General features: G+C 42.0%; 3 protein-coding genes, 1 non-coding gene and 2 pseudogenes across 6 annotated transcripts; 3 read left to right on the top strand and 3 right to left on the bottom strand.

Annotated features, from left to right (window-relative positions):
• The first annotated feature begins 18830 nt into the window (after positions 1-18830).
• Positions 18831-45338, top strand: G3bp2 (G3BP stress granule assembly factor 2). Of its 2 annotated transcripts, XM_048425529.3 has the most exons (12): positions 18831-19029; positions 25753-25871; positions 27941-28022; positions 28638-28811; positions 29961-30051; positions 30688-30790; positions 31796-31976; positions 32887-32985; positions 38158-38260; positions 41230-41358; positions 42012-42130; positions 42449-45338. In XM_048425529.3, the coding sequence occupies exons 2-12, from the start codon at positions 25777-25779 to the stop codon at positions 42719-42721; spliced, it is 1449 nt and encodes a 482-aa protein (XP_048281486.3). In that variant the 5' UTR covers positions 18831-19029; positions 25753-25776; the 3' UTR covers positions 42722-45338. The 2 variants fall into 2 exon arrangements, with proteins under 2 accessions (XP_048281486.3, XP_048281511.3); XM_048425554.3 differs by lacking the exon at positions 32887-32985 and having other exon boundaries at positions 18832-19029.
• On the bottom strand, positions 41040-41196 carry LOC125394683 (H/ACA ribonucleoprotein complex subunit 3 pseudogene; annotated as a pseudogene).
• LOC125396442 (small Cajal body-specific RNA 23) lies at positions 41414-41541 on the top strand. The gene has a single exon (XR_007230806.1).
• An 8147-nt stretch (positions 45339-53485) lies between the features above and the next one.
• On the top strand, positions 53486-89103 carry Cdkl2 (cyclin dependent kinase like 2). Of its 2 annotated transcripts, none has more exons than XM_048425512.3 (14): positions 53486-53675; positions 57095-57293; positions 64841-65035; positions 70870-71048; positions 72377-72489; positions 74408-74553; positions 74937-75025; positions 77437-77566; positions 79684-79982; positions 80473-80566; positions 82288-82411; positions 82779-82885; positions 86112-86196; positions 87086-89103. In XM_048425512.3, the coding sequence occupies exons 2-13, from the start codon at positions 57126-57128 to the stop codon at positions 86175-86177; spliced, it is 1710 nt and encodes a 569-aa protein (XP_048281469.2). In that variant the 5' UTR covers positions 53486-53675; positions 57095-57125; the 3' UTR covers positions 86178-86196; positions 87086-89103. The 2 variants fall into 2 exon arrangements, with proteins under 2 accessions (XP_048281469.2, XP_048281462.2); XM_048425505.3 differs by lacking the exon at positions 53486-53675 and adding an exon at positions 53799-54282.
• Positions 65582-70208, bottom strand: LOC146893777 (elongation factor 1-alpha 1 pseudogene; annotated as a pseudogene).
• A 6392-nt stretch (positions 89104-95495) lies between the features above and the next one.
• Odaph (odontogenesis associated phosphoprotein) lies at positions 95496-100012 on the bottom strand. Its single transcript, XM_048427723.3, has 2 exons — positions 99952-100012; positions 95496-95833 (listed from the first exon to the last, which is right to left on the bottom strand). Exons 1-2 carry the CDS (start codon positions 100010-100012, stop codon positions 95496-95498), a joined length of 399 nt encoding a protein of 132 aa, XP_048283680.2.
• Between the last annotated feature and the right edge of the window lie 19249 nt (positions 100013-119261).

Here is a 119261-nt window from a genome sequence, read left to right on the forward strand (position 1 = left end):
GTCAGGAGAGATGATGGCTCAATGGGTAAAATGCTTGCTGCTTCAAGAATTTGAGACCCAAGTTTGGGTCATTAGCACTTGAGCAAAAGGATGCCTCCTTTAATCCCAGCACCAGGGGTAGGAGTCTGAGATCAGAGATAGGCAGATCCTGAGGGCTCATTGGCCAACCAGTGTAGCTTAAATGGCAAACTCTCCTATGTAACATGAAGGGGCCTGCTTGTTGGGGTATCTGTTCCACCCAGTACCCCAGAGCTGGCAAGCCCCAAAGAAAATCACACAGAAGACTCCATAAGATTATAAATTGATTGGCCCATTGGCTCAGGCTACTTATTAGCTCTTATAACTTATGTTAGCCCATTATTTTTATCTATGTTAGCCACATGGCTCAGTACCTTTCACAACTGGGCATGTTACATCTTGCTTCTCAGTGGTCTGAGCAGGAATGGCGGAGGGAGCTTCCTGCTTCCCAGAATATTCCTGTTCTCTTTGCTCCACCTCTACTTCCTGTCTGGTTTACCCACCTATACTTCCTGCCTGGTCAATCAGCATTTATTCAAAATAAACAGATTGACAGAATATAGACAATTCTCCAGCACCACTTTCCCCTCTTTTTTTTTTTTTTAAACAAAGGGAAATACCCATAGTTCATTTTTTGGGAATGTGGGCATAGTATTCCAGGCTACTTCCTGCTGGTTGGGGGTGCTGATAATCTTATGGGGACCTAAAGAAAATTTAGAGTTATAATCAAGTTCTGACTGGAGTATCCTGTGAGTCTTGATCATCTCAGGCAGCAGTCTTAAATCTGTTCTGGATGTAGAACTCAGACATCTGGGCCATCTGTTCCTACCGGAGATTTCTCAGGTGATCTTCCTTGATCAAACTGGATTTTTCTTATCTCAGAATGAATCAACAGCCTCTCATTTCCTGTGGAAACAAAAGCAAAATCTCTTCTCCAAAGTAACATACCGTTTGACTTCAATTTTGAAGTCAGGGTATTTTTAAAATACCTATCTTGGATTAATTCAGCAGCATTTATAAGCAATTATCTTTTAGCAGCTGTTGCTCCTTCCTTAGCATTCAAATAACTCAAAGAGAGCATAATAGCATACAGTGTCAAGATTCTCTGTGTATTTTTCATCTTTACGTGACTTTATTTTAGCCTCTATTTCTTTTATTTTTACTTTTACTTTTTGAGACAGGTTCTCTGTATATCTTTGTCCTGGAATAACTCTGTAGACCAGGCTGTCCTTGAACTAACAGAGATCCACTTGCCTCTGCCTCCCAAGTGCTGGGATTAAAGGTGTCTGCCACCACACCTTGAATTCACAGAGGTCTGTCTGCCTCTGCCTTCTAAGCTTTGGGATTAAAGGCATGTCCTACCACACCCAACTGCTCTCTTTCTTTTTTTTTTTTTCACTTTAAGAACTTTAACTTTTAGCCTGCATATATTTTTCACACATTGTAAATCATTTAGGGTTTTCTTCGTCTTTGAATCTCTCTTTACTGTATATCTCTCTTTTTCTGACCACATGAGTCTTTATGGAGAGGATTAAAGTTGTGGCTTTGATGACTAGATCCAGCCCATTCCTTAGCTTTCCAGCCTCATGACAGAGGTACTGCTGGAGCCATGTTTATTGCCACAGCTCTATGGCATTTCAAGGTCCCTGCCAGCAAGCAAGCTGCAGCATTCTGCTCACAGACCACACTCAGTTGGACTGCCTGCTTGAAAGAGTCAGAGTTTGCCCTGGCAGGATGGCTCAGAAAGCTGGCATTTTACATCAGCATAGCTTTTTTTCCTGCTATGGCTGAAAACCGAAAAGCATGTGTTCAGCTTTTCATCAACACCATTTAAGTGTCTTGTGGCAGGACCTCTTAAAAGAGCTGCAGGGTTTTGCAGCTAAAGCTGAATCAGGAAGTCTCTCTTAAATGAGAGCGCTTGCCTCTAGTAAGCAGAGCAGATCTGAGAAATTGCTGCCATCAAGAAAACATGCTTTATTCTTTCCCAAGCTTTCTCAGGCATTCTGTGGATGCAGTTATCCACGTCAGGCGCCATTTGTAACATGTAGGGGCCTGCTTGTTGGGGTATCTGTCCCACCCAGTACCTCACAACCGGCAAGCCCCAAAGAAAATCACACAAGAGGACTCCATAAGACCCCTACACATATGTACACACACACACACACACACACACACACACACACACACACACGTGTGAATGTGTGTGTGCATACAGAGGCATACACACATAGAGACACACACACAAAGTAGGTGATTTGAATTTCAGACATCAAAGGTGGCCACAGAACTGTTTAGTGTGCTTGTCATAGCCTAGCAACTTCACAGCCAAAACAAACACAGCTCAGACCTCACTCACTACCATAAATATCAGTGGATTTGTTCGGCACCTCTGACTTCCTCACCACACACTGTCTTAACTCCTGACTGTCTGTGCTCCAGCTCTTTTTGTAAAGTCTCTTGAAGGCTACCACCCAAATCTTAGACATTCTCTCAGTTTGGGCCCTATGTGTCCTGTCTTCAGTGTGTGGCTGCCAGCCATACCCTTCTTTGTGCTGCCTGGCTCCAGTAGCTTCTGTTGGTGTTGCCTGCTTCTGTCCCACATCTGTGTAGTCTGACCCATCTTTGTTATGGTGGCTGCCATACAGCCCTTAGTCGTGGCCCCTCTGATCAGGATCAGTCACCTCTACCCCTCTCCCAGCACTCTCTTCTCAGCCTCAGCTCCCTGGCTCTCAGATCTGTGTGGTAAGTCCTGCTCACTCCTGACCTCCAGATCCACAGGGCATGCTCTGTCTCCCTCAGACTTCTTAGATCAGCCCCTCCACTCCCGTCCCTATCCCCTTCCATCCCAAACCGTGTGTGTGTGTGTGTGTGTGTGTGTGTGTGTGTGTGTGTGTGTGTGTGCGTCCATGTCCCTAGCCCCTAACCCTTGCTCAGACTAGTGCTGTTCAGGGACAATCATGACGACAATCGCAAAGAAGTGGTATTTGGATTTCAGAGTTAAAATGATTACTGTGGATCATGAGTGGACCCTGTGGCTTCTGAGTGACTCTTTCATATAATTGTCCCTCCCGGGCATCCAGGTGCTGTTTTTCTTCTTCCACCCTCCTTGTCCCCTTTCTCTTTCTCTCCTCCTCTTCTTCTGTTAGGTTTTTGAAAAAAGATTTATTGGTTTCTTTATTTCTTGTGTATGAGTTTATGCCTGGAATGCACGCATAGCCTGAAGGGGACAACAGTCTTTCATAATCACAGTTACAGGTGGTTAGGAGCTGCCTGATGTGGATGCTGGGAACCGAACCTGGATTTTCTGCAAGAGCAGTTAGTGCTCTTGACCATTGAGCCACCTCTTCAGTCTCTTCTGGAGCCACTGAAGAAAGGATTTCCTGCGGTACTGGATGGGGCCTGAAGCCGGCCCATTTGCAACTCCTTCTCCATAGCCAGCCTTCTGAGACCATATGTGTTCCTTCACACCTAAATTTCATGCCCCCCCTCATATTTCATTATGTGCACTCCAGTGCCCACTTCCTTTCATTGGTCCAAACCCTGGCTCCTTCTCTAATTGAAAGCCTGCTTCAAGGTGTGCTTGACCTCTCAGTAGCAATAAAGGCAAGCAATGGAGAAGCAAACTCAAAACTGACAGGTGGTCTGGGTACCAGTCCTGGGCGGTCAGCCAAGGCAGGGGTCACATTTTCAGTGGACAAGTCCAGAGAACAGGGAGTCAACACAGGAGCTTCCGGAGTTCAGGTCAAGGAGCCTGAGCGAGTGTTAGGTACAAGCTGCAGAGACAGAATGAACCTCTGTCACAGAATCCCTGCATTGAAAGATAAAGTAATCCAGCTGAGTACAGCGCTGTTGCCAAGGTAACTGCTGCCTCAGCAGTAGGAGATTGGAGCCAGAGGGTCAGGAGTTCAAGGCCATCCCCACTGCCCAGTGAATTCAAGGCCAGTTGGGAGTCCATTAGACTCTCTCTCTCCTAGTCTCCTCTCCCCCCCCCCCCCAAATATTTGAGTTTTGAAGGGAAAGGAAAAAGGGAAAGTGGTAGGGTTTTGTTTTTGTTTTTATTTTTATTGTGTTTATTTATTTTTAAAGACAGGTCTCACACTGTAGCCCAGGCTGCCCTGGGACTTACTGGGTATCTCAGGCTGCCTCAAATTCTCAGCAATCCTCAGCCTCCTCGCCCCTTTCTTGTTTGTTGACTGACCCATCCCCCTGGAGATCCTGCAGCAGTATTTGTAGGTCAGATTTTGGTGCAGATCCACAGCTCTCATCTTAAGGGAATAAAAGAGAATTTATTCTGGTACCTTTATGATTGGCCATGGCCTGGGAACATGGATTTGGGTTGTCCCAAATTCTGTGTTACAACACAGAAGCAGTTTCATAATTTTACAAAGCAAAGAAACTCCTAAATCAAGGGAAGTTAAAATACACTGGTGGCTACATTAGAGGTAGTTCCAGCAAGAGGGAGAGAGGCTTTTCCGTAGGCCTAAGAGGCTATCTGATGATATTTTCAGCTCTTGGGTTGGCAGAAGTCACCTGAGTCTGCTACATCAACAGATTCCAAAGGTTTTTCTATTAGTCATAAGATGTTAGTTCTGACACAAAGGTGGGCAAGGAATGACTGTCGTAGGGATTAAAGGTCGCCCAAGATAAGGTGACCTCTGGACCTGTAGCATTCTGGTCTCCTCAAAGCTCTGAACTTCCAATCAGGCAGTGTCTGGAGACACAGCTTCTTTGTGAGGGTTTTCTTTCTCAAGCCATACAAACTGAATACGAAATTTGTAGGGTACAACCCAGACATCAGTAGGTTTGGGAGGGTGATTTTAGCGTGCTCCCCAGGTCTGGAACCACTGCATACTCCCACAATACTGACTCCCGCTGAGCAGTATTCACGGAGAGACCCGGGGAGTAGCAGGTGGAAGTCAGGGAGGCCGCTGGGACTAGGGTCATCTTCCCAGCTGACACTGAACATCTGCACCATTCCAGGTGCATGTCCAAGGACAGAGTGGGCCGGGTGACAGTGTTGCCGGACCCCCAATATTGGTTTTGGCTTTTGTTTAGCCTTCCTTAAAGTATAAAGTTCAGGGGTTTTTATCACATTTACAGGATGGTGCTGCTGTCACCACGGCTTATTTTAGAACTTTCTTCTTCTTCTTCTTTTTTTTTTTTTTTTTTTTTTTGGGTTGGGCGCAGGGGTCGATTCCTAAAGAAGCTCCAGACCGGGCCTGGTGGTGCAGACTTTTAGTCCCAGTACTCAGGAGGCAGAGATGCCAGTTCTTTAAGAGTTCAAGGACAGAACAGTCGAAGTAGCAAGTTCCAAGACAAGTAAGCCCCTGTTTCAAAAAAGAAAAGTAGAAGCAGCAGCAACTCCAGGGTGATGGGGGTGTAGCTCAGGTGGTGGCATGCTTGCCTAGCCTACATAGACACATAGGCACCCATAAATAAACTAAATCAGATAGTTTCAGTCCGTCTGTTTCAGGGAGCAGTCCTGTGATCCCTGCCCTGCCCAGCCTGAGCCTCCACTGATCCACTTTGGATCTCTGTAGGCCTCCTATTTTGCACTCTAATGGCTTAGTCTTGTGTTTGCAAACCTGAGATCCAGCCCAGGGCCTCCTGCTTGCTAGACTAGTACACTATCCCCAGCCAGCTGCAAACTCAGCCCCCTAAACACCTCACTGGTGCAGGACTCATGGTGACCTTTGTGACTTTTTTATAGTTTTTATGTTTGTCTGTTTGTTTTGGGGCAGGGATGGTTTCTTTGAGACAGGGTTTCACTGTGTAGTCCTGCTTGTCCTGGAACTCACTGGCTTGGAGCTCAAGGAGATCTGCCTATTTTAAAAGTGTGTGCCACCACGGATAGTTTTGTGTAGTTTTTGCTTCTATTGAAGTCTAACCTGTGTACAGAGAAGCGTGAGACATATTAATGAAACCTTGCAAACTGAGCCTGCCACGCAAACAACATCCAGATCTAAGGACACAAACCCCAGCAGTACCTGGGAAACCCTGCTGTACCCGTCTCCTTCCATAGTGAGAGGTTATAAAGTAAGTCTCTCTCTGTCTCTGACTGACTGTCTGTCTGTCTGTCTGTCTGTCTCTGTCTCTCCAGGGTCTCATTACATAGCCCCAGCTGGTCTAGAACTCTCTATGCAGCTCATGTTGGCCTCGAACACACAGAGCTCCTCTAGCTCCTGTCTCTGGATTACTGGGATTAAAGGTATACACACCACATCCTAGTGTGTCAGCTTTTGCTGTCTGCTTTTTGCTCAACATTGTGAGATGCATCTGTATTCTTATCTGTAGCTATCATGATTTTTTGATGTTATTAATTCTACTGGAAATACTAATCCAGGTGAAAATAAAAAGTGAAAATGTAGGACAAAGCATGTAAAATTAAACCCAGATTTTTAAAAAGAGACCGACAGTATAAAGTTCTTAATGATTTGCTAAGAGTCATGAGTTACAACTAGCTCCCAGCTAGGAGGGGTTGTGTTCCCCATCCGGGTCTTCTCTCTGGTGTCATTTTATTGTAACAATATCTTTGTGAACAGTTTATGAAATATTTACTATAGTAAATCAACATTTTTGGTTATTTATTTATTAAAAATTATTTAACTTTATTTTATGTGCATTGGTGTGAAGATATCAAATTCCTTGGAACGGGGTTGCAAACAGTTGTGAGCTGCCGTGTGGGTGCTGGGAATTGAACCTGGGTCCTCTGAAAGAACAGCCAGTGCTTTTAACCACTGAGCCCCGTTTTGGTTTTTTTTTTTTTTAAGCCTAAGAATATTTAACACTAAATGTATAGCTAGAGGTGAAGTGGCGTTTTGACATCTATAAGAAAATGGAAGAATATATTTTATGAATTATTTTTATCAAACCACCAAATTCTCAAAGATTCCATCTAATGTCCTCCCAGGTTTCTTCTCATTCTCAAACAGCAAGTAAAATGCTCCCTAACCATGGCAGGGTGCCTTTTCTCAGACATTCATGTTTGATTTTGTGGGCTAATGTAACTTTATCCTGTAGGGCAAAGTACAAGGGAGGTTTGTGAGTCAGACCTTGACTAATCGATTTGAATGTTCAGGGGACTTGGGGAGACTGTGGCGGTGTCGGGGGTTACAGGTGCTGTTCCCTAAAGCAAGCTGTAGCTGCTATATGTGAAAGGGGTGTGAGGTTAGTCTGACACCAGAGGAAGTGGGGTCCCTTTTTGGCGTTGGTTCATTAATAAAATAATTTAAAAATGGACTCAGAGAAGCTTGAGGATGGTTTTATTAGAGTTCAAATGAAAAGCCCTGAGGGCGGGCAAGCTGTAAATCTGGGCAGCTGCCTGGAGGAGGAAAATGGAAAAGAAGGGAAAAAGGCCATTCTATAAGCTGACATGTAGGTCAGACACATGGGCAGCAAGCAGTCTAATTGTGTGGTAGGGGAGAACTTTAGGGAAAAGAGGGAGAAAGCTGAAGTATCAGTAAAAGTATGCTTGAGTTTAGCCAGCATCTAGCAGAGAGAAACAGGACCAGCCTGTAGTAATGTTTGCTTTTAATCCCAGTACTCCACTGGGAAAAGCCAGTGGAGTTCTGTGAGTTCAAGGCCAGCCAGGACAACTAGAGCCACATAGTAAGACCTTGTCTCAAACAATACAAAATAAAATAAAACAATGAAAAAATCCTGACTTGGCTCGGAAAGGTGGATGAACCCATGGCAGCCCCTAGGGATGTGCTGGGCTGGGAATTTGGGGAAAGAAAAGTATAATATCGCATTAAAGAAATAAGTATCCCACCTATCTCTTTAACATGGCTTAAGGTGAGCATTATGCCCAGATTATGGTAACTCCCCAAAAGACCACTATTGAGACCAAGTCCTGTATGTAAAAGTAAAGAGCCTTTATTCTTACTCAAGTGTGAACTCAGACTCTCCCTGGTCCAACACACTGGCACCATCAGAGAGTCTCCAGCTCAGTTAGGGTGGGGTTTTTATCATAGCAGAAATTGGGGTAAGGGATTTCTAAGGTTCCCGACCCCTGATTGACTGGCAATTGTCTAGGGGTGTCCTGGTGAATGTGCTGCGCTAAGGGACATCAGGTGATCCTATCTATAATGGTTAGAGTGTTATATTTCCTTTGAAATGTTAGGTTCTTGCCCCTTGGATAGTCTGTTCCTGGGTGGTGCCTGGGTGATCTCTGTTGAGCCTGCTGTGGCTGGGCCCTATAGTGAGCCCACCTTCCTAGGAGTGGTCCCCCTTTTTGAGAAGTCATCCCTCAGCCAATCTACCTCAGCTTGCCTACCTGGAACGCTAGGTCTCAGTTGAGGCCAGAGGCGACATTCTTTCGACCAGAAGGAGCTTTTTCTTCATGGGCCTCTATTGCTACTGTGAAAGTATCTTGGCTTAGCAAGTAAAGCAATAGCACAGACAACAGAGGCTCTATGATGTGAAAACACACAGTACCTTGAACGTGCTCCTTTGCTGGGTGCTGCTTTTCTGTACCCATCAAATTAGCAATGATGGTGTATTTCTCATACCAGGCATGATTGGAAAAATTATCCCCAAGCAAATGGGCAGGAATCAACAATTGCTCTATAGATTTCAGTTTTTAAACTTTATTTTTATTGTGGTGTGGGGGGAGATGGCAGTGGGCACCAACACTTCACATTAACGCGTGGAGCTCAGGACAGCTCTCTGGAATCCGTTCGCTCCTTCTCCTTTCAGGGGTTCAGTCTCGGGGCCTCAGGCTTGCACACAAGCGCTTCTGCTAGCCCGGCCGTTTTGTTTGTTCTCCTCTCCAGCCTTCTGATTGATTGTTGTCCTAGCTTCTGCTTCGAGTCCCTCAAGATTCTACTTTTATAAGAAGTGTCACCAGACTTCTCCCCATGCTATGAGAAACAAAAGTACAGCTTCTAAATGCTTAAAGCTGTTACACATTTTCTCAGTTTGCAGACAAAAATAGGGAGGAAATGTAGTTTGTCCTTGAGTGGACACATTCTTGCTCATCGCTTCTGTGATGAAAGTGGATTTTGCATGAGATGTTTTTCTACAATATGTGTACAAGGGGAATACTCTTTGAGGGGGGATGGTTTTGATACAGGGTTTCTCTGTATAACAGCCTTGGCTGTCCTGGAATTTCCTATGTAGACCAGGCTAGCTTTGAACTCTCAGAGATCCACCTGCCTCTGTCTCCCAAGTGCTGGGATTAAAGGCGTGCACCACCAGTGTCCAGCTCAGGCAGAACACTTGTTTCTTTCTTTGCCTCCCTCCCCCTTTCTGAGGTGTGGTGCTATTGAAGACTGTGACCTGAATTGAACTTGCTCTGGCAGCAGTCGAGGCTGTGGTTGCCAGCTCATCCCTGCTGTAGCCTGGGCCTGGGCAGTGATCGGGAAGCTGTGCACTTTCTGTCCGGCTCCACCTGCAAGACAACTCACAGGCCTGGGGACAGAGCCCAGGGACAGAATCATTTTCTAGCTTGAGAGTGACTCATCAAAAAACACAGACAAAGCCACTGCTACCTCAGCTTAAGTGCCATCCCTTCTAGCAATTCTTACACTCGTTTCTTTTCTCTGTTCTCACTGTGTACAAATCTTAAACTTTATTGTGCTAAGTCCTTCTTTGCATGCATCCTTTCCACAGTATGTACATTCCTTGAAAACACATAATTAATAAAAAAATATGACTTTATGAATTAATAAATATGACTTTTGTTTTGTTTTTCGAGACAGGGTTTCTCTGTGTTACAGACTATCTTGGAATTTGCTCTGTAGACCAGGCTGGCCTTGAACTCACACAGATCCACCTGCTTCTGTTTCTCTCCTAACCCTAAAGGTGTGTGCTACCTGGCTATGACTTTTTTTTTTCTTTTAAGATGAGATTTTACTCTGTAGTTCTTGCTGATCTGAAATTTTGTAGTCCTGGTTGGCTTCATATTTTTGTTTTTAGATTTATTTTGTTGTATATGTATGATTGTTTGACCTGCATGTATGTATGTGCACCACGTGCATTCCTGGTGTCCTAGGCAAAGGATCCCTTGTAATTGAAGTTACAAATGATTGTGAATCACCATGTGGGTGCTGGGAATCAAACCCAAGTAAGAACAACAAGTAAGAACTTGTAAGAACAACAAGTTCGGGGCTGGAGAGATGGCTCAGAGGTTAAGAGCACTCACTGTTCTTCCAGAGGTCCTGAGTTCAATTCCCAGCAACCACATGGTGGCTCACAACCATCCATAATGAGATCTGGTGCCCTCTTCTGGCATGCGGGCATACATGAAGGCAGAATGTTGTATACATAATAAATAAATAAATCTTTAAAAAAAAAAAGAACAACAAGTTCTCTTAAACACTGAGCCTTCTCTTCAGACCTCTGGCTTCAAACTTTTGATAATCTCCTACCTCAGCCTCAGGAGTGCTGGAATTACAGGTTTGAGCCATCATGCTCAGCTTTATTTATTTTTTAAAAATCCTATTATTATGATGCAGGCATACTTCTTCAATTCTAGCATCCAGGAGGCAGAGGTGGCAGATCTCTGCATCTCTGTTAGTTTGAGGCCAGCCTGGTTTATATAACAGGTTCCAGACCATTGAAATTGAGGGCTACAGCTTTAATCCCAGCATTTGGGAGGCAGAGGCAGGTGAATCTCTGGGAGTTCAAGGCCAGCCTGGCCTACAAGAGCTAGTTCCAGGACAAGCCCCAAAGCCACAGAGAAACCCTGTCTCGAAAAAAAAAAAAAAATAGAAAGAAAAGAGAAGGAATTGAGGACTATATTGTGAGACACTGACTCAAAATAAAATAAACAAACAAAAAAAAATAACATCCTATGTTTGGGGAGGGAAGCTCAACATGCGTTATTATCCCCTTTCCAAACTTTAGATTTGGTTATAATCCTGATGGAAAACAGGCAGCTTTGTACAAAGTATCTCATCGTCTTTTTAGCCTATTAGAAAATAGAAGCAATATAGATAAAGATTTTATCAAACTTTCAGGGCACGTAAGCTGTACTAGCCATTTAAATTTTACCTTGTGTGTATGTTACATTAGATTTTAGATTTTCTCTTCTTTTTTTCTTTTTGGCGGTGGTGGGGATTGAACCCAGGGACTTGCTCATACTACGGAAGCCCTCTGGCACTGAACTTTCTCCTCAACCCTGGATTTTCTTTGAATAGCTAGGACTTTGTTTATGATATTTTTTTCTTTTTTTCTTTTCTTTTTCTTTTTTCTTTCTTTTTTTTTTTTTAAATTTGGTTTTCTAAGATTACCTCAAAGGAAGTGTATTTCCTCTTTGGGGACTGTGTCTGAAGACCATGCACTTGTCACTGTTGTCTAGTCCGTGACCACCTGGCCGGCCTTAGCCTCACTCTGCAGCTGTGGATGCCCCAGCTTCTGATGATTGAAAGTGTCTGCTACTTTACCTGCATGTGCGGTGCTCCCTACCTGGTGTGTGGTGCTAGGATCAAACTCCAGGCTTCCAGAGCTAAACAAACATTATTGACTCGAGCCACATACTCTGTCTAACCTTTTGGGTTCTAAATGTGTTTTAGGAGCCAATGAAATGTGCCCTTTCAGGGAAAAAAAACCCCCACAATTATACATATATATGCAAAATGTTTGTGATTTTACAAGATCCTCAAATATGTGTAGACCTAGGGTCTGGTTTAAACCACTGTTTAAAGAAATACATCTACACAAATAACCGAGAAACTCTATCTTATTTTAATATTGGTTTATTTATGGGAGGGAGACCCATGATGGAGCAAGTGTGTGGAGGTCAGAGGTAACTTTGTGGAACTGGTTTCCTGCTTTCACCTTTGGGAAGGTTCCAGGATCAATCTCAGGTCAGCAGGCTTGCACATTAGGCGCTTTGCCTTCTGAGCCGTCTCCGCAGCCCATCTTTATTAGTAAGTGCTTGTAAAACCTCTCTATATCTGTGAGTTCCAGTACACAAGTGAAACCCTGTCTTCAAAAACACAAACAACAACAAAATAATCTCTCTACTTCTTGTAGAAAAGCTCCACCCCCAATTTTCTTTTTACTCATTTACTTAAGGTACTGGAAGTCTTTTGATAAATATATAATTTATTTATTTGGTTTTTTGAGACAGGGTTTCTCTGTAGCTTTGGGGCCTGTCATGGAACTAGCTCTTGTAGACCAGGCTGGCCTCGAACTTACAGAGATCTGCTTGCTTCTGCCTCCCTAGTGCTGGGATTAAAGGCATGCACCATCATTGCCTGGTTTGAATTCTATATACTTTTCATTAATTAGAAGGAAAAACAAACCCGGGTGGTGGCAGCGCATGCCTTTAATCCCAACACTCAGGAGGCAGAGGCTGGTGAAAGAGTTCAAGGCCAGCCTGGTCTACAGAATGAGTCCCAAGACAGCCAGGGCTACACAAAGAAACCCTGTCTCCCCCCCCCCCCGCCCCGCACACACACACAAAAAAAGGGAAACCCACACCCTGCAAATCTTTGATTCTAACGCTACCAGCATGTCAACGTGTTTTACTTCGAGTAATAGCAATCTGTTACTTTCAGTTCTGTTTCCCTTTTCAGGTCACCACCACGAGCGTGGGTAACTTGGGGTCATGTTTCTGGAGTTAGGATGAGGCCGCACTGAGTCACTAAAGCCTGACTGCACAGAGGCGAGCAATGGGAGCTCCTGCCAGTTCTGAGCAGGTGCCAAGCCATATACATACAGTGAGATAAGGCAGAGTTCAGAGTGGCTGTCTGGAGGCCAGAGGATGTAGACTAAATGTTTAGAAAACCAGGCTTATGGTCTGATGAGAAAGATGGGGCACATCTTGATTCAGTGGGAGGTTCATGCCTTAACCCCAAAGCTTTGCCTTGCTTCTGCTGAGATAAGTGTTCTGCAGCCATGGAACACCAGCCCACCTCAGCTACCAGACAATAAGGAAGCAGTTACCCTGGAAACACATAGGTGGGAGATGGGGCTGATGCTGACCCTGGACAAAGGATGCTTGGCTGTGTTCCTCTCTAAGCTGGCCTGGAGGTAGAAAGGACGCGGTGCTGTCACGGTGTGCACCGGTGGATAGTCTCTGTGTAGAAGTGTTTTTCAGTCAGAAGGTTCACGGTGAGCTGTTATGCCTCCTGCCTGTATTTTTCTGCAGCTCTGTTCTTGCTGCCTTGAACAGTTTTACATACTGCTTATTGGAAGAGATGAGTAAATTTGACTCCATTTAAGACACTCACCATGGTTTCTCTGCTCTGCCCCCAAACGAAGTATTTAACTCAAAAGGGACTAGGGAACAGTCAGGTGGGGCTGGGACACCTAGTCCAGCCATCTTTATGCCTACTGTGTTTATATAGTTTGACTTTACGCAGTACTGTATTGAGTTCTCTTGATAGTGGTTTTTTTTCCCCTTGCTTTCTTTCTCCCAACCCTCCTTTCCTTTCTTCCCCCTACCAAGACTCTTGCCTTGTACCCAAGCTACCCCTGAACTGGGCTCAAGTGATCCTCTTGCTCAGCCTCTCTCTTGTATACTAGAAACAAAGGCTCACGTCTGGCTTACATTTTTTTTTTAACCATGGGACTCATACATGTAATACACACCCTACCAGCAATCATTCTAAACACTATAAGTAACCTCTACTCTAAAAATTCCATCCTTGAACTGATCTACTGAGTTTCAGAGAAGCACTCAATGAGGAAGATGGCGTCTGACCACGTGCTCCACACTTCCATATTTCAGTGGAAATTGGTTCTTATGAAAAGACCTGGATAAATCCAGATCCCCCTAGCAGGAAAAAATAGAGCCAAAAATCTAAGCAGGGAGGGAAGAATCAGAAATCTAGGATTAGCAGGTTCAGTGACTCTATTTCAGGAACTAGCTGAAGATAAAGTTAGATTGTAATCTTGAGAATAATCTTGAACCAGGGGTTGCCACCTTGTGATCATCATTGGTATTATCGGAATTTTCTATGATGCCCTCCCTACCCCATTCGAATTACTGGGCTGTGGTTTCTTCCCTTAAAAACTCCTTCTCCCAGTTACTCGGGGTCAAACTCCTCCCCTGCGTGGGTTATGAGTCTCGGCCTCAGTGCACTGGTTCCTGTCTTGTTGAATAAACCTCGTGTGATTGCAGCAAGGATGGTCTCTCGTGAGTTACTTGGGGGGGGGGGGGGGGTCGTGTTATCCGAGACTTGAGAGTCTCCTCACACCAGGGGTCTTTCACTTCAACTCTGACTTGTCTGAGGCAATCTCCTACTACCTGAGAACTCTGTCTCAGAGGTATTCTTTGACACTAACTTAATCCATAGGGCCTGATCAAGGAATGGCCAGAATTCCATTCACATAGAGCGAGGCCAGTTCCCAATAATCAAAATATCTCCTGATGAGGTCTCCACAGTGCGGGTGGGCATGAAGGCGGAGAGGAGAGCTGGAGAGCGTTAAGGCATTTTATATTCGGACTGTAAGGCCTAGTGAGTGAAGCCCACCTGCAGCCCAGCAACGGCCAGAGTGGCCCTGTCTGACTAATAACAGCCCATTCTGGATGAACACATAAGGCATTTCCCCTCTGGACTCCAGGTGACTCAGCACAGGGGTTGCTTTCCTTATTTCTATTTTCTTAAAGTTCCACTTTTCCAGGGTCACGTTGTCTCTTCCGTCACTCAGCCTGGGGTGATTCTGCCTATCATCATAGCTTCAGGAGTCCTGCATAGAATCGATTAGCATTCAACCAGTCCAGATGAATTATTTTGGCAGTTTTATAATCTAATCATTGGTAGGTTGAGTTTTGGTTCTGCGTGCCTCTAAAAGCTGAAGCAAGTATAAAATGGATATAGCTATTGTATTTTTCTGGATGTGTGATCTGTTTTATACAAAATAATGAAATGGAGAGGAAAAGACGTTTTGGCCTTAATCTATCCCACACTTTTAATCCCAGCACTTGGGAGGCAGTGGCAGGTAGATCTTATGAGTTCAAGGCCAGCCTGGTCTACAAGAACTAGTTCCAGGACAGGCTCCAAAGCTACAGAGAACAGAAAAACCCTGTCTTGGGGAAAAAAAAAAGCCAGGTGTATTAAAGAAAAGCCCTAGAATTCTCTATTATTATTTTTTCAGTAAAGAAGACTTGCTCAAAGGCTGTGGACGTTTGTTGCTGAGGTGAGACATGTCATGCTGACAGAAGACAGAGTCTCTCTCTGATTTTAAAATGTTATTGTTATTGTTACACTTACTTGTGCGTATGTGCACACATGAAAGAGCGTGCCACTATACTTATGCATGTGTGGAAGTCAGTTCTATACTTGAGCCACGTGGGTCCTAGGGATCAAACTCAGGCCCCAGTCTGTTCGCTATGGTGGCAAGTGCCTTTGTTCACTGAACTGCCGCTCTGACTCTTGGGTATCTTTTCTTCCACTGGCCATTTTTTATTTTTTACTTTTTTCCAAGACAGGGTTTCTTTGTATATCTCTGATTGTCCTGGAACTAAGTCTGTAGACCAGGCTGTCCTCGAACTCACAGAGATCTGCCTGCCTCTGCCTCCTTGAGAGCTGGGATTAAAGGTGTGTGCCATCACTTCCCGGCCACAGAATATTCTTAAATATTAATTTTAGAGCTTTAGATATGTGTGTGTCCTGCACACACACACACACACACACACACACACACACACACACACACACACCCCTCACAGGGCTTTTATTTTTGAAGGGATGAATTAATCTTAACTTCTAACTGAAGATTCTCCCTTTAGGTTTTACTAATACTATGTACTTTTTTCCCCCTGTCAGACATCCTTTTAAATAGATGATTATGTTGTTATGTTTCTTATCAATCAGATGTTGGTTTCTCATTAAGTTTTATTAATCCATTGATTTTCATTTGTGGCAAAAATGTGCAAATATATACTTTGCCCTTACTTTGGTTATATCCTAATTTTCTAATTTATTTGATTACCTAAACTAACCTGGCTAGCCATTGGGGAAAAAAATTAAGTTTATTTATATACTAATAGAAAACAATGGTCAAGTTATATGGTTAAGGGAAGTAAATGTGATCCTGCTACTCCTTGTCTTTCATATATATATATATATGAAATGAAGGGTGACAGGTTTTTGGCCTTCAGGTATCCTTCAGTCTGACCTCCCATCTTGGCCCATGGACACAGTGGTTGCTTCATGGTGATTTTGAAAGACAGAGAGATTAACGAGTCTGTTACTGTCTCGTGGAAAGATGAAACAGGGTCAACCCCGGCCAAAGACTATCAGAATGCAGAGGTATTCAGAGAGCAGACTAGAGAGACATTTAGGAATAAAAAATGCTAGCTACTTGTGGGATTTGGTTAGAGTAATTTACTAAAATTGGAGATTGCTGGGTCTTTTTTTTTTTTTAAACTGGTAACCATTTACTGCTGTGTGTCTTAATGGCAGGGGTTGCCTGAGGCTTGCTTTTGTATAGGCCTAGAGTTAAGTTGAGAATTTTATTTTCTGCTTTGAAAGATTATAAAAGGAGGGGAGAGGAACATAGTAGTTGATTCTTTCCTGAAGTTCGCCAGCCTCTGCTGTAGTAGTGGTAAACTGGTTTCCTAGAGTGGCAGTCACAGAATCCCCTGGGCGCTGTGAGAAATGCAAATTCTCAGGCCTCCCCACACACCTGCAGAGTCCCAAACTCTGGGAGGTATTATAACAAGCCGAGATCTCATTTGCATGAACATGAAGGCCTGAGACCCACTCTCAAGAAAGTTCCCTTTTGCCAGGTGGTGATGGTGCACACCTTTAATCCCAGCTCTTGGGAGGCAGAGGCAGGCTGATCTCTGTAGTTTAAGGCCAGCCTGGCCTACAAAAGCTAGTTCCAGGACAGGCTCCAAAGCTACAGAGAAACCCTGTCTTTAAAAAACAAAAAACAAACAAGAAACTTCCATCTTTATTCCAGGTTACAGGACAAAGAATACTTTTTTTTTTTTAAGATTTATTTATTTATTGTGTATACAGTATTCTCAGTACTCTGCCTGCAGGCCAAAAGAGGGCACCAGACATCATTACAGATGGTTGTGAGCCACCATGTGGTTGTGGGGAATTGAACTCAGGACCTTTGGAAGAACAGGTGGTGCTCTTAATCATGGAGCCATCTCTCCAGCCCCGACAAAGAATACTTATAAAAACACTGCATGGAGCCAAGCAAGGTATCACACACTTTTATCCCAGTACCTGGGAGGCAGAGGTAGGCCTATCTCTGAGTTTGTGGCCAGCCTGGTCTAGAGAGTGAGTTCCAGGACAGCCAGGGCTACACAGAGAAACCTTGCCTTTAGACGTCAAAAACAGAACAAACAAAAAGCAATGTTTGTGGCTGGAAACAGTTGAAATGTTAGCAGTTAATAATAGTAGCATTCTGTAGTTTACAATTAAGGGTGTAGGCAGTAGCCGCAGACTGCTCCTGTTGAAATGAGTAATTGTTCATTTATGATTGAGACAGTCTCCTTATGTAGCCCTGGCTGGCCTGGAATTTGCTTTGTTGACCAAATTTGTAGGTCTAGAACTTGGGGTTACCACCCTGTCTCTGCTTCCCAGGTGCTGGGATTACAAGTGTGTTCCTCTATGCCTGGCTGAGATGAGTAATAGGTGTGTGTTCTTGGGTAAATAGACCTCTTAAGCATTACTTTCTGCATCTGTAAAGTGTGCATTCAAATAGGTGACTACTTTGGGCTTTTGTGAGTCATAAGCGATTTCATAAAATAATCAGAGGACTGCCTGATCTATAAATAGTGTACTTATAGGGTAATCTGCATATGTAATGCATTAAGTTAAGGGACACCACCTCAGTTTCACTTAATAAGTGATGGTCTGCCCATATATTTTGCATATACAAATTATTAAGTCATTCAAAGTAATGCCAGTGTAGATTTTGGAGGCTCAAATATCGCTGTTGCCTTTTGTGAACCTTTTACTTTTAGGAAATACGATAAAATCACCATTATAGGAGTGTGAGGAAAAACTGATGATGTATTTATGCCTGCATCGTGCTTGGTTCAGATGTTTCTATTCTCCTCGGGTTGCTCTTCTGAGCATTCCCAATTTCTTCCGCTATTTTAATATTGAAAACGTTGCCAGATCTATATGTGGCAAAGGAACAACATCTTGTCAACAAATGATTCCCCCCCTCCATGAATCAAGGTCCATGAGGCAATGTAGTGTCCACAACTGAGTCCCAGATCTGTAAACGACATTTTTTTAAGCCTTTGATCCTTCGTTTGTAAATGCTTGGTTCCTTTTAAGGATGATCAAGGCCATACAAGAGACCCAAGTCTATACAGGCCAAGGTGTTTTTTTTTTTTTTCCCAATACTCCACGCACGACTCAGCAACCCTTTTAAACTAGCTGGATGATACTGACTTGAAAGGCTTAAAACCTCCATTTCCTAAAACAGGTCAATAAGCAGAATAGGTGTGCTCCCTGTGCAGAGTTGAACACTGCATTTTAATGCTCCGTTAAGGCAGCAACCTGCAGGCCCCTAGTTTAGGGACATCTTAGCACGAATAAAGGCTCCAGGACTATCCTTTAGTAAAAGACACTGCTCAGCGAGGAGCCAGCTTTTTTTGTTCGCGCCACCTGAGAGGACAGGAGACTCAGCATCACTGCAAGAGAAAGGCAGCTTCCTTGTGACGTCAAATCAGCGGGCTCTGGCCCGGGCTCTAGGCCGGTTCCGGTTCCCTGGCTTTCCGGACGCCCGAGTGCGCGAGCGCGGCGCCGTACTGCGCGTGCTCCGCAGAGGGACGCGAGAGGGTTGGGTCCTGCTCTCCATGGTGATGTCTGATTGGCTGGCGTTGTTCTGGGGGGTTCCCTAGCCCTTTCGGCAGGGGTAAAACAATAAGAGGGGGCGGCGGCAAAGGGGGCGGGACGTCCGTGTTCTTGTCGCTCGTTGCAGCTTTAGGCTCTGGGGAAGAAGCGGCTTCGAGGGGCCCGAGCTTGCAGGTCTCCGGATTCCCAAGCCTCGGGCTTAGACGAGGAAGGAGAATCTGCTGCGGCCGATTCCGCGACACTCCTGACCTCCGCGCGACGTGCCCGCCGCCGCTGTTGGTTGGAGGTGTGTACGGGGGCCGAGAGGGGCGGTCGGTGTGGTGGTCGGCAGGGGACATTTCACTCCGCTCCCGCGGCTCGCAGCAACCGTCCGGTGTGTGCGCTCGCTGTCTGGGGTACCGCGGCAGAAACATTGTTCTCGCCGGCTGCCTACGCCAGCCAGAGTGCGTGCGTGTGTGCCGAGCCGAGCCTTTTCTGCAAGGTGAGCGTGAGGCTGCGTGGGGAGGAAGATGACCCGCGCGCGTGGTGCAGAGGAGGGCACAGGTGGGGCTGGGGCTTGCCGGGATGAGGCTGCTCGGCGGGACCCTGTCCGCCGCAGCTCCAGGAGCGCGCCGACAGGCGCCAAGCCGCGAAGCCGGCCGGTGGGCTTCTGCAGACGCAATTTCAGGGTGGGAAGCCCACCAGCCTGGCCCCCCGCTGGTTTGCGGCCCTGGTTCCCGGTCGTCGCCCCGCCCGTGGGGGAGGGGAGGGAGGCCGTGTCGGCGGAGGCAGAAGCGACGCAGATGCGAAAGTAGCGGCCTCCGGGCACCATTTCTGTGCCCGGAAACTGAATCCGGGGTTGAAGGTGGCCGCCGCTCCGCTTGCCGGGTGCTCGAACTCCCCCCCCCCCCCCCAATCATCCCGAACATGTTCTGATACCAGGGCTGTAAGGAACGAAGACTCTCCGTCCTTTTTTCTGCAGGCGATCTCCAGTTGCCCAGGGGGGAAAAAAAAAGACGTTTGAGTGTTTTCGGAATGGGTTTCTTCCCCTCCACACACTTTTTTTTGGTAGAGGGTGAGGGGAGAAGAATGTAAGTTTCCCTAGATGGTGTGGGTTTTGTTAGTGGAATTTGATCGAGGTTTTCCTGCGTCTCTAAGAACCGTTTTCTTCAGGTGTCCCTATACTGCTTTGGGGTTATAGGGTCGTGTTCATAAATTTTGCTCCCAAGATATAACTGATTTTTAATCGAGTGTATGAGGAGGTGCCTTTTGCCTCCTTAAAAACAAAACACGTGCACCAAAGCTGAATCAAGAAAAATTGCCTTTCTCCCTCCGGGTATGATTGTTGTGCTATTTATTAACTTGAGTTAAGGTTTCTGGTTTTTAGATTCTATACACCATACCTCGTTCGTTGCAAGTACCCAGTTCAGGGAACCATTAACTGCAGTTAAATGGACGCACTAGAATAGATGATAATAATTTCTTGTCCATATTTGGCTGTTAATGTAGCCCTAGGCTTGTGAACCAAAGTTTCTAGGTAAACACTTGCCTTTGGCAAAACCAGTGGTCCCTTTCTGGTCTTCAGGTTCAGGCCCGGTGTTTTCAGCACTCGGGAGACAGGCGGGTAGATCTTGTGAGTTCGAGACCAACCTGGTCTGCATACTTAAAAACCATCCAGGCTACATAGTGAGATTCTGTCCTTGTCGTCCGCCCACCCACCCCTCCACCCCCCAAAAAAAGAAACAAGTTTGCTCAGTTTGGATATTAGGACTGAATATTGTCCCTTCTTAGGAAGTTTTAAGGCCATGTGTTTCTTTCCTTCTAATCTCAGTTGTGTACAAATTATTTCATTATGAAACATCAATTATGAGAAGGGCTTCAAAAATGTTTCTTGGTGGCTTAGGTTATTGAACATTTAGAACTGGAATAGTGCTGGGCTTGGGTGTACAATTTTAGTTGAGCTCCGGATGCAGAGGCAGGAAGATCTCGAGTTGAAGGCCAGCCTGGTCCACAGAGTGAGTTCCAGGACAGCCAGGGAGGGCTACACAGGGAAACCCTGTCTTGGAAAACAAAACACAAAAAAACGAATTGAAATACTAGTGGTGAAAGCAAATCCGCAGTGGAGTGAATTAGACACTAGTGGAATGGGTGACTGGCTAGCCCAGGAGCAGATGATGACGTCATTGGATAGTTCAGTAAGTGAAACTGGGTAAGATCCTGCACTTCAGGTTCAAGGCACCAGCATACCTGGGTCATCGGAAGTACCCAGGCCCTGCCACCACTCACTGCAGTCTGGGGGCTGCAGCTGAGGCAGTTTGTTGTTCAGCCGTTGGTCTGAACCTCCCACAAAATTAATAGCTAGACTGAGTGTTAACTTAGTGACCAAGGAAGCTGAACTGTTAGGCAAGTTCTAGCTTTGAAGAAATGGTTGGCATTGTTTTAGCAGGGAATGTTAGCTGTATTTGCCTTAGAGATTAAATAACAAAAATTCAATATCAACAACTGGAAATTTACAGATATTCATAATAGCTTTTAGATTCTTGGCAGCAATTTATGTTGCAGAATTATTACCCACTATTAGAAGTTATTTTCTTAGTTTCCTAAATTTTTTTCCTATGTTTTATGTTGAATGGATATGAAGAAGATGATGGAGTGACACTTCTTCAGCGTTTACACTGAAGCCCAAATTGGATGACTCTGAATGGAAAGTGGGCGGATTTTAGTTGACCTGTGCAGGATGGTGGTGGCACTCAACTTTAATCTCGGCTCTTGGGAGGGAGGCAGAGGCAGGCAGCTCTCTTAAGAGTTTGAGGCCAACCTGGTCTACAGGAGTAGTTTCAGGACAGTCAGGGACACAGAGAAACCCTGTTTTGAAAACAAAACAAAAAACAGCAAAAAAAAAGTAAGTCTTTAATGGTTGCACTTCATTGGTAGATATGTACATAATAATCAGTAAAGCAATGTTTCTTTCCAAACCCTCAGCAAAAGAATGTTTTGTGCATTGGTTTATTGTAATCATCTAACTTGTGGGTATTTTATCCTGGCTTGTTGTAGTACTAAGACTGGGAAGATCTCTTGTGTTGCTGTCACACACCCCCTCCCCCCCAGTTTAAAGTACACTGGAAGTTGGATTTGCATTTTATTACTGTATTTATTTGGTTTCTTGGGGCAGGATCCCTGTTTAACCCAAACTAGCCTGACATTTACTTTGTGTCCTAGGCTGATCTGGAGTTTATAGTAACGTCCTACCTTTGCTTCCTTGGTGCTGGGAAGTAGAGGTACAGGCTACCGTGCTTGGTATGAAAATTGAACTGTAAAGGTTTGTGGTTTTTCTAGACAGGGTTTCTCTGTAGCTTTGGAGCCTGGCCTGGAACTAGCTCTTGTGGACCAGGCTGGCCTCGAACTCAGAGATCTGCCCACCTCTGCCTCCGGAGTGCTGGGATTAAAGGCATGCACCTCCACTGCCTGGGTGAACTGTAAAGTTTTTAAGGACTTATTTTTTTGTTCCTTCTAATTATGTACTTGCATGTGTGTATATGTGTCTGTATAAAAGGTGATCGATCCTCCTGGAGCTGGAGTTAAGGCTGATTGTGAGCTCCTAAATGTAGGTGATGGGAAGAAAGAACACGGAGCCCTCCAACCCCTAAAAATTGAGTGGCGTTTTTGTTTGGCTGGTTTTGTTCGAGTCAGGGTCTCGCTGTGTGTAGGCCAGGCTGATCTTGAATTAAGAGAGATCATTTGTTGTGGCAGACCTTGGATCCAAGTTCCATAGTGACAGAAATAGAATGTTCTGGATAAAACAACTTTTGTTCTCAACCCTCAAGATAAGGGGACAAGTGCTGAAGTACAGAAAGACGCTAAGAATGGACAACCATTAAGAATGGCTATGCCGTCCCACGAAAATGGTGTATTCACATCATGTTCCCCTCTCCCGGTATTTTGAGGCAGTGTCTTTGTAGCCCTGGCTGGCTGACTTAGAACTATAGACCAGACTGGCCTTCAACTCAAGAGATCTGTCTTCTGTCTCCTGTGTTCTAAAGTCAGTCCGGCCCCTTCCTCCCCCTCCTCCCACCCCAGACAAGGTTTCTCCCCTTAGCTCTGACTGTGCTGGAATTTGCTTTGTAGGTCAGGCCGGCCTTGAACTAGCAGAGGCCCACCTGTCTATTACCTGCTTACCTCTAGGTCTCCTGAGTGCTGGGATTAAAGGCTTCTGCAACCATGCCTGCCTCTCATTATGCTTTAATGTTTCCTGAGTCCCCTGTTTCCTTTACATTTTGAATAGGGAGGGTTATATTAACTTCATTTACAGAAAAATGAAACTGACACCCAGAATGCAAAGAGATAAAGGGCCTCAGTCTTTGTTCCAAGAACAAGAATTTTGTGTCACTGTGACTCTCAGGAAATTTGCTTTGGGTCAGGTGTGGTCGCTCAGGAGGCAAGGCTAGGAAGACGGGAGTTGGAGGCCAATCTGTTCTATAAAGTGAATTCTGAACAGCCAAGGCTGCTTAGAGAGAAACCTTGTCTCAGAGGAGTAGCACAACCATTTCTGCATACATCACCACCACCCAGCATAGCCATTCTTAATGGTTGGCCGTTCCTGGTGTCTTTTTGTACTTCACTTGCCCCCTTTAGGGTTGAGAACAGAAGTTGCTTTATCCATAACCTCCTATTTCTATCACTGTGGTACTCTTACCCAAGGTCTGCCACAACAAATCTGAATTTCTTGTTCTAAAAGTGTGTGGCTAGTATTGTTGTAGTTATTAAAACCTTTTAGATGAAGACCTTCAGAAACTTTGGAAAGTTATAGTGTTGAATGGAGCTGCCATTTTAAAATGGATCTAGTCTTCGAGTCAGTGAGAATGGGCCTTGGCCTGAGTGAGCCCTGCAGAGGGAGTGGGAGTAAGCATCCTGTCACGGGGAGAAGCTAGGGCCAAGCACGGGCAGCCTTTGATAGCAGCTTCTGGTAAACAGGCTACAGCCAGTCGGAGACATTCTTCCCATAAATAAAGTGGTATGCATAACCTTCCAAGGTTAGCAGTTTATCTGCATTTCCTCCTCCTTATCTAGGTATTTTCTTTGATATTTTAAAATAAAAAGTATGATTTATTTAGAAAAATTTATTTGTTCTCTCCAAGCATTGAAATAACTACCAAAGAATGACATAAAATTTCATGCAACTAATTACAGTGAGTGGGGTGTGTGTGTGTGTGTGTGTGTGTGTGTGTGTTTTAATGCTTTTAAAGATTGGGGATACTGAAGATACAGACTCAGTTGATAGAGTGCTTACTTAACACATGCAAACCCCTAGGTTTAAATATCTCTGTTCTGAAAGCTGGAATATTCTGAAATTTGAAATGTTCAAATAGTTGCATTAGTAGTTGTGGCTAGGTGTTTGTGTTTAAATTTTGATTTTTTTTTTCTAAAGAGTTAGCCATTTTATCACTAATAAGGGAGCACTGTGTCCTTAGTAAGAATATGGAGAGAGACCATTTAAGATAGCTCTGAAATTAATGAGAATTAACTATTTTGGATAACATTATCTACTGTAATCTGCTCTAATAATTTTTACTATTTGTAGTGGATTCTTAAAATTAATTGCATTCTTTAGCTCATCATATACATTGCCTTTTTAATTCATGAAACCGTAAGTTAATTTAACATTTTATTCTAGTCTTTTCAATGTCTCATTTTATGGTGCTGTAGGTTCTAGCCCCAAAGCTTTTCTTTTACTGTGCATCGATGTTTTTGTATGTCTTGTGCCTGCAGAGGGCAGAAGAGGACATCAAACACACTGGAACTAGAGCTGTGCGTGGTTGTGAACTGCTGTGTGGTTGCTGGGATAGAACAGCCAGTGAGAGTTCTAACACCAACCCATTTCTCCAGACTTTCTGTTCTTTTTCCCCAGGACAGGGTTTCTTTGCATGACAGCCCTGGCTGTCCTGGGATTAGCTTTGTAGGTGAGGCTGCCCTTCATTTACAGAGATCTGCTTGCCTCTCCCTCCCGAGTTTAAAGTTTCTTTCCCTCCCAGGAATTAAAGCACCCTCTCTTGTTCTTAGTTTTTTTTTCTCTACAGAACTGACCATTGTTGTTCAGCATATTTGTTCCCATCCCAACTTCCTTCATTTACCTTTACTGAGTAATTTCTAGTGTAATTAGACTTTAGCCACTACAGATACATTCTTGCTACTGTTGGTACTGAAAATGGGTAGTGCTTAGTTTAGTGATGTTATGCCAGGCATGCTGCTTTACCTAAGCTCAGAATTTAGGCTACCTGGGCAGAAGGATTGTTGTGCGTTTTCAAGGCCGACCAGTCTTAACTAGACTCATTCATTGCCGTGCAAAAATCTGTATTGTTGAATATTTTCATCCCCATCAGCAGGGCTCACAGTAGGCAAGTTAGCTAAAGTTCCTGACTCACTTCCATGCTTTTAATCTTTGCTCTAAAACCATTTTCTCCTTGGCTCCCCTTCTCCTTTTAAGACCCGCCTAGCTCTGTAGACCCAGCTGGCCTTGAATTCCCGGAGATCCACCTGCCTCTGGCTCCTGAGTGCTGGGATTAAAGGTGTGCTCCACTTCCGCTTGGATATTTTTTTTAAACAAAAAACAAACAAACAAAATCCAAAAAAACAAGAGGCAGAGGCAGGTGGGTATCTGAGTTTGAGGCTAGCCTGGTCTGCAGAGTAAGTTTTCAGGAGAGCTAGGGCTGTTAAACAGAGAAAGCCTGTTTTGAAAAAGTCCCCTCCTCTCTTAAAAATAAATAAAATTTGTGTATTTGAATATTTTTGCTCGTATGTGTGCCACACGTGTGTGCCTAGTGCTCTTGGATCCCCTGAATTTTAAGAATTTCAAAGTTACTGTACATTTTGTGACATTTAGACAGCATAAGCTATAAGCTATAGATTTCTTCCCCATCTTTTGAAAGTATAGTACAGAAAAGAATTTGGTCCATCATGTGTGTCTATGAAGATTTATTTCATGACATTTTACAAAGATGATTTAATAGCTGTTTTCTTGTGTTTTCTCCCCCAGCATTTGACATTGTGCAGCAAAGAAATGGTTATGGAGAAGCCCAGTCCGCTGCTTGTGGGGCGGGAGTTTGTGCGGCAGTATTACACTTTGCTGAATAAAGCTCCCGAGTATTTACACAGGTAAAACTTAGACATCACCTTATATTCTCTTGGCATGGCCACCTTTTACTGATAATGTCTTTGCAAACAGGAAGCACATCGTATTGTAGTATCATAGCACATTACTTACACACACATACCCCCTCAGTATTTCATATTTCATCATACTAATGAGGGGCTTGGCTTACTAATGGGTTCCAGTGAGCAATTATAAATCAGTAAGTTAAATTTATCTTTTTAAGTTCATATAGTGTTGGGGAAAAACTACTGTATACCTGTGAAAGTTTGTCTTCCCATCTGAAAAATAGTATTGTTTTGTGAGGCACTGTTAGTGGTAGCCTTGTTCGCTATTTTTCCAGAGATTAAAATTAAATTCGTGTAGTGTGTAGCTAGTTCTTGCCAAATCCCATTCTTTTGGCTGCTGTACTTGTGAAGCTGAAAGGTGAATGAGACGGTTGAAAGATGAGTCCTACGATGCTGCAGGACAGGACTGAAATAATACGCTGTTGTTACCTCCTACGGTCGCTGCTGCTGATCTGTTGTGCAGGTCTTAGGTTAGCTTTGGCAGGTCATACTGCTTGACATGTTGGTACTCTCTTAGGAGTATGGGAGAGGATTGTACTCACTTATGCTGGGTTCCCTTTCTGTGAATTCTTTATTTTTCCATTTAATTTTATGCTGGTTTTAATGTAGGTACTTTGGTTATCTCATTTTTCATATTTGACAGCTGAAGCTAATAATTCAGCATCTTTTTTGAAAAGTAAGATTAGAAATTAGGGGGCTGGAGAGATGGCTCAGTGGTTAAGAGCACTGCCTGCTCATCTAAAGGTCCTGAGTTCAATTCCCAGCAACCACATGGTGGCTCACAACCATCTGTAATGGGATCTGGTGCCCCCTTCTGACCTGCAGACCTGCATGTAGGCAGAATATGTTATACACAATAAATAAAATTAAACCTTTAAAAAAAAAGAAAAAGAAATTAGGATAAATAAGTAAACAAGCTACCCATAGCCAGTTTTCAGCATTGTGCTGAAATGAGGGGTATGTAAAATATTCTAATTCTCTCAATACAGAGCTTTTTTTTTTTTTTAAAGACTGAGTGATATTTGAGAGTGAAAGGGATTATTAGGACCTTTATATATGAGTTGATCTTTCAGAATATCAGTAGTCTGTTATTGAGACAGGGTTTCACTATGTGGGTGTGACTGATTTGGAACCAGGTCACTGTGTAGAGTGGACTGGCCTCAACTTGCCCCCCCCCCCCCCCCGGTTCTGTGCCCTCTTCCTCATTCCCCACCATGCCCACTTGAGGCAGTGTTGATTTGGTTTCACTTCTGTGAGGTCTCTAGTTCTGGCTAGCTAGTATAACTTTCAGGCTAACAACATGGCACAGTGGGTAAAGGCATTTTTCCGGTAAAGACTTCTGCTCAGTATTCCATCAGAAAAGTGGAAGGAGGCTTCTCACGGGTGTCTTCTGATCTCCACACAAACACATGTGTACATGGATATCCACAAAGTAAAGTGGTATGGATTCCATATTATACTAGCATATTTAACCACTTTTCCTTTTAATAAAACTTTAGATTTTTTAAACTTTTCATAAGGGGTTGGAAGATGACTTGGCTGTTAAAAGCTCTGCTGGTCTTGGGTTGCTGGCTAGAGGCTGATTCCCAGCGCCCACATTTCACTCAGAACCATCTGTAGCCAGTCTCATGGGGTCCTCTGTTCTCTTCTGGCTTCCGAGGGTACCGGCCACGCACATGGCATGCTACATCCAGGAAAAATACTCATACGAATAAACCTAAAGAAAAGAGTGAAGTTTTTAATATTTACTCTCCTCCTCAGACAGTCATTTGTTTATGTCCCTTCATCTCTAATTCACTGATGTGAATTTGAGGCAAGCTAATTGAGCATATGCCTTGTCACACAGAAGCTCTGAGGATTCTGTGGGCATTGACTTCGTTAATCCTTACAGCAGCCATGTATTGTTGATGAGGTTGAACTCCGTTAGCTGTTGAACCTAGTCTATTTGGCACCAGAACTCTAGTGGCCCCATGCCTTCCTTGATGTGTCTGTCAATGGTTTTGCAGGTTTTATGGCAGGAATTCCTCCTATGTTCATGGTGGAGTGGATGCCAGTGGAAAGCCCCAGGAAGCAGTTTATGGCCAAAATGTAAGTTACAGATTATCTGTTTTCAAGTATCTTTGAATTAAGGCAGATTTTAAAAAGTAGCCATTCTGTACTCCTCACTGGGTTTCTCTAGTGTGACCCTTTGCTGTAAAGAGTTAGTTTTAGTAGAAATGTATTACTGATTGATGTATTTAAATGGACAATGTGGAGTGTTGTATTTTATATGTGAAGTAGTTGAGAAGTAATTGCTTCATAACTTGATGGGAAGAGCAGACTTGAAGAATCTGGGGCTTTGGTTTGGGCCTTAGCAGGAAACAGGAAAAATTTGGATATAAAATACAATAGTAAGGTAAAATTAGGTGTAAGGTCAGAAGGCAGTTGTCGCAGTTTGTGAGACTGATTAGCTGGCACAGAGATGAAGGGGATGGCTACCTAACACCCAGACTACAACCCAGTATCAAGATGCATTCCAGTTTCTTATAGAGAGGTTGTTTTAAAGATGGTAGTTGACAGGCAGTTTGATTGTAATACATAGTTGCCTAGATTAATGCAAAACAGGCAAATCCTGAGGAAATAAGCGGTGGGTGTACATAGAGTGATGCAGTTAATGTGGCAGCACGCATGTTCTTATTCTCTTCACATCTTTTCTCTGTAAAGGATATACACCACAAAGTGTTGTCTCTGAACTTCAGTGAATGTCATACCAAAATTCGTCATGTGGATGCGCATGCAACCTTGAGTGATGGCGTAGTTGTGCAGGTTATGGGCTTGCTGTCTAACAGTGGGCAGCCCGAGAGGAAGTTTATGCAAACCTTTGTTCTGGCTCCAGAAGTAAGTTCATTTCACTTAGTTTGTATTTATGTGATTTATGTGTTAATAGTTTGTTGGAATACTAAAGAGTTCGTACAGGTTTGGATTTCTTAAAATAAGTGATATTTTGATTTTTTTTTTTTTACTAATTTTTATGTGTGTGGGTGTTTTGGCTTTATGTCTGTGCACCATGTGTATGCCTGGTGCCCTTGTAGGCCAGAAGAGGGCATTGCATACTCTGGAACTGACATAGACAGTTGCCACGTGGGTCCTCTAGAAGCAAGCCCATGTCCTCTAGAAGAATCAAGCTGGCACCCTTACCCTCCAGATCATCTTCCAGTGCTTTCACCTTTGTTTCTTATGTGTTTGAGTGTTTTACCTGCATGGATGGATGTGTGCCTAATGGCCATAGAGTTGGGAAAGGGTATTAGATCTCTGGAACTGGAGTTACATAATGTTGGGAGCCACCATGCTGGGAATTGAACCTGGGTCTTCAAAAGCAGCCAGTACTCTTACTACTGAGCCATCTCTACCGTTTGCTCACTGGTCTCTTGGAGAGATTTGATTAGGTGTGTTAATACAGCTTGTTCATACACTGTATGCATATGTGTACTTTAAAGTTAGATGCTGAAATGTGTGTGTAAGTGGATGATAGATACAGAAGAGAGGATTGGTGATGTGGCTCATGGTTTTGTTTTTAAGACCCTGAATTTGGTCCCTGGGACCATAAGACAAAGGAAAAACCCTACATGATTATAAAAATATTGAATTGTATTTCAGAGGGTTTTGAAAAGATGGAAGAACTTTATGGATGCTGTTTGTTTTTTGAGAAGAGTTTTTAATTGTACTGTTTTCTTATTTTTAAGCATTAGAACACATATGATGCTGGGCTTCATTTTGACTTTTTTATATGTGTGTATTACTAGTATTGCGTTTACTTAACAGAATCTGTAGCTCAGCTGATCTGGAACTTGTGGCCCTCCTCCTTTCTCAGTCCTCCAAATGGTGACGTTACATGTGCTAGCCACCACACTCATCCAGTGGTCACTTGATATTTTTTCTAGTTTTCTTTTGTGTTAACGTCAGAACTTACTCAGCTTTGGTTGGTTATATTTAGTCCATATTATTTCTGTAGTACTAAAACTGAGATTGCATGTTGTTTTTCTATAGGGATCTGTTCCAAATAAATTTTATGTTCACAATGATATGTTTCGTTATGAAGATGAAGTATTTGGTGATTCTGAGCCAGAACTTGATGAAGGTGAGCTTCACTCAATGTTCTTTCGTTCTTCTTCTCACAGGAATTTCTATTAAGTATGAAGCTTTTTGAAATTTGTCACTTTTATTTTAACTGAATCCAACACTTTTACCCCCCTTTAGTTCTTGGTAAAGGAAATATGTGTGTACATGAAATTATGTAAAAGTCAAACCTAGGAAGTGTGTGTTTAGGCGGCATGTCTGTATAGATTCCATACTATACTACAGAGTTTGGAGACACAAGCAGTTTTATCAAAATGAACTAAGTGGCATAGAGCATACTTATTTTCCCTTTCTGTTGCCTATCCAAGCTTTGGCAGTACTGTAGGTACTATATTGATCAGCCACTGATAAAAATACCAGTTTGTTTTTCTTCTCTTCATTATTACTACTCTTATAGATATGACAACAGAAGCAATGGTTTTTAGCTTCTTTGCAAGCTTTTCCTTTCTTTACTAATAGATCTAATGAAAATAAAGCATAGTAATCAAGTTTTGTCCTGCTTGTGGGGATCGGGGAGTGTTTCAGTGAATGGCTGTCTTTGTAAGTTTACTGACTTTGAAGCTTACACTGAAAGATACTGTAGTGTGTAAGTATGTGAGCCTCTCTCACAAAGATGTGGTGCGTTATGTATTGTCAGAATCAGAAGACGAAGTAGAAGAGGAGCAAGAAGAAAGGCAGCCATCTCCTGAACCTGTGCAAGAGAATGCTAACAGCGCCTACTATGACGCCCATCCTGTGACGTAAGGCTAGCTAGCAGGTGCAGGCCTGCATTTGCACTGACCTGCAGTGTAGTTAGTGCTTCTAGGGTTATTGTTAGAAGTTAATGTTTTTTCTTTTTCTTTGTTGCTAGATCACAAACCCCTGACCTTTATGCATGTTAATTATGCCCTTGGTCACCAAACTACAGCCTCAGTCCCTGGAAATACATTTTTGTTAAAACAGGATATTTAAGCCAGTATTTGGTTATTTATGACATATATCAAGATACTGGTTTGTATCAGAGATGTGGTTGATAACAGATAGTAAAGATTATTTAGGACAATACACTGAACTGAATTTTTATAAACTAATTTTTTTAAGAAACATGGTGTATAGGGGTCAGAGAGGTGGCTTAGCCAGTAAAGGTGCTCACCTTCAGCCCTGGTGTCTCAAGTTTCATTCTTGAGTTAATATTGAAGGAGATATGTGACTCCCTAAAGTCTTCTAACGTCATGCATTGCTCCTTCACACTCTTATTAGAAAATAAGCATAGGATTTATAGTTCTAAAATAAACATTGTGGGTAAAATGGTGGGGTGTGGCTGTGGTGATGGCTCAGCCTTTAAGAGCACCCACGTGGCAGTCTGTAACCCCAGCCATGGGATTCTGATGCCTCCTTCTGACCTCCAAGAACAGTACATGTAAGGAAACACCCTTACATGCAAAATAATACCACTTTTAAGCATTGGGGCTGAATTTGATGGTGTATGCCTTTAATCTCAGCTCTCAAGAGAGGCAGAAGTAGATGGATCTCACTGAGTTTGAGGCCAACCAGGGAAGCATGATGAAATTCTGTCCCAAACAACAAAAACAAAACAGACAGAAAGCTGGGATTTGACTGTATTTGTCTTTGGTAGAGAAGTTTTGCTAGTATATGCACTTGGATCTCAGCCCTACACCACCTGCACCTGAACACAGAACAGGTGACAGCTGTTAGCTTGGAGTTATCTCACTGGACCTCCTCGTGACCTAGATGTTTTGTTCTAGTAATGGCATAGAGGAGCCTTTAGAAGAATCCTCTCATGAACCTGAACCTGAGCCAGAATCTGAAACAAAGGCTGAAGAGCTGAAACCACAAGTGGAGGAGAAAAGCCTAGAAGAGCTGGAGGAGAAGTCTACCACTCCTCCTCCCTCCGAGCCCGCCTCTCTCCCTCAAGAACCACCAAAGGTGAGATCACAGGAACTTTGCAGACCTGCAGCCTCACGTTTTCATGCCTGGTGTCATTAATGAAACACGACTTTGGTTCTGTTATTTGATTTAGTAAGCTATACTTCCATGTATGTGAAAGAAGCTGGAGTTTCTGTTCTGGGGAGACTTCATGGTTTTTCTTCACCCCAAAAATATTCCTAAGAATGAAATTTATCATAAAATTACTCTTGTTTGTATGCAGTGTTGAATGACTTACATGAAATGACTCAAGTCCATGTATGAGGCTTTCAGTTGCTCATCTCTTCTGATGCTCCAGGAGTCATGCAGTGTCCCAACTGAAGTTGCTCTGTGAGAGATAACCTGTTTGTGATTTAAATGGGATCAGTTCCTTATTATACTAATTCTCTTGTAGAGATGTGACACCCATAGTATACCATGTTAAACCTTTTTATCTCTGTGAAGTAGAAGGTTAAAGTATATTTGGGCAGTGAGAGAAGAGTAGTAGAAGAGTCCTTGTTCAATTTGTGTCTGTTAAGTTTCCAACCAGTACTCTGTTCTCTTCTATTCTTCCCCTTCCCCCAACACTGTCACTCACACATCCTGTCTTCCCCCAGAAGGGGAAGGAAGTTCTATCTGGTTCAGATTTTATAGCATGTTTAGTTGATAGTGGTTTTGTTTGCCACTTACTCATATAGGAACTTGGTGTGGTTTTATTTAACAGTTGAGACAAAACAGTCGTATCTTGCATAATGAGATGTTGAGAGTTGGCACACAGACTGGCATGTGTGTGTGTGCCTTTCTTCTAGGAGTCCATCAATATAAAGGAACAGATTAGAAATGAAAACAGATTATATATTTGGAAGTTTCCCTGTAGGAATGTTGGTGGTTTTCCATGATTAGTAGTCTAGGTCTGTTGCATTTCCTGCAGGCTTTCTCCTGGGCTTCAGTGACCAGTAAAAACCTGCCTCCTAGTGGTACTGTTTCTTCCTCTGGAATTCCACCCCATGTTAAAGCACCAGTCTCACAGGTAACGATCTGTGAACACATTGGATTGTATCCTTGTTACATTTGCCAATTGCTTAGTTTTATACATTTTTAAGTGAGTCAACCAGAACTATGGATTAAACATACAAAAATGTATTAAATGTCAGTGCACCCACTTTAAATGCCAAATCTCGATTAATCTTACAGAGGTGGTATTTGGGGTTTGGGTGTGTGCAGTACAGATTAAGTTGGTTTTATTAATATAAGTTGTCATTTTAAAGGCTTCTTTAAAAAAATACTCCATTTGCAAATTTTACATCTTAGCAAGAATATTAGGTGAGAAATTTGGAAAGGCACAAAGTAGAAAGACATTTAAAAATCATTGTTCTAAAGAAATAGAATATTTGTGTGTGTGTATATATGTATATAATATATCACATGTATATATTATATATGTATATTTACATTGCCTAAACTCAGTCTGTAAGTGGTTCACACAATTTAATTGAAGCCTGTACCAACTTATGACTGTAGTGTTCACCTTAACTGATCGTTTCAGTATTCTGCTTTTTGTCTGTTTGTCATCTTACCATTTCAGAGCTTTCCAAAACTGTGGAAGTAACACACTATTTATGCTTGCTAGAAGTTTAAATTAAATTTGAATTAAGTTTATTGGCATAGTAAAGATCCAGTTTTCCCCTACATTTTGAGTTGTTTCGTTTTTCTAGAAAATGGTTATTGTATACATTCTTTAGATGCTCTACCACTAAGACATTGAGGTTTTAAAAGCAGTGATTATCTTGTCCTCATGATGTTTCTGCACACAGTAATCTATAGACTACATGGTACCAAAATACCTTTGTGTTTTTTTTTTCTTCTAGTTACATATTTAAATGTGGCTGCATTTGATCACAAGCCAAAATTCCACTTTAATTATTAGTGCTTTTCAAACCCACCTGGAGAAAAGACAAGTGATTCGGGACTTGTAACCCCTGCTTTCTGTCAGATTCCCCGTTGTAGTCTTTGAATGTTGTTTCAGAGATTTGGTGACGCTTGGTTTATTTTTAACTGACTGTATTTTGTGTATCTGGGTGTGTACCTTGTGTGTGCAGTGCCCTCAGAGGCCAGAAGAGGGTGTTGGTTCTTTTGGGTGTGGAAGTACAGATGTTGTGAGCTGTAGTGTGGGTGCGGAGGATGGAACCTGGGTCACCTGGAAGAACATGGCTTAACTCTTAAGCCATGGATACAGCCCAACACTTATTTTTATTAGTTAAATAATAATAATCTTTCATTTGTCTTTCACTAACAATTTTGTGTTCAGCTTGTTACATTCACTTTTTTAGGGGGTGGGTTGGGACAGGGTCTCAACTGTGTATGGCCCTGGCTGGCCTTGAACTCACAGAGATCTACATTTTAGAGACAGGAAGGTTAGGGTCCCACATAACTCACCCATGTTTGGACGGCTGAAATATAGTCTTTTGAATTTATGTAGGTACACATCAACTACATATGTGGTTTTACATGTGTACATTTTTCTTAGGACTTTGTGGAGGGTAATGTGTCTTTATATTTATACCAAAGAAGGGTACTATGTATTTAAAGTATGTCTTAATTACTAGATTCTAGACTCTTTGTGCATCTTACATTGGAGTCATATTTGAAGTTATTTTTATTTTCCACTCCAATAAGAAATGTTTAAAATTGAACTTTAAGGGGCTTGAAAGATTGCTTAGTAGTTAAGAGCACATTATTACTCTTTCCGAGGACCTGAGTTAAGGTTCCTAGCATCTACGCCGGGTTGCTTACAACTCGCTGCCTGTAACTCCAGGGGACCTGATGCCTCTAGCGTCGCTTGTGCACATTTCACCGTCCAAGCACACACAGATACATTAGACTTTAAGAATATCCTCATGTCTTTGTGCTATGTCTAAATTTGTGATATTTCCACTGGGTTTAGTAACCTTCAGCTTTTTTTGTTACTTTTGAAGAGATTTATTTTCTTATATTTTAAACTAGATTATTTGGTACAAGGAAGTTAAGTCCACTTTTAGGGCATTGATGGCACTGAGAGGTAGGTTGGTGGAGTTCTTGGGAAGACAGTTTTGCTGGAAATGAACTGGCTCTTCTAAGTAGCTTGTGTTCAGTGAAGGACTGCTTTTTGACTTTATTTGACCGTTTTTATTTTATATTTTGTTTGACATTCATTTTCTGTACGATCATGAAGTTAATTTGAAAGCCCTAATACTATGTAGGATATTAGCCATTTCATCTGTTAGGAATGGCTAGTTTCAATCATTGGACATGAAGAATTACAAGAACATGATAGCCGGCTTAGTTGGCATTTATTTCTTAAAAGGGGAACGGTTCTTAGCTTTTTCATCTGCTTTGCCTGCACTGGTATTCTGTCTACTTCCAAGACAGATTTACCAAATCAGTGTACAAATTATTTATAAGCTGGGAAATCATTTCTTTTTCTCTTTTTTTCATTGGTTTTTCGAGACTAAGTTTCTGTGCAACAACCCTAGCTATCCTGGATCTAGCTTTTGTAGACCAGACTGGCCTCTAACTCACAAGAGATCCGCCTGCATCTGCTTCCTGAGTGGGGAATTAAAGGTGTGTGCCACCAGTGCCCAAAGATAGGAATACTTTCAACTTACTTTAATTTTAAATTGTTTTAGGAATCTATTTTGGTAATACGTTTTAAAATATATTAAGGTTGGAGCAGATCCTCAAGTTCTTTGATAATACTTAGATCGAGTTGTCGTTTTCCTGAAAATTGTAAATACAAGGTATTATTTGCTATTTTTTTCAGAAAAGATACATTTTTATCAGTCTGGGTGGTTTTTGCCTGTACACATATCTGTGCACCATAAATGTTCAGTGCCTTTAGAAGTCAGAATAGGGCCTCAGAGACCCTAAAACTGGATTTATAGATTCCCGCGTGGGTGCTGGGAACTGAGTCGGTTCTCTGAGAAAGCAGCAAGTGCTCAACTGCCTAGCCCTTCCTCTTGCTTTCTCTCTTCCTTCTCTTTTCTTTCCTTTTCTTTTCTTTTCTTTTGAGATAGGGCCTCACTGTGTAGCTTTGGTTGACCTGGAACTCTGGCCCAGGCTGACCTTGAATTCATAGGATTCCATCTGCCTCTGTTTCCTGGATGCTGGGATTAAAGGCTTGTACCGTCATTCCCAGCACACATTTGCCTATATATCCAGTAAGTTTGAGTAGAGTATTCTTAATTCTGATGGATATGCAAATTGTACTTCTAAGTTCTGCTTTAAGGCTCTCTTAGTGGATTTGAGCATATATTTCTAAAGATACGCTTTTCTGGGCATTACATTTTAGATTATTTATGTACTGGTAAACTCTTATGCACAGTTAACCTCATTGTCAGGTATAGAATATTCTGAACCAGGAATTGCTGAGCTTCTGTTCAAGCACCGTGCTTGGTTCTTTCTTTTTTAATTAATTAATTAATTTATTGTGTATACAGTATTCTGTCTGCATGTATGCCTGAAGGCCAGAAGAGGGCACTAGACCTCACTACAGATGGTTGTGAACCACCATGTGGTTGCTGGGAATTGAACTCAGGACCTTTGGAAGAGCAGGCAATGCTCTTAACCTCTGAGCCATCTCTCCAGCCCCCCGTGCTTGGTTCTTTCAGTGGTGCATGTCTGCAGTCCCATCAGTGAGGAAAGAATTGTTTAAGATCAAACTGGACTGGGATTGAAGAGATAGCTGGCTCAGTGATTAAGAGCACTGACTGTTCTTCCAAAGGACAGGGGTTCAAGTCCCAGCACCCACATGGCAGGTACAACTGTCTGTAACCCTAGTTCCTGGGGATCTAGCAACCTCACACAGAAATACAAGACATGTAGGCAGAATACCAAGGCACATAAAAGTAAATTTTAAAAAAAAAGGCTAAAAACCCAGTTCTCTCCAGGATTGCCCCTTCCTGTATATACAAAGCAAGATAGCTAGATTGGCTTCATAACAAAAATGAGAACTAAATCCTTGTTGTAGATCTCTGTCTGATCTTTAAGTCACAGAAATGCCCTTGGCTCTGCCTCCTAAGTGCTGAGATGTGCTACCACACCCAGTAAAATTAATTTTGTTAATAGGCAGATTCCAGGACGTGTGATCTCATCTGGTGGAAAAATAGTTTACATAGGAAGATGTAAGAAGTAGGTAAATCTTTAAATAATTGTTAATGTTGTAATATATATATATCATGGTTACAGTAGCTGCTATCTAAATGGGCAGTTTTGAAAGAACCATAGTACTTGCAAATTAGAACGTCCCAATTAATGAAAAATTGAGTGCTGCTTAGATCAAGGTCCTCCTCGATAGTTGAAGTGCTGACTCTTAGTTGGGGGGTGTCCTTTGAGGATTCATTCATTAGTTTTGTGTTTTGCTTGGGCCATAAATCTTTGGGCAGTAGAAAGCTTGCAGGGTTTGAGAATGCTGTCGTGTTAAGTGTGCGTGGTATTTATCGTTTACAAGATTTCAGTGTATCTAAGTCAGCAGTTGACAAAACAGTCCTGTCACTTCCCACCCCATTTAGGGAGGGTCAATCCTTCCTAATGGGCTTCTTTGACTATTTGAGGTGTTATATGGAAGCTCTTGTTGCTTTTATTTTTGAGATGTGGTCTTCCTGTTTCAAGGCGGTTTCAAACTTGAAATCCTACAGAGTGCTGGGATTATAGGCACTTGGCACCGTGCTAAAGGGTTATGTGTTCGAACTATTAAAATATTGGTTTCAAGATTATGGGATGGAGTTAGGAGATGTCATTGTCTGAAGGTAGCAACTAGATATTTATTGAGGAATTATGTGTCTTTATTCTTGTCTTTATAAGAAAGCTTTTAAACTTTGTCTTATGTATGTATATGGAGTTGCTCATCCTGCATTTTGTGATTTCTGTAGCAATAACTTATGCTGTTTCATTGTGAGTATAATTTGAATTTTAAAGAGTGTTTTGTGCAAAGGCAGCTCAGTGTGAATTCTACTACAATCTTGTGACAAAATTAAGATCTACCCTACAGTCCTAGCTTGGTACAGAATAGTTTTTTAAAAGTATTTTTCAAACATAGAAAATTAGGTGAAAACACCATAAACTTAATATCATTATCCTTGCTAGTTGCTTTGGTTGGCTTTTCCTCCAGTAGAAGTTATTTCTTTATAATATAAAAAGTTTTAATAATTTTTCCATTGTATTTTAGCCAAGGGTTGACGCTAAACCAGAAGTTCAGTCTCAGCCACCACGAGTGCGTGAACAGCGACCTCGAGAGCGACCTGGGTTCCCCCCTCGAGGACCAAGACCAGGTAAGCTCAGCCCTTACATGGCCTTCGGATGTATTGGACAGTTGGAGGCTAAACGTTAAAAACTGTATTGGGTTTTGTACCTGGTTCGAGTAAAGCAGCGTGTTCCTATCTCTGCACAATCTGCTTAGATAGCCTGGGTTAACAACTTTTTTTTTTTTTTTAGATTAAATTTGAGTCATTCTTTATTCAAAGTTAGGAAAGAAAAATTTCTTTTTAACCATAAATGAGATAAAATGGAGTTAAATAAGGTAAATTAATTTTTGGCCACGGCGTATAGGATGAGAGAGACTTGATATTTGTTTGCCCTTTCAGTAGAGCCTTCCTATTTATTTTCACTTTTTTTTTATGAGAAAGTAATTTTATTAAATTAAAAGTTTCCATTTCCGCCCCTCCTCCCAACACCCTGCCACTCCCCCCACTCCCTCTCCTCCTCCCTCTCCATCCCTAAGAGCAGTCAGGGTTTCCTGCCCTGTGGGAAGTTCAAGTTCCTCCCCCCTCCCTCCAGGTCCAGGAAGGTGAGTATCCTAATAGACTGGATCCCCAGAATCCAGTATATGCAGAGGAAACAAGTCCCAGTGTCATTGTCAATGGCTTTTCAGAAAGACTCCGTTCCAGCCACATTCAGAGAATCCGGCTACATTCAGAGAATCTGGTTGGATCACGTCCTCGTTCAGTCCCAGTCCAACTGGCCTTGGTGAACTCTCATTAGATCAGTCCCCTTGTATCAGTGGGTGATCACATCCCTCGCAGTTCTTATTTCCTTTTTCATTTTCTTCATCCTTCTGCTCCTCATTTGGACTTTGCGGGGCTCAGTCCGGTGCTCCAATGTGGGTCTCCGTCTGTATCGCCATCCATCGTCGGATGAAGGTTCCCTCTGGTCTTGCCTTCTTTGCTCACGTTCTCTTTCCTTCTGCTTCTCGTTTGGACCTAGAGAGTTAAGTCCAGTGTTCCGATGTGGGTCTCTGTCTCTATCTCCATCCATCGCCAGATGAAGGATCTATGGTGATAAGCAAAATATTCATCAGTATGGTTATGGGCCACTGGGTTAACAACTTTGAAGAGAGGATTTGTCACCTGTGGAGAGTTTTTTGAAGGCATAAAACATTTGCTTGTTGTGGCTTTAAGAATTCTAAATTGAACTTTTAGTGACCAGCTCACCCTACACTTTTTTATCTCTTCAGGAAAAACACTGATTCCTCTTAAATTCTATTTTTTCTTAACTTTTCATCATTAACTAAGGTGTTAACTAATATGGTTATTTGAATTCCCTGAGAATTTTAAGAATGCTTTTGGAGGTTGGAGAGATGGCTCAGTGTTGAAGAGTACTGGTTGCTCTTCTGGAGGACTGGGTTCAGTTTATCAGTACTCGTGTGGCAGCTCAGAATTGTCTGTAGCTCCCATTCTAAGAGATGAGATACCCTCTTTTGACCTCTTTGAGCACCAGGTATGCACTTGGTGGTGCACAGACATATAGGCAGGCAAAACACTAAGACATGTATAAATAGGGGGTGGTGGCACACTCCTTGAATCCCAGCACTTGGGAAGCAGAGACAGGTGGATCTCTGTGAGTTCAAGGCCTTCCTGGTCTACAAAGCAGGTTCCAGGACAGCCAGGGCTGTTACACATAGAAATTCTATCTTTTCTTAAAAAAAAATGCTTTTGGATGTTCGTGCATGTGTGTGTCTCAAATTTAGAAATGTAATTTATGATTAAAGTAAGTGAATTCCAGTGTTCCATTTGGCAGCCTGTATTAGCTTTGACCTTGACTATCATGATCTTGATGACATCCCTAAATCTGAGCTGCTCATTCGTTTTTTCCCCCCTGTCTATTTCTTTGTTTTTATTAAGCTATATATTTTTCTCTACTCCCCTCCCTTCCTCCCCATTCCCTTCTCCCCTTTTCTCCCTCTCCTATGGTTCCCATGTTCCCAGTTTACTTAGGAGATCTTGTCTTTTTATACTTTACTTGTTAGATTAGATCCATGTATGTCTCTCTTAGGGTCGTTTTTGTTGTCTAGGTTCTCTGTAGACTGTTTTCTTTGCTTTATGTTTAAAAACCATTTATGAGTGAGTACATATGATTTGTCTGGGTTACCTCACTCAGTTTGTTTTCTAGATCCATCCATTTGCCTGCAAATTTCAAGATGTCATTTTTTTTTTCCTGCTGTGTAGTACTCAATTTTGTAAATGTATCACATTTTCTTTATCCATTCTTTGGTCGAGGGGCATTTAGGTTGTTTCTGTAGTAGAGTTTGAAGTCAGGGATTGTGATGCCTCCAGAAGTTCCTTTATTGTATTGTTTTCTATCCTGGGTTTTTTAGCTTTTCCATATGAAGTTGAGTATTGTTCTTTTGAGGTCTGTGAAGAATTTTGCTGGGAATTTGATGAGTATTGCATTGAATCTGTAGATTGCTTTTGGCAAGATTGCCTTTTACTCTGTTAAGTCTTACCCAAGTGCTTGGGAGATCTTTTCAATTTCTTCCTTCAAAGATTTAAAGTTCTTGTCATATAGGGTTCCTTCCATTTGTTTGGTTAGAGAACTGCTCATTCTTTTTTTTTTTCCAAGTCATTTTAATCTTTAATAACCTGGCATTAATTCAAAGCATGAAAAACAAAGTTAAGATCGTTTCTTTTACAGGAGATGCCCATTATGATAGACTCAATCACATGATAAGATAGGATTCCAAGCAGTACGGGAAGGTGTCACTGCTCACGGATTGATACATTTGGTTACTGATAATCGGCCTGGGGGCGGGCAGCAGATGAAATTAACGAACTCTCAGAGAATAGGACGCGGTTGCTGGGTCATGAGCACCTTGAAGCGTATTTGTCGTCAGAGGAGAACGGAGCAGAGCAAGTCTGTTGTCCCATAGAATCAGATTTTTTAAACGTATAGACACAATCTCCCTGTTTGTTGAGTAATACTGGAGAAACATGACTTTAGTATCTACTTTTTTCCTGTCTTTCAGGCAGAGGAGATATGGAACAGAATGACTCTGACAACCGGAGAATAATTCGTTATCCAGATAGTCATCAGCTTTTTGTTGGTAACTTGCCTCATGATATTGATGAAAATGAACTGAAAGAATTCTTTATGAGTAAGTGCTTAGTTTTGCTTTTATATTAGATTTACTGTATTTCAGACCACCATAGTTGCTCGCCGGGGCTCAGTCCTCTCCTGCCTGTGGTCCTGACCTGCCCTCCATGAGCAAGAGAATCTGGACTGGTTGGGGGTGTCCTGTCCAAGTGGACCACAGGACTCCACGGTTTTCAGTACAACAACTCCACCACCTAGCATGCCTTGAACATGAAGGTTCCCTTTATTCTTGAACTTAAATACAGCTTTTTAAAAGGAAGAAATAGGTATTTCTTTTCATAGTGAAGCCCAGTTTTTAAATTACTTGTCTCTATATTGTATCTCCTGCTTCCAGTCACACTAGACTTGGTCTGAAGGGAAGAGATGATAACATGATCCCCAGTGACTGCTGAGTCTTACATTTAGAACTTGAAGACTTGCTGGTAAAGACGGGGAAAAATTTTTTTGTCTTTTTAAAACTTGACCGGTAGTGTTTCCTTCTGAGGACTAGTGACCCACGCCTGCCGCATTTTAGGGGTCTGAGCTGAGGTCCTCCTGAGCAGGTGGCACTTGAAGAATCACCTTGTTTTATTTTCAGCTGGATGAGAAGCATTTAAAGTCACTAGAATGTTCTGTTAAAATATTTAACCCTTGGTGTAATGTATATTTTCACAGGTTTTGGAAACGTTGTGGAACTTCGCATCAATACCAAGGGTGTTGGGGGAAAACTTCCAAATTTTGGTTTTGTGGTTTTTGATGATTCTGAACCAGTTCAGAGAATCTTAATTGCAAAAGTAAGTGAATTACCGGGCTTAATTCAAGATTTTCCCTTTTGTAGTACATAGTATGAATTGAAACATTTTAAAACCATAAAAATATTTATGGTAAGCTAAAAATAGTTAATTATGAAATGGTATTTATGCAAAGAATGAATAAAGAGGTCTATTGTGTTTATCATCTTAAATTTCATTTGTTCGACTGAAAAAGGCCAAAATTTGTATATCAAAACTTTGTTAAAGTTTCTTATTCCTTAGATTTTTTTAAAATTTGTATATGCAAATTAATGTTTATTCTTGTGTATCCCACCCATGTTATTTTTCTCCTTTTTAAAGCCAATTATGTTTCGAGGAGAAGTACGCTTAAATGTGGAAGAGAAGAAAACGAGAGCTGCCAGAGAGCGAGAAACCAGGGGTGGAGGTGATGACCGCAGGGATATCAGGCGCAATGATCGAGGTCCTGGTGGTCCACGTGGAATTGTGGGTGGTGGAATGATGCGTGATCGTGATGGAAGAGGACCACCTCCACGAGGTGGCATGGCACAGAAACTTGGTTCTGGAAGAGGAACCGGGCAAATGGAAGGCCGCTTCACAGGACAGCGTCGTTGAAGTTCCACTGTGGGCAAAGTTTCGGCAGTGGTACCTAACTCATCGTGTTTGCATTCTTGTTAAGTTTTTTTGGCTTTTGGAATGTGACACAGCCTTTTTGATCATTTCTTTGATGTGAAAGCATCTTTTGGTTATCAGTTAAATTGAAGTGGACATTATTCCCCCAATTTCACAACAGGATTCATATTGTTAATTTATAAATCCAGACTTGGAGAATTAAGGACTGAGAAATGACCATATCTTAAACTGTCTACAACAAAATGAACTTTAAAGGATATGCCCACTGAATTCAGGTCATTTGAGTTTTTGTTTTTGTTTTTTTAATCCTCTGCTGCACATTTTGTTTAAGTGTTAACTGTTTCTGCTCTTAATGTTGGAAACACAAATAGTGCAATTTGTGCAATTGGAGAATCTTGCCTTTTTTTTTTTTCTTGGCTTCCCCCCAATACAAACCAACAGAAACTTGTTATGTATTCATCAAAATGCACTATCAGGTACTCTGAAGTCATTAACGTTGACATCTGCTCCAGGAGGCAACAGGGAAAAATATCTTTCATCATCTTTTCCAGTAGAGAATAGTTTGTGAAATGATGAGGGCATTTTATCTGCTTGCTGTGACCAGCGTGTGCACACAAACCTTACTTAACAAGACTGCAAATATTACAGAAGGAAATCATTTAGTTATGAACGAAATAACAAAAATGAGAACCTCAAATGCTGTGGTCTTAAATACTAGGCCAGATTTAGCGGCTCCTTATTGTAAGAGTTTCGACCTGCCCTCCTGAGCACAGGGATGGCTGGCTGCTCAACACACTCCTCCTCCTCTTTCCTTTCTTTAAGCTGTGGACAGTGAAAACTGTTTCCTGTATTTTTGTTCTCTGGTAATGTAATAAGCATGATGGTGCCTTCTACAACATCATTCCAGTCTCGCTGGTGATTCTGTGCAGTGTGGTTATCGGTTGCTGCGCTGCGAAGCCAACCAGCTGCAAAACGTTGAAGAAAATCATTGATGTATAAAAATTGCAGTATCTTTAAAATCAGTAAAATGGATGCTTATTTATCTTGTTCTTTAGTTAACAACTTCTATGTTCTATGTGGGAGGGAGTCTTGTGTGTTTGAAGGGGGCGGAAGTCAGTTATTTGAGTAAGTCTAGTTGACTTTTAGCTCAAATGTGAACTATAAAACGTTATCACTTAATGCTTGGAAAAGTAAAACAACTTGATGTACATTTTAGTCACATTTTAAAAGCAGTCAGAGTCCCCAAAATGGCAAGTAAACTTACGTGAGGATACTGCAGTTTTCAGAGGGAAGAATGGCAGTTCTGAAGATTTGGGGGGCAGGGAACTGTCATTCATTTTGCACAATTCTTGAACTGATGTCAGCACCCGAATGACTCCTGAATTTAAGTCTGGGACGACATCTTTTTATTTTTACATGAATCTTTAAACAATTCTGTGAGCAAAGTTTCTAGCTGCTGGATTTATTGTGTCTTTATAGCAGGTTCCAGTAAACCACAAGAATGACAAAGGTTATCTGCTTTTATGGTTGGGACAGTCGGTGTGTATCACATTTCTGCTGTTTCAAGCAAGAAGCGGAGTAAACAAGTGTGACCACTCAAAGCTGCTTGTTAGTTAACATGGAAGACTTCTCCATTCTACCTTAGTGAAAACAAACACACACTTGACATGGTAGCCAGTCGGTTCTGAACTATGTGACTGTTTGCTAGTTAGTAAACCGTTTTTGTCAGCTGGGCAATATGGGTAAAATTTATTGTCTCTTTCCCCTTTGAATGAGGTCTTCCATGTTTGAGGAAATGTCTTGCACTATTGCATATATTTTGTGGACACAGATTTTTGTAGTTTCCATTTTGGAAGGCTAAGGTTTTTTGTTTGTTTGAAACAGTTTTACACTTTCTAATGTATAGTACTTGAAGTTCGTACTAGAGAATTACTCTGGAGTTTTGAAACTTTTATCCAAACTACTTTGAAATAAGTGGCTTTATTGTCAGCGGTTTTCCCCTAAGTGTATTTTTCTTTTGTTCTTATTTCCCTCTTCCTATTGTATGTATGTGTAAATACTTGCACACACATAAAAACACGTGGACACAAGCATATATATTTCAATCCAGGATATTGCCCTGTAACCCATAGAAACTGTTATGGCAACGAAAGACAGAGATGTTAAGTGTGATAGAAAAGTGAAGCTCAGAGCCATTTAGCTTCATCTAGCCTTCACATACCACAGATGAGACATGAACACATCACACGGAGAAGTTTACATGGTAGCTTCACCTGCAGAACTGTGGACTTTGAATATTTTGTCCCCTTTTCAGTGACAAACTAAAACATTACTCATCTACCATTTCTGTTATTTTCTGATTTATTTTATTTTGATGGTAATATTCTATCCTTATGACACTATTGCAACCAAATTGGCTTTACCATCTTGGCTTTAGTAGGTATAGAGGACAATGGATTACCATCTTTATTTTGTAATGTGTTAAGCATTATATGCTGGTAGAATCTAGTTTAATTGTTTCAAGTGGAAAGTATTTTTGAGTTTCCATTTTGAATGTGTTTGGACTAAAACAATAAACTACTGATGTCTGCAGCATTTATCTATGTCCCTAATTTAATCTGAAGTTATATTATCCTAAATATTTTCTCCCAGTTGCATTTCATCCAGTCTGTATTAGAAAAACAGTTTGGTACATAAGAAAGCAAAACATTTAAATAATATTGGAACATGTCAGTGCTGGCCCAGACTATTTTGATATCCCTAGTTTACAAGTAAAAGAATGTCCCAGCAGACTGAGGAGGATGAAAGGGTGCAGACACACTTCCAGATAGCTGTTGGGAAGGAGCTCTGGTGATCAGGCTCATCCACGGCTCGAGGCCAGCCTGGGCTACTTAAAATCTCAGACGGGCGGTGGTGGCACACACCTTTAATCCTAGTAGAGGTAGGTGGATCTCTGAATTCGCCTCCAAAGCTACATAGAAATCCTGTCTTACAGAACAAAAGCAAAACCCAAAATCTCAACAGGAATAGCAAGTTTGTGAATGTGTGTTAAACAGAATGTAATATTCTAATGTGACTGTCAATGTTTTAAAATTTTGAGACAGGGTTTTTCCTGTCTCAAAGGTATATCCCTGGCTGTCCTGCTGGCCATAACTCAGAGATTCATCTGCTGCTTTCTCCTGAGTGTTGGAATTAAAGGTGTGCACCACCACCGTCTGCTCAAAAACTGTTTTTAAGGGAAGAGAAAACATCCATAGACTATCTTGAAAATAGGCCAGAATTTGCAGGAGCAAGTTATTGGGTCTGGGATTTTTATATTTTGGAAACGAGATCTGGAGAACTTAATCAGGCTGACTTCATCTCAGGCTTATGTCATCAAGTGTTTGTTGATCCTGTTGCCTTGGCCTGCAGGTGTGGATGGTTGGTTTGCCTGGCTTATTTTCAAAATGTTTTTATGGTGTTGGACATTGAGCCTAGACCATTCACTTACTAGGCACGTATTTTACTACTGAAGTATACTCAAGTTGGCTTGGGAAATTCTTTTAAATATTGATTAATAAAGAATTAAAAATTCTCATGTGAGGCTCACTGACAGCACAGCTACCTGGTTTATCCGGGATCAAAATGGGAGAGAATGTAATAGTGACCGTCAGTGGTCTCTTATATGACCTTGGTACCAAGTGATGCACGCTTGAGATCGAGTAGTTTCCTTGAGGAAATCTGGAGGAAGAGTATTACAAGTGGAAAAACAATGTAGCCGTCCAAGTTTCATAGACCAGTTTGGATATTCGTGATGAAGCATCAGTCAAATAATCTAATTTGGCTTTATTTATTTATTTACTTATTTATTTATTTTTGGTTAGGCAGGGTCTCACATTGGTGTCCTGACTGGCCTGGAACTTGCTATTTAGGCTGAATTGGTCTTAAATTCCCTGTGTCTTGAGTCTGGAATTAAAGGTGTGTGCTGTTACTCCTGACTAATTCTAGAATTCTAAAATGCTCTGTGCCGAGTGTTTTTTGCAACCTCTTGATTAGATGAGATCATCTAGGAAGAGTACAGAAGAGGCCGAAGGCTAAGCTCTTACAGCATCTCCTAATTAAAGGTCATAGTGCAGGTGGTGCAGGCAGAGAACGCTGGGACAGTATGTAGGGCAAGGACTGGTGTCTTGGGAAAGAATAGGCGGTTGTGGTAAGTGCTGCGTAGAAGTCAGAATGACAAATGTGTTACTGCAGAGCAGCTTTTGTAACAGACCCTAACCAGTTTTCTCTCTCAGGAGTGAAGGTGCAGCAAGCTGCCTCTGGTCTCCCTGTCTTTTAAGAACAAGAGTTGAATGGAGGGTCAACTAAGTGTAGGACAGCTTTGAGATTACTTTAGAGCATAGCACATGAAGGACTTTGGTAAGTTTTTATGGACCAGGCCTGGGTCCATAAAAGTCATGGTCTCGTTGGCAGTGAGAAATAAGCCATCTGTAGGGATAGGAGAGGGGCAGGTGATTAGGAGTAGCAGGTGATGTGCCCTGGATAACTGGCAGCAGCAGGTAGAATATAGTGGCTTGGTAACAACCATCTCGGTGAAGTGATGGCTGAAGCCTAAGAGGACTGCAGGTAAGAATGGAAACTGATTCTGTCTTCTGAAGTTTAAAAAAGCAATTTAAAAAAATGTGTATGAGTGTTTGGCTCATATGTCAGTGTACCACAAGTGTGCCTGGATGCCCCAGAACTGGTTTTACAAACAGCTGTGAGCCTCTGTGTGGGTTCTGGAAGAACAGTGGACTTAACTGCTGAGCCACCTGTCCGGCTGCCTTTTCTGAAAATGGGCTTTAGAATGGGGTTGGAGGCTACAAGGAAATTAGAGGATTATATATGAGGCATGTTACCAGTGGGGGGAAAAATACAACTCCACATAGTTTAGCATTTTAGGATTAGATTCCTAAATTGGCACCAATGTCAATATCTTAGTGACTGACAGCAAAATATAAACTATGTGGAACTTGGAACAAGTGGTATACAGGATTTCCCCTTTGCAGATCTAACAGCCTTTGGTGTGGGCATGGGTTGAGATCTCAGATCTCAGTATGTAGACTTGGTTGGCTAGGGACTCAGAAATTCTGCCTCTACCTCTTTGAGTTGCATGCCTGACTTCTTGAGACAGGGTCTCTCTTTATAACCCTGGCTCTCCTAAAACTGGCTATGTAGACCAGGCTGGCCTAGAACTCAGTCTGCCTGCCTCTGCAGATGCTGGTTTTAAAGGTGTGTGCCATTACGCTTAGCCCTAAGTTTTTAGTAAGTGAAATCATTGTAGATGGAGAACAGAATTAACTCTTCTTTATTGATCAAAGAACCCCAAAATGAATCAGTCTGTTTTTCTTTTTCCTCCCCTCTTTTTTTTTTTTTCCCCCGGGACTCAAATCCACCCCTATTTTCTTTTGGTTTTTAGAAACAGGATTTAATCCCTGTTAGTATGATTGTCCTGGGACTTGCTCTGTAGATCAGGCTGGCCGTAAACACAGAGATTGGCCTGCCTCTGCGTCCTAAGTGCTGAGATGAAAGGAATGTGCCATCACTGCCCAGCAGCCCCCAGGTGTTTGTGTGTTGTGTTCATAGTTATGCTGTACAGTATACTGTAACAGAGAACTTTCTTTGTGTCAAGATATCAGAACCCTTTTGTTCACTTGATGACTTGAATGATACCAAAACCTCTCGATAATCAAGTTCTCAGAACTGCAGAGGCCTTGGGGTAAGGGTAGGGAAACAAGGAATGGCTGGTACGTCCTTGCCTTTGGATGACAAGATGTATAGTGATGACAGTTATGAAGTAGTTTAATAGAGATAATTGTCAGTGTGAGGAAAAGAATAGGTCGACTGTAAGCTTAAGATTTATAGATTTACTAAAAAAGGCATCTGGGGAGATGGGTGATTCTTAGTTTTTTTTTTTAATTGAGAGGTAATTTACATGCCTAGCAATCACTTTTAAGAATTTTTTTTTATTGCGTGTGTGTGTGTGTGTGTGTGTGTGTGTGTGTGTGTGTGTGTGTGTGTCTACATCAGGGTAGCTTTCAGGAGTCAGCCCCCCCCTCCATGGATCCCAAGGATCCATCTCAAGTCTGTAGGCTTGGTGACAAGTACCTTTACCCATCTAAACATCACATTGACTTCTAGTCACTTGGCTAAGAGTGTACAACTGAGTTCTTGTTGATTTCACAAGGTTATATAACCATCACTACTGTCTAAGTCCAGAATATTTTCATCACCTCCCAAAAGAAACCCTATACCCATTAGTGATTATTTTCTTTTCCCATGTACCTCTAAATCAGTGGTTCTCAACCTTCCTGATGCTACGACCCTTTAATATAGTTCTTAGGCTGTGGTGACCCCACCTATAAAAGAACCTTTGCTGCTGTTACGAATAGCAGTGTAAATATCTGATATGGAATCCCTAAAGGGGTTGGGGCTCCCAGGTTGAGAACAACTGCAGTCTAACTCACGGCTACCATCTTTTGTTCCTGTGGGTCAGCCTATGCTGGACATTTCCCATAAAACGGAATCATGAGTAGCATTTTGTGTAGCATCTTCCCTTTATAGTGTTTTCACGATTCATCTACCTTGTGATATGAATTCACTTCCACTTAATGGTTGAAGAATATTCTATTACAGTGGAATTGCTACAAGCTGCAGCATTATACAGTAATTGTTCAGCCATCTTTTCATGAGCAACTTATCAGGACCAAGGGATCTGGTGAAGGCTAAACCAAAGGCAAGGCTTGTTGGCGTTACTGCTTTGTGAATAAAGTGGCTGCCCTTTGCTGTTCGCTGTGCTAGCTCCCTTTCTGTTACATGTTTGGGGATTAATTCCCATACTTCAGAACTTTTTAGTGAAAACAGTTTCCCACTGCCAAGTCTTGTTCCTCTAGGTTAAGTGCAGAGATCTGCCTTCCTGCAATTATCCTTATCAGCAGACATTTGGTCTAGGGTCCAGGCAAAGAGCATCCTATCTAAGATATTCACAGATCTCCAAGGACAGAATTACTACCTGCCCAAGCTGCTGCTCTGGTTTTACCCCACAACACCCACAATTAGAACAGCTGATAACAGTATAGCCCGGAACTGATAATTTAAGAGGCCTGGGTCTCTTCGTTTAGAGCAGTTAGTTACTCCAGACCTACGGCGGTAGTAACTACAGTGTCTGGTGTATGTGCTATCAGGTCAAGAGCCATCAGCTTCCCCTAAGTTGCCTAGTTACCTGGCAGCCTCTATGCATACTGGGAGAAGAGGATTGATGCGCTGATTTAAAATACAATCCATGCCCTATTCATAATTTTACTGAAAGTAAACCTTTTAGCTCTTACCTATCACCTAGTAATGTAGCATAGCACACTAATTTTCCCCTCTAGAATTTCCTAATTCCCTTAACTTTCTCCATTAATTAATACACCGAATGTTTACTAGCCACTTGTGTGTGTGTGTGCGTATGAAAACTCTTAATCTGATTTTCTGTGGAAGCTGCTAGTGCTGGAGAATTGCTGGTTTTAAGGATATGTATGACTGGGCACGTTTGTAATGGGTGGGACAAGGGACAGTGGAATGATGCAGTAGAAAGAGCAAAGGAGAACGCATAGAAATGAGAAGGAAGAAGAATAAAGAAAAAGATGGACGATTCCTGTTGTGAGTAGATTTCTTACCCCTCCGATTTCTAGCCCCTCTTTTGCTATCTGTGGCATCTTTAATTGAACCCTGAAAGGGAGTCTTAAAGGTGAAAACTTTTAAGTTCCCTAAACTTAACCTTCTTAATGCTGTGATCCTTAAATACAGTTCCTCTTGTGGTGACCCCTGGCCATAAAATTTTCATTGCTACTTCATAACTGTAATTTTGCAACTGCTATGAATTGTAATGTAAATGTCTGTTTTCTGATGGTCCTAGGTGACCCCTATGAAAGGGGTGTGTAACCATAAAGGGGCCAAGGCCCACAGGTTGAGAACCACAGTTATAGGGACTGAAAATGCTAAACCACATCCTCAGTCTTAACAGATTGGTTTCTCTGCTGATGGACATGTGGGTTTCCTCTTGGCTGCTGTCAACACTACAACTACCAGCTTTGAAATCGAAGCTTTTCTGTGAATGCAGCTGTTACTTTTCTTGGGTGTGTATTGAGAAGTAGACTTGCTATGTTGTTACAGTCCTCCTTCTCCATCACAGATTTACAGCTCTGCTTTGCTGCCATTTCTGGAGGACTGGGTTCCACCTCGGCATCTCCACAGTGTTTTCCTTTGAACACTCACTAATTCTGATGATTTTTTAATTTTAAGAGCCATTTTATGGCTTTCCTACTGTGAGTGGCTCATGTTAATGGCATTTTTCTTACTGTTCTTTCTTTGAACTAAAAAACGCTTTCTGCTTAATTTTAGCTTTTTTGTTACTATTATTTTGCATGCCAGAGTTCGTTATTGCTGGACAATGGCCTTACTGCTGAGCTGTATCCTCACCTAATTTTTACCCTTGTGGATCAATTATTTTGTGTCAAATCCAAGATTTCACAAACAGCTTTTTCTGATTTTTTTTGTCTCTTATTTGTCCCTGTTAAATTACTCTTGTCCTGTGCAGTTATATTCACTCCCTCCAGTTCTCCATTTTCAAATTACCAGCTAGCTATGATAATTTATCTATTGTCTGTTGGGTGCCAGGTTTTCCCTATGCTCTCTGTTCCTTTGTTTAATCATCTTGTATTACGTACCTCATTTTCTCCATTCTTGCCCTTAAGTTTGTCAGTCAGTTTTCATTGTAAATTCATGGTATCCAGGTTCAGGTGGGCACATTAGACTTTTTAATTCTGGTCCTATTTAAGTGACTGTTAGAACTACCTACCTAAGGGAGTTTAAGCTTACAAATTCTTGAGCCTCAGTCTGACCAGTCCTTTTGTTACCTTGTTTTGTTTGATACAGGGTCTCAGTATGTAGCTCTGGCTGGCCTCAAACTTGCTATGTAGCTTAGGCTGGCCCGCCTGGGATTAAGGGTCTCACTACCATGCCAGGCTGCACAACACCAGGTTTAACAGAAGAATGAACTTCACTAAAGATCTAGACTTGCTAACGTGCACATAATCTCTCTGCTTCTTCACTGCTCTAATGCACCCTTACAGTTGGTATCTCACCAATCTTCGTGTTGCCTCCTTAGCTCACATTTTCCCCTACCAGTTATTTTACTGTTTAAGAAAACAAAGAATCCCATTTGTTCTTTATAACCTCTCTCTCCTCTCCAGGAATGGGGTTGACCCAGGACGTAATCTTCCTTTTCTTCCCTTCCTGAGAGTGTGTCTCATGTAGCCCAGGATGGCCCTGGGTTTGACTTGTAGCCAAGAAGGAGCTCAAATTTGTGATACTCCTGCTCCCCACTTCTGAGGGCTGAGATTACAGGACTGTCCCACGACCATGTCTTATAAAATGTGGGGTGTCGATCCCAGGGCTTTGAGCTTTCCAGGAAAGCACCCCACCACTGAGCTGTTCTCTCAGGTTCCAAAGGGACTTGTACTTCCTGAATTACCCTCTATCACCTTTACAGTTATTTCCCACATGGATTGTTTTAAAATGCTTTCTCAAGTATCACCTGTTCACTTTTGGCCTTTAGCCTTTCTGTTCCCATGGATACCAAAGGCTCATTTCAGTTTCAGGGCCTCTTCGAAGGCCCTGAAAATGTTCCCTTTTGTAAGGCTGAAAAAGTAAAGTACTTATGAGTTTCCTACTCCCAACAAACCTCAGTTTATTCATAAAAATTCATATGAGAGGCTAGAGAGATGGCTCAGTGGCTAAGAGCACATTCTACTCCCGAGGACCCAGGTTTGATTCCCAGCGTGCATATGGCAGCTCACAAGCTGACTGTAACTCCAGGTTCAAGGGGTCTGACGCCCTCTCCTGACCTCTATGGGCACCAGGCACACTCATGGTGCTCAGATATACACAAACATATATTTTTTAAAGCTCATGTTTGTTACAGTTTAGAGGAAAGAGATAGGACATATCTTCAGCTTGGTCACAGTTCATGGCTACATGACAACGCATCTCATCATTTGGGTTGTCCTCAAAGGGCTTTTTCCATAGCCAGATCCCAGACGTGGTCCTCAAAACCGTAGGTTCGGGAACTAGATTTTAAGCAGTTTGGTGAGGGTAAGTGAGCACTGGGAGCTTACTGCAGAACCAGCCGAAGAGGAGATTCTAAAAGAATTGTTCTTACACCTTACTATGCAAGAACGATCACAGGTTGCTGGCTAGGACATGCCTGTTCTCAGGATACTTCCAGCTATTTTAGAAACCAAATAGGATTACAAATTGTGTGGCTATTGTAAGACCAAACAAAAATATTTGGTCTTACAGTCTCGGCCCGTTAAAAATGAGTGAGAGCCCCCGTTTCCCTGCTTCCTGTACGATGTCAGCACACGCACGATGATGGTCTACAGATCTTGCCCAGTCACGGCATATCTGTTCTTCAGGCATAAGGCAAGTTTTGAGCTCCAGGTTACCCGGAGCTCATCCTTTCATGTCTACTCTGGGTTCTACCCCAAATCTTGCCCGAGGGTGCTGGCGTCCCCGGAGTCTTTTTTCATGTCAAGGCTGTTCACCTAATACCTTATTTACCTGCCTCTGCTAAACAACCTACTAAGCGCCTCCGTCCACCACCCGGAACGGAAAGGAAGTGAGGAATCGCAGCTGGGCGGAACCTCCCTGGGTGAGGCCCGCGCTCTGCCGCGCCCCGGGCGGGTTAGGTGGGGACCGCTCACGGTCTCCTCAGTCCTCCAAAGCCGCCACCTTCGTCCGCCTCGTGGCCACTCGAGTAACCAGCGATCCCTTGAGAGCAGAGGCGGTCTGGCCCAGGCGGAAAGGTCCCTACAAACTTAAGCCCGTAGGTGCGAAGACGCGGGCGTCACCTGACCGAACCTGCCGAGTCCAGGTGAAGGGGCGGGGCGGGATGGCGCGGAGCCAATCATAGCGCCTGACGACAGCGCTCCACCAATCAGAATCAGGGAGGCTCCGGCGCACGCTGGGCTGGCCCGGGCGGGTGAGAGCCGCCCCCTTGCAGCTGGGTGGCCAACGCCTTCGCCAGAGGGTTACTAGGAGTGGTGCTGCTGCCCCGAGCTGAGCCGACCGCAGGGCTGTCGGCAGGCGGTGCCGTCTTTCGCTAGCTCAGTTCTCTGCAGCTCTTGGCCGTGACAGATGCTTGTGTCCGTGCCTGTCGCGGACGCATTCTGACCCCGGCCCTTCCTCTCTCTGGAGACTGCCTATGGCTGGGGACCGAGTGAGGTCGTTGCCTTGACGACGGCAGCATGCGGCCCGCGGTCCTCGGAAGTGTGAGCTTGTGGAGGGCAGAAGCCAATCTGCCTCCCTACCTGCTTCACCTAGGACCAGTAACTGCGTCCGCAGAGAAAATCCCAATACTGGGATTGCTAGTTGTGCTAGTCAGCATCTTTTAGATCTGCTAGCGAGATGCATATCACCTCCAATTTGTTTCCAAGTTGAAAACCTTTGGCTCTTTCCATGTGAAGGGTTTGGAAGACATAGTAAGTATAATACTTTTTAAAGCCCTGTTATCTTGTTCTTTTTATCTATAGAAGATTTCAGTTTTATTTTAACCAAAGAAAATTGGTGGTATTTGAACAGTGTGCTTGTATGGCACGGATCTTAAATTACTGTAGTGCCATGGTCACAGACTCCCTTTTTGTGTGCCACGTGATATCCATAGGTTTAAGAATGGAAGGCAAGAACAAACATAGATTATAAATAACTGAGGAAGCAAGGCGTATTTTAGGCCGTGATATTTTTGAGGTATTTGTAGACAGACTCACTTGAACGAGCAGGCGTGCCCAGTGTAGTGTGTCCACATGCGCAGTTGGTTGGGAGAATGAACTTGGAGCTTGTATGATACTAGCTCATGATATGTTTCAGAACTCTGTAGACATGCTTAAAGTAATTTTTATTTTGTTCACTTTGCATCTTCAAATATCTAGCATGTCGATTACAATCTGATTAAAAACAGTCCAGGATGTAGCTTCCAGCTATTTGTATTATTGGCATTACTAACCTAAAGCGTACTCCTTTATAATATATACTTAACGGAAGGCTAAAAACTAAGCACTAGAAGACTTTTCCAAATATAAACGTTTTATTAAAAAGTAATTAAAATTAAAGAGATTTAAAAATGCCAAATATATGGGAAGCCAGTTCCTGGGACACTGGGAGTAGGTTTTAGTAGAGTCTGATACCCAAACCAGTATCGAATTTGAGGTTCATGGGGATTGCCTTCACCCCCCATCATTGTCCTAGTCCTTTATGTTTATCTACGTTTGCAGTTTGCAAATCATGGGTGCTAGATGGTGTAGTTCTGTGGCAGAAAAAAACACCTTCTTAACCTATTGGAGGCCTGGGTTAATTCTCTCTCTCTCTCTCTCTCTCTCTCTCTCTCTCTCTCTCTTGCTCTCGCTCTCGCTCTCGCTCTCGCTCTCTCGCCCTCCCTCCCTCCCTTCCTCCCTTCCTCTCTCCCTCCTTCCTTCATCTCTATCTCATAAAACCTCAAACTGTTAAATGTCAAGAGTTGGAAATGTAATATATACCTTTATACCTTGGATTATTGTAATTTCCTAGAATAAAAAGACAGTGGGATTTGTTTTTTGTATGTTTGTTGGTTTTCCCTTTGCTCTTCATATGCAGATAGAAAAGGCACTAAAACATCAGCGGTCTTTACAATTTGGGGAAGTTACCTTCAGATCGCCATAGTACTCCATCAGTATTAAGAGGAAAGAATCATTTTTGTTTCACAGTTTGGTGTTTTGTATGGTCAGGCTTTAAAAATTCACCTATGAGTCATTTGAATATAAGCTTACCTAATGGTTAAGCCCTTTCAAATCCCTGTTGAAACCAAAGGAGGATCTGGAGCAATGTTTTTTATTCATGGCTACTGGAATTTAAATTTCAAAAACCAGACTTAAAAACAAATAAAATTTATCCTGGGTATGGTGGCATACTCTTTTAATCCCAGCACTTGTGAGGCAGAGTCAAGTAAATTCTATATAGTATATAGAATATTACTATATTACACCCATACTAAGCCCACATTCTACCACTGAACCACATTTCCAGCATAAAAATAGCGATTTTTTTCTGTATTAAAACATGCAATATGAAAAAAGTTGATTACTGGATTTTCATCAATTATTTATAAAATAAGATGATACCATTTATGATTGACTTTATTCAGAAAATGCCTTATAATGAGATAAAAGAATCCTGTGTACAGAATTTAAGTCTAATATAGTAATTTAATCAGTATATAAGAAAAGTGAGAAGGAACTCATGAGATGGCTCAGCGCTTAAGAGCTCTGGCTGGAGCCTGGTGTTGGTGGCCCATACCTTTAACCCCAGCACTGTGAGGCAGAGGAAGGCAGAGCTCTGTGAGTTCAAGACCAGCCTGGTCTACAAAACAAAACAAAGCACTGACTGCTCTTCCAAAGACCAGGGTTCAGTTCCGAGCATCTCCAAGGCAGTTCACGTTGCCTGTTACTCCAGTTCTAGGGAGTCTGACACCCTCACACAGACACACATGCAAGAAAACATGTGTGTGGAAACAGGGTTTCTCTTTGTAGCTTTGGCTGTCCTGGAAGCCTGTTTGTAGACCAGGTTGGCCTCGAACTCACAGAGATTTGCCAGTTTCTGCCTCCCAAGTGCTGGGGTTAAAGGTGTGCACTACCATGTCCATTAGTTACTATTTTTATTTTATTTGTATGAGTGTTTTCTCTGCACATACGTATTGTGCACCAGTATGTATGTCTGTGCCTAGTGCACACAGAGGGCCAGAAGTGGGTGTTGGGTCTTCAGAAACTGAAGCTATGACTGTGATTTATTGTGGGGTTTTGGGAGCCAAGCCCAGGTCCTCTGGAAGAGCAGTACATGTTCTTAATCGCTGAGCCGTCTCCAGTCCCAGAATAAAAATTTTTGGTTTTCGTGAAAACCAAATTCAGTTGTGCTCCTTTCATCTTTAAGTGAAAAGGATTGTACTTTGTGAGCTGTAGTTGTTTTGAACTATAGCTTATTGCTTCACATATTTAAAAATAAATTTATTTATTAATATGAATTTATACAATCTAAAATGTAAGGTTAGTGGTTTTGATTCCTTTGCATTGTTTATTTTTAAAGTGCATAAACATTTTGAATGTTTAGCTTAGTGTGGGAATGGTAAGAAACGGTGATAGGTTACAGATAGCTGTGAACCTAGTGACTTGCTGTAACAAGGGAAACAATTTCCCAAGACAATTTGCTGGGAGACTGGAGCAAATGGACTCACTCAGCATTGTTAATGCTATGCTTTGTTTTCCACAGCAAGAAAAATTCCTACTGGTTTCAAATTACAATGGAAAAATATGAGAACCTAGGATTGGTTGGAGAAGGGAGCTATGGAATGGTGATGAAGTGCAGGAACAAAGACAGCGGAAGAATTGTGGCTATTAAGAAGTTCTTAGAAAGCGATGATGACAAAATGGTGAAGAAAATCGCTATGCGAGAAATCAAGTTACTAAAGGTAAGTGCATGCACTGAATCGAAGATTAGCTGGTTCTTGTTCAAGGTTGTGTCACATTTGCAGGAAAACATCACTGGTTTGTGGGGGGTGGGGAGTGCACATGTGTGTATGTACATGTGGAGGCTGGAGGACAGCCTTGAGTGTTACTACTTAGCAGCTGACTACCCAGGAACTTGCCAAGTAGAAAAGACTCTCTGGCCAGTGAGCCCCCGTCTTCATGTCTTCACCTTCCCAGCACACTATGCCTTGCCTGGGTGTTCATGCAGGCTGGGGATCAAACTCAGACTCCTGTGCTTTGCTGATTAGGTGTCTCCCGAGCCCTGTGTTTTTGTATGTCAAACTTGGTGCATACCTGCAGTCCCAGCACCTTGTGGAGCAGAGGCAGGCAGGTTCCTGTGAGCTGCAAGCAAGCCTGGTCTACATAGAAAGTTCTAGGACAGCCAGGGCCATATAAAGAAACCCTCTCTCAAAAGAGGCAAGAACAACTGTATGTGAGGATTTTCTTCAGGATGGTGTCTTACCAGTAAAGAAAAATGAAGACTTATTTTTAATTATAAATGCTTGCAATAGCTTAGGCTTGTTAGTAACTAGTTCTTACAACTTAAATTAACCCATATGTTTTATGTATGCTCTATCATGTGGCAGTAACTTATCTCAGTACAGCATGCTCATCTTCCTTCTCTCTGTGTCTCCTTGAGACTTCATCCCCGCCCCTAGCTGTTGACCATTTAGTCCTTTATTAAACCAATGAGAGCCACACATATTCACAGTATACAAAGAGATTGCTCCACAGAATTTCTCCCATTTTGTCTAATTAAAAAAGAAGGTTTTAACTTTAACATAATAAAACTATATGGTTGTAGAGGAGGGGGCTCGCTTGTTTGTCCCAACTGCCCAGCTAGCTCATACCCAAAATAACCACACAAAAACTGTATTAATTAAAACACTGATTAGTCATTAGCTCTAACTTCTTATTTGCTAACTCTTACATATTAGTTTAACCCATTTTTATTAATCTGTATATTGTTACGTAGCAGTGGCTTACCAGAGATTCTAACCAGCATTCATCTCAGGCCGAGGATCCATGGCTTCTCTCCTTTTTTTTTTTTTTTAATTTTTTTAATGATTTATTTAACTTTTTTTTTAATTTTATGTGCATTGGTGTGAAGGTGTCAGATCTTGTGGAACCACATTTTCAGACAGTTGTGAGCTGTTATGTGAGTGTTGGGAATTGAACCCAGGTCCTCTGGAAGAGCATTCAGTGCTCTTAACCACTGAGCCATCTCTCCAGCCCCCATGGCTTCTCTATTGACTCTGCGTTTTTCCTCCCAGAATTCAGTTCTGTCTTCTCCACCTATCAGAAGAAGTTCTGCCCTATCAGGCCCAAAGCAGTTTCTTTATTCACTAACCAATGAAAGCAACACACAAACAGAAGGAACTCCTACACCATTTCCCCTTTTCTGTTTAAACAAAAAGGAAGGCTTTAACTTTAACATAGTAAAATTACATATAACAAAACAGTTATCAAGCAAGAATTACAGTTACAATATTTATATCTACTTTATCTTTTATCATAACTAAAGAAGACTATAACTATAACTATAAATTCTTCAACTCCATCAAAGACTCCAGAAGGATATTATATTACAAGTTATAATATTATAAGTAAACAGGAAGTGTATTATAAGCAACTTCCAAAACTCTAGAAATGACAGAGACATCTTGCTGCCTGGACAGTCACCCAAGTTCTTCTGTACCATTGGGGTATCCATCTTCAGCCTACAGGTCCATAGTATCCAGCTGACTTTTCCATGAAACAGGAAATTTCAAAGACAGTTCAGTCACTGTCTTCTGTATTCTGCAGAATGTCTCGCAGACTCTTTCATGAAGCAGGAACCCCGAAGGATCATCTCACCTTTAGGCAAGTTCAGCAGTCATTTCTCTCTGGGTCCTGTATGTCCAGTGAAGCAGTCCAGGCAAGAGCAGGTCTTGTCCAAATGTCTAACCAACTCCATAAGGAGCCTCTTTGATGCCCATCTTCCTCTTGGAGTAGCTGGTGCTGCCAGGAGCAGATGTGTCTCACTGTCTGAAAAGTCCTAAATTCTTAAACATTTTAAATGCCATATTCTGAAGGTCTCTGAAAGATTTGAAGAATACCTATCTAACTGAAATACTTCTCCTTACATCTAGAAAATCTAACATGACTACAAATTTGACTATTATAGATGATTATCTATTAACCTATATTTCTTAATTATACATTATATTTTTAAATGAATTACATAATTACAGTACCTTAATGAAGAGCAGAAATATATATATATATACATAACAAAATTGACCTTAAATTTCTATCAATAAACCAAGATCTATACCAAAGCAAATTATTCATCTCTATAGCATATCCCCCTTTAAATGTAAAAGAACATTTATAAACAATATTTGGGAATATGGACGCAGTTCTGTCCATACTGCTTCCTGCTGACTGGAGGCACTGTTAATCAGGTCTTTCATTGTGTATCCTGTGTGCTAGGTTCATCTCAGTCAGCAGTTAGGTGAAGAAATTTTTTGAGGGTGTTTAGGTCAACCTTTCAGGAGGTTTTGATCCATGAAACCATATTCGCATGGAGACAAACTACAGGTTCTTATCTTCTGTGAAAACAAAAGAAGAACCTCTTTTCCAAAGCAACTTATCCTTAGACTCAAACTTGGAAGTCATGATACCTTTATAATATACATGCTGGTTTAGCTTAGCAGCTCATACAATGAAATGTCTCTCTGTACTTAGCTCCTTAACAGTCAAAAAACTCAGAGAAAACACAATAATATACAGAATCCAGACTCTCTGAATTTTCATCTTTACTTGACTTATTTTTCTTTACTCCTTTTAATCTATGACTGTCTGTACTCTGTCTCTTTAAAGACTTTACCCTTTTTTTTTAAAAAAAAGCATTAACTTCATTTTATGACTCTCTATACTCTTTTTCTTCTATGAAGCCTATGTGTATTTATCCAACACTGTGGCCCATTTAGAGTTCTTTTATGTCTGAATCTGTCCTTATTGCGTTATCTGTAATTTTTTACTGATCAGAAGTGTTTCTTAAAATGCTAAGCACTCCTTAAAAACTTAAGCTGCGCCATTGCTTTGGTAATAGGTCAGTGTCTACTTCCCTGCCTAGTCCAGCATGGTGGAGCCACTGGCGCCTCTGAGCTATGCTGAGGCTTATGCACTGCCCCACTTCCAGCCACACTGTGAGTCCACGTTGCCATCAAGCAAGCCATCGCCCTTTACTCACAAACCCCCTCCAAATGCTTGGTTTTCCGAAAGAGCCAGAGGTCGTACTAGCAGCATAGCCCAGAAAGCCAGCAGTTTTAAGACTGCCCCTTTTTCCTGCTATGGCTGCTGAGTCAGGAAAATCTCTCTTAAAGGAACTATGGCATGCTGCCAGCAAACAGCAAAAATCTGTGTTAAACTCTCTCTATAATTTTCTTTTCTAGAATTCCTTTTTCAAGCCCTCTCAGGTTTTTACGTGGAGCGCCAATTGTTGTAGGGAGAGGGCCTGCTTGTTCTTCCTGGCGACATGGCTATCTTATCCCCGAAATAACCACACAGAAATTGTATTAATTAAATCACTTCTTGGTCCATTAGTTCTAGCCTCTTATTGGCTAGCTCTCACATTTTGATTTAACCCATTTCTATTAATCTGTATATCGCCATGTGGTGGTGGCTTACCAGGAAAGATTCTAACCGGCATCTGTCTCAGGCAGAGGATCCATGGCTTTTCTCTTGACTCTGCTTTTTTTCCTCCCAAAATTCAGTTCTGTCTTCTCTGCCTGCCTAAGTTCTGACCTATCAGGTCCAAAGCAGTTTCTTTATTCACTAACCAATGAAAGCAACACACAAACAGAAGGAACTCCTACACCACTATATACAAAAAAAAAAAAAACAAAAACAAAAACCAAACCAGTTATCAAATAAGAATTACAGTTACAATATCCAGTCCATTTGTATTTGGCAAATTTAGAGAAAATACTCTTTTATTCAGCCTGGTCTACATAGCAAGTTCCAGGATAGCCAAAGCAATATAGAGCAACTCTGTCTAAAACAACAACAATCCCCAAAATTCAAAGGAAAAGTTTCTTTGTTTGACAATAAGAAACAATTATTCACTTATATAGTGGATGTGAATGATTCTTAAAGTATTTCTTTTCTCTGCATCTGTCAATCATCCTATTACCACCTGTGCTGGGGGGCCCAAAAACCATCAAGAACAGGGCTTATTCCTAATGAGCTGTCCTAATGGCTTTGGGAAGTGTGGAATGCAAACCAGCATGGGGTAAAGTAGCAGGATGAGCTTCCAGACTCCTCTCTCAGGGGAGTCACAAATGATGTGTGATTTCTTCCAGGAGCCAGTCATGACAACACATGAGGTAATGCCTACATAAAAAACTCATTAGAAACTCGGTGCCCAGGGACTTTATTGGGGATTTGGCCATCTTGCCAGTCCAATGTCTGGGTGTTTTTCTATTTTTGTTGACATATAATCATTAAAAGCACTTAACGTATATGATAATATATATCATAAGAATACATCATAATGAAATTTCAAAACCTGAATAAGGGCCAGGTGTGGTGACGCATGCCTTTAATACCAGCACTCAGGAAGCAGAGGCAGACAGATCTCTTGAGTTCTGAGTTTGAGGTTAGCCTGGTCTACAGCCAGAGCTATATAGTGAGACCCTGACTCAACAAAACCAAACCTGAATAAGATCCTGTAACCAGCATGTAAACGAAGAAAAAGTGAACACCAAAAGCACTCTAGAGTGGGTGAGATGGCTTAGCTGGTAAAGGTGCTTGCTGCCAAGCCTGAGAACCTGAGTTCAAGCCCCAGGCTCCACATAGTGGAAGGAGGAAATTAATTCCTTTACACACATGCTCACACACACACACACACACACACACACACACACACACACACACGTCATACAAATAATGTTTCATAAGAATACTTCCCAGCAAGCTCTATGAACCTTCTGGTCACTGCTGTCCCCTGTCCCCTGCTGAGAAAACAAGTGATCCTGAGGGTTTTTTTTTCCCCAGGTTTCTCTGTGTAGCCCTAGAATTCACTTTGTAGACCAGACTGGCCTCAGTTAACAAAGATCTGCCTCTGGCTCCCCAGTGCTGAGATTAAAGGCATGCGCTGTCATTCCCAGTGTGCTTTTCTTTGTTTGTTTGTGTTTTGTTTTTTTTTTCAAGATTTATTTTTATTTTATATGTATGTGTTTTTGCCTTCATGTATGTTTGCACTGTGTGTGTGTGTTGCCAGTAGAAGCCAGAAGAAAGACTGGATCCCTTGGAACTGGATCCATCTCCCCAGCCCCTACTATGATGTTTCTAGTAGGGATGTCTAGTAGTGGATATCTTTTAATTTAGCTCTCTTAGAAAATTCCTAGTATTTATTTATCATTCTAGTCCATTCCCTTTCTAGTGTTTTGGGCTCCAATTAGCATATTTAACTTTTCCTTACTGACTCTCCTGATTTGCAGCCCCCATCACGCATTTGCACTGTGCACTCTTTGGCAACGGTCATTATGTTTCCTCATTTAATTCACAGATTCTCTCCTCCATGGGTCATTAATCCCGGTTATTGAGTTGTCATTTTGTTGTATTTTTAAAATGCTTTTTAAATCATGAAATATAACCCATATATGGCCGAACAATGTTCTCAGTTGGGAACTCCAGCTGGCTGCCTTAGCTGGGCTCCCAGTTTCTGCTGATGTTGTAAGTGCCTGATTTGAAGATGGTTTGCTATCTGCTGTTGAATGATTTGTTCTTTTATTTTTTGCTTTGCTTGCTGTGTACTTCATAGGCCCACTCATTCCAAACCAAATACATGGCTTTCACAAAGCATTCCCCACAGAACACACACTTAATACTGTTAGTCATCTATGTAGATTTCTATTTGTTAGCTTCCTGTTGTCTTTTATACTGTTTCTTCAAGTCCTTCATCATTTATTCTTTTGCCAGTCTTTTAGCAATTATATGAAATACTATACAACTTTAACTTACTAAAGTCCCCAAATGGCTGCTTTTGCAATGAAGATTCTTAGGCGTTTTAACTGTACTTGTTCTGGGGTGGTCACCAGATTAGACTGTTTGGACATGGTTTAAGCCCATAGAAAGACTTTATTAGCCAGCTGGCAACTGTAATGGGTGTTCAGGATTCCAGTGTAACCCAAGCCTTTCTCAGGGTGAGTTTTTAAGCTCAAAAGCCACGTCCTGGGTTGACATACTTCAGCTAACAAGAGCAGTTAGAAGAGCAGAAGTACAGAAGCCAACAAACAAGGTTAGTACATTTAGAGACTTTCCTAGAGCTGCAGCCTTGTATGGACTCGACCGCTTAGGTTCGGCAGGCGGTGCTGTCTGTGCTGAGGTCTGCAGCCTGGATGGCCCTTCTGTCAACTCTGTGGACATTGTCCCAGGATAACCAGACCTATGTAATACAGATACTCGTTCAAAAAATAAAACGTTTGCTTCCTGCTTCATAGCCATGATGCCCATATGTGTATAAGGTTTTTTCCTGTGTAAAACTGATAAACTGCCCATTTTCAAAATTGTCTTTTTTTTTAAAAACTTAAATACAATTTGAATGGGTGTCATATTACTCGATCACATATTCTAGTGTGCCACGCACCGCGCCCCCGTGTCTGCGCTCTGTGGACTAGACCCCAGTTCACGAGCTTCGGGCAAGGGGCTGAAGGTTGAGATGACATACACAGAGACAGACCGACACATGAACCTCCAAACGCTGGTTCAGAAAGCCCCCTTTATTAACACCATGTAGGCTTAAATACACTGCAGTCAATGGCCAACAGGTGATAATCCCATCCTCTGATCCTCTAAACTAGACACAGTTCCATCTGTCCCCTCCTTCCCTTTCTTCTTTCCTCTTTCATTGTGAGAGATGAACCCAGGACCTTGCTCATGTTGGTTAAGCTATCCATTACTGAGCTGTGTCCTCAGGCCCTTGAATGTTTTTAGTTTTATGATAATATAATACTTTTGGAGCAGCTAATGGTAAGAGGTTTATTTAGGGGAGAGGACAGGATTTTGCTGGGGGTAACAGAAATCTACCATGGTTCCTAATCATTTCTTTGTGTCATAGGGCTGAGTATAGAATTGAATTCTGTTAACCTTAATTTCTCTAAATTTGTAATTTCTGATTTTTTACCTAATGAAATTCTTTTTTTGTCTGATAAATTCTCTCCAGCAAGTGTTTGTGTGGTTGTTACTCTCTCCCTTCCCTTGTTAGTCTTTGGTGCCATTCGGTCCTGGGGATGCTTTTTAATGTTTTTTCTCATTGACTTTATTGTGTTCTCTGAGTGGAGGAACAATATGCTCTTTGCTATTTTAGAGCTCAAATGTTCTTTTACAGTATGCACTGTATGCATTGTATTTACGTATTTTCTCATACTAGCACCTTTTAAAGAGTAGTTAATTGCTCATAACTTGGCCTTCTAAAATTATTTTGCATTTTTTATAACAGCAACTGAGGCATGAAAATTTGGTGAATCTGTTGGAAGTGTGTAAGAAGAAGAAACGCTGGTACCTAGTCTTTGAATTTGTTGACCACACGATTCTTGATGACTTGAAACTATTTCCAAATGGACTAGATTATCAAGTAGTTCAAAAGTATTTATTTCAGATTATTAATGGAATTGGATTTTGTCATAGTCACAATGTAAGTATTATGATGCCTATTTTGCAAATCTTTGATTATCTAGATACTAGTAACTTAGTTTAATGAGATATTTGTTTTGAGTTTGAATTAGTAACATGATTGAAATGAATTGTATTATTCTGATATTGCTGATCTTCATGTGTCATATGACACATGAAAAATTTCTAAAAGATGGTATTTCTGAAAGAATAGTGGTAGGCCTGTAGTGGTTTAGATAAAAGCGGCGTAGGTCCTTGAAGGGTGGCAGCCGGCAGCAACAGGGTAGGTGGGTTCTACCACCCAAGGCCTCTGTAGGTCCCAGGTGGATTGGAAGCAGCGGGTGAGAGACAGACATGAATAGGCATGTCATGCAGAGTGGATTATGAAGTGGGGAGAGAAGGGGAGGTAGAGGGAGTGGGGAGAGGAAAGGAGACCATAGCCACCTCTTTGGAAGAGAGATGGGCAGAGAGCAAGCAGGGTGGAAACAGAAGGAAGATCTGATTGCCTCTGTGGACACAAGGGAGGGGAGTTGGCAGGGCTTGTCTCTTAAAGGGACAGGACAGACCATTATAAGGCCCTATTAAAAAGTTGAAAGGGTACACAATAGACATTCTATTCTCAGTAACTATATTATGCATTTAATAGTTTGTTGTGGTTATTTACAGTCTGTACACTAATTTTATAATCTCTGTTCATCTGTTAATTTATTAATCTCGAATACTGATGTATTTAAAGTAAGTTGCAGACATTAGTAACCTTTTGTACACAAGTTGGTTGATTGTGTGTGTGCCCATGTCACAGTGTACAAACTTACAGAGTCTGTTCTCTTCTACTGTGTGAATCTAGGGAACTGGGTTTAGGCTGTCATGCTTGGTGGCAGGTGCCTTTACCCATTGAGTCATCTCTCTAGCCCCGAAGAATGCTAGAATACTAAATACTTCACTTATAAACTAGACTTAAACATTTGTTCATTGGCCATTTTTCTTTTTAACATAACATTTGCTGAGTGGATTAGGAAAATTTGAAGACTATACCAAGTAGTATATGTTTTGCTGAATCATGTTTTCTTGCCTACTTGTAAAGTATGAGAGTATGAAAATCTCTGTTCTTCTCATCTAATCTATAGCAACATTTTTTTTTGTCTGTTGAATGTCATAGAAAAGCACCTACAGGGCATTAAATGAGTAACACAGCATATGCTTTTACAGTTTTACAAAATATTTTATATAATCTTTGTGATTATAGTCATCATAGGTGATAGTGGTGTATAGTTTGAAAACTGAAGATAATCCTTTGGTAAAGTTCTTGCTTAGTATACACAAAGTCCTGGGTGTGATTCTGAGCACCATAAACCAGTTATGGTGTGCATTTCAGGAGTCCCAACACTTGGGAGGTAGAGGCCAGGACAGTTGGCTAAGTAGCAAGTTGGAGGCCAGCCCAGGCCACATGAGACTCTTCTCTCAGCAAATATATGAGAAGGGGCTGGGGAGACGATGTGGCAGTCATGCGTGCTCACCACTCTTCCAGAGCCCTACACTGGGTTCCAGCACTCACATCAGGTGGCTTCAAACTACCTGTACTTCCACCTTCAGGAGCGCTAATGCCCCTCTCAGACCCTCACCAACATGCTCACATACAGAAACTACACTCAGACTGAAGCATAAATAAATAATAAGTAAAAGAAAAAATAATTTACCTGAACATGTGGTTGTTTTCCCTCTCTTATTTATCATCTTCAGTTTTTAGGGCCTTCTTGTTGTCTACTCTAATTATGTAGTTCAGGGTGACTATACCTTTGTATATGTGTATATAAATTATTCAGTAGAGACATCTAGTTTAGTTTGGACCTAGGGAAATATTGGCTTTCCTTATGAATCCCCTAAATCAATGATCCACTCTCAGAAAATTGATTTTGAGAAATACAGTTTTGACATTGTTTTTATAATGAAACTTCACATTAATCAAGCTCAGGAAACTGAATGCCAGCTTAATAAGTAAGAGAAATGTTGTCATAGGAGCAGACTATATGATATATAATGTGTTGGATATGCAGGAATTGGATCAATAGGAAGTTTTAGCACATTAGTAATTGTTCTCATTGCTGTGACATAACCTCTGATCAGAGCACATAAGGAGGCTGGGCTGACCTGGTGCACATTTGAGAGTACAATCCATCCTGGCAGGGAAGTCGTGGTGGCAGAAAGGGAGGCAGCTGGTCACATTGCCTGGCAAAGTGAAGCTGGTGCTCAGCCTGCTTGTCCCTTTGACTCAACCCAGGACCCCAGCCCATGGAATGGTGTCCCCCACATTCAGGATAGGTCTCACTTCAGTTAAATGTCTCTGAAACTGACCTTATGGACACAGACAAAGACTTGGCCCTTCAAGCTGATAGTCAAGACTTACTACCACAGGTACTGTCAGAGACATTGATGAATCCTTCTAATTAAAAGATAACCTCTCCAATACTAAGTGGCCAGCTCTAAAAAAATACATATAAGTAACATTATACAGACTAAATAGGTTGTATTTAGAAACACATATGTATATAACAACTAATAATTAAGGGGCCCCAAATTTGATAGCAAGGAGGAATATAATGGAGGGATTGAAGAGATGAAAAGAGGGAAATTATATACTTACAGTTTCAAAAAATTGAGAGAAATAATTAAAAACAAACAAACAAACAAACAAAACCCCACAGTTTCTTCCCAGTGAGTCTAAAATACTTAGCTTTGGGTGAGTGCACTCTATGTTCATCCTGTCCTAAGAGCAGGATGACCAAGGAAGTTAGCCTATGGTGGTATCGTTAGCTGGCTCTCTCTCTCGCTCTCTTTCTCTCTCTCTGAGACAGGGTCTCTCTGTGTAGCCCTGACTGTACTGGAACTCACTCTGTAGACCAGGCTGGCCTTGCATTCAGATCCATCTGCCCTGCTTCCATTGTCTTGCTTTCTATTGAAGAATATTTCAGTGTATTCTGCTTATATATGCTTCTCTGTCCCTTTATTTTTATATCCTTATGACTGACCAGCCTATATTTAACCATACAGCCTGTCTTCAAGGTACAGTGTTTAATATTTTAATATTGACTGCCTCCACAATTAGAGCATTTCTGTGTCTATATGAAAGGTTTTTTGTTTTCTCTCATTAAACTTGTTTTGTTTAAGTGGTTCTCAGCCTGCAGTTCTCGACCCCTTGGGGGTTGAATGACCCTTTTATAGGAGTCTCAGAAAATCATCAAAAAAACACAGATATTTACACCATGAGTCATAACTGTAAAGTTACAGATATAAAGGAGCAATGAAAATCATTTTATGGTGGGGCACATGATAAAGTGCATCAAAGGGCTGCAGCACTAGGAAGGTTGTGAGCCACTGGTGTAAAATTCTCATTTTAAAATGGGTCTCAAAATTCTGTGACAGATTTTTGGTCAAGTTGTTTCGATTAAAACTGTCACATTTGTGCACATTCACACATGCATACACAAAAGATGGTCCATAAAACATACTTCTTTCGCATGGGGATCATGGGAGAGGATAAAAGGGGAGAGGAGAGGAAGGAAGGAGAGTGGGAAAAAAATATAGTTCAGTAAAAACAATAACCCCCCAAACGAAAAACACAAACAAACAAAAACAAACAAACACCATGCTCCTTTCCTTAGGCATTTCGAGAAGTTAGGGCTATCTTCCAGCTTCCTGCCAGAATGGCAATCACTCTTCTTTAAACTCCGCAAGCCTATAAGCTGTGTGAACTGTATGCCAGTGCAGCGCAGGGACTTAGGACTGATTTGACCCGGGGGTCCAGGATAATCACCTGAGCCGTGAAGCCAGCTGCTTCCATTGGTGGGTCGTTTTTGCTGTCACCAGCAACATTGCTATGTCTAACATATTTGACAAACGCATGCTGAACATTGAAGCTCACACTGTTCCCAGGAAGAGCTTCACTCAAAGTTTCATTGTCATTTCAACAGACCATGCTTCTGTTGTGACATTGACTGAAGCAAAGGTAACCACCCTGCAGGTCTGGGAATACCAGTCTTCCTTGACCCACAGGGACAGTAACAATGCTACCAATATTATAGACATCCTGGCGGGCCAGTTGCAAAGCTTCCATCAGTATGGTCCCACTGGCACTGCCATCTTTCTGGGTGACATTCTGTCCCTTGAGCTAAGGTGTATTATAGCGCTTGGCTCAGCACGTTGTCACCATTCCAACCAGAAATTGGTACAAATGCTAGTGTCAGGGTTGTAGCCAATTCTCTTTTTTAAAATTAATCTTTAAATTTATTTTACATACCAACCAGTTTCTCCTCCCTCCTCTCCTCCCATTCCCTCCCTCCACTTCCTTTCTACACCCCCATCCACTCCTCAGAAAGGGTAAGGCCTCCCATGGGAGTCAACAAAGCATGGCATATCAAGTTGAGGAAGGACCAAGCCCCCCCCCCCCCCGCCCCGCATCAAGGTTGAATGAGGCATCCCATCATAGGCTATAAATAGGTCTCAAAAAGCCAGCTTGTGTGCCAGGGACAGATCCTGATACCACTGCTAGGGGCACCACAGACCAAGCTGTGTAACTGTCACCCACATGTAGAGAGTCCAGGCCAGTCCCATGCCAACTCCCTAGCTGGAGTCTGTGAGCTCCCACAAGTTCAGGTCAGCTGTCTCTGTGGGTTTCCCTGTGATGCTCTGATGTGCTGATTTCCTTAACATTACCTCCTGTCTCTTCTGGCTGTAGGATAGCTTAGTGAAATCTATTTTGTTGATTAGCTGATTGATGCCCAATGTTTAAGCCAGAAGGGCATGCTCAATGGTCTGCCCATTCTTAGAGATACCAGTTTCAAGTTCACCAACATCAGCCGTAATAATCAGGACAACACAGTCAGCATGAGCTTGGCCTGTAATCACGGTTTTGATTAAATCTCTGTGTCCTAGGCCACCAATGATAGTCACACCATATTTGCTGGTCTCAGACTTCTGCAGGGAGATGTTAGTAGTTATTGCAGCTCTCGTTCATTCAGTTTGCCCCAGACACAGGCGTACTTGAAGGAGCCTTCTCCTGCTTGGCAGCCTCCTTCTTAAACTTATTGGTGCTTTGCCAATTCCACCACATCTGTAGATTGGATGGCCAGTCCTGGTGTCTGGGCTGACTCTGCACATCCAGTAATGACGATGTTTCTATGAGTCTTTTTCTTTCCCATTTTGTCTTTGAATTAGTGGTGTTCTGATGGCAAACCAGTTATGAAAAAGAAATGTTCATTTTTGATGAGAGAACGGACTTCACTCTAATTATGAGTTTCATCAAAGCAGTAGCATTTCCCAAGGTCACACTGCTTTTTCCTGCTCCACTCTCAAATCCTCCTAGGTTGTGTTTCTGTACCCTGCTTTCTCCTTACACTCTTATGCCTCTACTGCCTATTCCCAGCCCTCTGTAAGTGGAAACTATCACAGCACCCATTTCAGGGGGTTGTGTGTTAAAATTAGTTAAAGTGTGTAAAACTTCATGTAGTGCCTGACACATGTATGGTCAAGTGGTTGCTAACATATTACGATATTAAAAAACCTATCATAAAACTTATCTCTTCCATAAAAATTTTCCTTGACTACCCCTAGTCTTCAACAACATGTTTATTTCTTGGTCTTGACAGTAGTAATTGACTGAAAGTTGATTTGTTGGTTAATGGTATGTATTTTATTTAATAACTTTGCTGGTTTAGCTAATCCTTGCAACGTGGATGTTCTCTGCTGCCCCACTTGTGCTGTACTCTGACAGGAACAGCAGTGGTACCCTGCTCATGGCAGGCATCCCCCCCATTAATTTGTTTATCATATTTTATGCCCTCTGTGTGTGTTTTGTCTTAGATCATACACAGAGACATAAAGCCCGAGAACATATTAGTCTCTCAGTCTGGTGTTGTGAAGCTATGCGACTTTGGATTTGCACGGACATTGGCAGCTCCTGGGGAGGTTTACACTGACTATGTGGCCACCCGATGGTACCGAGCTCCAGAACTGCTGGTTGGTGACGTCAAGTATGGCAAGTAAGAGTCAGGAATGAGGGCGCAGATGCGGAGTCAAGAGTGGATGTGTCTGTAATAAACGATCCACTTAACACTGAAAGGCAGGCTTGGATTCAATTTTTAGTGAATGGTTTGTAACAATCCCTAGTACATTCTCTTTGGAAGTTCTTTTTAAAATTTCCTTTGAGGACTGGGTGGCTCAGTGGAGTCCTTGCCTGCTGCAGTGAGATCCTGGTTTTGTTTTACAGGATGCCAGGACAAACCAACAAAAAGTTAGTGATATCCTGAGATAGATATACTTACTTTAAAGGGAAACTGAGTTATTTGAATGGTCAGAAAGAAATATATTTGTTAGTGTCTGGAGGGATGGTCCAGCAAGCACAGATGGCACCTGAGTTTCCAGCACCCACTCTGGTGGCTCGCAACTGCCTGCAGCTCCAACGGCAAGAGTCTGATGCCCTACTCTCCTTGGGCACTTGCACATATGTACATACCCTCATGCATGTACACTTAATTTAATTAAAAGTTAAGCATGGCGGGGTAGCACACGCCTTTCATCCCAGCACTTGGGAGGCAGAGGCAGTTGGATCCTGTGAGTTCAAGGCCAGCCTGGTCTACAAGAGCTAGTTCTAACACAGGCTCCAAAGCTGCAGAGAAACCCTGTCTCGAAAAAACAAGAGAGGTTAAATATTGATTAGAGAACTTAAAGTTATGAAGGGCAACATAAGGGTAAAATATTATTTAAAGATTTTCAAAATGTAAGTTGTCTTTATCAGAGGGGAAGACTATAAATTTTACTTTTGGCAGAAATTTTCCTAAAATATTATCTATAATTTTTGATGATATTAGACATCCAGTAATCTTTTTTGAATTATTGAGTTTTCATTTTACTTCACTGTTATAATTTTTGTAATATTTTATAATTCAGCCATGACTGGGCAACTTCAGAGTCGCTGGCTCTATGCTGGCATGTTATTTTAGTTCTGACTAGTGGTTACCCTGTTGTCAGTGACCACTTCTTTCCTCTGTTTAGCATCCTGAGAGCTACCCTGAGTTAGAGTGAGCACTGAAGGGCTGGAGAGTGCACAGGCGCTCAGCGGCAGCTGCAGAGCCCTATTTTCAGAATAACGGACACATGGCCAGTGTGGCTTTTCAGGACCTTTCTCCCTTAATATCAGATGGTTGAAGCTTCTAGGTTTCTCACATATTACAATAGAGGGTTTAAATTCTTACCGAGAAATGACTTTAGTGACAAGGTTGACTTCTGTGCCTCTCAGTGCCAAGAAGTTACAGGCACAGGAAAGGTGTCAAGGTGCCATGTCTTACATCACCTCACTTTTTTTTTCCAGGGCTGTTGATGTCTGGGCCATTGGTTGTCTGGTCATTGAAATGCTCACGGGGCAGCCCCTATTTCCAGGAGAATCCGATATTGATCAGTTACACCATATTATGACATGTTTAGGTAAGAGTATACATCTGTGATTTAAATTTTATAGTTTTTTTTTTCTGTGTGTTTCTTGTTATGATGCCTTAAAGATGATGCTTATTTATGCTGGGTGATGGTGGCTCACGCCTTTAATCCCAGCACTCAGGAGGCAGAGGTAGGCAGATCTCTGTGAGTTCGAGGTCACTCTGGTCTACAAGAGCTAGTTCCAGGACAGGCTCCAAAGGAACAGAGAAACCCTGTCTTGAAAATCCCCCCCCAAAAATATGATGCTTATTTTAGGTGTAAGTAGGAAGCAAATAGGAAGCACACATATGCACACACACATGTACACATACTGCACATATACTCATGCACACACAGAGACACTCATTGTACATTCATGCGCACACACATTTATATACATATTTACATACATAAACACACAAACATGTATGCACGTGTGTGTGCACACACTTTGCATCTCTAGCAAGACTGGTTAGTGTAAGAAAAGGGGGTGATTGTGGAAGATAGGGAGAATCATAAATCTAATAGGCAAGAAAATTTAAAAAATTATCTTAGCAAGGAATGTATTAGCATACAATCAGCTACCTTGATGTTGCTCAAAGCCACTGCTGATTTTAAAATTCTACAAAAATTATAATAAGACAGTGTAGTGAGAGTTCAGAATAACTCAGAAATGTTGCTAACCTTGAGCCTGGTTCTGAATCATGCTTACCTCCAGCCCCCCTAGAAGGAGAAGATGTGATCATCCCTTTTTATCTATTGAGTCAGTGAGCATTTGGTGAAATCCAGCTATCCTCTTCATCCTCATCTTCGTCTCTAGGATAAGATGAGAGACACAAAAACTTAGGAGATAATGTTGTCTTGCATTTTATTTTTGTCTTCTGTTTTCTGAGACAAGGGTCTCACTGTGTAGCCCAGGATATCCCCAAACTCTCCATCCTTCTGCCTAAGTTTCTCCAGGGCTATGACTACAGGTGTGTGTCACCGTGGCTGTGACTGCAGATGAGCGTCACCATACCTGTGACTAACGTCTCCAGGTTTTGTCTTTCATTCCTAGTTCTTTGGATGAAATTCCAAAGCTAGACTCTGAGCCTTATGTTTGCTGGAATATAAAATTTATATTCTAAGATTTTAAAATGGAAATAATAGGAAGATACTTGGGATAATTTAATTATTTGGTTTTAAGTTCTAAGACTAAGAATTTATTAAGTATTATATGATTTCTTAGAGTAGAATTTTCATATTACTGCTGTATCACAGAGAGGAGGGAGGAACAATAAAGAGGTTGCATCTGAATATGTACATTATTTTTTTCACTATTTCCTCAATATTGTACTTATATAGTATTTACAGTGTATTAGTATAATAAAAAGTTCATAAAATTTAACTTTTTAAATTATATATCTCATGATATAATAGGTATTAAAATTGAAAAAGATTAAAATGCTCAAATTTGAATTTAGATATAGGTACACAACCTGAATAAAAGGAGCTGGTTTATCTAAATTAGATTCTCTGTCTGTGTGACTCTGTCTTCATTGTTCTGGGGACATGATAGTTTTTACTGTTAGACAGAAGCAGAGTACTTCATTTAGAGGGACAAAACTATTTTCTACCTGTCCTTCCTGTTTCTTCACAAGTCTTTAATTTTCTAGATGAATATGTTAGAAAAGCAGTGTTCGCTTTTTTGAGCTGTCTTATGTCAAACCCACTATAAAGGCTTTCAAGTTCTTTAGTATAGCAGGTCTGTCTAGGCTGATCTTGCACACAGAGTCCCTCTATTTTTACAGTAGCAGGTCTGTCTGGGCTGATCTCGCACACGCAGAGTACTACTGTCAGCTGACTGTTTTCACTGCTTCCCTACGTTACCGTCTCTTCGCCATTTCTGTCGACTATTACTGACGAAGATGGGTGCTGGGTTTTTCCCCAGGTAATTTAATTCCAAGACACCAGGAGCTGTTTTATAAAAACCCCGTGTTTGCTGGAGTAAGATTGCCTGAGATCAAAGACACAGAAAGAGAACCCTTGGAGTGCCGCTATCCCAAGCTCCCTGAAGTTGTAATAAATCTAGCAAAGGTAATTGTCCTTTTCCTTCTTTGTGATAGGAAGTGTGTATAGTGTGGAGACTTGGTTCATGCATGTGCTCCCCTCCCTCCCCTCCCTTGCCTCCCTCCCCTCCCTCCCTCCTTCTCTCCCTCCCTCCCTGCCGTCTTCCTTCCCATTCCCCTTCCCTACTTGATCTTTTAGGTCAACAGTTTCCTTGGACAGACTGCTTCTTAGGAACTTGTGCATTCATTTACATCTGCAGACACGGAATGCTGGGTCTCATTTGTGACATAACAGCCACTGATGGTCACTTTTGTGATTTGTGCTGTCTTCTGTTCATTGGGTAGAAAGAAGAAATCTAAATGTAGACAGCTGTTCTTGAAGAAGACTTGTATATGTTCTTGATTTTTCAGAAATGCTTGCATATTGACCCAGACAAAAGGCCCTTCTGTGCTGACCTTCTACAACATGATTTCTTTCAAATGGATGGATTTGCTGAGAGGTACAGTACCATAGTGCTGGCCTCTGCTCTGCAGGCCGCAGGAACAGGGTCAGAGGGAAATCTGCTCCACAGTCTGTGTCGCCCTCGCAGGATGTCAGTTATCTGTGTCCTGCTCCATTCACCCGGAGTGGCAGCAGAATTCCTAGGGGGTGGTTTCCTGTGTTCCTGGAGCTGCAGGTTTTCACGAAACAATCTCTTCCTTTTCTTCTTCTGTCTTCTGAGATGACACCCACCACTCCGGTCACTAATTCCTATGTTGCTGCATCTGTGCAGTTGCCATCTCCTGTTGCTGCCAGACTCATGCCACACCTGGTCCAGTGATGCTGCCGATCATGCCAATGTGCTGATGCGCTAGTCCTTAAGGTGCCAGGCTTGTAGATGCCAGTGCTGCTGGCATGGTTCCCAGTGCTGCTGCAGATGTTGGCATTAGCTCAGCTGACAGAACAAGAACCAGGAGAAAAGAGGCTGTGACAGTGCTGTGTATCTGTTATATATGGACAGCATAAATATATATATTTACTTATGTCTTTGCATGTGTATCTGAATTGTGTATGTGCATTTGAATGGATGTGCTCTTGGGGGTCAGAAGAGGGCGGCAGATCCTTAGAACTGGAGTTACAGGCATGGTTTCCAACATGGGTTCTGGGAACCTAACTCAGGTTCTCTGCAAGGGTAGTTATTGCTCTTAATCTCTGAGCCATCTCTCCAGCCCACAGTGCATTCTTAACTGCTGAGTTATCTTTCCAGCCCTAAAGATTCATCATTTTACAAATCTCTTTAAAAATCTAGCTTAGTAGATGATATCTGGATTCTTATATTTGCTTCTATAGTCATTAGTGAGTACCATAGTATGTTATTTTAGTTGCACAAAACAAATGTATATCTAAAAAAGTAGAAAAGTATATTAATAGTTTTTTGAAGTGATTTAGTTTTCTTTGATTCTATGTCAAACTTTAATATTATACCAAAACCTGGCATTGTTAGTTTCTTCCTTTTCTTTCCCCTTTCTCCTTCTCTCCCTTAATTCCTTTCTTTTTCTCTTCTTCTTATTTTTATTATTCAAGGCAGGGTCTTACACTGTACTTCTGGCTGATCTGAAACTCACTATGTAGCCTAGGTTCCTCCCAAAGTCAGTATTCTCCTGCCTTGGCCTCCCTCCGCCCGTGTGCTGGAATTTACAGGAGTATGACACCATGCCCAGCTCAGCTGTAGTAGTTCCTTTATTTAAAATTGACCTTATGTTTATTTGTTTGTATGTATATATGTGTGTATGTGTGCCTTTGTCTGTCATGTGTGTGTGCCCATAGATGCAGAAGTTTGTGTTAGATACCGTGGAGCTGAAGTTATAGGCAGTTGTTAGCCATGCGGTGTGGGTTTCGGGAAGAGCAGCAGGCACTCTCACTGGTGGGCCCTCTCTCCAGTCCTCTGTGGTGCTTTCTAAAGGACTGGTTGCGTTGTGAAATTTAAACCATGCCAATGACTTTTCCTTCTCTGTTGATTAAAATCCATTTTTGTCTGATCTTCTGAATTGATGTTTTATCTGTGCATGCTTTATGACATACTTTCATCATTTGAAGCACATTGGCAACACTGAATTATGTGACCCTTAAAAATGTTGGTATGTCATAATATAATATCAAAAATTATGCTCCATTTTACCAGAAAAATTTGAACTATGGGAAGACCGCTAAGATCCCAAGTTAATAGAGTTGTAATTTCTTACATGAAAGTGTGAATTTTATTGTTTACAGAAATATTATCAGTTTCTTTCCTTGCAATGACTAGCTCACCTTGTTCATTTTCAAAGCAAAATGTCTGCTACATACCCATCTAAATAAGCATGGATTTTCAGTTAGTCTTTCAAGTGTAAATATTACATGAAAAACTTGTGTGGCTTGACCTGTGCTTGGGTAGCCAGTCATTCAAGTGCCTTTGAGTCAGCCACTAGAGATCATAGGAATTTCTCTTCTCATCACACAGAATCTGAAGAGAGGTGTTCATGGGTTTGTTTCACTTTAATAAAATTAATCCTTTCACTGCTTCATTGTGAGCATCCGAAAGTGGCCCCCCGACACACACACAAACTCAGTGTGACTGTGAGGAGCACCGAGTGCTAGCCTGGGTCGGTGCAGGTGTCTCAGTTCTTGGTGGGATGCCAGCAGCCTCATCCACATTGTTTGCCGCCATCAGGACCAGTGTTTAGGTGGTCCAGACATTCTCCTGCTCAGAGTCCTGAAGACTCTTCCCACACCCAAAGGCTTTTCGAAACTGTTCATATGGAATGTGATTTTTCTCATTTTAAATAAAATGGATTAGGTTAACACTGAATCTTAAATGATTATCTTGATTTTTTTCTAGGTTTACCTTTCTCATATAATTTTATTTTAATTGAGACATGTACTTTTATATAGGTTTTCTCAAGAATTGCAGTTAAAAATAGAGAAAGATGCCAAGAATAATTCTTTACCCAAAAAATCTCAAAACAGAAAGAAAGAGAAAGATGATACCTTAGGTGAAGAAAGAAAGACGCTTGTGGTCCAGGTAAGTGTTCATGTTTAAGGTTAAAATTTATGGAAGAAAATGATGATTTAATTTTGTTTGTTTGTTTTTCAGGACAGGATTTCTCTTGGAAAAGAGTATCTTTTGGAACCTGTCCTAGAACTCGCTCTGTGGACAAGGCTGGCCTCAAACTCACAGAGATCTACCTGCCTCTGCCTTCCGGTGCTGGGATTAAGGGTATGCCACCACCGCCTGGCCGAAGATTTAAGTTTTTAAAAATTAGATGTATTCACTTTATTTTATATGTGAATGTTTAGCTTTGTGTATGTGAAGCACATACAGGCTTGGTACCTGGGGGTCAGAAGAGGGCATTGGCTCCTCTGAAATTGGAATTTTGGATGGTTTAGAGCCATCATGTGGGTGTGAGAAACAAACCCTTGTTTTCTGCAGAGCAGAAAGTGCTCTTAACCACTGAGTCGTCCGTCTCTTCCACCCAATAATGAAGATTTTAAAGTTTTAAAACACTGGGCAGGGCTGGAGGATTGGCTCAGTGGTTAAGAGCACTGACTGCTCTTCTAGAGGTCCTGAGTTCAATTCCCAGCATCCACATAGTGGCTCACAACCATCTGCAATGAAATCTGATGCCCTCTTCTGGTCTGCAGGCAAAATACTGTATATATAATAAATAAGCTTTTAAAAAATGTAATTAAAAAAAAAAAAACCATACACACACACTGGCCAAATTGTCAACTTGCAAACTGGTTGAAAAGCCAAACAAGCAAAAAGATCATTTTTCCTGTAGACACTACCTTAAATAAAAACCCTTAGCATATTCTGTTTTAAATGCTCAGCAGTACTAGAAAGTACATTAGTGTTCTTTGAAAGTCACCTTACATAAAATAATGACTTGTAGACATAAGGAAATGGAATATTCTGGGCCAAGGATGAGTTACCATGCCCCAGGAACATGACTTTTAGGTATCCTGAATGACATGTTTTGCTGTGAGAGCTTTATAGCCACAGAACAAAGGTTGCTAAACACACTGGTAGGTGTCAGGTAGGTAGACTACCGCAGGAAGTCCTTCTGTGCTTTTCACATGTTAGTTTACAGCCTTTAAGTTTTGTTAGAGGCTAGAGGTCCACTGTGCTCAGTAATATAATCTAAGAGTTTACCTGATAGTCTTGAGGAAGCTGGGTCAGCCACAGAATTTAAATGCTGTTAAAGGGACTAAGATAATCCAAGGTAATGTTGTCTTCAGACCTACATCTGTCTCTCCACAGCCACAGTTTCTCACCCAGAGTCAGTCTGCAAAATCTTTACTATAGATGCAGCCTCTGCAGAGTTTCACATCCACTCATGCATCTAAGAACTCTGGGCATCTCTGTCCATGTCCATGCAACACTGGGGTGCAAACACATGCACACCCAGGGACAAGCACTCCCAACTTAGTCTGCTTTCCTTTCTTAATAATAGAAAATGAAAATATTAGTTTCAGAATTCTTATAACATTTTAAATTTGTGATTCTGATAGTTAAAAGTTTACTTTTCAGGTTGGGCAGTGGTGGCGCACGCCTTTAATCCCAGCACTCAGGAGGCAGAGGCAGGCGGATCTCTGAGTTCGAGGCCATTCTGGTCTATAAGAGCTAGTTCCAGGACAGGCTCCAAAGCTACAAAGAAACCCTGTCTCGAAAAACAAACAAACAAACAAAAAAACCAAAAACCAAAAAAAAAAATAATGTTTCTACTATTATCAAGTGCAACAAAAGAAGAGTTTTCAATTTTATGCTCTCTGACTCAGAATATGTAAGAGCCAAAAGCAGCAATCTCTGTTCGTCTTCCATGTTTTCCTCCCTACTGAAATGTATACGCACAGCCACAGGCCTGCCTCTCTCTGTCTCTCTACCATCTATGTACCATCTATCCACCATCTCTCTGTCTATCTGTCTATCCACCATCTGTCTTTGTGTCTGTCATCTATCCATCATCTAGCTACATACCTACCTATCATCCATCAAGTTGATAATGCATCAAATAAATATTCTTGTATTATCACAATAACTATTTGAATAAAAATCTTGATTTTAATTCCATAGGTAGAATAAGGGTGTGAAGTTTCTTGTGAGATTATTAATGTTTTAATATCTTTATCAATGTTCAGGATACTAATGCTGATCCCAAAATGAAGGATTCTAAAGTGCTTAAAATAAAAGGGTCAAAAATTGATGGTGAGAAAACTGAAAAAGGAGGTAGAACTTCAAATGCAGGCTGTATCCATGACAACGGGACAAGCCACATCAAAGGCTTGCCTTCCACAAGCCTCAGAGACTGCAGTAATGTCAGCATTGATCACCAAAGAAACCCAGGCATGGCGATTCCTCCGCTCACACACAATCTTTCTGCAGTTGCTCCTGGCATCAATGCTGGGATGGGGACTATTCCTGGGGTTCAGAGTTACAGGTATGAATGGAAGATGAGACCAAAATGCTAATTTGTTCACATGATTTTACTGTCAGAATTCTGACTGCAATTTCTACTTATAAAGTAGCCGTTTAAATATGATGATCTTGTGATAAAAATTATTAGAGTTTGCTAGGAAAAAAAGGGAAAGAATTCACCTAAGTCCTAAGAAAGTATGGCCTTACTGTTGTTTATGATAAAGAGAATCTGTAGCTGTTTAATACATGCAAGACTGTCTTTAATAAGAGGACTAACTGGAGTGGTGGTGAGCATGCAGTGTCGTCATAAGGTGCTCCTTCCGGCTTGTTCCTGAAAGGGGCAGCTGTGGGAAGCCTGAGCAATGTCAGAAGAGGCAGGATATTTGATCAGACTTCTGTGCATTGTGTACTTGAGAATAGGTATTAAATTGCATATCTTTTAGCATGATGTTGTTGATTTTGTGTTTGAATAAAATAATTATTAATGATTCTAACTTAACAATTTGTTACAGAGTGGATGAGAAAACTAAGAAATACTGTAATCCATTTGTTAAAGCAAGCCAGCCTTCCCCATCAGGGATCTATAGCATGAATGTGACCACATCTGTAAGTAACTGTTCTCAGCAGCAAAAGAGCAAGCACTCGTCATCTCCAGACCTGCACTGGTCTGAGCATGAGAATGAAGAATTAAGAGTTTTATTTGGAGACACAGAGTGAAATCTGAATTATACAATACCATCCTAACTTACGACAGCTGTAATTTGAAATTCAGGTTGTTTAAATAAATTTAGGTCTGAATGAAAGATTCTCGTAAGATGAAATCTCATTTTTCAGCAACATAAATACATTTTTAACCTAATGCTTGCAGTTGAGTTCTTTTTAAAGAGCAAACAAGAAGATACTTTGACTTATTATCTTACTAGATTTTTAGTGAAAGTATTTTATATAATCACTTAAGAGCCATCTATGATCATTCTATTGTATGTAAGACACTAGAACTGAATTGACTCTATCTTTATGGCACACATGATCAGCACAGCAAAAACATGATGGCAGGTCGGGCGGCAGTGGCACACACCTTTAATCCCAGAACTTGGGAGACAGAGGCAGGCATATCTCTGTGAGTTCGAGGCCTCCCTGATCTATAGAGCTAGTTCCAGGACAGTCAGGGCTGTTCGCGCGTGCACGCGCGCGCGCACGCGCGCGCGCACACACACACACACACACACACACACACATATAAAACCCTGTCTTGGAAAACCAAACAACCAACCAAGCACAGTGGCAGATTTGAATGTGAGAAGCATGTATATGCTTCAGAGATAGTGTGGGTAGGAACTTCATTGCTCTCAGCCAGGACCATACCAAGTAGTCCACCTTTTCGTTCTGATTAGAACTATTGGCCTCTATTCTCTATGTAAAGACCAGAGTCCTTCTAGGTATTTTTGTATGAATCAAGTCCCTAGCCCTGTATTCCATCTCTGTCTATTATGTTCCTCCATCGGTTCCAACTTGAGATTTCCCTTTTACTTTTATATGATGACCAGATATACTGATGCCTTTGGGTTTTTACACTTACTGCTTCTCCTTTAGAACATTATTCCCCTAGACTATCCGACAGATGCTTTTTGTCCTCTTTAGTCCATAAAGAAGATTTTGAGAACTTCTTTATTATTAAACTTATTTGAATATGGCATCTAGTCCTCCATCACTGTCTACACCCTTTTCTTACCTAATTCTCCTCCACTGTGTATGCCCAATACCCTCTGTGTGTTAATAAATGTATTGTCTATCTCTTTGCAATGGAAGGTTAGCTTCTAGCTCAGTGATTTGAACTTTCGTTTTCCTCACTGATCCCATCAATTACAGGATGCTTAGCCTGTTAAAGCTGCTTGAGAAGGTTCGCGGTATAGGTATCAAAGACTGAGTAACAAGATTATACCGAGACAGAAAACTTGGGGGTTGGATAATGTATATGAAGACCAACTAGTCACAATTAAGGTCAAGAACATCAGCTGTTTGCTGAAAAGCCCAGGCGGTGTAAGACTGACCCTGCTGGTTAAAGAACCAGGATGGCAGGCCCATCTTCTGCTGCCTGTTGCTTGCTGGGGCTTCCACTGAAGATTGGCAAAGAGGAGAAAAGTAGAGAACAATCAGTTTTTGTACTTGTTAGCAAGTCTGATAAATTGACTGGTGAAACTGTTTTCTGTGTCTGTAATGTCCAGCCCTTGAAATCCCACATCTGAGGATATGAATATAGTAGTTACAAGAGAATGAAAGCCTAGCTTACCTCAGAGCTGATGTGTGCTCATCATTCTGATAACCAGGTCTCTAGTGAAAAGTACCTCCTTCAGGCAAGTAAGAAAAGGAAGGAGTATTCCAAAGCGGATGTGCGGCTGCCTGAACTGAACTATAATCATCTCCCGGAACTGAGAGCTTTAGAAGGCTTAGGTATGTTTATATGCCTCTACTCTTTTCAGCCTTTTGTTTATGTGTCTAAATTGTAAACTAACAATGTTAAAAATATGTAGTGATGTGCATACTTAAGTAGACTAATGTGTTTTCTCATCTATAGTAGTGCTTATATGGAAAACTACCAAGTGGTGGTGGTGTATGCCTTTAATCCCAGCACTTGGGAAGCAGAGGCAGGAGGATTTCTGTGAGTTCAAGGCCAGCCTGGACTACAAGAGCTAGTTCCAGGACAGCCAGGACTGTTACACAGAGAAACCTTGTCTCAAAAAACAAAACAAAACAAAAAAAGTGAAAAACTAATAGTGCCTAATTTTTTTATTATGTTTTTTGATTCTTTCTTATCTAGCTCGAAATTCTAGGCTAATAAAGAAGGAGAACAAATCTCTTTCAGAGTCTCGAATTCCCTCCCTGGCTGCTATTGACCTGCATGCTTCCAGTATTGCCTTCCACCAGGTACAGAAACGCTCGTCGTAGACACAGCTCAGGTCTCTCTCAGATTTAATGTGCTGTAGGGGGAATTTGCCCTCAGGAATTTGGCAATTTTTTTTATGGGTTCTGTTTTGTTTATAAGTTCATTACACATAGAACTTTATTACACATGCATTTACCGTTACACTTATGGATTGAGGTAATTCGTTCTTCAGTTTGTGAGATGTTCCTGAGTGCCTTGAGGTGCACCACCAGTTGATTTATTTGATATCTCTCATGAACATGTCTCACAATCTACCCTTCTCTCAGGACTGCCTTGGCTGTATCTAGAGGTGCTAATAGGATGCGTTTCCATTAGCATTTGTCTCGAGGAATTTTATAATTTCCTGCCTGATTTTTTTAGATGACACAATATTCATTCAAAATTCTGTAGTTTTCTTGCTGTTGATTTCTAGTTATTGTATTATGGTCTGATAGGAGATAAGTAATTACCTCTTTTTGTTGATGTTATTTTATTTGTTGAAATTTGACTTGTGTCCTCTGGTGTGACCAGTTTTGGAGAAGGTTCCGTGTACTGTTGGGTACAGTATTCTCTTTATATTTTGTTAAGTCCAGTTCATCCGTAGTATATTTTAGCTCTGAAATGTCTTTACATGTTTTTGGTTTGGAAGACCTATTTAAACGTGAGAGTAGAATATTGAAATATTGCACTATTTTGTTTATTTGTTTTAATTTTTTTTTTTGAGACAGGTTTCTTTGTGTAGCTTTGGAGCCTGTCCTGGAACTTACTCAGTAGACCAGGCTGACTTGGAAGTCACAGAGATCCGCCTGCCTCTGCATTCCGAGTGCTGGGTTTAAAGGTGTGCGCCACCACTGCCTGACTAAGTACTCCACTATTATTGTATCAAGATCTATGTGGTTCTTTATGTTTTTTAGTTTCTGTTTTATGAAATTAAGGGCTCTAACACTTTTACAATTATAATTTTTGTCTTTTGATGAATTATTTCTTTTGGTAATAGGTAGTATCCCCTTTTATCTTTTCAATTAGCTTTGGTTTGAAACTTACTTTATGATATAAGGATAGCTATGCTGGCTTATTTACATTTTACTTTTCCTTGGTAGTTTGTTTTCTGTTCTTTGATATTGAATTTTGGGGTATATTTGCTGATTAGGTGTGTTTGTTAGAGACAGGCTATAGATGGTTCTTGGTTTTTAATTCAGTCCCTCAGTCTGCATCACATCGGTGGTGAACTGAGGCCTCTTGCACGTATGGGTGCTGTGGAAAGGGGTTTCTGTTTCTTGTGGTTGGTGATGTTTTGTTTTGCTGGACTGTCCATATTTCTTCTCCTGCCACCATGTTAATTCTGAGAATTTGCTAAGTTACTGTGTTGGATATGGTTGTTTCTTACCCCAGTCTAGTTTGTTTATCTACAGTTAGACTATCTTTTTTTGTTTATTTTAAGATAGGGTCTCTCTGTGTAGCCCTGGCCATCCAGGAACCTGCTCTGTAGACCAAACTGGCCTTGAACTCAGATCCACCATGTGCACCACTGCCCAGTTTAGTTAGGGTATCCTTTGTTTTCCTCTTTGCAAAGAATCCCACAAACTTTCTATAGTATAGGTGTGGCTGCCATGGATTTCCTTAATTTGTATTTCTCTTGAAACACCGTTATTTCTCCATCAGTTCTGAGAGATAGTTTGCAGTGTCCAGCATCCCCAGTTACTGTTGTCTACTCCATGTACTAATGGCTCTACAGTGCTAATGAGGGTCTGGAGTAATTCTGACATTTCTGCCTTTGTGCTGCTTTTAAGACTATTTCCCTACCGTGTATTTTGACACCCTCACTATAATATGTCATGGAGTGTTTCCTGTCTGGTTAAGTCTGTGTGGGGTTGTGTGTGCCTCTTGTGTTTGGAAGCCTATGTCGTTCTGTAAATTTGGGTAATTTTCTAGGATAATTTCTTTTTGTGCAGTACCCTCCCTCTCCCAGCACCATGATAATGTGACTAAATACTTGTGTCTGTTCCATTCAGTTTTACCGCTGCTCCTTCTGCTATCATGTAAATCCTCAGCTTTAGCCTCTTGAATGTGTCTCAGACTTCTTGGAAGTACATTTATCCTCCTAATCCACCTCCTTATACTTATGTGCTTGTATTGTCATCTCAGAGTCTGTCCACTCTGTCTTCTGAGATATGACTTCTTACTCACCTGCACCTCGCTGGCTAGGCTCGTGGCCAGCGGTCTCAGGTAGCCACGTGTCTCAGCCTCTCCAATCTGAGATTATAAGCGTGTGCTGCAAGTCCAGTTTCTTTTTTAAACATAGATTCTGGGGACCGAACTCAGTTCATCACGTTCGCAGGAGCTTCATCGCCTGAGTTCTCTCCCCTCCCTTAACGCACGGTTCTGTTGTTAGCCCAGACGACTAGATCTTAACAGCAGGTCCTGTTTCACCCCACCCCTCCTGGTCACTGGTTCTTTGTTCTCTCGCAGCCTCTGCCTGTGCTTTCCTTTCCTTTGTGTCACAGCTGTGATGCCTTCTTTGGTTTCCGCAGATTTTTGCTTTTGTTTTGGGATGAGTGGGAGAGATTGGTTTGTAGTGGGTCATGGCAGGTCAGAAGTATGTCCTCTTTGTACATGGTTTTTTTGGGACTGAGTAGCCCCGTCTGGCCTTGAACTCAAAACCCTCTCATCTCTTCCTCTCTAGTGTTGGGATGACATCTAGCTACAAAGTGTCTTTAAAAATGTGTTTATTTAGTTTTATATGTATGAATGTTCTGTCTGCACATATGTATTATACCATGTGTGTGCCAAGTCAGGAGAGGGGTCTGAGACCCTGAAACTGGACTAGAGTTATGTATGTTGTGAGCCACTATGTGAGTGCTGGGAATTGAGTCCAGCAAGTGTTCTAAACACCAGGCCGTCTCTCTGGCCTCGCCAGCGTCAGCCAGGTGTGCCAGTGCTTGCTGTTGTCCCAGCACTTGGGAATTGGAAGCCAGAGGGTTGAGAGTTCAGGGTCACTTGGCTAGATAACAAACTGGAGGCCGGCTCTGGCAGCACAAAACTGTCTCAGAACAAACAAACAAAATGTGTTTAAACATAGGAATAGGGCCTCTTACTTCATCCTTTCTGTAAGAGCAACTTCAGCTGCGTGCCCTGAGTGTCTGTGTCTGAACTGACATCATCCGAATTCTTGGGTAGAGGGAGTCTTGCAGCTACTGGACACCTATAATGCTTTCTTATCATTCCTAGGGATCAGGATCGCCCCTGTCCGAGGATTCTGAGGGCGATCTGCCTCGAATGGAACACCAGCACTGAGACTCACTAACCTGACAGGGTAGGTCTGGCTCCTCCCACCTCAAGCTGTGTATGAGAGCTGCTGGCACAGAGGATGTGCTGCTTAGAAGAGCAGGGGTGGCATCATACCTGGGATGAGAGCTCTTTCCACAGAGCCCACGTTTGTTCTTAAGCTAACTTGCATTTTACTGGATGGGGCAATGTGAAGGTAGCTGACAAGCCCTCCAGGAGAATGCATGTCTGTCTCCAGAATCAGCCTTTTCCTTTGGACTTGTAAAGCAAGATCCCTGACAATTTCTGTCCCAGTAGAGCAGAATCCATGCTACATTAACAGTAGCCTTGTTTGTAAGAACTAACTTTACTGCCCCAGTCCCCACTAGGACATCTGCTATGTGACTTTAAGCATATTTCTTACTTGATATCTCATTAGCTCTGTAGAATGTGATGGCGATAAAATACCATGTGCTGATAGCTGTGTCACTGGAGTTAATTTTTAACCTCAGCAGAGTATTCTGAGCACCTATGATGTCATAGCTAAATTTACTTTAAAAGCTTAAATTGCAAGCTTTCATTTGCATATCCTTCCAAGGCCCCAAGAAAGGTCTCTGTGATGCAGCCCATTGAGTTAGCTCATGTGAACTCTGGACGTTCAGATCACATGAACTCTGAAAGTTGTATGACTTATAAAACTTAGATCTGTTATATAAAATCAGTCTGTGTTTGTGTAAAATGAGACAGTATGCTATACATGGTTGTTTAGATTGGTAATTATCCTAAAGACCATCTTTAACATCTTTAAGTTTCTTAGACTACACAGTACCCACAAGTACAAGTATTACCAACATATTTGACATGAGAAAGTAAGCAACATGACAATCAGTTTCCAGAAAGATTCTGTGTAAAGTGTTTGGTGTGCACCCTGCTTCTAGATGCTGCCAGCCCTGAGATGACATCCTCTTGCAACCAGAGCACCCGTGAAATCTGCAGGTTGACTCTTTCCTTCTCAACTACCTACGTTTTCTAAGAAAGGCTTTGCAGAAGGAGGCAAGACAGACTTCCAAATACTTCAAAGGAAGATTGAACAAGTGCCTCCCCTGCTGTTATCTCTTCCCCTTCCCAACCTATTGATGCTATTTCAAGATATATCCACGAAAGACTAGTGATACGGTTCTGTTACATAAATGTGTATTTGATATTAGTTAGATTGTGTATTTAAAGTTCTCTGAGATTAAAAGTGAGTAAAAAAAGGAAAGAATCACTATAAAAGGTCATGTTCTTGTGCATTGAACTTTGCATATTATCTATATAAATGTTTACAGTTGGAGGAAATGAAAAAAAGAAGCTAGGATCTGTAAGAAGTTTCCTTTACCTTACCTGTAAGAACACATTGAAAAGCTTGCTTCTAGGCATTAAGGTGGTGTGAGCCTGCTGTCTGTTGGTAGATGTGTGTCTTTGTTTTCTGTCCTTCTGGAGGGAATCTGCTCTCTACTCATCTAAGACCTGTGCTGGTGCTAATCAGGTGGAGTCCTGTTGCTTCTAATGCCTTGGCTTGGCTAGTCCTGTGCAGTGAGAGTTTCTGGTGCTAATGTTCTGTGTGGAATGCTGGAATGGTGTGGGGGAGAGTTCTGCAGCATCAGCAGTCACCTAGGCAGTTCTGCTGGGCCAGTCACTGTCAGTCACTCAATGAAGAGGGTGGTGCAAGCTTTTATGGACTCCGGTCTTGTCTGTGATAGTGGCTGGAGTTAAATGATAGTGGTTGTGATAGAGGCTGATAGTGGATTGGACCCACAGAAATCCCTATTGCCTTGTTAGCGCAAATACTTAGGTTTACCCGAAAGTCTTTTTTTACCAAGGTGCAAAGTTATTTACCTGCATTCCACATATGCTTTCTGATGTATAGGTTTACAACCTTTTAGGTGGGAGGAGAAGACCAGTTTGACTCCAGGGTCTTGGTTACTGGGTTTCCAGCCATGCTCCATATTTATTATTTGAGAACATAGCTCTTCAGGGGGTCAGAATTTGTGTAAGGTTTTTGTATCAACTATCTAATAGTTTGCTTTTTTTCAAAAGTCACTGACTAGAATTTAGCCTAAGAGTTGAATGAGAATTCCTCATTACTTTGGGGGATTTAAAAATGAAAATTTAAACCTGGACACTTGGGACCTCAAAGGAGTAGACATTCCAGAGGAGGCAAGAATAAAAGGTTCCCATATAAAAGTCTGTTGGTACTAGTTAAATTGCAATTTTACTTATATTTAAAAGCTGTGTATTAAACCTCTGACCATGGGTTTGCCCAGGCTAGTTAGACTAACACTCTGGTAAAGTCACTCTATCAGCAGAAGGGGGCTTTTTACTAACATCTGTGATTTACTGTTGTGTTGAAAAGCATCGCCCACAGACAGCAGCGTGGAAGACAGACAGCTGGGGTCACCCAGCACATGGCGGTGTCATCTTCGTGTAAAGGCCAATGCGGAAATATTAGCATGACGACTGAGGGAGGGTCTATCAGCCACCTATAATCTGTGTACTTGGGTTTGGTATCTTTGGCCTAGTAAGACACTATATGAACTTTAGAATTAAGGAAATAAAAATAATTTTCTAAGTCCTTATTGATATTTGGAGATCATTTTTTGTTAGAACTTTGGTGTGGAGCTAAAGAACTAAAGATTGTTCAGGTCAAGTCTGTAGGTACTGACCAAAATAATATCTGTTTTCAGTTTGTGGGTATTTAATCCCTTCTTGTAAGAATGGACTTATATGGACATGCTAATGTGAAGTTATTTTAAGTACTTTTGAGAGACAATGGGCTTGCTGTGCCTACCTATGTTTTAAAATTAATAAATATTGTCTAACTAAGCATGATAGATGGTTTTAATTTATATTAATTAAGAGTATAAATAATATACGTATCACTATATAGTATTAATAAATAAAATTGAAATAATCAGTCAGTTCTCTTCTCTTTTTTGGTAGAAATTCTGGACTTGTATAAAGTTATTTTTTTCTTTTAATACTTTGACTTCTTTTTTATTTTTAATCCCTTTTATCTCTTACTTTTCTACTTTTAAAATTTATTTTTATTTTAAATGCATTGGTGTTTTGCCATGGGTGTTGCGTCCCCTGGAACTGGAGTTACAGATACTTATGAGCTGCCATGTGGGTACTGGAATTGAATCCAGATTCTCTGGAAGAGAAGTCAGTGCTCTTAACCCCTGAGCCATTTCTTCATCCCCCAAGTTAATTTTTGTTGTAGAGCTGTTGATATAGGCAGGCACTATTGTGACAAAAATGACATTTTGTAACACCATCTGACCAAAGTATGAGAGACCCAGGCCCAGGCTTAGCACCTGGTTCTGCTGGTGGGGACCCCTTGTGTTTGGAATGGCAGGCTTCTCTCTCCCTTTTGCCTCCCCCCTCACCCCCTAGTAGCTTACTGTTTTCGGCTGGGTCTGTGTGGGTCAGACTTAGACTGGAAAATGTGGTTGAATTTTTTTAAGGCCTCCTCATGTAACAAAACCACAGGTTGAGAAGTAGAGCCCACCAGAGCTCGCTTTAAAGGCTTAGGCGTGTCTAGTGAGATGGACTGACTGTTTTTCTGTATTGTTTGTGTTGAGTGTGTTTATGATGGGGGCCCTTAATGCTTTTATTTGTATAAAAAGTTACGTTCTCATATTTCTTTCTAATTGGTATTACCTTTTTCCTCTTCTTAGTTTCAAACCTGAAATAGCTCGAAGATGTAAGTACTTGGCAGCCTACCTGCTGCTTAATGCCCTTCTGAGAAATGCCTCAGATCCCGACGCATCGCCCAGCAGTAGCGCTAACTTCTCGAAAACAGAACTAGTCATTTTATGTTGTTTGTCATGAAAAGTTGTCTCCCCCGTTTCAGAGCCTTGTCTAATTCTTTTATTCTTCATTTTGGCACCCTGAACCATTTCTTGTTGAAGTGAGAAAGGTGCAGATAAACTCTGGGAATGCTGTGTCAGTTAACGTAAGATGGGGTCGGGGTGTGAAAACATTGTCTCCAGTCACCAACCTTTTCCTGTCCCTAGATGAGGACAAGACCTCCAGCCGGTGGACAGGAATAGTACAGTCACCACATTGCAGACTCTTCTTTGTCCCACTAGATTAGGAACCAGACCTTATTAATGTGGTAATAAGAAAAACTTATGAAAGTAGAGATATCGTTCATACTTTTGTGAACCTAGGCTTATACAACTAAAGAAGTTACTTCCTAAGCAAGCCAATGGGTGTTTGTTGACATAAATTGTGGTTATAATTATTTACAGCAGAAATTAATTTATTAAACATTTCTTTAGATAATAAGAGCTGGGGGCTAGAGAGATGGTTCAATGGTTCTGAGCTCTGACTGTTCTTCCAGAGAACCTAGGTTCAATTTCCAGTACTCACATTTCAGCACACAACTGCCTGTAACTCCAGTTTCATGGGATCTCATGCCCTCTTCTGGGCTCCACAGGAACCGGGCACACAAGTGTCATACAGACATACATGTAGGCAAAACACCCATGCACATAAAATAAAAAGTTTAAATAGGTAATATGAGCTTTTAGAGCTTATATTCCTGGTATTTCTTGTATTAAAGGAAGATGGAGATGTTTTCTTTATCACTAAGCAAAGCTTCCCTCATGGAATACTGAGTACCGGTTTTTCTGCTAAATTCTCTCCTTAACTAATGGAAGTGAAAGGAAATAGGATTCTGCTGGCTGTGCTAGTAGCAACATATCCGTGGAACCACGTGGCCTCTCCACAGTGGGGAGGGCAAGAGTGGATGTCGGAGAAATGGTCTTCCCCATGGGTCAATATTTGAAGCTACAAAAGGTATACAGGAAAGTTCTGAGTTCAGCGCCAGTCTGGTCTACATAGTGAAACCATTCATGTCTCAAAAACAAAACAAAATGAAAAGGTATGTTTTATTTTAGTTTTGATTGATTCTGTCAAATTGTCCTCCTAAAAGACTATCACATTTTCCAATAAAGGAAAATGTCAAATTCAGGTAATATAATATGAACACATTAAAATATGTTGTGGGTCAAAAATTAATATTGAGAGATGCGACCTAGTCAGAAGAAAGAAAAGGGCACAGAGCCCAATTCCTCTATTGGGTCATGGTCAGAAAATATGAGAAATAAGCTCTCCTGGACAGGAGGGGAGAGGTCAGTGCCACTTGCCTGGGCAGGGATTACTTAAGGAGTTAACTGTTGCAGCTGGCTCTGTGCAGGATGCTGGGCTCTGCCAAGCTCTGTTCCAGGAGGGGGCGGTAGAGCCCAGCTCACCATAGTCATGTCCATCCCGAGGGAGAAGAATACTAAAATCTGCGATGAATTTTGTGTGAGAACTAGTGTCTGTCGCCTTTTGTCCATGCATCTAAAAATAGCGATTTACTATTATTTTAGATTTAATCATGTGTGAATGTATATTGTGTGAGTCTGTATGTGGGAATGCACATGTATGCAGGTACCCAGGGTTGGAACAGACTTCTGCTGACAACACCGTCGTACACCCCGCATCCTGAGCAGAGCAATGAAGGAAACTGTGAAAGATGTTTCCAATGTTAAACAGTTGATTTTATGCAGAACATGTAATAAACCCCTGTCTTTTGTGCACCACCGCTTGGGGGTCCTGATTTCTAAGGGTTCTCTGCTACTGAGCCAAACTCCCCACCACACAGACTTTGTCTTTTCCTGGTCCTGCAGAGGGCTTTTACAAAGAGGATTGAACTCAGAGTTTTAAAGACTATTTTTAATTTATGTGTATGGGTGTTTTGCCTGCATGTAAGTATGTGTACCACATTCATGTCTGGTGTCCACAGAAGCTGGAAGAGGGGATCAGATCATCTGGGGCTGACTAGAGACTGTTATTAGTCACCATGTGGGTGCTGGGAATTGAACCCTAGTCCTCTGTGAGAGCAGCCAAGGCTACATAGTGAGACCTTGTCTCAAAACAAACCACAACACCATTGTAATTTAAACCTGCTCTACACACACACACTAAAAAACTTAGAGGCTGAACACTACCTTTAGAAGCAGAGCCAGCTTTCCTGTATTGTAGGGTTATATTTTTAACTCCTCTTTAAAGCATGGATAAATATAAGATTGACTTCTGTGTTTTTAGAAAAGATTTATTTTCGTGTGTGTGTGTGTGTGTGTGTATGCATGTACACATATGTGAATGCTGGAGCCTTTGAGTTCTGGAATGGGCATCAGATACCCTGGAACTGGAGTTACAGGTGGTTGTGAGCAGCCTGACCCCCTGATGGAACCAGATTCAAGTTCTTTGTAAATATGCTTAACTGCTGAGCCATCTACCCAGCCTCTCCATGTTTTGTTTGCTTGCTTGTTTGATTTTTTTATTTTGATTTGATTTGATTTTTTTATTTTATTTATTTATTTTTTATCAAGACAGGGTTTCCTCTGTGTAACTGCTCTGACTGTGCTGAAACTTGCTCTGTAGACCAGTCTGGACTCAAACTCACAGAGATCCTCCTGCTTCTGCCTCCTGAGTTCTGGGGTTAAAAATGTGCACCACCACCGCCCAGTTCTCTGTATTATTGTTGTTGTTATTTTAGTTTTTCGAGACAGGGTTTCTTGGTGTAGCTTTGGTACCTTTCCGGGAACTAGCTCTGTAGACCAGAGTGGCCTTGAACTCACATAGATCTGCCTGCCCCTGCCTCCCGAGTGCCAGGATTAAAGACCTGTGCCACCACTGTCCAGGTCTGTATTATTTTTAAGAATGCTTTTTAAAATTATCATTTTGAAATGGTCATACTATAGAAAGGTAGCAAGAATTTCTATATGCCATTTACTTTAAGGTATACCAACTGTAAAAACATTTTGTTATCTATCTACCTAACTATCTACTGTTCATTTATCAAGCACATTTTCTCCTTAGATGATCTGAGATTGAACTCTTGAAATTACATTCCCACTCTCCATCAAATGCCCCAGGGTCTCCTTACTAAGAACACGATATTCTCTTACAGAATTAGCAAATTCAGAAATTGAACTCTGACATAACACTATTGCCAAATGCATTGTTCATATTCTGGATTTGCCAGGTGTCTGAGTCCTTTATGACCACCTGTCCCTCGCCTTCCCGCTCTGGGATCTACCAGGGATGGGACGCTGCGTACCCATAGCGCGCGGTCACGCCGCGACACTTTGATCTTCAACTCCACCTTTCGTGGCGTCAACACCTCTGAAGATGCTGGCTCTAAAAGTGTCCTTCAATTTGAGTTTGTTTTAGGGTTAAATTGAGTTTATCTGTATGGAACATAATTAGAACTTTAGACTTACCTGGTTCATTCTTGCCTCAAAGATGCATTAAAGAATGACCGTATCCCTCTGAGATCCCTTTGCGTCAAAACCAGTTACGTGTTGAAAGGAACACACTGGAGAAACTAGTTCTCCATGAGGCACTGATGGCTGAAGACTGTCCCCCAACTGAACAAACTAGCCAGGAGCCACCGTATTTTAAATGCCAAGTTTATGAAACTGAAGGAATGATGAAAACATGTTTAAGTCACAAGCTTCTGTTTTTATTGTGAGTGTGTTGCCTATCACACAGCCATCTTTACCCACGTACAGGGAGTGGGTTGGTGCTTTATCTCAAGTTATCCGAAGAACTTTCTGTCAAACCCTAGACTATTAACCCGCTTTCAGCAACAGACCCGATGATTGACACTTTGTAGCCGTCACCCATCATTGCTGTGTAACCGGAGGCTTGAGTACCACCTAACGTGGCCTTGTAAGAAACTAGGTTTCAGAACTGCCCAATTTTAGACTTGTATTGGTTACTGTTGTATGTGTGGGAAGTGCGTGTGTTGCTGTGCTACAGTATCAGCACAGAGATCCCAAGACAACTTCCTGTAGCCAGTTCTCTCCTCAGCCTCCTGTGAGTTCTGTGCGATCAAACTTAAGTCACCAGGCTTTTGTAGCAAGCACTGTAACCTGCTGGGCCATCTCTCACAGGCTCAGGACTGTTGATTTTTTTTAATTGCAAAAGTTCTAATGTTTGGAGAAAGAAAGCCCCAATCAAAACCCGGTTGGTTTAAGCCAGTGGGGTGCTGTGAGTGTGCCAAGCACATAGGTGTGCCATGAAGGGCCAGGAAGAGAAATGGGATTGAAATCCAAATCTTCATCTTTCTTTACTTTTGCCCAAGGGTGGTCTTTTCTGGTTTGTTTTCCTCTTCCCCACACAGAGCACGTGTAAAGTTTATTTCAAAATAGAGTTTCTTGAGAACTCAAATCGGCTTAAGCCTAGAAGTTTGGAGGAAACATCCACTCTTACACTAGTTGCTATGATGACTCCGTTTTCCCCTTTCATTGTGTGACACGGAGGGAGCAGCTGGCGTGACAATCCCGTCCTTGTCCTGGATGTCCATTTCCAGAGTTCTCCTGCGCTTGTGGTAGCATGGTTTGTTTCCCCTTGCGGCACCAGTGACAGCATCATTCGCACACAATTCTTGAGAACACAGGGAAGCCACTGGCCACACACACAGTGCCCAGGTTCCCGTGACACAAACACGAGGTGGGGCTTTCTAGAGGTCAAGCACACAAAGGTGTGTTTGTGGTTCACCTGAGAGCGCAAGGTCCCCACAGCTGAGTTGGAGTTAACTAACATCCGGGTATTGTAAAACTAAGTGATTGGAACTATGTTGAGTTTGAAGGGAAGTATTTCATTGTACCCGTGTCTATGGGATGATTGCGGGAGAAATAGTGAAGTGTTTATCAAATTAGTACACATAAATAGTTAATGTTCAATTTAGGATGTTACGGTTCAAATGATTTGAGTTTGATAGTTCAGCGTACAATTAAAGTATGACCTAGAGTCATATTCTCTGGAAGGCCTTTCGCTTTAAGCTTCATCATTTCTTTTAAAGTTCACTTTGTGGATCCACCTATTCTCTGTTTCCCAACGAGTATGAAAGAGTGTCATTAATTTCTGCATCCGGCTCATCATGGTCTCTTTTTTTTTTTTTTTTTTTTTCATCATGGTCTCTTTAAAATGTCCTCCACTCTAATGTGGAAGAGGGGGTTAATTAATACTGCTGGTGTCTAAGTGTGGATAGAAATGATTGGACCGGCCCATTTAAAGATTTTATTTGTGTTAATATCCCGTGGGATAAGAATATCCAGTTACTACCAGATTTTGTAAACAAAATGTGTAATCCAATCTCTTCATTGTTGACAAAGAAAAAAAATCTAGTCAATGGCACTGAGGATTCTTCGTCTTCTCATGCGGGGATTTTAGACTGGAGAGAGAACCAGTTTCATCGTCTTTTTTGGAGGTGTCGATTCTTTTGCTTCGGTGTGTTTGGGCTTCTCATTTCTCCACGCTTTCCTCAGACGAGCTTCCGCCCTGGAACCGTCCTCCTCCGAGGTACCTCCCAGTAATCAGCCTACCTCGTGGCAGGTAGAAGCGGTTTAACTGGAAGCCATAGTTGTAGTTTGGAAGGCGGAAAGGTCTGTTGGGAAGCCTCAGGTAGAAGCCAGGCCTTTGCAGAAAATAAGTCCAAGTCCACAGGGGCACCCTTGGGTTGAGTCGGGCCCTTGTTACTGTAGGCCTCCCTGTTGCGGGCGGAGGGGTGAGTGTGAAGATTTGGCAGTCTGTAGGGTTCCCATTGTTTGGCGAGCCAACAGGAGGGGTCACTACATCTTGTCCTGTGGAAATGAAAATGTAGGTCAGGAGAAGGGTCCGGCAGCAGAAGTGGAGAAAGTTAGGTCCCTCAGGGTGAAGGTGGGAGGGAGGGGTGAAGAGTAGCTCGGAGACTAAGTGAATGGCAGGGGTCCAAGGGAACGGACGTGGACACACCTAGTGATCCACACTTCCATCCGGGGAACTGGCCCAAAAGAAATAAATGCATATTTATCTGAAAATACTAGTTCAAGCATGTCCATAGCAGTCCTTAGTCCCTTTTTTATATTCACAATCCTTTGAAATGTCAATCTTGAACACCTGGATATGACTAACTGGGCTGTTGATGGACACTCAACACATTCACTCGCTAGCCATTGAGGAATTAGGGCTCCTGGAATTACAGATGGCAGTGAGCGATCATGTGGGTGCTGGGAATTGAACCTGGGTCCTCTGGAATAGCAGTTAGTACGCTTAACCCCTGAGCCATCTCTCCAGCCCCGTCATCTTATTAAATTCCATGATGATTGAGTGCTAGAGCATGACAGGCAGGCTTTCTCCTAGCCTGAGCTATCCAGGAGTTTAGCATTCTTTTCTGGGAATCCACAAGGCCCAAGATCAAAGTGCAACTTGCTTCTATCGCTGACTCAAGGCAGTCAACAAGACCATATAAATATGTTTGGATATTTTCCTAGCAAGCTAATCACATGGTGATTATATTGGGTCACTGATGGGGAACCTCCTTTAGCCAATAGCCTTTAAAAGGCTGGACCAGGTGGGGTGTGGCCTTTGGGTACCAAAAAGCCCACGGGAGGACCCACTCAGCCTCTTCTTTCCACATGCCACACCTGAATATTGACCCCATTCCTATTTCCTCGTTGAGATCTGTGATTTTCCCTTTTAATAAAGAAAAACCTTGTGTACCCCATTTGGAGCTAGTGTGGGATTATTTGATTTGCATTCCCCCCATCTGACACGTTCTGCTTCAGGTCACTACTTAGAAACACAAGTGTTCTAAAATGTAAGAACATTGGCTGGAGTGATGGCTCAGTGGTTAAGAGCACTGGCCACTCATCCAGGGGACCCAGGTTTGACTCCTAGCACACACATGGTGGCTTATGACCACCCAAAATTACCCTCTTCTACCAGGCACACAGGTAGTATGCAGACATACATATTTTATGTGAACACCCATTCACATAAAATAAAACAAACTTAATACAAATAAAATGTAAGAGCCTAGGCGTTGGCTTGTGAATCCGTCACATGTTACAAAGTCAAACCGTCCTGTAACCTGATGATGTCATCTGTGCTTCCTTTCCCCGGCTCCGCTGACCCTGCCCATCTGTCCTTTTGTTTGACCTCATTCTGCCCACTTCCTGTCATCATTATCGTTGTTTTCTCCTCAAACTGCCTTCAAACTCCAATGACGATCTGAAGAATCCACCTCTCCAAGACTATTCAACGTCACATTTAAGAGAGGAAACAGTGAACCGCCATGAACATTTTAGGTTCTTCTGTGAAAGCGGGCTATAAACTATGTATACAATTGACAGCAGTGGCTGTCTCCACTCTACAAATGCTCCTTTGCAGAGCCTTAATATTCCTGGGCTTAAAATTGGGTTCCAGATGTCTAGAGTTCCATTTTCTACCTCTTTCCCCCACAGCTCTCATCTAGTCCCCAAGTTAGATCTCCTTGGGGATGTCTTCCCTGCGCGAAGGCGGTGTGATAGCCCCTTGCCAGAACTTTCTAGCACACTTGGCCCACCAGCATCACTCAGACCAGAGCCACGCAGTTATCATTTCTGAGATATCCACTGGCCCCACCCCAGTGCCTGTGGAAGAACCGAATCGATTGAGAGCAATCTCCATCTCTAGAATTGTAAAAGTTCCCACGTTCCTACACGTGGGGGATAGTGTGAGGATTAACACACATATTCCCACATGTTACACACTGACACACACCAGCACAAGCACTGGACAGCAGAGCTAAGCATCCTGAAAGCCTAATGAGACCAAAGCAGGAAACGTAGTTGAATGTTGATTAAAAACAGCTGGGGAGGCAGGGCAGCATGACGCTCCAGAGGCAGGATCCCTGAGTTCTGCTTCTAATATTGTGACCATAGGCAGATGCCTCACCCCTGAGAGGTTCTCCTTATTTGTAAGATGGAAAGAATAATAGGACCTATTCAATGGGCTTGTGAGATTATCCAAAATAAGATATTCGTGGTTCTCAGTGTGTCCAGAGCACGGTACACATTTAGTAAGTTGGCCATTGTCACTGTGAATTGTTGTGGCTGTGGATGCTATAGAAGGATTTTTAGCAGCACAAGCTCCAGTTCTTAGGTCCATCTGTTTATACATGATCTGTGCATCGAGGTGAGGACAGGACTAAAGTACATAGTTATATAGTGTAGGATCTTGTAGGCCATTGCTGATGCCCTAGGGACCTGGAACACTTCTGGATGACAGTGTTCTTAGTAAATATTTGGTGTTTTCACCCAATGGCTAGGCAGACTTTGGCTGTTTGTTTCGGTGTTTTTGTGGTATTCAGTGAGTATATAATTTCTGTTTTTGAATGTTTTCAATAATAATTTATATTTAAAATTATAGTATTGTATAATAAATGCCAAAATATTGTTTGGAGTTTGGCTATCAATTTTAAATGGGCTTATTACAGTCTAGACATGAAATTTATAACATACCCCAAAACTAGCACTTTTAAAAAAAAAAAGGTAACGATGAGAAGATCTTTTTATAATGACCTGTAGTCTGTGGTTACCTGGGCAGACAATAGCTGTTTTGTAGTGACCTGCAGTGCTTTTTAGAGATGCAGGCTTGGGGCTTGATGTCTAGGTACACCGTCCTTCCCTGACAAAGTGCCGGGAGCCTTAGAATTCCCACGCCTTGAATACTCAGACTTGAACCACAAAGAGGTACCAGTGCCATGGTTAACTGACTCATAATAATTGTAATTTGATTCATTTCGTAGACTCAGAGAACGATTGACTGTTTATTTCCAAACCCCTCATTTGAAAGATGTGCTTTAGAGTTCAGCAGATCCTGTAGGTCTCTTTCAGTGTGTTGTCGGTGAAGTGGGTTCCACAGTGAGCGTGGCCCTGTCAGGTGCTGAATTAAATGTAGAGACAACCAAGACAGCCCCTGCCTCTGAGGGTGGGAAAGGTGCTACAGACAGATAGATCTGCCATCCGGAGTGGAATGGTACATATGCTGTAGGTGATGTACAGATTCATGACAACCCAAAGATGCCAGAGGGGGAAAATCTACTATTTTACAATGCTGTGTCTTGAGAAAGCTTGCAAACGCAACATTATAGTCACATTTAAATGCAGCTACTTGAAGCAGAATCGCAGAAAGCAGACGTGAAGCGGGAAATGAGCAGCCGCTGCCATGGAAGGGCAAGAGCATAGGGAATGTGGGACACAATGACCCTGTTGGGAGGTCAGTCCATAAGAAGCCCAAGTGAGTGAGGATGTATAACCCAGACTATAAGCTCGGAGATCAAATCTCACATTTCAAATAATATTTTTACCTGTTTGGGGACATGGTTTCACTAAGTAGCTCTGGTTGTCCATCCTGGAACTCACCATGTAGACTAGGCTGGCCCTGAACTCACAGCACTGTAATTCCAGGTTGGCACTGTTACTTGGTAACCATAGTAACAATAATAGCATTTGTGTAATGCTTTTAATGTGAGTCTTCCTTCCTTCCTTCCTTCCTTCCTTCCTTCCTTCCTTCCTTTCTTCCTTCCTTTCTTCCTTCCTTCCTTTCTCTCTCTCTCTCTCTCTCTCTCTTCCTCTTCTTTCCTTTCTTTTCTTTTGCACATAGTTTAATGGTTCTCTTCAGCCCCACTATAATGCATATAGATATTGTCAGTTTACATATAAGAAATTCATGTGCAATGCTCAAAGAGGCTATAAGTGTCTCAAATCACAATGCTGAGACTTGGATTCAGGTCTTCAGATGAGAAAATCCCGCCTTTCCTTTAACCACATGAGCTGATGATAGCAGATATAAACGTTTCCAAGTTATGGAAGTGTATAATCATGGAAGCCCAATTTGCCTTTCCATATGGTATTAATTATTTAACCCATACATAGTAAATAAAAACCCAAACTCTTACCTTCTGCCATAGTTAGCACTGACCAGCAGACCAGGACCCAGAAGTGGAATCCGGGAGCCATGGCTTCCTCCCTGAGCACTCATGCTGCTCTGGACCCAAGGCTGCTTTAAAGGAGAGTGGATGAGTCACTGGCAGCCTGAGTCAGGCAATTAGCATGAGCATAGTGGACCACAACTACCTGGACCTGTGGGGAGAGAGAGAAAAATTCTCAAGGAAATGTTGAACAGAATTCATCAACCTGAAGCTCCTGCTAATGCCTGGCAAGCATCGTCCATCTTGCCTTCATTTGGACTGCCCCTTGAATGTCCTTTAAGTTCCAAACACCCCTACCAACTGCCTTCTCCCTACTTGTGCCTGTGATTCCTTAGCTGGTGGGAAGGTCTCTTAGTTGCTTTTTTTTCTACTGCTGTGACAAAGCACTATGATCAAAGCAATTTGTAGAAGAGCGATTCTCAACCTTTCTAATGCTGCGACCTGGTGAACCCCACCCCTAAAATTATTTCATTGCTAGTTCATAAACTGTAATTTTGCTACTGTTATGAATCATATTGTTAATATCTGATATGCAGGATATCTGATAGGTGATCTCTGTGAAAGTGTTCTTTGACCCCAAAGGGGCTGCGACCCACAGGTTGAAAACCACTGTTTTAGATGAAAGAGTTTATTCAGGCTTAACGATTTCAGATGGTGAGTCCATGATCACCATGGTAGGGATCTGTTGTATGAGGTTTTCTGTCCTGCCCAGTTCCCGCAGTTATTAAGTCCCAAAGAAATCACACAGAGGTCTATGTTAATTATAAACGGATTGGCCCATTAGCTGAGACTTCTTACTAACTCTTACAATTTATATTAGTCCATTATACTTGTCTATGTTAGCCATGTGGCTTGGTACCTTATTCGGCGAGGCAGTTACATCTTGCTTCTTCTGTGGCTGGGTCACGACTGCAGACCAAGTTTTCTTCTTCCCAGAATTCTCCTGTTCTCATTGTCCCACCTATACTTCCTGCCTGGCTACTGGCCAATCAGCATTTACTTATAATTGACAGAATACAGACCGTTGTCCCACACCAGGGATCATGGCAGCAGTCAGGCAGGCACGGTGCTGGAGCAGTAGTTGAAAGCGTATATCTGATCCCACAGGCCTGGGGCAGAGAGAGATCTAAGTGAAATGGAGTGGGCTTTTGACTCCTCAAAGCCTGCCTCTAGTGACACACCTCCTCCAACAAGATCACACCTCTAATCCTTCCCAAACAGGGCTACCCACTTCAGGTCCAGCATTCAAATCTATGAGCCTATTAGGGCCATTCTCATTCAAATCCCCCCATAGAAAAGAATCATCTGGGAGGAACCCAGCACAGCTTTTCACCATGTAGCTTGACTTCCTGGAGCAAAACATGAGGAAAGGAAGATGCAGAGGTTTCCTGACCCCGGTGTTTGAAGAGGCTGCCTTTAGATTCTGATCTAGTGTATGATTCTTCTCTACTCTGTCTGCCTGTGAGGGAAGGGTCAGGGTTAGAAAAGTATCTTTTCTTGTGGCCACTGTGGTCACTGTTTAAATAAAAATGGAAAGCAGGGAACATAACTTAGTGAGTCTTCTTTGTAGACTTTCTTCTACGTCACCAACATGTTTGGAAGATAGCCATGTGTCTTGGTCATTGCTCTGTTGCTGTGAAGAGACACCATGACTAAGGCAACTCTGTTTTTTAAGTTAATTTATTTTTATTTTATGTGCATTGCTGTTTTGCCTGGAACTGGAGTTGCAGACAGTTGTGAGCTGCCATGTGAGTGCTGTGAATTGAACCCTGGTCTTCTGGAAGAGCAGTCAGTGCTCTTAACCACTGAGCCATCTCTCCAGTCTACTAAGGCCACTCTTATGAAAGAAAGCATTTAATTAGGGGCCTACTTACATGTTCAGAGGCTTAGTCCATTATCATCATGGCAGGGAACATGGTAGCATGCAGGGTCTTTAGTGCTTTACTGTGCTCTGCATTTTGTATCTAGGGGTTTTTTAAATCACTTTTCTACTTTTGATCATACCCCGTCAAGACTAATTTTATGTATTATTTTGGCTGGGTTTTAGTGTTTAGATATGCAATCAAATATTGTTTGCAGTGCCATTGTGAAGGTGTACTGGGATGAGGTTTACACTTAAATCTGTGGACTAAGTGATGCAGGTTTGTCTTCCCCCATGTGAGTCAGTGGACCTCAGCGAGTCAGTGGAAAGCCCCCAAAGATTAAGTCAGACCTTCCCCTGAATGTGAGGGCAGCCTCAGATTACAACTGTTTCCCAGGCTTTTCTCCAGATCTCTGGTCATGCAGACTACCCTGTGAACTTTGAACTTGTCAGCTTTTACACCTTAATGAACTGATTCCTTAAAATCAACCCTCTCCTGACATACATGTTTTATTAGTTCTTCTTCTCTGGCGAACACTAACGTACATGACATTTCCTCTATGTTGATGTACATACATGCCACTGCAGAGGCTTAATGGATAGATACCATTTTGTGCGGTCTAGTGTAACATGATGGGGCCAGCTTGTTGGGGTATCTGTCCCTCCCAGTACCCCACAACCGGAGAGCAACAAAGAAAATCACACACAGGACTCCATAAGATTATAAAGCTGATTGGCCCATTAGGTCAGGCTACTTATTAGTTCTTATGACTTATCTTAATCCATTATTCTAATCTATGTTAGCCATACGGCTCTGTACCTTTCTCAGCTGGGCAAATTACATGCTGCCTCTTTGGTGATCTGCACAGTAGTGGCGAGGGAGCTTCCTGCTTCCCAGAATATTCCCAGTCTCTTTGCTCCATCCCTACTTCCTGTCTGGCTTTCCTGCCTATACTGCCTGCCTGGCCAATCAGCATTTTATTAAAATATGATTGACAGAATACAGACAATTCTCCCACACCAGTCTAGTGAATAATTTTTTTTTTTTTTTGGTTTTTCGAGCCAGGGTTTCTCTATAGCTTTTGGAGCCTGTCCTGGAGTTAGCTCTTGTAGACCAGGCTGGCCTTGAGCTGGCAGAGATCCGCCTGCCTCTGCCTCCCGAGTGCTGGGATTAAAGGCTTGTGCCACCACCGCCCAGCTCACGAGAATAATTTATAGTAACAATATTTTTAGTGTTGAATGAGTAAGATTATTAAATAACATACACATATGAGAGAGAGAGAGAGAGAGAGAGAGAGAGAGAGAGGAAGAGAGAGAAAGAACATAACAGAGCAAAATATCGTATCAAAAACTCAGATATTCACTAGAAACTGGCTGTGTATATGTGTGCTTCCAGAGTATGACAGCTCTAAAAATTTCGCTTATATGCCTACTTTAAAATGCCAGGTAATGGTACCTGGCTCTCGAGTGCTTTACGTTCTTCATAGCTGTTTCCCTGGTCTCTGCTGTTCACGCTCTGATTGCTGCTGCCCCGCCCTTTCCTGCTGACAACAGATCCGCTTTTCCCCCATGTCCTTCCATTCTAAAACTCTACAAAAATGTTTCGTCCTTACGTTTCTGTTCTCTCTTACAATTCCTAGTCAGCTGACACAGGACCCTAAGGCTGTCCTATCTGTTTCTTTGTTAAAAGAATGTGGTTACAGTGTGTTTGTATAAGTGTGTAACTGTGTTTTTGTAATGTAAATTTGAGTTTTGTGTATATGTGTGCTTCCAGATTACAACAACTCTAAAAATTTAGCTTATATGCCTAGTTTAAAATGCCAGGTAATGGTACCTAGCTCTCAAGTGTCTTTATAGATCTGAGATCACGGCATTTTAACAAGAGCTTCTAACACAGAGGCATGCCAGCCTTTGCAGCACCCTATGACTCCTCCAAGAGGACAGAAGACCTGCCACCCCCAGACTTGCTCTGGGTTTGCAAAGCGACCCACACAGAAGCAAAAAGAGGCCTTTTACCCAGGGAATCGATCTGCTTTTTCCTGCCAAGACAGGTAAGACAATCTTCCCCTCACAGGAAAAATTTTTGGGCCTCTTGCATTCAACAGTTAATGGCAAACATTGTTTCTATTTTTAATCTGTCTATCTATTTATAATCAATATTAATCTATCTATCTTTCATCTATTTCTTTCTATTTGTCTGTCTATCTATCTATCTATCTATCTATCTATCTATCTATCTATCTATCCATCCATCCATCCAACTATCCATTCACCCACCTATCTATCTGTCTGTATCTATCTATCTATCTATCTATCTATCTATCTATCTATCTATCCATCCATCCATCTATCCATTCACCCACCTATCTGTCTGTCTGTCTATCTATCTATCTATCTATCTATCTATCTATCTATCTATCTATCTATCTATCTATCCATCCATCTATCCATTCACCCACCTGTCTGTCTGTCTGTCTGTCTGTCTGTCTATCTATCTATCTATCTATCTATCTATCTATCTATCTATCTATCTATTATCATCTATCTACCTACCTATCATCTATCACCTATACATCTATTGTGTGTGTGCATGTGAGCATGTGGCGCTCAGAGGGCAATCTGTGGGCACTGCTCTCTTGTTCTGCCCTGTGGATTTCTGGAATCAGACTCTGATTGACAGACTTGATGGCAGGTGTCTTTACCCATTGAGCCATCTCTCTGACCCACATTGCTTATTTTTGATATAATTTGGTATGGAAGCTGGGATGGGGTGGTGGATGTTCAGAAGGACTGTGGCTTTGGAGGCGTTTGAGGACTTAGATCTCCCTGAAGACAGATACGCTTCACCCTGCACTGCTCTGCAGAGAGGCCCACTCTGTAGCTTGGCGCTAGAGCTGCAAAGGTGAGCTATCCCACATCTGATCAGACTGGAACTGCTCCTCCTGCCTGGGAGAGGCCCTCCTCATAGGGCCCAGTGAGTAATGCCAGAAGTGGCCCTGAGGCGCGCCACGGATCAGGATGGCTGTGGCAGAGAGCATGGGAGTGGTGGATGCTGGTGAGTCACACTGAGGAAGTTGCTATGGCTGAGGCTAATGGCTTTGAGGGGATAGATATAAAGGTTCTGTGGTTGGTGCTGACTGGAGGTGCAGCTCTGACTTCCCTACAGGCCTGTTAGGGATCATCCTCTAGGCAGTCACTGGAGTGTTACTTGGTACTGCAGGCCCATAAGACCTAAGGTGTTGAGACAAAAGAGGTGACTTTATTTGAAAAGTCCATTGTGATGCAAGCTGATTTAGGAGATCTGGTTTCTGGTTTGCAGAGGTGGGTGGTGGGTGCTGACACACTGGTCTGGTTTGCAGAGGTGGGTGATGGGTGCTAACACAGTGGTCCAGTTTGCAGAGGTGGGTGATGGGTGCTAACACACTGGTCCAGTTTGCAGAGGTGGGTGATGGGTGCTAACACACTGGTCAAAGCCTTCTCATCATTGCAAGGTCCCAGGTCTGTGAACAGGTGATGTGCACCTTGATTGTTTAATTGCAAGAAATCTTCAGTTCTGCAGATATCAGCAAATAAACAAGCGATGATTACTTTTTGTTTATTGATCAAATCGCCTACATTGTCAGTTCCTGATGTGATAGGATGGACAGGCTAGCAGGTGAAGCTGCCCAGAGTAGAAAGACAAACATTAGGTTGTGTTAAAAATAGAGTGCTTAGTTCTTGGCTTTGGGTTTTCTATTAAAGGAGGTTCAGACATCTTTGCTACACCTCCAGTTCCCCCACTTTGCAGGGCAGGGGAACTGAGCTCTGTAGAAAATTCCTGAAGTCACCTCAGAGATCTAACAACAGAATGGCAATAACATCCTGGCCAAGTCAGAGTGGTGCCTGCTTCATGGAGCCCTTGTCAATTAAGGTTCTCAACCTTCCTAATGTAGGACCCTTTATTACAGTTCCTCATGCTGTGCTGACCTCTAGCCATAAAATTATTTTAATGATTAGTCATTTCTACTTCCTAACTGTAATTTTGCTACTGTCATGAATTGTGATGTAAATATTTGTGTTTTCTGATGGCCTTTTGGGGCACAGGTTGAGAGACCGCTGGGATAAATCATTGTTCCAGTTCATGCCGCCACGTCTCCAATTAGCTGTGACCTTGGGCCAGCTAGTGTCATTATCTCTCAGTTTTCTCATCTCTGTTTTGTTTACCACAGTCTAAACACTGGACATACACAAATCTCTTATTTAAATGACTCAATGATGTAGATATAGTTGTCACCCCCATTTTAAAGATGAGAAAATGGAGGCACAGAGAGTGAAGACATGTGGTTAGTAAATGGTAACAAACCCAAGCAATTTGACTCCAGCATTCTGGCCTTTCAACGGCATGCTTGGTTGCTTTGAGAGCTGGCTCTCAATTTTGGTAGAAGACCCATGGAAGTATCCTTAAAATCGTCCTTGTACTACATCACAAAAGATTTGTTAATTTGTTCTTGTGGGAAAAAAAAGGGAGGGACCTTGCAATGGCCAGCTTTAGTTGTCAACTTGGAAAGTATAAAGGGACATTTCTCTTCCATCTGCCTGTTCCCAAATATCTGGCAGCCACTTCCCAAATAACTGACTCAGAGACTTATGTTAATTATAAATGTTCAACCAATAACTCAGGCTTGTTATTAGTTAACTCTTACACTTAAATTAACCCACATGTCTATGGCATGGCCATCTTGCTCTCTCTGCATCTGCTGGTGACTCCTGACTCCACCCTTCTACTTCCTATCATCCTTAGTTTCTTTGTCCCAGCCATACTTCCTACCTGGCTACTGGCCAATCAGTGTTTTATTAAATCAATTTGAATGACAAATCTTTACAGTGTACAAGAGGATTATTTCACTGCAGGAAAGAAAATATCAGTGTGGTGGTTTGAATAAGAATGGCCTCCAGAGACTCATATTTGAATGCTTAGGGAGTGATATTAGGAGGTGTGGTCTTTTTGGAGTAGGTGTGTCACTGGGCATGAGTGGGTTTTGAGGTTTCAGAAGCTCAAGTCAGGCCCACCGACTCTCTTTTCCTGCTGCCTGCCAATCCAGATGTAGAACTCTCAGCTCCTCCTCCAGCACCCTGTCTCTGCCTGCATGCTGCCATGCTTTCTGCCATGAGTAATAATGAATTAAACCACTGAACCTGTACGTTAGCCCCCCAGAAGGCAATGTTTTCCTTTATAAGGGTTGCTAACTAGGATAGCCAGTGAGGAATTGTCTACCTTTGGTTGACATACCTGTGGGTATGTCTGGGGGTGGGGGCTGTCTTAATTACGCTCATTGATATGGGAAGTCACAGCCTACTGTGAGCAATGCAGCTCTTCAGGCAGGGGTCCTAAGATGTGTAAGAGTGGAAGAATCCAGCTGGGAACAAGAAAGTAAGTGAGCATGCACACATTGATTTGTTTGATCTGCTTGAGGCATGTGGCTAGCTGCTTAGAGTCCCTGCCTCGACTCCCCTGCGGCGATGGACTGTAAGATTTACAAGAATAAACTCATTCTCTCCTAAATTCCTTTTCTCAGAACATGACAGAAACAGGAATGAAACCAGAACAGGAGCTATAGAGTGGAAGGCATGAGATGTTTCATTGACCAGGTATAACACATGACCTTCATTTAGCTCCTGCTTCAAACAACTTTTGGTTAAAAAACAGACAATGGGGGAAACATGGTTCTGAATGGATGCTTGATGATGTCAAAGGACTCTTGTTACCTAGTTTCCTGTGTGGTTATGATATATGGCTTATTCTGAAAAGAAAGCAGAATTGTACCTTTAGGAGATATGTGTATTTATAGAGTATATGCTATTTCAGATTTGCTTCAAAATGACCAGGAAAGGACAGTCGATAGGACTCCAGATGGAGCACGGTTACCCATTTCATAACTATTTAATAGTAGCTGATGAGTATGCTAGAGTCAAACTGTTTTTGTTTGGACCTTATGATTATACTTTTTAAATAAGTCAAACTATAAGAACATTTGTCTAATTCTATCTGGAAAATGTCAAGAGCACCAAAGTCCTACCTCACCAGGCTAACAGAATAGCACTCCACAGAGAGACCAAAGGAGAGTCCTGAAGCTGGTTGTAGTGGCACACATCTTTATTCAGGACTCTCAGGAGATGGGGCAGGTAGAGCTCTGTGAATCAGAGGCCAGCCTGGTCTACACAGTGAGTTTCAGAACAGCCAGTGCTACATAGTGATGTGGGAGTCCCATCTGTGTGCTGTGATTACCATTAATGAATAAAGAAATTCCCTTGGCCTGTTGATGGTGTAGAACTTAGGTAGGCAGGGAGGACTGGACTGAATGCTGGGAGAAAGAAGGGCGGAGTCAGAGAGATGCCATGGAGCCGCTAGAGTCTGAATCTTTGCCGGTAAGTCACTGGCATGTGGCGATATACAGACTAATAGAAATGGGTTAAATTAAGATGTAAGAGTTAGCCAATAAGAATTTGAGCTAATAGGCCAAGCAGTGTTTTAATTAATACAGTTTCTGTGTGATTATTTCAGGTCTAAGTAGCTGGAAATCAACAAGCAGCGGCCCCCTCCAACAACATAGTGAGAGCCTGTCTCCAAAAACCAAAATAATAATAATAACAATAATAAATAAAACTGAAAGTAGACTAGTGGGACATTGCTTAAGAGATTCACCATCTAAGGGTACAACCACTTACAAGGGGAGAGACCCATGACGGTTTCCGTATGGCTGACACTGCAGAGTCATGTAACTGAATGCATGGGCCTGTGAACACACACATGGGGATGAATCTGGTCCACAGTGAGCTGGAGATCAAGAATAGCATTTAACGTCTGGGCAAAATATAATGATCAAATGATCCTGGGTATTTCCTACCGGTCCCAGGTGTGCTTTTCGCTGTTTGTATTCTGATGGGAAAATGTATGTGAAGAGGTTTCCTGGCAACGATTCTCCTTTCTGCAGTGCTCCCACTGCCGTGTGTGGTTCCCGCCGTGTGCGCTCACTCCTGTGCCCAGCCCAGCACAGAGCTCACTTGTGATCCATTTCCTGACTCTGGGTTCCTTCTAGGAAATCCCCATCCCCCTAGTCTTATGGCTCTACAACTGGGGAGTAACCTAGAGCCTGCTGTATTTGAAGCAATGCACCGTGTCCTGTGTGGGGTTTGCTGCAGCTGACTGTGAACCATCACCCAGGCCGTCGGTCAGAGCAGTCACTGAGAGTGAGACTCGTGTGTGTTAAAGAGCAGAAGGGAGAGTGTTTGAAGCGTCTATCTCTGTATTTATAGCTTAGAACCACTGTATCATTCCGCGCATCCCTTCCGAGAGCGCAGGGGGCCATAGGCTGAGACAGGCGACCTGGGCAGGAGAAACACATGCCTGCTTGTTCTGCATGCAAGGTGGGGAGGTGACTTCACCCTGAGCGCTCAGCCACCCTCAGCCTGGTGGGAGCATCAGACAGATCCAGATTGTGGTAATGAGTAACTGCGGGCTTTCCTCCTCCTCAGACCAGGATGACATCACCCCCTGGGAGCTTCTGAATGGAATGGCTGAAGTCTGGCCCATAGGACACTGTGAATAATTCAACAGCTCAACACCCAAACCTCTGGGTCTGGCGCTGCAGATCAGAGCTGACAAGAATGAGATTTCCTCTTACTGCTTTTATTCTTTCAGCTGTGAGGCCTGGAAGGGGCACCTTATGTTTCTCTGTTCAATCTTCTCAGCTGTAGAATTAGAACGACCGATGGCAGTCCCTCCCTTACAGGGTGGGTCTGAGGTACATGAGTTGATAGACTGAGATAGAGATCGGCGCTTTGTAAATGTTAGCTGTCTTTTCGACTGAAAACTAAATCTTCCTTCAGCAAGCATTTCTTCTTGAACATGGATGCCTAATGCAAGTCGCGTGAGGGGACAGAGACATAAGGATTTTAAAAAATGGTGACTGGTTCTCTGAGAGTGAGAGCAGAGACACGTCTTGATGTTGGAGACTTTACGGTCATGTTCTGGATTCTCCGGGATATTGAGCAGGCTGGAGAGCTATGTTCTAATGTTCTTGACAGGGTTGGGTTCTGCTAAGTGACTAGTTATAGACATGTGAAGTTAAACCTTCTGACCACACTGACACAGACAGTGGTTTTGAGAATCTCAACAGCTCAGCCAGGACAGCTTGGGTAAGTTCCTTGAAATTTCCGGGTGTCAATGAAACTAGTGATTCAGACAAGGACTCCGTGCTCTGGGGAAACGATGAAAGAAACTCCATGTTTCACAGATGACATGATTTAGATTTTAGTTTGTAGAATACTTATCTTGGTTGGTTTTCTGTTAGTATAACAGAATGCACGGAATGGAACCATTTCATAAAGGAAAGAGGTCTACTTAGTTTGTGGCCCTGGCCTGGGGCATTCAAGATCTGGTAGCTGCATTTTGGGGAGAATCTCATTCCAGCTGTGTGTTCCAGCACAACGGCACTCATGGCATTATAAAATCTACTTTTGAGATAGTCCCAGCTAGGCTTCATTTATATTGACTTGCATGTTGAGTATACTTTATTTTGACGGCTGAACGCCTGTCTCTGCAAGATACTCATTTCTGATTTTTGTGGTTGGCATCCTGCATAGCCTCATTCTTATATTTAATAAATGTTCTCTGTCTTATAAAGATGAGGCCTCAAACTGCCGAGTCAGCTGTGATGTCACTTTTCAAATGCATTTGGTCTGCCACAAGGATCCGGGGGAGCTGATTACCTGACACCCATCTGTCGGGAACTTTGCTGCTGTTAAGGGACCACAAACCACAGCTCTGGCTGGTCAAAGACTGTCTAGCAAGCCACTCACTAGGAGCCAGACTTTGAGCTGTGACTATTCCAGAATGAGATAAGGCATTTCCTCCAGAATCTCAAGTAACATACTGCTCCGTTCATGAAAACCTATCATTGACTGAATCGAACTGTGCTTCATAATGTAATTGATCTATATTCTGCTGCAAGTTTACTAGAACAAGTCTGTGAGCCACATTGTGAGCAGCACTGTTTATGTTTTAGAAGAATGAATGAGTGGAATAAGTGTATCACAGTGGATTAAATGGCAAGTTATAGTTGGGGTGGAAAGATGGAGAAAGGATTCTCCCTAGAAATAAAATAAAGATTCTCTGTAAGGGGAACCGTGTTCACTGCCACAAGAGAGGGAAGATGTTTTTGAAGTACAGAAAACCTTCCTGGTCACGTTTTTCAATACTGACATCAGCCCCTCCATACTGCTGTCAGCACCTCAATACTGCTGTCAGCCCCTCAATACTGACATCAGCCCCTCCATACTGCTGTCAGCCCCTCAATACTGCTGTCAGCCCCTCAATACTGCTGTCAGCACCTCAATACTGCTGTCAGCCCCTCAATACTGCTGTCAGCACCTCAATACTGCTGTCAGCTCCTCAATACTGCTGTCAGCCCCTCAATACTGACATCAGCCCCTCCATACTGCTGTCAGCCCCTCAATACTGCTGTCAGCCCCTCAATACTGCTGTCAGCACCTCAATACTGACATCAGCCCCTCCATACTGCTGTCAGCCCCTCAATACTGGCGGTTTGAGACAGCTGCAGAGGGGCAATGGCAGGACACAAAGGCTCCCCCGGCAGCACAGCAGTGGTGGAACACAAAGGCTCACCTGGCTGCCACAGTCAGCAGCTGAGGCAGGCACAGGATCAGATGCAGCTGGAGGGAAGGGAGGGGGATTGTGGTTGGTATGTAAAATGAAAAATAAAACTTTTAAATAAAAAATTCTAAAATATTCTGAGGCTCCTTTAGTTTTAGTATTGCTATCTTTGCCACAGCCCTTGCCATCTTTAGATACCTCTGTGTCCCTGTAGATTATGGATTTCATCTTCATATCTTTGTATTCTTTACAATAGTGTATTGACTGTTGAAATGGTATATGTGATTTTATCACATTAAATGTTAATGGATAAACTTCCTTGTGTTTCTGAAACTATGTCAAATGAATGACTTAATGTTATGGTGTGACCGACCCTATTGAATTTGATGGTATCCATTAGAGCAATGCACAGTGAGCAGACATTATTAGTTAAACCATCCTCTATAGAGATAGCATCATTAATATCCACAAATCATGAGTTTCAGAGTTAGAATTTCTCACTCATCAGTTACCTTCAGGACCAGAAACAGGTCTTGTCTTTGTTGTTTGTCCCACGCCTAACATAGTCGCTGCATATAATTCCTATAATTAAAAAATGTGTGGAACTTCTGAATGTGCTGCTTTTCAGTGTCTCCTCCTCCATCGCTACTGGTTCCAGCACCAACACCAGTGTGTTCTTCAGGTAACAAACTGTCATCTGCTCCTGGGTTTTCTCAGATAATATCCTATCCTTATCAGGTTTCTGATGAGGTTGAAGACTAGATAGTTATAGTGTTATCATTTTCTTTGTTACAAATTCAAAAAATATACAAAACACACAAAGTTTATAAAGTTTGAAAGAAATAAAAACTTAGACTGTTTATCTAAGAAAATATTTTAAGGTCTGTAATGACATTTTTAGGTTGATAATTCAAATTATGATAGAAAGTGGCTTAGATATAAAACTTTGAACTCACCAAGATAGGATACATAGAGTACTTTTCCGAAATTGCGAAGTACAAATGGACATTGTGAATACAATTATTACCTGATAATTATTGATATAGTTTTACTGTTTTATAATTAAAACTTTTCCTTTTTTTAGATTAAAAAGAAGTAAATGTTGTGGGATGTTTGATCACACTGTGTGAAGATGTCTCTGTTTTACCTCGCTTGTCTAAGGCACCTCTGATTTGCGTAATAAAAAGCAGAATGGCCAATAGCTAGGTAAGAGAGGACAGGTGGGACTTCCTGAGAAAGAGAGGGATTAGCATGAGGGAATCAGAGAGGCAGAGATTCACCAGGGAATCAGAGAAACAGATTCACCAGTGAGACTGAGAGCAAGCTGGACTTACACTATGGAGGAGAGGTAATGAGCCATGAGGCAGAATATAATTAATATAAATGGGTTAATTTAAGTTTTAAGAGCTAGTTTGGAACAAGCCTAAGCTAAAGCCAAGTTTTCATAATTAATAATAAGTCTCCATGTCATTATTCAGGAGCTGGTGGTACAAAGAAAGTCTGACTACACAGTGTAGTAGTCTTGTGTCAACTTGGTACAGGGTAGAGTCATCTGAGAGGAGGGAACCCCAACTGAGAAATGCCTTTATTATATTGAATGGTAGGCTGACAAGGTTGTAGGGCATTTTCTTAATTAGTGATTGATGTGGGGAGGCCCAGTCCATTGTGGAAGGGAGTATCCCTGAGTTGGTGGTCCTGGGTTCTATAAGAAAGCAAATTGAGCATGCCACAAGGAACAAGCCTAAGTAGCACCCCTCCGTGGCCTCTTATCAGCTTCAGCTTCCAGGTTCCCTGGTTTGAGTTCCCCCAGTGGACTGTGCTTCAGGATATGTAAGCCAAATAAAATCTTTCCTCTTTAAGTTGGTTTTGGTCAGTTGGGGACACTGGGAAACAAAATAATATTCTAATTGTCAGAACTTGTAAATACCATGTGTTCTTTTCATGGCAAAATAAACCTTTAAAAATCTTGCTACAAGGGGGATTATCCTGGAGTCTTCATGTGAGTACTTAGAAAAGAGACAGAAGGGTCAGAGAAGCATGGCAGTAGAAGTCTAGAGAGATACTCATGGGCCAAGCAATGCTGACAGTCTCTCTACAAGTGGGAAAAGAAAGGGCAATAAATTCAACCCTGGAATTCCACCGGGAGAGCCCTGTCATTTCATTCTAGTTTTCCCTATAAATTTGTGTCATGTTTTTAACCACTAAGACAGTGGGACAATGTTAAAACAGAAACAGGCAGCTAATACTTAGACAGAAACAGTCTCAGAGCCAGTTGCAGGATATCTGATCACACTGTGAACCCTGAGATGGCATTAATTAAATAAAAACCTGATGTCAAGAGGTGGGGTCAACAACAGGTTGACAGGAAGTAGTCATAGACAGTAAAGGAGTCAGGAAGATGGTTAGAGGAACAGACAGGAAGTAGTTTGGTGGTCACTTTTGGTTCAGAACAGCACATGTGTGTTGATGGTGGCACAGGAAGTGCAGAACAAGCAACTTCCAAAACTAAAGAAATGACAGAGACAGCTGGCTTTCTGGACAGTCACCCAAGTTTCCTCTGCAATGTTGGGGCATTCATCTTCTGCCTACAGGCCTAGAATATCTGGCTTTTCTGTGAAGCAGAAATTTTGAAGGACTACCTACCTTGTCTTGGCAGAGTTTGATAGTCAACTTCTTTTGTGTCCTGCTTGTGCAGTGTTGACAAATCTCCACCTCTCTGATTCCTTCCTCCTAGTTCCTCTCTCTGCCTGGAAGCTTCACCTATCCTCTCCTGTCTAGCAGTTGGCCATTTGACTCTTTATTAAACCAATCAGAAGGTGCCTTAGGCAGGTGAGGCAAAATAAAGACATTCCACACCATGGCACTGTCTTAGGTCACTTTCATTTATTGTAATTGATGTATGAAGTTTAGATAGAACTCCTCTGGTTATCACTAGGACACAGGAAAATCAAGGAATATTTTTGTTAAGAAATAAGGGCTTATAGCTCAGAGAGTAAGAATGCCTGCAACCATGCATGACAGCCTGAGTTTGATCTCTAAAACCTATGTGGAAGGAAAAACAGCTCTAACTCTAAAAAGTCACTACATGCATTCTGTGGCATTTGTATTTACACACACACACACACACACACACACACACTTTCTCTCTCTCTCTCTCCACCAATAAACAAATAAATGCAAAAAATGATAATAGCTTAAACCAATGAAATTTTCTTGGAGAGGGATTGTGAAAGGAGCTAGACAATCAAAAGAAATGGTGTTTGGACAGATTTCTAGGTACCTGGTTGAATTTCAAGGCATGGAAGATTACACACACACTTCCTTACTAAGTATAGAAAGGAGAACATCTAAAAGACATTTAGGATGAAAGACATTTTAAAAAAACTAAGAGACAGCTGAATAGTAATGCCAGAGGTAGAGAACACATTCTTTTAGGACCATGCATAGTTCTATGGATTGTCTATTCTACCACTTCACCTCCAGTTTTCTTTATCCTGACTATGACAGACTATTCTGAAGGGACATCTGGGTTGAAGTGTCCAAGGGTAAACTGAGATTTGGTGATCTGCTAGAAAGATTCACAGAACTCAGCATATAGTTGCCTTTGTGGTTATTACAGGAAAAGAAACAAACCCAAGATCAGCAAGGAGAAAATGCACATGACATGAACTTGGGAGAAATCAGACACTTGCAAGAGTCCTTCCTCAGTGTGGTAATGCATGACCCACAATTCCAGTGGAATCAAACTGTGACAATAATGGAGAAAATACTGCAGAGCAAGGAAGTGCATTCAAATAGCCAAGGTTTTAGTGCAGACTAGTCACAAAGGCACTCTGCCTAATATAGTCCCACACTTCAGATCCCCAGAAAACAGGGAGGTATTCAGTATAAATCACTCTGACTCTCATCATATCTCCATTTAATCCATCACTCTGACCCCTGGAAAATTTTGACCTGTTCTGCAGGATAAGAGCAGATTAAGGCAAATTAAGTCAAGAAGTAACCTTGTGAGGAGCTGAAGTATTGAATATTTTATCTTTGTTAGAGGTAATTATACAGCTATGTGCTACGCAACTATTTGATTGATGCATGCTTTTCCAACCTCATTAAGGATCAGAAATATTCATATGCAACGAACAGTAATATAGTCTTGACCCAAGGCTATTGATACTATTGCTTTTGTTATAATGAAGAGATCTATATTACACAGACATCCTAAACAAAATCACATAATTGAAAATATGGTTGAGTTTAATCCAATGAGATAAACATTTATAAACTTAACATGCTATGAAGGGCCCGGGTCTGCCCCTGCTCCTGGGGTGCATCTTGAGGACAGTTTCTGGTCAGCCAGCTAAAACATTCTGTTTGTTCCTGTGCTCCCTCTGCCCCACCTGGTGATTAGCTGTAGGGCATTGTTTACTCCATCTTTGGTGTGGTAATTTCTCACCTGCCTGGGCAGAAATCCTTGCGCAGCAGCGAGGTACATAAGTATTTCCCCAAGGTTGAATAAACGGCATTTGGCTGATCTCCTTTCGAATAACCTAGGTCTCTTGTGTGTTCTTTCAATCTCCAGCCCTTGCTGGACTCGCATATGGTACAGTGGCATGCGAACTGTACCAAGAGGGTAACACAGAATTGGATGTTACAATTCTAGTGAATGCCTGTGACCCTAGGGTAACATGAGGGGCCAGCTTGTTGGAGCTTCTGTCCCGCCCGGTACCCCACAGCCCGCAAACCCCAAAGGAAATTACACACAGGACTCCATAAGATTATAAACTGATTGGCCCATTAGGTCAAGCTACTTATTAGCTCTTATAACTTATGTTACCCCATTGTCCTTATCTACATTAGCCACATGGCTCCATACCTTTCTCAGCTGGGCAAGTTACATGCTGCCTCTTCAGTGGTCTGCGCAGGAGTGCGGAGGGAGCTTCCTGCTTTCCAGAATATTCCTGTTCTCATCACCCCACCTCTACCTCCTGTCTGTTTGACCCACCTATACTTCCTGCCTGGCCAATCAGTGTTTTATTAAAATATGATTGACAGAATACAGATAATTCTCCTGCACCATTTCCCTCTTTTTTTTTTAAACAAAGGAAAATACCTATAGTCCATTTGTTGGGAATGTGGGCGTAGTATTTCAGGCTACTTTCTGCTGGTTGGGGGCGCTGATAATCTTATGGGGACCTAAAGAAAATTTAGAGTTATATTCATGTCCTGATTAGAGTATCCTGTGAGTCTTGATCATCTCAGGCAGCATTTTGAATCTGTTCTGGATGTAGAACTCAGACATCTGGGCCATCTATTCCTGTCGGAGATTTTTCAGGTGGCCTCCCTTGGTCAAAGGTGATTTTTCTTAACTCTGAATAAATCCAGAGCCTCTCGTTTTCTGTGGAAACAAAAGCAGAATCTCTTCTCCAAAGTAGCATCCCTTTTGACTTCAGTTTTGAAGCCAAGGTATTTTCAAAATATCTATATTGGGTTAGTTCAGCAGCATTTATAAACAAAAGTCTTTTAGCAACTGTTGCTCCTTCCTCAGCATTCAAACAATTCAAAGAGAGCATAATAGCATACAGTATCAAGATTCTCTGTGTATTTTCCATCTTTATGCGGCTTTATTTTAACTTCTATTTCTTTTATTTTTACTTTTACTTTTTGAGACAGGTTCTCTGTATATCTTTGTCCTGGAATAACTCTGTAGACCAGGCTGTCCTTGAACTCACAGAGATCCCTCTGTCTCTGCCTCCCCAGTACTAGGATTAAAGGTGTGTGCTACCACACCTTGAACTCAGAGATCTGTCTGTCTCTGCCTCCCAGGCATTGAAATTAAAGGCGTGTACTACCACACCTTGAAGTCACAGAGGTCAACTACCTCTGCCCCTTAAAGTCTCAGAGTTCAATTTACCTCTGCCTCCCAGGCATTGGGATTAAAGTTGTGTACCACCACACCCAACTACTCTCTTTCTTTCTTTTTAACTTTAAGAACTTTAACTTTTAGCCTGCATATATTTTTAACACACTGTAAAACATTTAGAGGTTTTCTTACTCTTTGAATCTCTCTTTACTGTATATCTCTCTTTTTTCTGATTGCATGAGCCTTTAATTTACTAAGCAATATCGGTAGGACTAAAGCCGTGGCTTTGACAGCTAGATCCAGCCCATTCCTTAGCTTTCCAGACTCGTGGCTGAGGTACCGGCTGCAGCCATTTTTCTTGTCACAACTCTATGGCGTTTCAAGGTCCTTACTAGCAAGCAAGCTGCAGCATTCTGCTCACAGACCACACTCAGTTGGCCGGCCTGCCTGAAAGAGTCAGAGTTTGCTCTGGCAGGACGGCCCAGAAAGCCGGCTTTTTAAAACAGCGCAGCTTTTTTCCTGCTATGGCTGAAAACCGAAAAGCATGCCTTCAGCTTTTCATCAACACCGTTTAAGTATTTCATGGCAGGACCTCTTAAAGGAACTACAAAGTTTTGCAGCTAAAGCTGAGTCAGGAAGCCTCTCTTAGATGAGAGCATTTTCTTGCCTTTAGCAAGCAGAGCAGAACCGAAAAATTGCTGCTACCAATTTTTACGTTACTCTATTCTTTCCCAAGCTTTCTGTGGATTCAATTATCCACCTCTGGGCGCCATTTGTAACATGAAGGGCCGGCTTGTTGGAGCTTCTGTCCCGCCCGGTACCCCACAACCCGCAAGCCCCAAAGGAAATTACACACAGGACTCCATAAGATTATAAACTGATTGGCCCATTAGGTCAAGCTACTTATTAGCTCTTATAACTTATGTTACCCCATTGTCCTTATCTACGTTAGCCACATGGCTCCGTACCTTTCTCAGCTGGGCAAGTTACATGCTGCCTCATCGGTGGTCTGCGCAGGAGTGCGGAGGGAGCTTCCTGCTTTCCAGAATATTCCTGTTCTCATCACCCCACCTCTACCTCCTGTCTGTTTGACCCACCTATACTTCCTGCCTGGCCAATCAGTGTTTTATTAAAATATGATTGACAGAATACAGATAATTCTCCCGCAGCACCCTAATACTAAGACTGAGACAGCAGGGTCAAGTATGTTCTCGGCCAGAATGAGCTACATAATAAGACATGCTTCTTCTTCCCCCTTTTTTTTTTTTTTAAATTTATTATGTATAGAGTGTTCTGCCTGCATGTTTGCTTGCAGGCTAGAATGATGTGGGATTCCCTTTTGTATGCTGTAAATATGTTTTATTACCATTTGAATACAAAGAAGCTGTTTCAGCCTATGGCAGGGCAGAATAAAACCAGGTGGAAAATCCAAACAGATATAGAGAGAGTAGGCAGAGTCAAGAAAGTGCCATGGAGCTGCCCAAGAAGCAAGAGGTAACAAACCACGAGCCTTGTGGTAAAATATAAAATAGAAATGGGTAAATTTAAGATGTAAGAGCTAGCTTAGATATACACCTGGACCATCAGCAAACAATGTTGTAATTAATATAGTTTTTGTGTGATTATTAGGGTCTCTGTTTATGGCAGAAGAGGGCACCAGATCTCATTATAGATGACTGTGAGTCACTGTATGACTGCTGGGAATTGAACTCAGGACCTCTGAAAGAACAATTAGTGCTCTTACCTTCTGAATCATCTCTCCAGCCCCGAGACATGCTTCTAAAATGTCTTTAAAAGAAGGGTGGATAAAAGCTCATACTACTCTTGTAGAGGACCTGGGTTTGGTTCCCAGCACCTATATCAGGCAGATTATAACTGCCTCTAACTCCAGTTTTGGGGGATCCAAC

Source organism: Myodes glareolus, chromosome 8 (assembly GCF_982192425.1).
Source record: "Myodes glareolus chromosome 8, mMyoGla1.1, whole genome shotgun sequence".
NCBI classification, from domain to species: Eukaryota; Metazoa; Chordata; class Mammalia; order Rodentia; family Cricetidae; genus Myodes; species Myodes glareolus.

Coding starts and splice junctions, on each gene's coding strand:
- G3bp2 (XM_048425529.3), top strand. CDS start 25,777: ATGGTTATGGAGAAGCCCAGTCCGCTGCTTGTGGGGCGGGAGTTTGTG. Junction 25,872..27,940: donor GCTCCCGAGTATTTACACAG/GTAAAACTTAGA, acceptor ATGGTTTTGCAG/GTTTTATGGCAGGAATTCCT. Junction 28,812..29,960: donor CCTTTGTTCTGGCTCCAGAA/GTAAGTTCATTT, acceptor GTTTTTCTATAG/GGATCTGTTCCAAATAAATT.
- Cdkl2 (XM_048425512.3), top strand. CDS start 57,126: ATGGAAAAATATGAGAACCTAGGATTGGTTGGAGAAGGGAGCTATGGA. Junction 57,294..64,840: donor GAGAAATCAAGTTACTAAAG/GTAAGTGCATGC, acceptor TTTTTATAACAG/CAACTGAGGCATGAAAATTT. Junction 75,026..77,436: donor ATGGATGGATTTGCTGAGAG/GTACAGTACCAT, acceptor ACTTTTATATAG/GTTTTCTCAAGAATTGCAGT.
- Odaph (XM_048427723.3), bottom strand. CDS start 100,012: ATGGCTCCCGGATTCCACTTCTGGGTCCTGGTCTGCTGGTCAGTGCTA. Junction 95,834..99,951: donor AGTGCTAACTATGGCAGAAG/GTAAGAGTTTGG, acceptor TCATTTCCACAG/GACAAGATGTAGTGACCCCT.